This window comes from Mytilus californianus, unplaced genomic scaffold (genome assembly GCF_021869535.1).
Source record: "Mytilus californianus isolate M0D057914Y unplaced genomic scaffold, xbMytCali1.0.p SCAF_6, whole genome shotgun sequence".
Classification (NCBI taxonomy): domain Eukaryota; kingdom Metazoa; phylum Mollusca; class Bivalvia; order Mytilida; family Mytilidae; genus Mytilus; species Mytilus californianus.
This window is the reverse complement of record NW_026262712.1, coordinates 120,094,945-120,239,123: the sequence shown is the minus strand read 5'-3', so window position 1 is coordinate 120,239,123 and position 144,179 is coordinate 120,094,945. Positions and strand designations below refer to the sequence as shown.

Here is a 144,179-nt window from a genome sequence, read left to right as displayed (position 1 = left end):
ATGGTGTATGGCATATGGTGCAATGGTAGAAGGTGTATGGTGCTATGGTGTATGGTGTAAGGGGAATGGTGTAATGGTGTATGAGGAATGGTGTGATTGTGTAACGTGCGATCGGGAATGGTGTGAATGAATGGTGTACGACATTTCATTGGTTGAAACCGAAGTTCATTTTATTTTAATTTTTCGGATTGTAAACATAAACAATAATAATAATCCTATTGTTCTTTTTTCCCAGTAAAGCAAATTACTTTACTCGTTAGACTCTATGTCATATATATTTAATATACACATATTAAAAAATCTTTTTTTTTCTTATTCTTATTTACATTAAACAATGGCTTTAAAATTACACACTTGTGATCACATGCAGTTATCATAAAAGAAAGGATTTTATTTAAACTAGAAGGCGGATAGAAAGGTTATCCACGCATCGGAACAGTATTTTTATATCACGGGTTATCAACATCATTTTTAAAGTTGCTTCGTTCCCCACTTTTGACAGTCTCTTTATAAATATCTTATCGTCATTCACCTATGTTTGCTTTGGATTTACGATTCTGTTTTCCAAAAAATGTTCAAAGGAAAATTGTACAGTGTTATTGCACATAAGGTGTTGTATAATTATGAACAATCTCGTCAATTTCGTTAGATTTGTCTTTACGGATTATAAATGATATCTTGAACGTCCGAAAAAATATACTTATGTGAAACGGGATGAAATATTTGCCACTTGATATTTAGCCACCAACAAAATCAACCAACCGACATAATATACTAACAGTATACTTTTCCTAGAAGAGAACTTCTCATACTTTTCATTATAAAGTACAAATGAAATCTGTCATGTCAGTCACACTGTTGGATGATGAGGTGGAATAGTTTTATTATACAAACCATCCTGAACTACTGAGTTTAAATCGTCACACCTCAGCAAGCACGACTAATTTATGCGCAGACCAACCCATCACACAATAGCCCAAAAGGAATCTGTGATGTACCCGTCCATATTCAGAAGTCATGGAAGTGGGAAATACATATACTGATACTGACTTTAGTGACAGTTTTATATAACGAATACAGAGATGAAATGCTGGCACTCTAAATTAAAGCGGACAAGATTTTGTTATCATTGTATTGCAATGTTGCTGTCATTTGTATTATACAATCCATCCTGACATCAAAATATTGCTGATTTACTATGCGGCTGCCGCTATATAGATTTACATAATAAAGTGCAAATATGGTCAGTTTTGTTTGATACTTTAAAATAGTTTTGTTATACGAGTCAGCCTGAGGTATCAAAACTACTGAAATTTTCTTGCGAGACAATATTTTTAATAAAAAGAGGACATGCTGGCTATCTAGATTGATGGGAACAAATTGTTGTTGTCATTGTATTGCAATATTGCTGTCATTTGTATTATACAATCCATCCTGACATCAAAATATTGCTGATTTACTATGTGGCTATATACATAATAATGTGCAAATATGGTCAGTTTTTGTTGATGCGTTTAAATAATTTTGTTATTCTAGTCAGCCTTAGGTATAAAAATTACTGAAATTTTGTTGCGAGACAATATTTTGAATAAAAAGAGGACATGCTGGCAATCTAAATTGATGGGGATAATTTTTGTTGTCATTGTGTTGCAATGTTGCTGTCATTTGTATTATACAATCCATTCTGACAATAAAATATAGCTGCTTTACTATGTGGCTATATAGATATACATAATATTAAAAGTGCAAATATGGTCAGTTTTGGTTGATGCTGTAAAATAATTTTGTTATACAAGTCAGCCTGAGGTATCAAAACTACTGAAATTTTCTTAAGAGACAATATTTTGAATAAAAAGAGGACATGCTGGCTATCTAGATTGATGGGGACAAATTTTTGTTGTCATTGTATTGCAATGTTGCTGTCATTTGTATTATACAATCCATCCTGACATCAAAATATTGCTGATTTACTATGCGGCTATATAGATTTACATAATAAAGTGCAAATATGGTCAGTTTTGGTTGATACTTTAAAATAGTTTTGTTATATGAGTCAGCCTGAGGTATCAAAACTACTGAAATTTTCTTGCGACACAATATTTTGAATAAAGAGAGGACATGCTGGCAATCTAGATTGATGGGGACAAATTTTTGTTGTCATTGTGTTGCAATGTTGCTGCCATTTGTATTATGCAATCCTTTCTGACAACAAAATATTGCTGATTTACTATGCGGCTATATAGATTTACATAATAAAATGCAAATATGGTCAGTTTTGGTTGATTTGTTTAAATAATTCTGTTATACGAGTCAGCCTGAGGTATCAAAACTACTGAAATTTTGTTGCGTGACAATATTTTGAATAAAAAGAGGACATGCTGGCTATCTAGATTGATGGGAATAAATTTTTGTTGTCATTGTATTGCAATGTTGCTGTCATTTGTATTATACAATCCATCCTGACATCAAAATATTGCTGATTTACTATGTGGCTATATAGATATACATAATAATGTGCAAATATGGTCAGTTTTTGTTGATGCGTTTCAATAATTTTGTTATACTAGTCAGCCTTAGGTATCAAAATTACTGAAATTTTGTTGCGAGACAATATTTTGAATAAAAAGAGGACATGCTGGCAATCTAAATTGATGGGGATAATTTTTGATGTCATTGTGTTGCAATGTTTCTGTCATTTGTATTATACAATCCATTCTGACAATAAAATATAGCTGCTTTACTATGTGGCTATATAGATATACATAATATTAAAAGTGCAAATATGGTCAGTTTTGGTTGATGCTGTAAAATAATTTTGTTATACAAGTCAGCCTGAGGTATCAAAACTACTGAAATTTTCTTACGAGACAATATTTTGAATAAAAAGAGGACATGCTGGCTATCTAGATTGATGGGGACAAATTTTTGTTGTCATTGTATTGCAATGTTCCTGTCATTTGTATTATACAATCCATCCTGACATCAAAATATTGCTGATTTACTATGCGGCTATATAGATTTACATAATAAAGTGCAAATATGGTCAGTTTTGGTTGATACTTTCAAATAGTTTTGTTATATGAGTCGGCCTGAGGTATCAAAACTACTGAAATTTTCTTGTGACACAATATTTGGAATAAAAAGAGGACATGCTGGCAATCTAGATTGATGGGGACAAATTTTTGTTGTCATTGTGTTGCAATGTTGCTGTCATTTGTATAATGCAATCCATTCTGACAACAAAATATTGCTGATTTACTATGCGGCTATACATGTCTAGATTTACATAATAATAAAATGCAAATATGGTCAGTTTTGGTTGATTCGTTTAAATAATTTTGTTATACAAGTCAGCCTGAGGTATCAAAACTACTGAAATTTTGTTGCGTGACAATATTTTGAATAAAAAGAGGACATGCTGGCTATCTAAATTGATGGGGATAATTTTTGCTGTCATTGTGTTGCAATGTTGCTGTCATTTGTATAATGCAACCCATTCTGACAATAAAATATAGCTGCTTTACTATGTGGCTATATAGATATACATAATATTAAAAGTGCAAATATGGTCAGTTTTGGTTGATGCTTTAAAATAATTTTGTTATACGAGTCAGCCTGAAGTATCAAAACTACTGAAATTTTCTTGCGAGACAATATTTTGAATAAAAGAGGTCATGCTGGCTATCTAGATTGATCAGGACAAATTTTTGTTGTCATTGTATTGCACTGTTGCTGTCATTTGTGTTATACAATCCACCCTGACATCAAAATATTGCTGATTTACTATGCGGCTATATAGATCTATATAATAAAGTGAAAATATTATGGTCAGTTTTGGTTGATGAGTTAAATAATTTTGTTATATGAGTCAGCCTGAGGTATCAAAATTACTGAAATTTTGTAGCGAGACAATATTTTTGATAAAAGGAGGGCAAAAATATTTCCAAATTTGTTATCCCTATATAAATTAACAGATTGACACACTCCCCATTTCCATTTTCAATTTTATAATTATAAGTGCAAATATGGTCAGTTTTGGTTGATGCTTAAAATAATTTTGTTGTACATGTTGTACATGTACCAGTCATCCTGAAGTATTCATTTTTGGCATTGTTTGTCGATTTTATCTGAAAACCAAGTTTATAAGATTTACGATACATGTTAAAACCGATAATAATAGCATTGTAACCAATATCGTTTTTAATTTATAGATAGGCAGATCGCGGATAAATTTGCATTACAAGCAAAGTTTTATGCGTACTTTATTTACAAATACATGTATATATATTTAATCTGTATTGTTTATATAACCATCATAGGCATGACCACGGAGATTTTAATTTTATACATTAATTTACAATATTGTGATCAAAATTCGTTTTTTAAATCAAATAAATAATTTTGTAGTCGCACGCTTTCTTTGAAATTTAATTGCATTATGGGTAATTTCGGATCGTGTAGATAGAATGGGGAATGGTGTATGGTGTAATGTGTAAGGTGTATGGTGCAAAGGTGTAACGTGTATGGTGTAATGGCACAAGGTGTATGGTGTAATGGTGTATGGTGAATGGTGTAATGGTGTATGGTGTGAGTGGGAAGTTTACACCATCCAAGGACTGTATACAGCTTGATGCCAATTTATATGTAGAATTTAGAATAGTAATAGGTTTCCAATTTTTAAGAAATTGTTTTGGTTTACCATCTTTTGGAATACATGTAATCAATCCCTGCCTCTGGGTGACAGACATTTGGCCCTTCCCACCTCCAAAATTTATAGATCTAAGGACAAATTTACCAATATCAATCCAAAAAATTTTAAAAAATTCTGCCGTGTAACCATCAGATTCCGGACTCTTGTTATTTTTTATTCTCTTTAATGCTGCAGTTAATTCAGAAAAACTAATCTTTCCCTCCAATAACTGCTTTTCATCCTCGCTAAGCTTCGGTATATTATTATAACACTTGTCCCGTGTTAAATCAACCCTTTTCAAACAATCTTGTTTTTTATAAAGTTTCTCATAAAACACCCTTGTCTGATTTAAGATTTCTTTTTGTTCTTCCACTATAACACCATTTTCTAAAGTAAGTTTTTTTATAGTCTTATTAATATGATTCCTAGTCTCTAGATTTAAAAAAAAATTGGTAAGTTTTTCTCCTTCTTCAATCCACTGACTTCTTGACCTAACATATTGTCCCTGTACCTTCTTTTGTCTATACATTTTAAGTTCTGCTTTTTTCTGATCAATCTCTTCAAGATTTTCTTCTGTTAGTGCATTTTCTTCTTATTGTTTTAATTTTAAAATAATCTCATTTTCAATTTTTATACCCTCCTTTTTTTTATAAGAGGCGTATGAAATAATTTTACCGCGTATTTCTGTGAGTAAAGTTTCAAAAAATTACTAGTCATCAACAGTAAATTCAATTTCAGAGTTGTCAATATTTTGTAAATTTTCATCTCTATATATCTTGATGGCATATTGTTCTTTTACTGTACTTAAGAGTTTTTTTTATCTCTTTAACATAATCAGTATCATGAAGAAGGGAATTATTAAACTTCCAAAGGCCTCTGCCTTTTATAAATTCATTAATCTTGAAAGAAAAGATCACTGGTGAATGATCAGACCTATAACTATTATCAATTTTAACATCACTAACAAAGTAAAAAATATTATCAGAAATCAGAAAAAAGTCTAAACGAGATTGTTTAAAGGGTTTTTTCCTCCAAGTAAATCTTTTCACATTGGGGTATAATTCTCTAAATGGACCAACTAGATTAAAGTCTTCCATTAGTTGTAATACTTTTTCTCTAGACTTTGGGTTGTTGATATTAACATTATTATGAGTGTCAAGATTAAAACTTTGAATTAGGTTAAAATCACCACAAAGAATACAAGAATGATTATTAAATTCCTCAATGATGTCTGCCACCTTTTGATAAAAGCAAGGAGTGTCAACATTTGGCCCATAAATATTAACTAAGGTAATTCTTTGTTTTTCAATTGTAATATCCAATCCTAGAAGGTTTCCACCCTCATCTTTTTTAACTTTAAGAATTTGAAGATCAAAGTTTTCATTAAAAAAGATGGCCACGCCTCTCTGATTGGATGTAAATGAATTGAAAAGGCATTCTCCCTTCCACTGATTTTTAATGTCTAATTCGTCTTGTTCTGTAAAATGTGTGTCCTGAAGACAGTAGATATCAAAATTCTTTGACTTTAAATAATTCAAAACATCTCTCCGTTTCTCCTTTGTATAAAGACCTTGACAATTATTTTAAGAATATCACCCTTCATGCATGTGTTTAGCTTTATCAATATTTATAACTCTAATGATGAGTGAGTATACATGAATATACCATGAAATTTGTGAAATCAAGGGACTTTTAGAATTCTTTTCCTTTAAAACTGTATAATTTTTCAAGATCTGTGACACCTTAAGACATATTTGTAATTTACAATAAATGCATATATATGAAAACATAAAATACAATAGCAAGACAGAGTCCAACATTAAAATCAAATATTAAATCTGCACTCTGAGACATTCACTATTGTTGTGTAGGATATTCACTCTAAATGGTCTAAGGGAGATAACTCAGAAGAAATTTTAATAAATACATTGGATTCAGATGGAAATTTTATTTGAGCAAACCCAACAGTGAATATCTGTATAGTTCATGTTATGTACATATTTTGAAAGATTATTTCATTCCTATAATTTCATAATACATTTAATTTCCTTACTGTCATTCTTTCCAACACACAAAGACATTTTTTCCATTCTATGTGGAAATGGCAAAAAAGAAAAGATCACACAAGAAACACAAGTATACAAATTAAAAAACTTAATACCCAGTTATATTTAGCATATCAAAGAACACCACTGTTTCAATGTTTGATGTCATCAAACAAAGTTTAATTTTGGACCATTTGAACCTCTTTGTAGATCAATTTAAATATGGGACCCAAAATCAAAAATCTAAATACATGGTTACATTTAGCATATTAAAGAACACCAAGAATTCAAGACTTTGAATAAAACCCTATTGAAATTGGTCAAAATTATAATCAGCAATATATACAAAGCATTCGAAAAGTATTGTTTTTGGCCCCTAATTCCTAAACAGTTAGGACCATAACCCCTAAAATATATCCCAACCTTCCTTTTTTGGTATGGAACCTTGTGGTACAATTTTAAAGAGACCCATATACTTATACTCAAAAGTAAAACAACAAAAATACCACACTCCAAGGAAAATTCAAAACGGAAAGTCCCTTAACATATTGGCAAAACCAAAAGCTCAAACAGATCAAACGAATGGAACAAAACTGTCATATTCCTGACTAAGTACCGGCATTTCCTTGTGGTGAAAAAAGAAGAGTGGAATGTCGTCTTCAGACATATACTTGGGTCTCTTCTCGTTTTTAATGTCCATAAAAAGACTTGCAGTGTTATCGTTTCATAAATATTTAGGGGGAGCACATCGAATTGTTGTACCATCAATTCCTGCCACAGAAGTCAGCGCCGTCGTTCTATACCAAATAACTGCTGATTCAGTCAAGTATGTTTAGCTGGAAAAAATTAACCCTTTTTAACAGCCTTTGCAAGTCCGAAGAAATAGATTCGCATTCCTGAACAGAGAATGCTATTTACACATGAAGCACTCGAAAATGTTGTACCAAGGGGTAATTCCTTAAGTAATATCGGAGAAAAAAGGGGGAAAATTTCAACAGAGTGTTTATAGCATATGCTCTAGTATTTTCAGTGTTTTCCTTACGTATACCTGTGCTTTCTCCTGTTCTAAATGTTGGTTAAAAAATATGCAGTGCCATTGTATATTGCATAGTAAGGTGGAGCACCTGCTAATGTTGTACCAGGAATAAGCAGGTTAGAATTAATGGTTGGCTTATTTATCGACCTAAAACTTTTGAATGCCTGAACTGAATTTCCGAAACCAGACTGCACTATTTTTCCAATTCAATGAATGTCCTTTCCAAAACTCTAAACATTTTGTAAATTGAACTACAAACAATGGAGCTATGATTTTTCAAAGTTTTCCATATAAACTTCCGTATTCCTCACTACGTTTGATATTTAAAAAAATACCCTGGTCTTCTTTATCGACCTATAACGTTTGCATGACTCGATCATTTCAATATCGAGACAGGCACCACAGTTTGTGCAATAAAATTTCCTTACCAAAACACTTAACAGTTTATAAATCGGACTGCAAACAACGGAGCTACGATTTTTCAAAGTTTGCCTTGAATCCTTACCAGATTATCTCCCCTGAATTGAAATATGCAAATTTTGTCATAACCTGGGTATACCCATAACCCATAATCCATTATGAAACATTATCAAAGGTACCAGACTTAACATTTTTACTACGCCAGATATATTTTGTATACATCAAATTAAAAAGTAGAGAGATAATATGTATAGTTTATTGATTAAAACAAGTAGAGAAATACTGCATATACTATACTTAGAAATTATTTTGAAAAAAAACACCAAAAAAAACGCTTTCCCACTGCGGTCGGAAATCGCGACCCTACACTTGAGTGATACCAGAGAGGTAGCTTCCTCTAGACAATCCTCCAAGCATTTCAGAACAGTTAACTTTACGAACATATCTCTATTCAAATCCATTCTACATCTGTTTGAATATTGAAGTCGAAGTTACTTTTCGCATACTTCAATATTTTCAAAGTCCACACGCATGCGCAAAGGCAAAAGGTGCATCTTAAAAGGCTCATCTTCGTTTAAAGCCTATACCCTAACCCAAACCCTAACCCTCATATATTCATACGCCAGCCATATCACAACTCTTATAATGTAGCTACACCCCATTATTCTCTGAAATTCCTTATACCCTAGACTAAACCCTAACCCTGACCCTAACCCTGACCCGAAACCCTGACCCTTAACCAAACCCTGACCCTAACCGTAACCCTAACCCTAACCCCAACCCAAACCCAAACCCTAACCCAAACCCTGACCCTAACCCAAAATTCGTTAAAATCGGTATTTTGAAGGCCTTACTTTATCTTGGAACTGGTAAGTCTAGGGGGTAACCGATTAGATTTTCGTATTACGTTTTTTCACGAACTTCTCAAAAATCACAGTTTTGGAGGGGTTGGGGGTCAGGTTATGGTTTCTAGTACTTTTCAAAGTCGATCTTTTCAAAATCTCAACATGATCCTATGCTTCGATCGGCTTGAAATTAAAAAATCGATCCCGTTAAGGACAGTACTTTTCGACGATTAAGCCTATAGTGAAGGACGCATATTTTTATCTTTTGTAGTGTCGGAGTTGGGGTTAATGTCGGGGTTAAGCTTAACTCTTTTCAAAGTCAATCTGTATTAAATTTCAACATGATCCTGTGCTCCGATCGGATTGAAATTAAAAAATTGATCCCAAAACGGCAGTACTTTTTGACGAGCAAGCCTATGATGAAGACCGCATGTCTTAATCTTTTGTAGTTTCGGAGTTGGGGTTAATGTCGGGGTTAGGCTTCACTCTCACACAAACGGTTCTTCCGTGAGGTCGGAAAGTGCGGCTGTACACTTCAGTGATACCAATAAGTTTCCGTCCTCTAGATTGCCTTTTTAGCTTTTCGGAACAGTTAACTTTAAGAAAATATCTCTATTCGAATCCATTATACACCTGTTTGAACAATGAAGTCATAGGCAATTTGAACAATGAAGTCATAGGCACTTTTCATACACTGTACTTATGGGGGAAATTTCACGCATGCGCATTCACAACAAAGGGCACACATGCGCAGAAGTGACAAAGGGCACCTCAATTGTCAAACCCTCGCCAAAGTCCCCTTCCCTAACTCTTACCCTAACCTAACCCTAACCCTAACCCTAACCCTGACCCTAACAATAAACCCTAACCCTAAACCCTAACCCTAACCCTAACCCTAACCTTGGGTTCAAAAATCTACCAAATTTTTCCACAAGAATAACGAAATCTGTGTCATTTTACTATCTTAAGGCTGGAACTTTTTCTCATTCATAAGCTGAAAAAATGCGCCAGCTATTGGTGCATATAAGACGTGTATATCTAGCGGGGTCATTGAGTAACGACATGAAACGTGTTTGAACAAAATCGCTGAAAGACGGAAAACGCCAGCTATTGCAAACGGTTCCAAAGCGTTTTACATGGTTTTTCAATCTCAGAATTAGGTGTGTAAAATTTAAAGTGTGTGGCCCACTTGCAAAGAGGAAAAGGAAATAAAAAATGTTAGTCAAACATTCCATCATGAGGTATTAAAGTACCCATTTATTTTTTTTAGTTACCGTGGACTGAAAAATTGTGTACCAAAAGAATAAAATGTTGATGCCGGTAAAGAATAATCACGAAAAAGGTCAATGTTGGCACCCTATATAGATGAGTACAACACATATAGCAATTTGAAACTTAAACTCCTTCACTTTTATGTCTAACAATCCATCTTGAGGTACAAAAAGTACGCAATTACCACGCCAGTACAAGAATATTAATAAAAAAAAGAAATATTGTCGCCTTTTATTGTTATCGACACCAATATAAGTAACCGTAGACTTATACTGCTCTCATTTCGTGTCAAATTATCCATCTTAAGAATAAAATGTTCCTGCCGGTACAGAATAATCATCAAAAAGGGAAGATATTGGCACCATTTATAGATGCCTACAACAAATACAGCAAGCTGAAACCTTAATTTCTTAACTTTTGTGTCTGTAAATCCATCTTAACCATAAATATTACTCTATTGTGAGGCCAGTGCCAGAATATTAAAAAACATGAAAAAGTTTGTCACTTTTACAGCAGGTCGTTGATACAAATTCGAATTAAAAAACTAAATGGGCATATCAATACCCACGCTACATCAATTTTTAAAGACCCAAATGTTGCAAAACACTTGTCCTACCTCAATGACAAATATGTTGTTGTCCCCGCAGATAAAGCCCCAAACAACATCGTTTTTGTGTGTAAATATCATTACATAAACTGCTTGATAAATGAAATAGGTATTGACAATTCACTTGGAAACTCAACATATACCCTCACGACACTTACCAAACAGGAAATCCTGGATAATCATAGGTCTGTTCTATGTTCCTTTGGAATTTCAACCAAAGATGAAGAACTGGATCTTCCATCACTGTATTGGATACCTAAACTACATAAGTGTCATTTCAAACAACGGTATATTGCTGGGTCTTCCAAGTGCTCCACGAAACCTCTTTCTAAATTATTAACATCTATTTTATCAGCAATCAAAGCCGGGCTCCAAAGTTATTGTGAAACTGCATATTCTAGAGGTGGCGTGAATCAGATGTGGATACTAAAAAATTCCAAAGATCTTTTAGAGTACATACAATCTAAGACTCTCATCTTGCAATAGTATTAAAACATTTGACTTTTCTACACTTTACACAAGTATTCCCCATTCCAAACTAAAAGACAAATTGAAAGAGTTGGTATTACTTTGTTTCATTAAAAAGAATGGCGAACGTAGATACAAGTATCTTTTCTTGGGGAGGGATAAATCCTACTTTGTAAAGAATCACTCTGATTCAAACAAAAAATTCTCTGAAACTGACATTATCAAGATGCTTGATTTCTTGATTGACAACATATTTGTTACGTTTGGAGGACGTGTTTTTCAACAGACTGTCGGAATTCCAATGGGAACCAATTGTGCCCCTCTTCTTGCCGACTTGTTTCTTTGTTATTATGAGGCTGACTTCATACAGGAACTTGACTTACATCTAGAAATTGACAATTAGGGTCGGTTGAAAACAAAACTTTACGACAAAAGAGATGATTTCAGCTTCCCAATTGTGAACTTTCCATTTCTATGTAGCAACATTGCAGCAGCGCCTGCATACGGAGTATATATCTCCAATTGATACGATATTCCCGGGCTTGTATTTCCTATCATGATTTCCTTGATAGAGGATTGCTGCTCACAAGGAAGCTATTAAGCCAAGAGTTCCAAATGGTGAAACTGAAATCATCCCTTCGTAAATTTTACGGACGCCATCACGAGTTGGTTGACCGTTATGGAATAACCGTTTCACAGATGATATCGGATATGTTCCTTCTGTCGTAACTACAATACCCTTCCCTTTTCACGAATGTGACTTACCAAATTAGACTATTTACTGGATTTGTAATAACATAAGCAACACGACGGGTGCCACATGTGGAGCAGGATCTGCTTACCCTTCCGGAACACCTGAGATCACCCCCAGTTTTTGGTGGGGTTCGTGTTGCTTAGTCTTTAGTTTTCTATGTTGTGTCATCTGTACTATTATTTGTCTGTTTGTTTTTTTTATTTTTGGCCATGGCGTTGTCAGTTTGTTTTCGATCTATGAGTTTGACTGTCCCTCTGGTATCTTTCGTCCCTCTTTTAATTGGTATCGACATAAATATTAGTAACCGTAGACTTATAAATCTCTCAACTTGTGTAAAACTATTCATTCTTATTGCTGTCGACAAAAGTTTTAGTAACCGTAGACTTCAAGACTGTGTAAAACTATCAGTCCTGAGATACCAAAAGAATAAAATGTTGATGCCGGTAAGGAATAACCAAGAAAATGGCTAGTATTGGCACCGTATATTGATGAATGCAATAAATATAGCACTTTGAAACCTTTATTCCTTGATTTTTATGTCTGACAATCCATTTTAAGGTACAAAAAGTCCTTCATTATCAGGCCAGTGCAAGAATATTATAAAAAGAAAGAAATATTGTGGCTTTTAATTGTTTTCGACATAAATATTAGTAACCGTAGACTTTTAAATCCCTCAATTTGTGTAAAACTATTCATTCTTAGAATAAAATAATGATTCCGGACCAGAAAAATCAGGAAGAAGGAAAAATATTGGCACCTTTTGTTGATAAGGACAACAAATTTTGAAATAAAAACATCTCGGCGCATGCGCAATGGAACTAAGGTAAAAATCATTACATAAACTGCTTGATAAATGAATTAGGTATTGACAATTCATTTGGAAACCCAACATATACCCTCACGACACTTACCAAAGAGGAAATCCTGGATAATCATAGGTCTGTTCTATGTTCCTTTTGAATTTCAACCAAAGATGAAGAACTGGATCTTCCATCACTGTATTGGATACCTAAACTTCATAAGTGTCCTTACAAACAACGGTATATTGCTGGGTCTTCCAAGTGCTCCACGAAACCTCTTTCTAAATTATTAACATCTATTTTATCAGCAATCAAAGCCGGGCTCCAAAGTTATTGTGAAACTGCATATTCTAGAGGTGGCGTGAATCAGATGCGGATACTTAAAAATTCCAAAGATCTTTTAGAGTACATACAATCTAAGACTCTCTCATCTTGCAATAGTATTAAAACATTTGACTTTTCTACACTTTACACACGTATTCCCCATTCCAAACTAAAAGACAAATTGAAAGAGTTGGTATAACTTTGTTTCATTAAAAAGAATGGCGAACGTAGATACAAGTATCTTGTCTTGGGGAGGGATAAATCCTACTTTGTAAAGATTCACTCTGATTCAAACAAAAAATACTCTAAAACTGACATTATCAAGATGCTTGATTTCTTGATTGATAACATATTTGTTACGTTTGGAGGACGTGTTTTTCAACAGACAGTCGGAATTCCAATGGGAACCAATTGTGCCCCTCTTCTTGTCGACTTGTTTCTTTGTTATTATGAGGCTGACTTCCTACAGGAACTTCTTAGGAAGAAAGATAAGAAGTTAGCAATATCCTTTAATTTACGTTCCGCTATATAGATGATGTTCTCTCACTAAATAATACAAAATTTGGTGACTATGTTGAACGAATCTATCCCATCGAACTTGAAATAAAGGATACTACAGATACAGTTAAGTCTGCCTCGTATCTTGACTTACATCTAGAATTTGACAATTAGGGTCGGTTGAAAACAAAACTTTACGACAAAAGAGATGATTTCAGCTTCCCAATTGTGAACTTTTCTACGATATTCCCGGGCTTGTATTTCCTATCATGATTTCCTTGATAGAGGATTGCTGCTCACAAGGAAGCTATTAAACCAAGAGTTCCAAATGGTGAAGTTGAAATAATCCCTTCGTAAATTTTACGCTTCCCATTTCACGAATGCGACCTACCGAATTTGACTATTTACCGGATTTGTAATAACATAAGCAACACGACGGATGCATACGTTATTGTGACCCAATTCATCTGTTATTATGATATATACATCGTTGTCAAAAAATTGCATTAATATTTGTTTATGAACAAAGATTGAGAAAAACAGTGTATGTTTGTTTGTTTTCTTTAGAAAATTTGAGACCAAGAGTGGGGGGTTTTTGAAATGATTGAAGACTTGAAATAGAAATCCATGGATTTTCTTTTCTGTATGGAGTAAAATCTATTAGAAGGACAAAGGTGTGATTAATAAGTTGTTCATGGTGTGTAGTTGCCTAATATACATTGTAGATTCAATATATATGTAGGACTCGGAGGTGCGATGTGGACGCTGAAGTGCAATGGTCACGCTGAAGTGCGATAGTCTTCGCAGAGGTGCGATGGTTTGTTCGCTGAAGCGCGATGGTCTATAAATGTCATTAGTTACAGTTTGATACTAAATAAGAGATCGTTCTCTTTAAATTTGCTGCATGGGGACATTATTCTGCTTTAACATTTTATCTTAACGTAATCTCAGCTCTCAGCTCTCATGAGTTCCACGTTTCCCGTAATATCATAATACGGAAAGTAAACTTCAACGTTACAATTAGGACTGGAGATATTTATCTTGACTGTGATTAATTAAACGGGTAAATAGTCTAGATGATTTACTTAATAAACATGAAAAGCTGTTTTTAACAAACAAATTGACTTTTTCATCGACATCGAAAATATAGTTTATGTAATCCATCGCACTTCAGCGTAACCACCATCGCATTTCGGCGAAGTTACAAACAAGATAGTGTCACAATGCCATCATCGCACTTCAGCGTGACCAAAAACACACTTCAGCGCCAAACCATCGCATTTCAGCGTGGCCATCGGGGTTCGGAGTCCTACATATATATACATGGTCTCAAAATAAAATAATGAATATTTGTATAAGGCATATACACAGGTATAATTTGAATTCTCGCCTGCCATTTCTATCCTGTTTGAGCTGAGTAACAAAACAGATTATGTTTTGTCCTCCATATACTGCAAAGATTGAGATGTGGTATCATTACCATTGACACAACTACCCACTAGAGTTCAAATGAAGTAAATGTAAGCAATTATACTTGACACTTAATTGTGCCACTGTATAGCCCTCAAAAAGGAGAAAACGCATACTGTATAATCGGCTATAAAAGGCCCCAGCCTGGAAAATGTACAATGATACAATTCCAAAAAAGACGGACATAAACCAACGACAACCAATGAACTAAAGGCTCGTGACATGGGACAGGCACATAAAGAATGGTGGTGGGGTTGAACATATTTGTGTGTGCTCAAACCTCGTCAAACCTTGGACATAAGTGCAACACAGCATAGAACAAACTGTAAAAATCAGTTGCTATATAAATTTCACTTGAATATTGACCACATAATTTCAGTGTGTTAATGAAATTTTTGAGCAGTGAAAATTTTGCTGGATCAGTGGAGTAGAAAATATAATGAAAAAAGCAACCGAACCAGTTGTGGGTGTGTTTTATAGTACAGCAAACAATTTGTATTCTAAGAACCTAGTTCAGTTGTGTGATTCTTTCCTACATTTCCCTTTTCAATTACCTATTGCCACTTCAAACATTTATCAAAGTACATAATATTTCACAGTGGTGTCTGCTGAAATTTTTTTTGTCTAAAAAATGCAGACTATATGAATACTTAAATGATGTTAATGGAGGTCAACTGTAATCCAGGCAAATATTCAGACAAATAAGAATATGACCGGATTCTGGTAGGTGTTGCACATTCGAAAAAACAGAGTTTTATGAAACTTGGGACAGTACGATGGCCAAATTTGAAAATATTTTTTATATATTTAACGGACGAATGGACTTTTTTTTTACAGTTAACATTAAGATATAGTCTCCAACCTTCATAGATTTTTTTTTATTTTGGCAGATTATCTTTTATTGATATATATCAGATAATATCTAGCAAAATTTTAAATTTTATTTTTAATACCGAATTTTACTTCTAAATGGACTTAGTTTTTTTTTTTTACATTTAAATACATAGGGCAGGGGGAGGTTCTTCATGAAATGTGAAACTTGGACATTAGCTTCTTCAAGTAAGAAATAGCATTTGTAAAGAACATTTCGATATCATTTGTCTCTTTTTTTTAATGCAACGATAGATGCCATCTGTGATGGTCTAAATTTTGGCAGTCAACAATACACTTTTACACTGATGGCAGCATTCACAGGCGAGATTCGAGAAGGGAGGAATTTGTAACATAAAATATTATCCCCATGAAATATTGTCCGTCGGACAAAACTTCATGAAAAATATTGTTCGCTGACACTATTTCATAATGACAAATCTTTTTGCGACAGCATTTTGGAGGTAAAGGAGTAACTGGAATATTCATTTGTGCTTATCTGTTATTATCAATCAAATAAAACACTTTAATGATATCATTATCCAACATGATATATGTTGATAACCTCCCCTTCATGAGACAAAATTTTTTGATAATCTTTAACAGGGCAAAATTCATAGTATTCATATGTGAAATATTGTCTTCTCTGGACATTTTTTCATAGATGAGGACAATATTTCGTGATACAGTCATAAAATATTGCCTTGAGGGACAATATTTCATAGGACAATATTTTGTTTAACAGATTCCTCAATCCTTTTTTACAATTTTTCTCTCAAATTTATCTTTAATATATAAACCTTAATTGAGTTAAATTCACGAACAATATTATAAAAAAAATGCACATCTTGAAGCAATCTCCCGACTAATTCGAAAATGCTGTTAGTAAACAAATTATTTTTTTTATTCTTACAGTGATAAAAATTGCAAATATCATGAATATTAATGAATAACTGAAAAAAAATATATCTGCGATATAAGTTAATACAAATAAAACATTGCATGAAGTCTAGTCTGGGACTATTATAGTATAATAGTCCGGACTATTATAGTATAATAGTCCCAAATGAAGTCCATCGTTTTAAATACGCGGCATTTAATACATTTCCGGAACTGAGTAATGTCCGCAATTGTTCCACGGTGTACCGATTGAGTCGTCTAAGCGTTTGTTGATAAGGAACGTAAAACAATATTAAACAATACACGATTAAAAAATTAAAAAGTCCAGCGTGTTACTGAAGATGGAGTTACTTGTTTGTACATGATTTAAAACAACTGATATCTCTTTTAAAAGAATATTGCTATCCAAAGACTGGTATGTCTTCATTTCAATGAAGCAACATGGTGTCAAATGGGGAATTCGTTAAAAAATCACATTTTTCACCGGATTTACATTAATTTTTAACGTAAGACAGTGTAGTTCAATCTTTGGATTGCAATTTTTAGATAATATACATTCAGACGACTTCATTGATACTTTGTTTCACATTCAAAAATTCCTTTAACACGCTGGACTTTTGAGTGGAAGGTATAATGCACGACCTTCAGTAGCGACTCGGGTCACGTGACTACTTTCACTTTCGATATGAAAAACCCATGCAATATTAAATTTAGGTCTTAATGTTTCATTCTACGATCTCTGTTTTCCTGGATCTTTTGCCATTTTTTGATTATATGCACTTCCATAAGACATGCATTTTTACGTATTTTTCTTGGTAAAATGCATTGATATCACTGCGTGATGATATTTTTCGTTAAATAATCCAGAGTTCTCTTAATATACTACCGAAATTTACCCAAAGGAACTTACTTTAAATAAATCTAACATAAACAGCAGTAGTTGTCCTTTTCTAGATTTAGACAATTCAATTTCTAAAGGGAAACGCCATACTAAAATTTACGATAAAAGAGACGATTTTTCATTCCCTATTGTTAATGTTCCTTTTTTAGACGGTGATGCTCCTTTGGCTCCATCATACGGTGTTTATATATCCCAACTCGATCGTTATGCCCATGTGTGTAGTGATGTCATAGATGTTTACGAATGTAATCAATGCATTACTGGTAAATTATTAAGTCAGGGATTTCGTTACCATAAATTACTTAAAACATTTTGATTAGTAAATTTGGCTGTACCTGTAGAAAACTTATCAACAACTGTATTTTACATCCTAAATTTTACGGTAATTTTGTACTAAAAGCGCAGAAATCACTATGTGATCCGTGTAAACTCATCGAACCTTTAAACACACTTATTAGTAAAAGGTTATCTTATTAATGTTGTAATATTGTTTACATTGGCATTAACATCGATTTTGTCATTAACAAATTAAAACATAACTAAATTTGTATTCTTTTCCAATGGTTTTGGGGATATGTAAATACACATCCAAGTTTATTTTCTATTTAGAGATTGCTTTATCTATATATAACATGATACATTTTTATTATAACGTTAAATCCCAACTATCATACTGCCTGTCGATACTTTTATTTTGGCATTGCACAAGTCATGTCTTCTTCGACTGTCCATGGCGTTAAAACACTAAATCCGTTGGATATGTTTTAATTGATTTTAGTCTCTGATGCATGATTTTTTATTATAATTTTTTTTTTTTTTTTTTTGCTTTTAACTAGCTTTCAGTAACTGCGATTACTCTCAAATCGTACTTTCTTGTTATTTTGACCTGTTGACACAATTTGTAATGCAGTTCTGTTATTCATCTGTTATTCAATGTTTCTTTTTTTGTGTTGTATCTCGTCTCACTATTTTCAATATGTACCACCTTTGATAAGTATTTAGTATGACGATAATTTGTTCACTTCTGTACTCGTACTGTGAACAACAAATTTATTTATTTTGAAAAAAATGTTTCCGTAATCCTAACAACAAAATTATTATATTTAAATCTACCTGTGTATGTTATTTTATTTAACACCAGTTTGTCCCAGGTTAGAGTTGTCTTTTTCACATTGTTCCTACATATTGTGTCATAGATCAAACTTATTCGTTCAGTGTATGTTTACTTGCTTTGGTTATATGTCTATTTGATCGATTTAAGTCATTTCAATTGATATTTTATAGTGTGTCTTTTTATGTTGTAATGTTACTCTACTGTTTCAGGTTAGGGTCAAGGTTGGCGCCTTTTAAAATGTTTGAACCCGCTGGATTTGTATGCATCTGTCCAAAGTCAGGAGCCTGTTGTTCAGTGGTTGTCGTTTGTTAGTGTCGTTCATAAGTGTTTCTCGTTTCTCGTTTTTTATATAGATTAGACCGTTGGTTTTCCTGTTTGAATTGTTTTACACTAGTCATTTTTGGGCTCTTTATAGCTTGCTGTTCGGTGTGAGCTAATGCTCCGTATTGAAGGCCGTACTTTGACCTATAATTGTTTACTTCTTTTACATTATGACTTGGATGGAGAGTTTTCTCATTGGCCCTCATACCACATCTTCTTATTTATAAGATCATGTAAGACAAATCAGTAAACACACATGAAAACAAACAACATAAAACAAAAACCCTGCAGACGAACCACGAGTAACTCGAATATACTGACAAATAAGACATATGTGAAATGTACCGAAAATACAGAATTCAAAACACAAACGAAATTAACAGACAACAACTCAGCTCAAAATGACCAACCGGACCCACACGTATAAGAAAGTAACAACAAAATGCCCGAAAGCGGGATATGTAAATACCGAACCAAGTCGTCTCCCACTTCATCCAGCCAATACGTCTTGAGGTCGATTATTGCCAATATTCCCACGATGTAATTAAATGCACCTCCAAGTTTGGATCAGGGACAATTGGTGGATTCCAAGTAGATATAAAAAACAAAAGCAGGGTCGTAGATTTGTCCAAATTTAACAACACTATAGCTATGAGATAATTAATACCAGCTTGATTAGGAATGATTTGATGTATGCTTGTTGTGTAGAACAGTTTCCTGATAATACATACTCAAGTGTTTTTAAAACAACGTATATCAGGGTGGTAAGGTTTTTTTTTTTAACTCTTATTGTATTTCTTCAATTTGTTATTTTCTATTTAAATATCGGTCCGGCTTATTAAAACTCACGAAAGATTTATCAATTCTAAAGTTTGAATTACACTCCTGGTTGTAATTGCATGACAATTTTCAATTGTGACTCCTATACATTTGAATCATGTGAATTTTCATATTATACTGAAATCTATTCTCACCAAATAAGACTTATCAATAGGTTTGTACTTAAAATGAGCAACACAACAGGTTACTCCCGTACTGATCTTTCTTGGCATTTTTTTATTTTACAAGCATCAGAAATATTCATAGCAAAACGCCGGGATAAAAATAACTGACTGATAAAGATGATTAATGAGCTATATGATCAAAGCATGTCTAAAAATGCTGAAATGTTTTACCCGTTATCTTTATCCGCTCAAACATTGGTTACTCCCGTGCCTTCATCTTGTCTTGAAAAGTAATGTTTGGTCTGTTCTGTTCTTTTAACATTATGCAGGGGCGTTACTTAATAAAGGCATGGACTACATGTAGTTATTTACATCAATTTATTACATAAAATCAAGAATCTATTAAATTTGAGATGAGTATAGAGATAAAAGGTTATTTTAGAAATAAGGAAAAAATATTACTTGTATAAGTTATTTTATACATCTTTGAATAAATTGGACTTTAGAATTTGGCACCAGGTAAAAGCATCATTAGCGTCCTGCGAAATCCAGCCTCTTGTTGAAATAAACAAACGTTAGCAGTCAGAATGTATTTGAATTATTACATCAATTTTATATTCTGTAATCGTATCTGTAGTTTTCCTAGACAAATACTCTGCACGTGATAAATCATCTTCCAACTGCTGTCGCATTTTCACACGGTTCTGACTCGTCGCTGATCTTGACAACTCTCTCAGTACATTCTTCTTTTTTAACTTTACAATCATCTGGATGACTTGTAATATATATTCCAACTCTATAATAGAACATATTTTTTATCACTTATTCGTCAACAAGATATCAGTAGAACATAAAAACATTTGATGTAAAGGTAACTGTATAAAAGGCAAAAAGCCGTTTTTGAATAATCAGGTACCATAAAATGCATACAGTCAAGTGACAATTCAACGACAAAACAGAACACACAAAATGGAAAATAAAACATAATTACTATCATAAACAGTTTTATATAATGCATACGAGATTCAATTTACTTAAGACTGGCAAAGCTCAAAGGTCCCTCACCCCTCGCATTCCAATGATTGACTGCTGCAAATTTGTATTTGTACAAGATGTAGTTGCACAATATGTTTCTAAAAGAGAGAACAGGCACCTGGGGGCAACTAATAATTACCCAGTTTAAATATTATTTTTTATTTCTTTAGCTTAATCGTCTTTTGTTTTAACTTGTTCTCAAGTTCAATGTTAACGTTAATAGACGTAAACTTTAAATCATGGTATATCTTGAATCAGAAATGCGTCATGATTTTAACACTGTTTCAATATTCAGATGCAGTTTAATAATATGAAAACATAAAGACGTGGTATGATCGCCAATAAGACAACTATCCACCAGAGACCAATTGACGTAAATTATAAGTAAATGTAGGTCGCATTACAGCCTTCAACAATGGGCAAAACCAATTCTGGTTCGTAAACTATAAAGGACATAGTTTTGTCTTGATTTGTATTTAATTGTTTGTTTGTTTGTTTTGTTTGTTTGTTTTGTTGTTTTTTTTTAGGGAGGGGGGGGGGGGGGCAGAATGTGTTTAGCGCGCACTTACGCTATCGGATCTTACACTTAATTTTTTGTCCATAAAGTTTGTCATGCATGCTAATATTTAAAGCGAATTTAAAGAACATATTATGAATATTTTGTTCAGAATGCAAATCACTTACGAACAACATTGTCCCCTGCGTAGGTCTGCATCACAATGACAAATTTGACATCCAATTTTCCTCGTTTGCCCAGCAAAAAGGTAACGTCCATTAATATAACAGCCAAACATTCTCCGGTCGGCTAAACAAATTAAGATATATTTACATTACGAAAAATTAGTTTTCAAGCTTAAGATGATAATTACTGGGGATCTAAACATAATTCAACATGAACATCTCCTAAAGGTGATATATCATGGTATAAATTGTTTCCGCATCCCTTGCCCACAGACAAAGAACCTAATTTAGAGGATAAATCAGCTCTCACCAGCAAGTCTTTAAGACTTTTGGGCCTACAGAAAGCCAGTATCGAGTGATCTCACACGATCCGATATTTCTTACAGCTATTTCACCAGCCATATGTCTTTTTTAGAAAGCTTAGAGCTAAAACTTTTAACAGTCACTCCACTGGTACGGAATACACAATATTTTGCAATGTTAATTGTGATCGACTAAAGTCCGTTTTCAGAGATAAAGACGCTGTGGAATTTGTCACCCGTGGTAAGGGGTGAAGCTTTCAAAATACAACACCCTGAGACAGATAAATTTCAAATTTGATACGTGATGTTCAGTTTTAACTATTTTAGAAGTCAAAGCTCTAACTGAAGCTTTCTAAAAAAGACGTATGGCTGATGAAATAGCTGTAAGAAATATCGGATCGTGTGAGATCACTCGATACTGGCTTTCTGTAGGCCCAAAAGTCTTAAACACTTGCTGTGAGAGCTGATTTATCCTCTAAATTAGGTTCTTCGTCTGTGGGCAAGGGATGCGGAAACAAACGATGCCTGACATGCAAGCAAATACTGAATACCCAGACTTTTAACAGTCACTCCACTGGTACGGAATACACAATATTTATGTTCATTGCAAGACTACAAATGGTGTGTATCTTTTACAGTGTAAATGTAGTAAACACTATGTTGGCAAGTCAGAATAGCCATTTCACAAACGTATGAACGGCCATCGTAGCGACTATGAATGCAAGCCAGACCTTCCTCTCAGTCGACATATGAAATCCTCTGGCCACACTAAGGCAGATCTTAATCGACTGACCATTACAATCATAGAATACAAGACTGCTTGGTCTAGGGAGAATAGACTCGCTCGAAAGATTTTGGATAAGAAAATTAAAAACTTTGGCACCAAATGGAATCAATGAAAAGGTGTAGTTCTTATTCGCGCAGTGCTTTTCATTTGGGTTATATTAGATATTAATACGCAGTCTCTTTTGGTAGACAACTCTAAAATTCTAGAATTATACCAGTTTAAATTGCAGGGAGCTATTCATTTGATACAATAAGTACACAGCCACGTTCAATTACTTAATCTTTGTCAAAATGTTTTGTTTTAATCATTATCAAACTGCTATTTATTTGGTATGTGTAAAAACCAGCCTCTATTGTAATTATTTTACCGTTGTCAATTTGAAATTTGAGTATTATACCAGCTCAAAACGATCAGTGCTGTTCATTGGGAATGTATTTCTACGCAATCTGTGTTGTAATATCTTACCTTTCGACAACTGTGAAATTTTAGAAATGTACCTGTTCATATCGCACATTACTATTTTTGTTAGAAGCATATCTATGCGGTCTCTGTTGTTAATACCTAACCGACGTCATTTTTGAAATTTAAGAATTGTACAAGCGTTGTTGTGTTAGGTTTTAATTGTATAAAGTTAGAGAATGTTATAGTTAAATCAGAATAGATTGATAGGATTCATTTTACATCATAATCATACTGATGAAGGATATCTGTTGTCCAAAATATTTATAGATAATTACATTTAATGTTTCCCTTTTTTTAATTTGGTGTTCTTTTGTACACTTTTTAGGCGTAGCCTAGTGTTACCTTTCCTCGTCAGTATAATCTAGAGTTGTAACACAGTCCATGATATATTAGGCATGAAGATGGAATTGATTGCAGATTAGCAAAATTATCTGTCGTAAAGGATCGTAAGATGCAGTCACAGAAATAATTATTTTATAAGTACGTCTAAACAAGTGACAAATCAATTCCATCTTCATGCCTTATATATCATGCACTGTGTTACAACTCTAGATTCTACAGACGAGGAAAGGTAGAACTTGTCCACCGAAAGCTGCAGGTGGTGTTGTCATGATATCCTAATAGCACGAGTTCGAACCCTGGCGAGGGAAGAACAATAATTTGCTTCCTCAAATTTGCAGATTTACCATTGTTGTGCTGATATCTAGAGTAATTATGACTATAATATGTCTTTTCAGCCGTGTATCACCTTCACTGGTGATCCAATGGATGGATCTGTCGTAGAGTTGTCACTTGTTTAGACGTACCTATCAAATAATTATTTCTGTGACTGCATCTTACGATCCTTTACAACAGATAATTTAGCTAATCTGCAATCAATGCCATCTCCATGCCTAATATATCATGTACTGTGTTACAACTTTAGATTCTACTGCCAAGGAAAGGTAACACTAGGCCACCGAAAGCTGAATTTTTAGTTTAGTCTAGGTGGCCGAGTGGTCTAGAGCACTGGACACAGTGCAGGCGGTGTTGTCACGACATCCCAAAAGCATGAGTTAGAATCCCGGCGAGGAAAGAACAAAAATTTGCTTTCGCAAAATTGCAGATTTAACATTGTTGTGCTGATATTTAGAGTATATATATTCTGATAAATCTTTTAGTTTTTACTTTTAAATAAAATTTTAAAAAATCAACAATACAAAACCTATAATCTTTTATCTATTGGTAGTAGCATTTTAATGCCTATCCGCTAGAATATCTATGGACACATATGAATATATGTTTCAAATTTATCATAGCTTTAGTTTTACTGTGAAATTTTATAATGTTTTCAAAATATGTAAAGTTTCTCGAATATTGACATTAAAAAATACATACATTGAATAAGATAAACTCATACTTACTAACAGTGTTACGAATGCAACCTGCCTCACAGTAATATATGGTTACAATATACACCAAACAGGCCAGTTTTACAATATTTCCCATAACGATATTTCGAGTAATTTATAAACCGTTAGGACTAAACTTTTTAACTTTACTCTAGAGTGTTTTCTAACTTGATCAAGTACTTTAACATACCACTTAATTATATGTCGTAACACTGAAAACGTTTGAAATACGTTTGACGGATGTAATTATAAAAATAAATTAATACATATAACACCATTTGTCTGTCTTTATAACTACTCGCGTTTCATTTTAAACTCGCCCTTCACGCTCATTTTATTTCTGCGGATTTTTGTCAATGTATTTTTTATAGGTGCTGATTCTTTGAAAACATGGTTTCATCAGTCTTGCTTTCAACTTCACTCAATTTTGTACAATAATGAAAATCAGCAGAGAGTTGCAACCCGGAAGTACGGCTAGATTTGATTAACCTGAATATTTCAAAACTTTTAAAGTCTTTTTTCCTAAATGCTTTGTACTTGTATATCATTCAAACCAACATTAGAATGTATGTAATCACAAGTATAAAAATTAAGATTATCATCATGATCATGTTTATAATATATTCAACATCAACTGTAGTCATTTATTTTATTCGAGTATTTAGCTATAGAGTCTGAAAATAGAGTGGTTTTCAATTTATCTGAAATTATTCTCAATAAGGCAAGGAATCGACCATCTCTTTTACAGTGGATTTTTTTCTCTAATAGAAAACTGTAAATAAAGCACGTATGCGTCAACTGACAAGTCACCATGCAGATTATTTAGTTTGTAAGGCACTTTTGACTGAAAGTTAAACGTGACACCTCCGCGTCTTAAACTGTATGTCGAAAATAAAGAGGAATCTCGAGCTGTCTAAATTATCAATCTCAAAATAAAAGTTTGTCAAACAATGCCTCGTATATAACAATTAAGATAACTCATAGACAAAAAAAGAACTTACTGTAATTTTTTACAGTCTCCTCCTAATATAATTCTATGCATTACATTGATTTTTCATCGTAATTCACCTTGTTTGCCTTGGATTTACGATTCTTTTTTTGACGGAATGTTCAAACGAAAATTGTAGTGTTGAACCATCTCGTCAATTTCGGCAGATTCATCTGTATTGATTATAAATGATATATGGGACTCCGAAAAAATAAACGCGTCCTGAACATGAATGAAATATTTGCCCCTTCACGTAAAGCTACCAACAAACAACCAATCAACTGGCATAATATACTTACAGTCTGTTAGTATACTATTCTCAAATACATTCTCATACTTTTCATAAGTCCAAATAGCCTTTCTAGACGTGATACTTATTGGACTAACTTTTCATTATAAAGTACACATATAATCAGTCATGTCAGTGTTGTATCATAGTTTTGTTATACAAACCATCCTGAAATATGGAAACTACAAACTGTAGTGACGGTTCAATATTATGAATATGAATAGAATATCCTGGCACTCTTAATTAATAAGGACAATATTTTGTAGTCATCATGGTCATTGTGCACAAATATTGCAGTTATTTGCTTAATACAATCCATCCTGAGGTAACAAATTTACTGATTTATGATACGGCTATAACATTTCATAATAAAATGCAAATGATCATGAATATGGTCAGTCATTAAACGATTTACAGATGATAACACCTCACACATACTTTTTATTGTAAAGTACAAATATGGTCGGTGTTGGTTGATGCGGTCAAATATTTTTGTTATACGAGAAAGTCTGAAATACTAAAAGTACTGGTTTTTTGTGACGAGTCAATAGTTTAAATAAAAAGTGAACATGCTGGCACTCTAAATTGATGCTGATAAAATTTGTAGTCATTGTGTTCCAATATTGCTGTCATTTGTATTATACAATCCATTCTGATTTATGATATTGTTACGGCCAGAAATCACCTTTACATTGTAGCCAACAAAAGACACAAATCAATAATAAAAATTTAACAAGATTGTTTATACAATTTTACAAGAAATATTTCTCAAATAGAAATGTCAACTTAACTGTTAAAATATATGTCCGATCCTTTGTGTTTTCTTTATCCGGAATTCTTCTCTTAACTGTAACGGAATATGTCCAATAAGTTCACAATCTAATATGATGTAGATAAAGTAAATAAGATTGTCAATCCAACAACTCCAGAGGACTTCCGAGAATACAAGTATATTGATGTCTGTCTGTCTAATTTCGGTGTCTGTATATAAAGTAGTGAAACTTCTAGAAAACTGTAGAAGAGAAACTCGTAGAAACTGTAAAAGAGAAATTTCTAGAATATTATAGAAGTTTAAATTACGCATCGAAAATTATGATCATTCTGGAATTATTATGTAAGTCAACTAGAAAATTCTAATCATTCTATCAGTATCTATGATTGTTCCAGTAATTTCTTAACTGCACAATTATAACATTATTTTGTAAACAACTATAAAAGGTAAACACCCCAATTATGTATCTTTTAAGGCCAGACAATACACATAAGGTCAAGATAAATAAACATGATAATGACAATATCACAACACCTTTTAAAAAAAAGTTTGAGTGTAATGAGAATTTTCATAAACAATATCTACAAAAATATATAGTATGTATTGCATGTTTTTATAAGATCTAGATAATGCATCTTTTATTACATTATCTTTACTTTTAATATGTTTTACAATAACATTATATTCCTGTAACAATAAACTCCACCTAGTCAACCTCTGGTTCTTGTTTCTCATTTTTTATATGATCAGTATAAACAAGAAAAGGATGCATTGTGGGATTTAAATGTACATCAAAATATTATAGTACAGACAATAGTGCAAAATACTCTTTTTTAATAGTTGAATAATTTTTCTGATGTTTATCCAATTTCTTGGAGAAAATATGAAATAGGTTTCTCAATATTATCATCTGTTTCTTGATATAAAACGGCTCCAACTCCAACATCACTTGCGTCGACGGTAAGTTTGAATTGTTTTTCAAAATCTGGAGTGATCAGAACAGGACTGTTACTTAAAACTGCCTATCAGGAGACCGAATATTTTATTGTGAACCTGTGGAACAACCTTTTCCTAGACAAGTAACAATAGGAAACTACAGGGCTACAATCCTTCATAAAGGTCAACCAACAAAAAACAGAGACGACATGGTGTGCAAAAATGCCTCGAAAAAGGCCACTTCATCAGCAATTGTCCAAATGACTGGAAATGTAATATCTGTAAAAAATCTGGACACAAACAATCAGAATGCGAAGAGCCCTTTTCAGACAACAATAATGAACATGATGAAAATGAATTAACAAACACAGATGATGACAATACAGATTCAGAGACTGATGACAATAATGATGAGACTGCACATACTCAACAACATGAAACTGAACAAATGCAGGAAATACCTAACCAGCAGATGCAGGAAGTGCCTAACCAACAATCGCAGGAAGTGCTCACTCGCAATCCGAAGAAAACTCAAAACAAAAATTCGCAAGAGGTGTCTATTCAAAAATCTCAACCTCTATTTCAATCAATCACCAATGAAGAGAATGATGAAAATACAGGACAAGCTGCAACATCAAGTCCTAAAAAAACTAAAAAAAAAATCTAGTAAAAAGAATAAACTAACTAATCAAAATGATGCAAAAGATGAAAAACAAAGTTCAATGCAACAATTTCTAGTTGAGAAATAAGCTAGTGCAACCACTCCAGGAAATAAAGTTTCAAAAAGGTCTGCAACAACACCCACAACTGACCTATTCGATAGAGAGAACCAAACCAGCAAACCAAAAACTCAAAGTTAAAAAGGAGAAATAAACATGTACAAACGATTATGTAGCTAACTCCTTTTTTCTTTTTGTTTATCATCTCTATATTTTTTACAATGATTTGTTTGTATATAGTTTTATTATTATTCATACATATATGTATGCCAAGCATATTCCTAAAGGTAGATAACCACCTTGAAGACGATGCTTTTTACATAAATTTAAAAAAAAACAGTAAAAATACAAAGACATGTAGTGATGATTGTGATGGAATATTAGATTCCATACTTTCAAGACGTAATAGAAAGAAGAGTAAAATAGAAATGAACCGAAATGTTGTTTTTATATCATAACGTCAAAGATTAATAAAAAACTAAATATTATTGGTCTGTGTGATCATACAAAAAATATACACATAACTAGAGAATGTTCTTTAATAAACATAACATTTATTAATCAGATTAATATGTATATACTTATATACTATAAATATCTAATAATATTCCACAAATTTGCAATATCAATCCCTTTATATAAGTATCATCATAGTTTGGAAAACAGTTTGCAAAGAAATTCCTACTTCCTACAGATTAACTGGAGTAAGAATCTCAAAATTCCAATCCTATGCTGTCGAAAAAATAAATCTATGAATCAAACAGTTATCCAGCAACATTTAAGTACAGTCCATATTTACACCTGGATAATACTTCACTGTAAGATCTCTCTACATAAACTTCATGACTTTTGGCTTCAATACGTTGTATTATTATACAAATGCTCACAAATATACATGTACATGTATAGATACTGGGAAAGAATTTTTAGTCGAAATCCAGCAATATTAATCCTCACATATAAATGTATTCTTGTAAAAATCTTCAGTATCACTAAATCAAAGCACTTTAGTCTTCATGTAAAACAAGTAAATTCATCCTATTATCAAATCGTGTCGTTCGTAACCAAAGACATAAATTTATACCAATGTATCTTGAACTGTGTTAAGCTCACGTTGTATTTGAGCTTGATATCTCATCTACCTGCAGAAATAAAAACAAAATTGTTACTATCAACTACAACTAAAACAAAATATAACAATATAAGCGCATTATTAGAATCAGTAGAATTTAACAGAACAAAAACAATAATTAGAAATTACCTGAGCAAACGACTGCTATTAATAGATGCGGGAAAATCCCTACATAGATTATTAAAAACATGTGCACCTTTCCCGAACCGGTGTCCAATTTTACGGGTAGATAAAATACACATAAAAGAGAATGTATTCATTATATTTATAGTTAACATAATCATGTTAAATACAATGTTGTTCTCAATGTATATATGTATATTTTTAATTTATGCATGCTATTGTTCTTGTATATGTTTGTCAATGTATTCAGTATTGTACAACAATTTAAAAAGTCAAATGTCACAATTATGTATTGTGTCTTTTACATGTGAACTACTCATATTAAGGATAGTTGGCTACATCAGATTACAAAAAAGTTCAGAAAAAATAAAATACAGTAGAGAAGGTTTAGGTTTTAAATCACTTGCTTTAAGCTACAAAAATTATAAGATTCATGAATAAAACTTTACACATCTGTTCCTTAAATTGTCAAGGACTAGGTCAAAAAGAAAAAAGAAATAGACTTTATACATGGTTGAAATATCAAAAAACAGACATACTTTTTATCCAAGAAACTCATTTTGTTGTAGAAATAGAAAATAAAGTTAGCAACGAATATGCTGCAGATATTTTTCATAGTTTTGGCACCACTCAATCAAAAGGTGTAGCTATATTTATAAAAAAAACATTAAATTCAAAGATAATTGATACTTATACTGATCAAGAAGGTCGCATAATTTTGGTAAATGTTGAAATAAACAACAATATATTCTCTTTGATTAATTTATATGCACCAAATGAGAAGAAAAAGAGAAATGTCTTTTTTAAAAAATGTAAATACAATAATTGAAGAGCACAGTCTTGGAATTTTAGTGGTAGGAGGAGATATGAATGAAACATTGAGTAGTGCAGATAGAAAAGATAATAAAAAAATAGAGAACAAAAAATTACAAATAGTTTGAAAACTTTATTAAAAACAAATAAACTAGAGGATATATGGAGACAATTACATCCAAAACTATATCAATACACATGGAAACGTAAAAATAAAGATGATGAGGCAAGTAGAATAGATTTTCTGACCGGTAAGGAATTGAGAACTATGATAAAGTCTACAGATATTAGACCAGCCCTGATTTCTAGTACGGACCATCAGGTAATTTCACTGAAAATCAACATGTCTAATGATAATAAGGGTAAAGGGTTCTTTAAAATAAACAATAGTGTGCTTACTGATAAATCTTATTAAGAAAAAATAGAAAATATAATTGACTATTTTATACTCAAAAGCAATAACACTGAAAACCTATCACAATTATGGGATTTGTTTAAAATTGAGGTAAGAGAATTGACAATACAGTTTTGTAAAAATAAAGCTAAGCAAAGAAAAAATGAAATTCAAGATTTGGAAAAAAAACTTCAAACATTACAGGAAAAAAACGATAACAAAAAATTAAGTGAAGTGGAAAAGAAGGAAATTAATTTGTTAGAAAGTCAGATAGAATCTCTTTATAGTTATAAAGCAAAAGGTGCACAAATACGTTCTAGGATAAAATGGATAGAAGAAGGGGAAAAGAACACTAAATTTTTTCTAGGATTAGAGAAAAGTAGGCAAACAAGAAAAAATATAATAAATTTAAAGAATGAGAAAGGAGAGATAATTTCAAAACAATCAGAAATACTAAATTTTGAAAAGAAATATTATGAAAAACTTTACACTAGCACTAAACCAGATAAAATTTTTATAAACAACTATATAAAGGATACAAATATTAAACAATCATTGAGTAAAGAGGAAAGCAATTCTCTAAACGGACTCCTCACAACAGAAGAATGTACAAAATCAATTTTTCAAATGAAATTAAATAAATCCCCCGGCCTAGATGGACTTTCAGTAGAGTTTTACAGAAAATTTTGGGACAAATTAAAGAATTTTGCAATTCAAAGCTTCAATCATTGCTATAAAGAAGGGATGTTATCTGAATCACAAAAAATAGGCCTTATTTCTCTAATATTTAAAAAAGGAGACCCCACTGATTTAGGTAATTACAGACGAATTACGCTATTGAATGTTGATGTTAAAATTATTGCATATACATTAGCCCAAAGATTAAAACCTCTAATGTCAAAAATTATCCACAGTGACCAAAATGGGTACATCAAAAACCGTTATATAGGTTTTAATATACGTCAAATACAAGACATTATTGATCATGCAGAAAAGTTAAAAATAGATGGTGCTTTACTTTTTCTAGATTTCTCCAAAGCCTTTGATTCCCTAGAGTGGGAATTCATGTATCAATCACTAACAAAATTCGGTATTGAAAATTCTATGTTAAGATGGGTCAAAACCTTGTATGCAGATATTAAGGCATGTATTTCAAATAGTGGATGGATTTCAAGCACACTGAAAATTTTTAGAGGAATTCGTCAAGGATGTCCTTTAAGCGCCATTTTATTTGTTTTTGCAGTCGAAATATTAGCCTGTAGAATAAGAACTGACAATAATCTTAAAGGAATAAACATAAAGTTAGATGGAAAAACACACAGCCTTATTATAAGCCAGTTAGCCGATGATACTACATTGTTTCTATGCTCTAAAGATGAAATTACTCAATCACTTAATATAATTGAAGTATTTGGCTCTTTATCAGGACTTATTTTAAATCGAACTAAAACTGAAGGATTAGCTTTCGGTAAATTAAAACACATTTCGGACAATTTTGAAAATATTAACTGGAGCAAAGAGACTATTAAAAGCTTAGGTATTTACTTTGGACATAATAAATCTCAATGTATGAATTTAAATATAGAAAAACAACTTCAAAAATCTGAAAAAATTCTTAACTCATGGAAGAAAAGTAAGTTAACAATGATCGGAAAAATAGCAGTTGTGAAATCTCTAGTTATACCCAATATTACATATTTAGCTTCAGTTTCTAACATCGACAAAGATTCAATATATAAGTTTAAAAAAATGATTTATGACTTCATTTGGAACCATAAACAAGAAAAAATTAAAAGAAATACAATTAATATGAAAAAAAATGAAGGAGGTCTTGGAATGATAGAAATTGACAAGTTTATTGATGCAATAAAAATTAAGTGGGTGAAAAGATTAATGGAAGGTGAACAGTCAAATTGGAAAATTATTCCAACATTTTACTTAAATCAGTATGGATCAAATTTTCTAATATTTCACATGAATCTTGATAATTTAAAATCCATTAATTACCAAAAGAGCAAAATCCCTTATTTCTACTTTGAAATACTAAAAACGTGGGTATGATATGGCGGCGGTCAAACTAACAAACCAGAAAACTTTAAAACCATTAGACAACAAATAATATGGGGTAATAAATATATAAAGTTAAACGGGCACAGTTTAATATTTAATCATTGGATAAAAGACAATATAATCTATGTAAATGACATAATTGATGACAAAGGTAGAATATCAAAAGAAAAAATCCTCAATAAGTTAAAATGTAAAAGAAATTGGATTGCTGAAATAATACAAATAAGAAAGAGTATACCAAATCACTGGAAATATATATTACAAAAAGAAGATTCATCAAAAACTATTGTTAAGTGTGAAAAACAACTCTCTTTAAAACAAGACGCAATTATATACGATTTACAAAAAATCAATAATAAAGATATTTATATAATTCTATCAAATGTTAGTAAAGGCATACCTATAGGGTTTACAAGATGGCAGAAAGAACTAAATATAGATAAAAATCCACCAAATATCAAATACACATTAAATTTTATTTTCAATTATTTAGAAGACAATAAATTAAAAATGATTCGATGGAAATTATTACACTATATATTACCTGTAGGTACACATCTTTTCACCTGGAAAATTAAGAACACCAATTTGTGTTCAGTGTGTGGGGTACCAGATACTTATCAACACAATTTCATGGAATGTACTTATTTTAAAGTTTTTTGGAATAAAATCTGTATTCTATTAAATAAACTTCATATTGATAAGCATATAATTACTTTAAAACATTTGGTGGTAGGATATAAAATAGGAGAAGACTCATTAAATGATATTAATTATCTCTTGACAGTTATTTTATTCACTCTGCACAAATGCAATTGCATTTCAAATAATAAGACAAATCAAGTTAATGTGTATGAAATATTTAAACAAGAATATAAATACAGATAATATCTGATGGAATATAGAAATAAAACAATAAGTCAGATGCTAAAAAATATTCAAAAATATATGTAATTGAAATGTATGAATGATGTCTCAGTAGATAAAGGTCATTGAAGTCAAAATACCTTTGCTAGACTTTATATTGTTGTTGTTGGTTTTCTACTTTTTCTATGTATAAACAAACAAAACAAGACACTTTATTTATTATACTTTGAAGCTAAAATGAACATAATTCATCACTGATTTACACTAAGTATCCTCAAGTAATTTTGTGTGTGTTGGTATCAAATCACATGTTGACATTTTTTTTTTTATTTATTTCTACTATACTTCCTGATATTTTTAAAACACTTAAATTCTATATACATTTGTTACTAATGAATAATATATAATACTTACCAAACTAGTTTAATCTAATCCAACAATTTGTTAACTACAAACATGTGCTTTTTTGGCACTAGTTTTCGGACAATGAATTAGTAAACAGGTTAACTAATCCAGCACAAAAGGTCAAGTACAAAATAACTGTCAATGAATGATTATAAATATGGGAAAATGAATACAATTTCGGAAAGCAAATAGATGTTCCGTAAACACGTGATTTATACCACGGAATTCTATACTTTATATGTATACACTGTATTTTAAAGAATGTATATGTAATACTTTTAATAATTGATTACTTTTTTTACTGAACTTTTTCCCTGGAAATTCAGTAACTAATAACAGGGATACTCGGGCTAACGCTGTAATCCGAGTTAATTGTTAAAACAGCAGATATGTAATAAAAGATATTTACTTTCAAAAAAAAAAATAATAAAAAAATGATTTGTTATTTTCAAAAGCGTTTTGACAATTATCACTCTATATGAATTTATAATCTTTCCGTAAAAGATAAGTCAAAGGTTGAACAACAGTAACAACATTTTAAAAGAATTTCCTGTAAATCCAATCATGCCTAAATATCTCATAAGTTGTTTTTTTATTTGTAGGAGGAGGAAATTCGGTAATTGCATCCACTTTAGCCATAGTATGTTTCACTTGTTTGCCCTACATAATCAACAGTGGCCTGACAAAATTCACTTTTACCAAGATAAACAGTCAAATTTGATTGTGACAATCTATCAAAAGTATCATATAAATGGTTCCCAGCTATCACTATATGCAATAAGATCACCAATATAAGCATAAAAACAATCTAAATCTTTTATAACATTATTGATCATTCTTTGAAATGTAGCTGGAGCACTTTTCATACAAAACAGCATGACAGCATACTGAAATATGCCGTCTGGTGTGACAAAAGCTGATATTTCACGAGCTCTCTGTGTCAAGGGTACTTGCCAGTAACCTTTCAATAAATCAAATTTGTTCACAAATTTTACATGCTCAATGTTGTCAATACATTCGTCTATCCTTGGAATCGGATAGGAATCAGATTTTGAAACAGAATTACCTTTTCTGGTTTGGGTACAAGGAGATAAGGAGAGCTCCATTCACTAGTACTCGGCTCAATAATATCATTGTCAAGCATATATCTATTTTTTTGTCTCATAAAATCAAGTTTAAGTGGATTGAACCGATAAGGATGTTGCTTAATTGGAGAAGCATCGCCTACATCAACATCATGACAAACACCAGTGGTTTTTTTTTGGGCACATCTGGAAAAAGATTTTTAAAATTAGTTTTCAATTTTTCTCTGCGATCAAAAGTCAGATGTGCAAGTTTTGAGTCTAAATTTGATAAAATTTCAGAATTTTTCAATCTAACTGTTTGTTTCATAGTTTCAGAATCAAAGGGTGGTTCATTTATATCTGATTTGTCATGATTGTTCTCCAATTTAACCATGGCTAAAGTGGAAACTGGTTTGCTCTCACTACGCTCAAATTATGGTTTTAACATATATGTGACACACTATATTTTATTAGCGCCAAAATAGAGTTTTCACAATATAATTCAAATCATTGATTTTACTCTCTATTGTATAAGGACCAGTATTAAGCCTGTAAAGGATGTCCAGGGACTGGCAAAAATACAAGTACCTTATCACCAGGTTAAAAAAAACTCTGTCGCTGGCATCTTTATCATACCATATTTCGTCTTATTCTGAACACTTTATGATTTTCTGAGCAATTTTACCAGCAGTATACAATTTTTCTTAAAATCTAGCGACATAGTCTAGAAGATTCAAGTCAGTGTGTTCAGTAAGCCATGTTTCCTTAACCAATTTCAAAGGTCTCCTCACAGTATGACCAATTACCAACTCAAAGGGACTAAAACCAAGGAATTCTTGAACAGCATCTCGGACCGCAAAAAGAAGAAAGTGAACACCATCATCCCAGTCCCTGTCAAATTGAAGACAAAAATTGCTCATCATGTTCTTCAATGTTTGATGAAAACGTTCTAAGGATCATGGATATTCTGGATGATAAGCACTTGACCTATACTGAGCAATCCCTATCAGGTAAACAATCTGCTGAAATAAACCTGAAATGAAACTTGAACCCTGGTCGGACTGTATAGACTAAGAAAGTTCTACTTGTGTCGTAGTTCTCCTCTTATATTTAATGTGTTTCCCTCAGTTTTAGTTTGTAACCCGGATTTATTTTTTCTCAATCGATTTATGAATTTCGAACAGCGGTATACTACAGCTTTGACAATAGTTTGAGTCTTGATATTCCTTAACGGAATAGCATCATGAAAGCGAGTTGATGTACACATTATCGTCAAAAGATACGCATTTCCAGTCTTGTTCTTCAGTAAAGGTCCAACGCAGTCAATTAGTACTAGACTGAAAGGTTCTTCTTGAATTGACAGAAGTGGTGCTGGTGGTATTTTCTGGTTAGGCTTACCAACAACCTGGCATATATGGCATGATTTGCAGTATTCTGTTACATCATTTCTAAGTCTGGGCCAGTAGAAGCTGAAGAACCTCAGGGTCTTTATTTTGTTCTTCCACAATTTCTTTTCTGTCTAATGAATGGCTGTTCACGTCTGGCCATGGCATTATAACATGCATCTTAGAACTAGGTGGTTTTATAATGGACTTTTCTAAGCTACAGGAACCTTCAATATCGACAAGGAAAGTGTCAAAAAGGTCCATATAATCATACTGGTCTTCTTGTCAATCCTCATTTTGTTGTTTTCTTGACATTGCCCTAATTACAAGCTGGATATAGTTCAGCATCGTCTGCAGGTGATTTAACATCCACCACTTGTTCACTGGTAACAATTGGTTCAGCAACCACTTTGTTCCTAGCTAGATCATTTCCTAGCAATAATGAAACACCATCAACAGCGAGATTAGGACGAACATCAACAATAACTGGTCCAGTAATTAAATCTGACTTCAAATAAATACGATAGAGGGGAATATCTATACAACCTAACTCCACACCGAGTAACAAAACGGAGCCACCAGGACATTCCAACTTATTGGTAACAAGGGGTGTCGTACAAGCACTCGAATTGGGTTTATTATTTCTTTCATTCTTCTTCTGGAGTCTAAAACAATCAGCCATCAAGTGACCATTTTTCTTACAATAAACACAAGTCAGTGACTTCTTCTTAAAAGGATCAAATTTTGGACTAGACATATTATAACTAGATTGACTCTTATTCTGTTCAACAGGCTTACTGTCAGTACGCTCAGTACTTTAATTTTTGTATTTTCCGGTCGAAGTATTAAAATTTTTACCTTTGAAACTTCTTTTATGTGCAAGGGTTTAGTTATCGAAAATGACAGCTGCATCTTGCAATGTATCAACAGTTTTGTCATCTTAATGTGTTTTAAGTCTAAATGAACACACTGCTTGAACTCTTCTTATGTTATCAAAATTGTTTTCTATTTATTTTGACGTAAGCCATTTATCAAATAGATCTTCTTTTTCCCTACCAAATTCAACAGAGGTTTGTGATTCAAACTTTTTACAAAACCTAAATTTCTGTCTATATGCTTCTGGCACTAGCTCATAAGCTTTCAAAACGTCCTGTTTTACAGTGTCATAACCAGAGCTTTTTTCTGAAGAAAGGTCTTAGTAAATTTCAGCGGCCTTGCCCTCAAAAACACTTTGCAGCATTGTAGTCCAATAAGTCTTCGGCCATTTCAAATTTTGAGCAATTTTTCTCAAACTGTGGAAAATATTTATCAACTTTTTTTTCACAAAATCTGGGAACCAGACGTATACTTTTTTATGCTGCATCAAAATGTACTGATTTTGACACTACTTTAGTGTTACTTTCTTCTTTGACCATTTCAATTTTTATTTTCTCCATCTCAAACCTTTCCCTCATTTCAAGTTCTGCCTGTTTTAGTTTTAATTCATCTTCTTTTTCTTTTTTTTTTCTCTCTATCTCTAACCTTTCCTTCATGACAAGTTCTGTCCGTCTTTCTTCTTTTTTTAACTGTTTTATTTTAATTTCGTTTTCCAATTGTTTTAATGTACGTTCGTGTTTTAATTCAAGCTTTTTTAATTTGATAGCATCAACATTTTCGACCTTGAATTCAAGAGCCTCTTCATCCAAAATTTCTGAATCAACCAAATTTTTTATGATTTGTTTTCTCATATATACTCTTAAAACTATTGTCAGATGTTTAGCAAGCAAAAATAATTCCTCTTTCTTTAATTTAACCAACACCACCAGGTCTGGAGTTTTCAAAAATTTACCGGCATCAAATGCCATTTTGTAGAACTCTGATGGCTAATTCTAATTCAATAAAATAAACAAAAATGTATCTTATATGAACGTAATCCCGGATAAGCCCCAAATTTCTGTTACGGCCAGAAATCACCTTTACATTGTAGCCAACAAAAGACACAAATCAATAATAATATTTAACAAGATTTATTATACAATTTTACAAGAAATATTTCACAAATAGAATGTCAACTTAACTGTTAAAATATATGTCCGATCCTTTGTCTATTCTTAATCCGAAATTCTTCTCTTAACTGTATATAAGTTCACAATCTAGTTTGATGTAGTTAACGTAAATAAAAGTGTCAATCCAACAACTCCAGAGAACTTCTGACAATACAAATATATTAATGTCTGTCTGTCTAATTTCTGTGTCTGTATCTATAATTGTCACGGAAACTTCTAGAACACAGTAGAAGAGAAACTCCTAGAAAATTGTAGAAGGAAAACTTCTAGAATATTGTAGAAGTTGAAATTACATTATGGAATTATTAGGTAAGTCAAATTGTCATTTGTATTTAAAAACCGTCCTCAGTTAAAAAAAAAGTACTGATTTTTTTTGCGGCTTTGTAAAGTTACTTAATAAAGTGCAAATATGGTCAGTTTTGGTTGATGTGGTCAAGTTATTTCTTATACAAGCCAGCCTGGGATATCAAATCTGCTGATTTTGTGTGACGCGTGAATATTTTGAATAAATATAGGACATCCTGGCACTCTAAATTGATGCGGTCAAAATTTTGTAGTCATTGTGCTCCAATATTGCTCTCATTTGTATAATACAATCCATCTTGACATAAAAAAAATACTGATTTATTATGCGGCTATATATAAATTTTCATAATAAAGTGCAAATTTGGTCAGTTTTGGTTGATGCAGTCAAATATTTTTTATATACTAGCCAGCCTGAGATATCAAAACTACTGATTTTTTTTTACGAATCAATATTTTGAATACAAAGAGGACATACTGGCACTCTAAATTGATGCCGACAAAATTTGTAGTCATCATGGTCATTGTGTTCCATTATTGTCATTCGTTTTTTACAATCCATCCTGAGTTAATGAATTTACTGATTAATGATATGGCTATTTAGTTTTCATAATAAAAAGCAAATATGGTCAGTTTTGTTTGATGCGGTCAAACTACTTTATTATACGAGCCAGCCTGAGGTAACAAAACTACTGACTTATTGTGACTAGTCATTATTTAAAATACAAAGAGGATAGGCTTGCACTCTAAACTGATGCGGACAAAATGTTGTAATCATTTTGTTACAATATTGCTGTCATTTGTATTATAGAATCCATCCTGAGTTTAAAAATTTACTGATTTATCGTGCAGCTATATAAATTTTCCTAATAAAGTGGTCAGTTTTGGTTGATTATGTCAAATATTGTTGCTATACGAACCAGTCTGAGATATGAAAACTACTAATTTTTTCTGACGATTAAATTATTTGAACCATTGGCACTCTTAATTGATGCAAAAAAAGAAACAGTAGTAATGTGGGCACTCTGAATGTCAGCCGACCATAAACATGATAAATATTAGTAACTGTACACCAATATTGCTTTCATTTATCATGACTATTTATGCAATATATGTACTATGTATTATTGCCATTGTTAATCAATTTTATGTGATAAAAATATTTTATGAATCATGCATAGTGGTCCTGATTACAAGTTAACTTAGTGTTGAGCAGACCAATCAAAAGTTAAATCTATTTAACTTTTCGATCATAAGGTCTGGTTCGATCGGAGTTGTCAAAATCAAAGGTAATTTATTGCAGGACTGGTTTCAAAGTTAACTTTTAATAGTAGCGGACCAGTATAAAGTTAACTTTTTCGGCAGTCTTAAAAACAGTCCTAGGACCAAGTCCGCTTTTCAAGTTAGCTTGATTGTAGTCCTAAATTTTTAACTTTGACCAGTCAAAATGACTGCTTAGCAAGTTAAATGGCTGTACAGATTAGGACTGCACCTATCTGTATTCTTTACATTAGTCTTTGGTTCATATTTTTATATATTTTTGTCTTTGTATGAAAGATTTAAAAATGTTATGAACAAGTGTATGAAAGTCCACTTTGATTTCAATTAATATGAAATATTGCACAATTCCGGTAAAAAGAGTTACATATAGAAACAATTATAAGTCATTTTTAAACTGATAGAAGTGACAACAAAACATATACAGTAGTTTAACATGTTATTAGGCAAACGTCTTTTCTTTTTAAAATGCTTCGGACCACCCATCTGAGATTGAAATTTAAGAACCAATTAAGAAATAAAAGAAAAATGAAGTCAGGAAAGACGACTGGGATCGAATGTTAAATAATTCTAACCTTATCTTTTTTCCACACTTTTCCGCTCTTATTTTGAAAACTCTGACTTTCTTATTTCGTCGACTGAAATATTTTCTGATTACAGGATCGAAAAATGAGGGAGTCTTGAACCATGCATTATCAAAACAACTACAGATCAATAAGTTTAGTTAGTATTGTTATCGATAATATTTACTTCTATTTCAACCAAACATGTATTGTTGGCAGAACAAGTGAGGCGGAAAATACCAAATGGATATTCAATTTCAAAGGTCGATGAAAAACTTTCAACCAAGAAAACAGACAAAAAAAGAGAAACAGCATTATACAAAATTAAACATAAAAAAGCCGAAGTCTGAGCGACATGAACCCCACCATTAATCAGAGAGTGATATCAGGTGCTCCCGAAGGAATATATATGCAATATGTGTGATACATGTGATACACGTAAGTCTTTCTAATATGCTTCAATGAAAAGGGTAACTGTACTGTTCGTTCGTATTGTATTTCTAAAACTTCCTGATATTGATATAATGCATAGTGTTGATACAAGACAACGAAATGGTAAACGCATCAATCACAATCAACGAAAAAGATATCTTGCCTATTTAAACTTTATAGCTCATCTATATTTAAAAAGCAATATATGTTATACCTGTCTGAGACCTGAATTACACATATATTTCGGATTACCCCTGTTTTAATGTTTTTTTCTAGTGCAGGTATTTGTTAAACATTCACAATGCAGCATGTATATTCATTACATGTTTATTGTTTCTTAATATTTTGAATAATCCATTTAAAGCACCTTTTTTATCTTGACAACTTTTTTTCCGTCAAAAAAATGTTTTCCATAAAGTTTTTAGATTTCATGTTTTTTGTTTGTATGTGTGTGTGGCTTCGTTTTTTGCAACACATATATTGAATAATCCAACCTAATGTGTTCGGCATACGAGAAGGATTTTGTAATTTGCTGTGAAAATAATTTTATCGTGTATGTAATAATTTATAATAACACTTTAAAACATTAAGTTTTAGTAATTAAAGTTTAAAAGAGGGACGAAAGATACCAGAGGGACATTCAAACTCATAGATCGAAAACAAACTGACAACGCCATGGCCAAAAATAAAAAGACAAACAGACAAATAATAGTACAGATGACACAACATAGAAAACTAAAGTCTAAGCAACACGAACCCCACCAAAAACTGGGGGTGATCTCAGGTGCTCCGGAAGGGTAAGCAGATCCTGCTCCACATGTAGCACCCGTCGTGTTGCTTATGTTATTACAAATCCGGTAAATAGTCTAATTCGGTAGGTCATATTCGTGAAAAGGGAAGGGTATTGTAGTTACGACATAAGGAACATATCCGATATCATCTGTGAAACGGTTATTCCATAACGGTCAACCAACTCGTGATGGCGTCCATAAAATTAAAGAAAGGATGATTTCAACTTCACCATTTGGAACTCTTGGTTTAATAGCTTCCTTGTGAGCAGCAATCCTCTATCAGGAAAATCATGATAGGAAGTTGTATTTCCAATTGATGGATTTAGGCTCACGATATTGCGGACCTTTGGATAACAAATTTCGCAGGGAAGTGTTATTGACAATGTTGAGGTCTCCGGTAATAACGTGGCCAGCCGGATAATATGTGAATTTGGAACTAGCACAGGTGCAATCAGGAGGTTTAGACTTGGAGTCGTCAATGTTGAGATCCTGCAAAACGTGTTTGTAATTGAAAATTTTAGTTGCAATTGGTTTGGTATAGGTATAAGAAATTATTGGTACAGACTGATCTTTAAAATAAGGAGGTATTTTTGACTGAACTAATTTATGATGAAGGATATTGCCTAAGTTGACGCCACCGAGACCTTTGTTGGCAAAGAAAAGTTTAAGAAAAGATCTTTTCTCTTTTTCATCTTTTCCAATGCGAACTGGTTTGAAAAGTCTGTGACTTGCAATATCCGATAGCTGTAAGTTTGTATTGGTTTGAATGAGGGTTTGTAACAGTGGTTTCCAAACATAAATTGAACAGAGAATGAAGTTTTGAAAGGGGTAATGAATAAAGTTTCGTGCGAATGTGATGAATACCTAACGGCTTTTGTATAAATGGCAGCAAGTCATTAATAGAGACATCATGCAAAGTATGTGATGTCTAATGACGATGACCATGACTGCGTCTACGTCGAGGAGTAGAGTTGAAAATATTCATCACATTCACCGAGCTACAGGAAGGACTAGATAGAATACCTATACCATCAATTTTGTCATTGCAACCATATGGTGTCGCAGTTCCCAATAGTCGAATCCAGTAGTCCTCTTTTTGTCTACGGAGAGCCGTTGCAAGTTGAGGATTGTTAGTCTTGTGGTATGTTTTTTCGATAATACGAACTGTCATAGAAACGATGGAATGATCAGGCTGATTGAAATGCTGGTACAGAATGTCGTTTGCATTGAGGTTGGTATCTGATCTATGGCCGCACATACGTTTGTTTAGCCTTCCTTTCGTTTCATCGACGTAAACCAATCCGCAAAGGTTACACTCTAATCCGTAGACGACATTTATAGATTTACAATTCAGATCATCGTAACTTCTAGTAAAATAAGACTTTTTAGTTAAATCGCTAGTGAATTGAGCATCTGTTATTAAAATTTTACAAGTTTTGCAGCCATTTGTTCCACGTCTCGAAATGAGACAGTGTTGTTCAAAGTCATCAAAATCCAAAATGTCTTTAAGGAGAACTGAAATTGTGTGATTTTGTATTAAAAATGTATTATTGATGGATGCACGTTATCATTTTCCCTGTGCGAGCCTCTGACATTCCTTAGTGTTCTGTATAGCTTTTGACTACGTCACATAATAACAGGTGTTATGATGACGTTTTTGAGGTTCCAATTGGGGATAAAAACGTCGTATATACCCTGGCAGTTTCCTGAATATAAACTGACATCTCTGTGTTGTTATCCAATCACAAAACTCGATACATTTGTAATCCGTAATATTAATAAACATTAATTAGATTGATCAAATACCAATTTGTATATTATATCATATCATTAACAAGTGTGATACAATTCTTCAGTTTACTCTATGATTGTGGGCGTATAATTACAACTTTTTGTCACCAGGTTGTTACCGTGTATTGATAAACTTAAAGACCGTGTTAAATTAAAAGCATTTTCTTTTACATGTTTTACTTGCTAGTCTTTTTTTCTCAGTTTTTGGTTTTTTGGTAGCTTTGTCCTTCATTGATCCTTAAAACCGGAGGCGTGCCCTATATGCAATATGCACTAGTAGTAAGATTTCAGTCTGAAACGGTCCTTTTGGTATGGTCAAGTCTTAATCGACTGAATTTACCACAAAAAAAATGTTAAGACTTTTTCAGACTGTAAGACGCTGTTCCGATCTATAGTGTTCAGTCCGTTCAGTCATGTCAAGATAAACAAGATAGATCGTTTGATTAAACTTGATTGTGTGTTTGAGTGTTTAGATTTTGTAAGATCGTGTTCAGTCGTGTTAAGATTTTAAATATTCGGGTGCAAAACGGGCGACACTTTCTCTGTGTTTATCAATGTTGCTCCCTTTTTATGAATAAAATCGGCAAAACTTGGAGAATGTTCTTTTATGGTCTTTTAATGTAATATTGTTAATTAATATTCATTAAATAATGTATGCAAATTTACAATTAAAAATTTTTTTTTCGATAGAATTTTTAACATTTAATTGGTTATATAAGGAAAGAATAATTGTTGTAACCCGAAAAAGTGTGTGTCATGATAAAAAAACAGTCTTGCTTTCTGAAATTCTAATAATTCTGTATTTATTCCTTCCATCTGTAAAGATATAATGATTAGTAATATATTTCAAAAATGTTCGATATGAACTTTAAAAATCTGCATCAAAAGGGACATGATTTCCATATAACCTTAGATACATATGAATTTTTAATATTTTCCATTACGGAAAATCACTGTTTTAGGACTTTATTGCACATGTACGAATTCTAAGCAGTATTATCAATTCACTTCGCCCTATCTACAGATAATGTAAAATAATTGTTCTTAGCCATGTAAAATTTGTCAAGGAAAATATGTTCTGAGTATCCGATTTATTTTATTTTTTTACTTTTGACAGATGTTTGATGAAAGGTATTTACATTTAAATAAAGGGATTATCTGATCAGACAACCGAAACGGATTGTCACACACTATCAAAACAATCATAAATAACCATGGCTCACAGTGCAACATAAAAAAAAGTAATTTTATGTTATTATTGTGTCACATATTAATTGTACATTATACAGTAACATAATAAAAATATACATTTATACCCAGCCATTGCAACGATGTGGTCGTTTTATCCATGGAAGTAAAATGAAATATAATACTTCCATGTTTTATCATACACAAGGATAAACCGGGTAAATTGGACATTATTTTTTTTTTAAATAAATGCTAGCATATTCTTAAAACAGTTTATATTTACTATTAGGTACATATAAAGCCCGATTTTGATACTTCTCTGACATTTTTTGCATTCAATTTCTTTTTTGTAAGAACTAATAAAAGACTACATTAAAGATAGAAAATTAAAACGATTGATAAAAGAAATTGTTCATAATCATAAATCTAGTGTACGGTTTATATTTCTGTTTCGTAGGAGGTAAACGATTACTTGATTTTTATGAATTGATCAAAGAGCTATGAAATAACATACGAACTGGGAGCAGTTAATAACATTTTCATTTCGATAACAAAAAATTGCAAATTGAGTAAATTAAAGGTATTTATATCTTACTGTAACATTCCAACGACTTTAATTATAAGTAAATGATTAATAACAATACATTGATTGTATTGTATCAATCATAAAAATTAATGTTCAGTGTCAAGTATTACATACACATCGATGACCACTTAGATGTTCAACTGATTCAACAGAAAATTGAAGTTAGATTAAGTTCAAATGCAGTTCATTACACTACAATTGTAACCATTATTTATATTTTTTAAACATTTATGTCGAGGGTAAGAGACGAGTGACATAGATATTCATTGATTTGGTCCAGCCTGATACGGCGAGCGTGAGTCGGCAATAGGTCATGTCTACCAGGAAACATTGTTGTGAATCAAACCAAATTGACCTATGTTCCAACTTTACTTATAAATAATGCGTGCTTGTGGAAAAGAGGTAAATATCAATCTCGAATGTGAACGTTGGGTTGTTCAAAAATTCTTGACACAAAAAATCTCCCGCATTTAGGGAGAGAAAGCTGCCGAGACTATCAATGTTAATTGTTAGATAGAATAATAAATTCATCAGTCATATTCATAAATCAGAATATGCATGCTGGTGTTTAAAAAAAAACTATTTTGAGTGTTGAAGTTAAGGAATGCTCTGATTTTACAAATTAAATCTTTCTCTTTTGCTTTCGATTGATATCATTATGCATCTCATGTAATAGTGTTCGCTGAACGGTCAACGATCAGAGCCAAGCATGTGTACGGAATGCAATTTCATGATAAAAGTATATAAATCTGTTTTAATTTATTTAGATGGAAAATCATGAATCGTGTGTCGTGTTCTACCTAGTATCTTCTAATCTATAAAAATGACGTAAACTATTACCAATACAATTATTCCTTTGCATCTACGTAACTCTATATGCGTCTTTTTTGCCACTTTACTTAGAACCCCGCCGCATTTGTGCGCCTGTCCCAAGTCAGGAGCCTCTGGCCTTTGTTAGTCTTGTATGTTTTTTTTATTTTAGTTCATTTATATGTTTTGGAGTTTAGTATGACGTCCATTTTCACTGAACTAGTACACATTTTTGTTTAGGGGCCAGCTGAGGACCACCTCCGGGTGCGTAATTTTATCGCTGCGTTGAAGACCCATTGGTGGCCTTCGGCTGTTATCTGCTCTTTTGGCGGGTTGTTGTCTCTTTGACATATTCCCCATTTCCATTCTCAATTTTATATATTTAATTTTATTTCAATTAAATTGCCTTATTCAAATTGATACTTGTCTACACAAAAAAACATTATTTATTTCATTTTTCCCATCGAAGTTCTTGTTGAAGATCATTTGATATTGCAGCTTATAAACATGATAAATGGGAACTCAGATTTGGATAGTTCCACTTCAAGGTAAAAAATGTTTATCTCTTGTGGTATATAAAACAATGTTAACAATGTAGTTAATTAATAAAGGTATCATTACGTGTATTTCTGTATTTGCCTTGTTATTGGTCCTTGGCCAGCTGTATTGGCCTTCGGCTTTGCCTCAGGCCAATACAGCAAGCCTCGGACCAATAACAAGGCCAATACAGAAATACTCACGTAATTATACCATAATATTACTGACACATGAAGATCATGTTATTCTTTCATACTGACTCATGTAAGAGCCTATTATACTTGATTATTCGTAGTAAAAGCAAAGCATATGTAAAAAGATCAGTTTGAAGTTGTCAGCTCCTGCTGTTTAAATTTATTTCATCTCCAGTGCAAACAAACATAATACTCTCCATAAACATGTTGTTGCAACATTGCCTCAACAATTTATCTTTCAATTATTTTTCCAACATTGACTGTATGTTTTTTGTGCTTTATTCTTGATTACAAATAGATATCTTATGATTAAAGCAATTTTATGATTTAGAGTATTTTCTAATAAAAAATTTATAAAGAAAATAACAGATGATTTTCAAATAAAATAGAAAATAACAGACATATGTTCAAATAAAATAGAAAATAACAGACATATGTTCAAATAAAAAAGAAAAAAATAGACATATTTTTAAAAAGTTAGAAAATAACAGAGGCATGCATGAAGTAACTGTCTTAATTTTATACTTACTCTTAACTTTACTAAATTGTACTTTACAAACTCATACATAATCTTGATATGATTAAGTAGCATTTATATATAAGATTACCTGCAAATCTGTATTACCAAAAATTATCATGAAAAAAAAACATGTTATATATTTATCTCAGGTTTAACCTGCATTATTTTATTTGATGCATTTATTAATTCCATGTACCAAAAAACCACTGTATGAATTAAGAAGATATGGGTTTCCAGATTGTATCCATGGCTCAATATGAAAAAAACTTCAACTAAATTGATTGAAAATTGGGAATTACGAAGATTTATTTATAGTACCTGACATACTTACATGTTGATTTATTCATTAAATTAGGTTTCCTACTATCAATAATTATTTTTCTTACACAAATGTTAATCATTGTTATATAGGGGAGGTAACTCCTCTTTTTAGAAGGAACACTTTTATATGATATATCAGATGTATTATAAACAATACTCATGAAAGATGGGAGATACTGATATTTTCTCATTGTGTTAGCTAGTTTTGTTTGAATCGATACATGTTAAGGTAGTATTAAAATTATAAAATTTGATAGCTTTCAAGATAGAAGACAAATTGTCTGTAGTTCACCAGCTTTCAATCAACAAGTAAAATGTGTTTGTTAATAAATGATTTTATTGATTTGCTATATATCTGTAAATGCAATTATTAATATTAGATTTATCTATTTTATTTTCAATGATAATTACAGACATAGTTCAAATTGAAATTATAATATTAACAGTTGATTCTTAATTTACAATTATTCTGATTATAAATATTTTTGACAAAGTCAGAAACCCTATATATTTATATTTTGTCTTCAAAAAGTTAGTATATTGTTTCATTTGTTAATTATGACAATATTTATTTTGATGGACAGTATAGTTAATTTGTTGTGTACTTTTATTTGCATTTAATTTGATGGTATTGTAATTTTTTACTTTGTAAGATATTTTTATCTAGCCGTATCTACATAAGATATCAAATTCACAACCTCATTTATGATACATACAACTATCCTAACTCAAAAAAATCCATGTAACAACAGAGTAAAATACATAAAGAACATTCTGTAATTTTCTGATCTACGTGAAGTAACTCAAACATTTTTAATTGCAAAATGCATGTAATAACCTTTTTTTCGTATTGAATTTGTTTAAATATCCATGTCAACAAGGAATAGATTGGTTTTTTAAAGTTATATTAACAGTACAATTCAAGAGTTGTTTGTGATTTACAATGCTTGGTGTGGGAATATATGTGTCATGCATTAACCTTATTGGTGACTATGTATCATTTTATAACAAAATATATTTCAATGACTGTAAAATTCATTTGCAATGTTCTTTTATTTGTATTATGTTTGATGGAAGTGTAATTTATTACTTTATTACATATTTTTATCTACCATTATCTACATAAGATGTCAAACTCAGAACCTCATTTTTGATAAATAAAAGAGTCCTAACTAAAAATAATCCATGGAAACATAGGTTTAACAACAGAGTAGAATTGATAAAGGACATACTTGACTTTTCTGATCTAGGGGAAGTAACTCAAACATTTTTTTCTATGTAATAATTTTTTTGTCCTGTTTTTTTATGAGTACAATTATGAAGTTGTATGTGATTTACAATATAGGGGCGTGGGAATATCTGTGTCGTGTATACTTATAGTATAACCTGATGGGTGACTGTATGTGTCATATGTTAGTTATATCAATATATATATATCAATGACAGTATAATTAATTTGCAATTTACTTTTATCTGCATTAAGTTTGATGGTATGGTAATTGATTACTTTGCAACATATATTTTTATTTAGCCGTAACTTCATAAGATATCAAATTCAGAACCTCATTTATGATAAATACAAGTATCCTTACTCAAAATAATCAATGTAAACATAGCTTGAACACCTGAGTGGAATAGCGCAAGAACATTCTATACCTTACTGATCTAGGGGAAGTACCTTTATTTTTTTTAATTGTTTGTTATATCCTTTTTTGGAGGATTGTTTAAATATCCATGTCAGCAAAGAATATATGTTTTGACATAATTTTTGTACATATATATATATATCAAAGTAATTTAACTAAAAAGTAAAAATTTCATTCTACTCACTGAAACAGTCTTATCTTCGCATTCATTGCTTTTTAGCCGACTTTTTCACAATTTCCTAACATTCTTGAACTTTCAAATGAAGAGAAGATCCAAGTATGACATGTATGTGAAAATTTGAATTTGCTTTATTTTTCTACTGGGCAAAAAGTCATGTAAATAAATTGCTGATAAAAATTATTTGGTTTACAGTACTAGTATTTTCATTCTTTCTTTTTATAAACGTCCCACTGATTACATGAATTTTTTATTTACGAATATTATAACGAGGAGGTTAATTCTGATTTTTTTCTTTTGATTTATATTATTAAGGAGTACACACACATTTATATGAATATTCAAATGTTCCCTGTCAACAGTGTTTCAGTATTAAAGAGAGACAACTCAAAATCTCATGTTCTATATTATGTATATTGTGATACTGACTATTGTGATTTGTTAATAGAATTAATTTTATCAAGTTTAAATGAAAAGATGTTTTATGTTGTTTCAGATTAATGGCTTAAAATATAGATAGATCTAGCTGGTATATATTCCAAATGAAGTTATAACTGTTATTGTGTCTAGTAACTAAATTTGAACTATACTTTATTGCTTTATTGTTATTGTTTCTGACAAAGAAAAAATACACTAGTTGATGTTGATGGCATATTTGTATAAAGAAGAGAACAGCTTTCGGGGTAAATTTCAGCAGGATAATGACAATCATACAAAAAAATGAAAGAAAAACATATAAATTGCTTACATCCTCTTCATTTGAACTTTGGTGGATAGTTGTCTCATTGGCAATTATACCACATCTCCTTATTTTTATATTCTAATACATCAATTTGCTTTAGATAACTTTGCATTTCAGATAGCTGGCTATCGGTTTAAACAAAAAACTAGCAATAACAATAACAACATTGGTATTTGTTATTCAACGACAGGAAATTAGAATCTTTGATGCGTTTCGTTTTGTTCTTTGTGTGGTCTATATTGCATAACAATTATGACAGAAGAAGATTTTACATCAAAAGCTGAACGTATTTATAGGGTAGTAAGCCAAAATCCAGTTAAAGTAACATTATTTAAAAAAGGAGGTGTTAAATGCTAAAAAAGTAACCCAGGATATTTAAGTCTATTACTAATTAGGGAATTTTATCTTTAACGTCACTACTAATAGTGTGTTCAATTACAAAAACAGCAAATTATTTAAAATACGCAGACAAATTTTCATGTGAAATTAACCGATCTTTCACATGAATTTAACAGTAAGTAAACATATTCTAGATAACCATCTAGTATACCTTCTTTCTTTAATGATATATCAATTTAAAATATAGATATGTCTTTCTTATGGTATTGAGCATGTGTTCATACTACCTTCTATATTTCTTTATTTTTGTTCAAATTTCTTGGACCTCAACAATACTAGTCAGTCCTGTAAACTCCAACCATAAATGTCTCCACATGGGTTAGGGTTAGGGTTAGGGTTAAACCTAACCCTAACCCTAACCCTAACCCAAATGCAACATACAAGGTGCAACGAGAATGCACAAGCTGAAATGTCTCGTCTGCTCGACTATTCATAAATGTTATGTTGACAGTCATAAGGATAAAGTTTTAGTACAAGTATCACATAAACTTAGCATTATCGATGATCCATGAAAATGAGGTCAAGGTAAGATGAACCCTGACAGACAGACATGTACGCTTTAGAATCATTTCATACACCAGATACAGTTGACATATTGCTTATAGTATTAGAAAAACAGATCAAAGAAACTGTGCAAATAAGGTAAAGGTCAGATGAAACCTGTAAGACGGACATGTACACCTTACAATCATTCCATACACCAAATATAGTTGACCTACTGCTATAAATATTTGAGAAATAAACCCTATCATGTAAACAGTAAAATAACAAAGATACCGAACACCGAGGAAAATTCAATACATGAAGTCCCTAATCAAATGGCAAAATCAAAAGATCAAACACATCAAACGAATGGATAACAACTGTCATATTCCAGACTTGGTACAGGCATTTTCTTTTCTAGAAAATGGTGGATTAAACCTGGTTTTATAGCTAACTAAACCTCTCACTTGTATGACAGCCGCATAAAATTCCATTTTATTGACAACAATGTGTGAACAAAACAAACAGACATAATAGGTAAAAATGTCAAAAATAGGGGTACAGCAGTCAACATTGTGTTATAATCGTAAACACTATAAAAACAAACAAATATGTCAACAAAGAAAAACAAAAAGGCATATAGACAAAGCACATCAGGAAAAACGAAAGACAAGAATACAAAAATTTACCATATCACTATAACACAATGACGGGATGTATAAGTACCGAACCAGGTCAAATGGATATTACCAAAAATAGACTAAACAGTAAAAGTAATAATTTACAAAGACAAATAAAAGAGCACTATAACACGTAATTCAGATGATAAACAATGTCAGTACCTAGAATCTATACTTCAAGACCATCGTGTATTATTTGTGAAGTAACTTTAAACTTGATAATTGATCTCCGAAATGAGTCGAGGTTAAGTCCTATTACTAATAAGTGAAAAATTCACAAAACAAAAAACGAAACTTATTTTAAAGCAGTCGCTGAACCATGAAAATGAGGTCAAGGCCAACAAACATATCACAGAACTTCATAATACAAAGCATTTGTACATAAGGTATCAAGCCTCCATGTCAATTACCATTTAAAATATCAAGCTCAATACAAAAAGTTTATACCGTCGGATTGTAATCCCTATGTTTTGCATGTCGCACGAGAGAAGTAGACAAGCAAATGTGTCAAAGGTGTATAATTTCATGTTCATTGTATGACTTGCATGATAGTGGTATTATTGTTGATCAATTTTAGAACAAATTACCTATTGAAAAAAGTCTTACTTGCAAAAGACAGAAATGAAAGATGTTAATCTTTTTATGAAAGTTTTGTTAATCTACTTATAGTTTAATCTTCTAAAAATAGTTAACTGAAATATTCAATTGCCTGTACATACCTAGGAACCTTCCTATTGGTTGACTCATGCCAAGACTTCGTATTTAAAAAAAAAATGGTTTTTTTTTTAAATTCTGTGTTGATATGGTTAAATCTTAGTCACAACTTTTTATAGACTCCTGACAATTGAGAGCATGTTACATGTATAGTGTATAGACATCAATATATTGCTGGACTGCATGTTGCCCTTGTAATGCTTGTTTGGTGTTTTTTGTCGATGGGTTGCTCTTGGATTCAGAGGCGGATTTAAGGGTCATGTCCCACACCATGGAATGACCTCAAAATTTGTAAACATTCGTGTTATTTCTATTTTTTTTTTTTTTCATTTTAAACTAAATTTTCCATTTTGAGACTTTATCTGTAATGTTCATGCAATGATTTTAATTTTAATTGAATAAAAAGTAAAATAACAAAAATACCGAACTCCAAGAGAAATTCAAAACGGAAAGTCCTTTAAAAAATGGCAAAATCAAAAGCTCAAACACATCTAACGAGTGGTAAACAACTGTAATATTCCTGACTTGGAACAGGCATTTCCTTATATAGAAAATGGTGGATTTTAATAATATTCTGAAAGAGCTTGTTGTTGAAAAAAAATATACACTCATGACAAGATAATTCCAGGTTCATTTGATCTGTTGAATACACCACTGTATGTCTGTTACATTGTAGTATTGTATAAAAGATCTCTCTTGCATATAATTGGTATTTGTAACCATGGATTCCTTCATACATTTTCATGTTATATACTTGTAAGATGGTGATGCAATGATAAAATCCTGTTATGCATCAACCGCAATCAGACTCTTGGAATACTTCAGACAGTTGCAGTAATCTAATAATAAAATTCATGGTATAATTTTTGTAAAATAATTATCAAATGTGTCAAAGGTGTATAATTTCATGTTCATTGTATGACTTGCATGATAGTGGTATTATTGTTGATCAATTTTAGAACAAATTACCTATTGAAAAAAGTCTTACTTGCAAAAGACAGAAATGAAAGATGTTAATCTTTTTATGAAAGTTTTGTTAATCTACTTATAGTTTAATCTTCTAAAAATAGTTAACTGAAATATTCAATTGCCTGTACATACCTAGGAACCTTCCTATTGGTTGACTCATGTCAAGACTTCGTATTTTAAAAAAAAATGTTTTTTTTTTTTAAATTCTGTGTTGATATGGTTAAATCTTAGTCACAACTTTTTATGGACTCCTGACAATTGAGAGCATGTTACATGTATAGTGTATAGACATCAATATATTGCTGGACTGCATGTTGCCCTTGTAATGCTTGTTTGGTGTTTTTTGTCGATGGGTTGCTCTTGGATTCAGAGGCGGATTTAAGGGTCATGTCCCACACCATGGAATGACCTCAAAATTTGTAAACATTCGTGTTATTTCTATTTTTTTTTTATTTCATTTTAAACTAAATTTTCCATTTTGAGACTTTATCTGTAATGTTCATGCAATGATTTTAATTTTAATTGAATAAAAAGTAAAATAACAAAAATACCGAACTCCAAGAGAAATTCAAAACGGAAAGTCCTTTAAAAAATGGCAAAATCAAAAGCTCAAACACATCTAACGAGTGGTAAACAACTGTAATATTCCTGACTTGGAACAGGCATTTCCTTATATAGAAAATGGTGGATTTTAATAATATTCTGAAAGAGCTTGTTGTTGAAAAAAAATATACACTCATGACAAGATAATTCCAGGTTCATTTGATCTGTTGAATACACCACTGTATGTCTGTTACATTGTAGTATTGTATAAAAGATCTCTCTTGCATATAATTGGTATTTGTAACCATGGATTCCTTCATACATTTTCATGTTATATACTTGTAAGATGGTGATGCAATGATAAAATCCTGTTATGCATCAACCGCAATCAGACTCTTGGAATACTTCAGACAGTTGCAGTAATCTAATAATAAAATTCATGGTATAATTTTTGTAAAATAATTATCAAATGTGTCAAAGGTGTATAATTTCATGTTCATTGTATGACTTGCATGATAGTGGTATTATTGTTGATCAATTTTAGAACAAATTACCTATTGAAAAAAGTCTTACTTGCAAAAGACAGAAATGAAAGATGTTAATCTTTTTATGAAAGTTTTGTTAATCTACTTATAGTTTAATCTTCTAAAAATAGTTAACTGAAATATTCAATTGCCTGTACATACCTAGGAACCTTCCTATTGGTTGACTCATGTCAAGACTTCGTATTTTAAAAAAAAATGTTTTTTTTTTTTAAATTCTGTGTTGATATGGTTAAATCTTAGTCACAACTTTTTATGGACTCCTGACAATTGAGAGCATGTTACATGTATAGTGTATAGACATCAATATATTGCTGGACTGCATGTTGCCCTTGTAATGCTTGTTTGGTGTTTTTTGTCGATGGGTTGCTCTTGGATTCAGAGGCGGATTTAAGGGTCATGTCCCACACCATGGAATGACCTCAAAATTTGTAAACATTCGTGTTATTTCTATTTTTTTTTTTATTTCATTTTAAACTAAATTTTCCATTTTGAGACTTTATCTGTAATGTTCATGCAATGATTTTAATTTTAATTGAATAAAAAGTAAAATAACAAAAATACCGAACTCCAAGAGAAATTCAAAACGGAAAGTCCTTTAAAAAATGGCAAAATCAAAAGCTCAAACACATCTAACGAGTGGTAAACAACTGTAATATTCCTGACTTGGAACAGGCATTTCCTTATATAGAAAATGGTGGATTTTAATAATATTCTGAAAGAGCTTGTTGTTGAAAAAAAATATACACTCATGACAAGATAATTCCAGGTTCATTTGATCTGTTGAATACACCACTGTATGTCTGTTACATTGTAGTATTGTATAAAAGATCTCTCTTGCATATAATTGGTATTTGTAACCATGGATTCCTTCATACATTTTCATGTTATATACTTGTAAGATGGTGATGCAATGATAAAATCCTGTTATGCATCAACCGCAATCAGACTCTTGGAATACTTCAGACAGTTGCAGTAATCTAATAATAAAATTCATGGTATAATTTTTGTAAAATAATTATCAAATGTGTCAAAGGTGTATAATTTCATGTTCATTGTATGACTTGCATGATAGTGGTATTATTGTTGATCAATTTTAGAACAAATTACCTATTGAAAAAAGTCTTACTTGCAAAAGACAGAAATGAAAGATGTTAATCTTTTTATGAAAGTTTTGTTAATCTACTTATAGTTTAATCTTCTAAAAATAGTTAACTGAAATATTCAATTGCCTGTACATACCTAGGAACCTTCCTATTGGTTGACTCATGTCAAGACTTCGTATTTTAAAAAAAAATGTTTTTTTTTTTTAAATTCTGTGTTGATATGGTTAAATCTTAGTCACAACTTTTTATGGACTCCTGACAATTGAGAGCATGTTACATGTATAGTGTATAGACATCAATATATTGCTGGACTGCATGTTGCCCTTGTAATGCTTGTTTGGTGTTTTTTGTCGATGGGTTGCTCTTGGATTCAGAGGCGGATTTAAGGGTCATGTCCCACACCATGGAATGACCTCAAAATTTGTAAACATTCGTGTTATTTCTATTTTTTTTTTTTATTTCATTTTAAACTAAATTTTCCATTTTGAGACTTTATCTGTAATGTTCATGCAATGATTTTAATTTTAATTGAATAAAAAGTAAAATAACAAAAATACCGAACTCCAAGAGAAATTCAAAACGGAAAGTCCTTTAAAAAATGGCAAAATCAAAAGCTCAAACACATCTAACGAGTGGTAAACAACTGTAATATTCCTGACTTGGAACAGGCATTTCCTTATATAGAAAATGGTGGATTTTAATAATATTCTGAAAGAGCTTGTTGTTGAAAAAAAATATACACTCATGACAAAATAATTCCAGGTTCATTTGATCTGTTGAATACACCACTGTATGTCTGTTACATTGTAGTATTGTATAAAAGATCTCTCTTGCATATAATTGGTATTTGTAACCATGGATTCCTTCATACATTTTCATGTTATATACTTGTAAGATGGTGATGCAATGATAAAATCCTGTTATGCATCAACCGCAATCAGACTCTTGGAATACTTCAGACAGTTGCAGTAATCTAAAAATAAAATTCATGGTATAATTTTTGTAAAATAATTATCAAATACAACCTAACCAATTTTTGTAAAATAATCATCAAATTCTAACTTACCAATAAGGGTTCTCACTGAGGAATTTTGAAAGGTGAGTCCACAGACTTAGCATTTTTGGTCTTTGCAAGGATGTTTTTGTTATATGTTTTTCGCTTTGTATAGATCTGATAAGTTAAGTCCTTTTCAACTGACTTTTATACTTTATAGAAATAAGAAGATGTGGTATGAGTGCCAATGAGACAACTCTCCATCCAAGTCACAATTTGTAAAAAGTAAACAATTATAAGTCAAAGTACGGCCTTCAACAAGGAGCCTTGGCTCACACCGAACAGCAAGCTATAAAGGGCCCCAAACTGACTAGTGTAAAAAAATTCCAACAGGACAACCAACGGTTGTTCTTATGTTGTATTGTTACACCACTATCCCTGGTTAGGGGAGGGTTGGCACCCTAAAACATGTTAAACTCAGTTTTTCGTAAATTGTTTTGTTATGAATTAGGCAATCAATTTTCTCAGTTAAATTGTTTCATATCAGAGCCTTTTATAGCCGATTACACTAAGTGTTTTTGTGCATTTGATTCTGCATGTTTCATCTCTGAGGGTTTTAGGTACATGCCTAGTTGATGCGTCAACATGTAGAATAACATTGAGAACACCAATGCCTGCAAAACACTTTTACGAACGAGAAATAAGTTGATACAGACGAGAACAAAATAAGATTACAGTCCTTGGATGGTGTAAACTTCCCACTTACACCATACACCATTACACCATTCACCAAAAACCATTACACCATACACCTTGTGCCATTACACCATACACGTTACACCTTTGCACCATACACCTTACACATTACACCAAACACCATTCCCCATTCTATCTACACGATCCGAAAATTACCCATACTGCAATTAAATTTCAAAGAAAGTGTGCGACTACAAAATTAATAATTTGTTTTAAAAAACGAATTTTTGATCACAATATTGTAAATTAATGTATAAAATTAAAACCTCCGTGATCATGCCTTTGATGGTTATATAAACAATACAGATTAAATATATACATGTATTTGTAAATAAAGTACGCACAAAACTTTGCTTGTAATGCAAATTTATCCGCGATCTGTCTTTCTATAAATTAAAAACGATATTGGTTACAATGCTATTCCGTTTTAAAATGTAGCGTAAATCTTATAAACTTGGTTTTCAGAAAAAATCGACAAACAATGCCAAAAACGAATAGTACTTAGATTATATAAAATAATCATGATAATTGAAAGCAATATTGGTGTACAGTTAATCATGCTTATGGCTAGATTAATATTAATAATATTTCTTTTTCTGCACCAATCAACAGTGCAAGTATGCATGTCCTTTTTTTATTCAAATAATTGAATCATTACAAAAAATCAGTAGTTTTCACATCTCAGGCTGGCTCCAATATAACATATTTTTTACTGTCTAAGGAAAATATATATATTATCTGTAGTTTTGATACTTCAGGCTGACTGGTACATGTACAACAAAATTATTTTAACGCATCAACCAAAACTGACCATATTTGCACCTAATTATAAAATTGAGAATGGAAATGGGGAAGGTGTCAATCTGTTAATTTATATAGGGTTGATGTCAGAATGAATTGCATTATACAAATAACAGCAACATTGCAACACAATGACAACAAAAATTTGTCCCCATCAATCAAGATTGCCAGGATATCCTCTTTTTATTCAAAATATTGTCTCGCAACAAAATTTCAGTAATTTTGATACCTCAGGATGACTCATATAACAAAATTGTTTTAACGCATCAACCAAAACTGACCGTATTTGCACTTTATTATGTATATTTATGCCACATAGTAAATCAGCTATATTTTATTGTCAGAATGGATTGTAAAATAGAAATGACAGCAACATTGCAACACAATGACAACAAAAAATTGTCCCCATCAATCTAGATTGCCAGCATGTCCTCTTTTTATACAAAATATTGTCTCGTAACAAAATTTCAGTAGTTTTGATATCTCAGGCTGACTCGTATAACAAAATTATTTTAACGCATCAACCAAAACTGACCATATTTGCACTTTATTATGTAAATCTATATAGCCGCATAGCAAATCAGCTATATTTTGATGTCAAGATGGATTGTATAATACAAATGACAGCAACATTGCAATACAATGACAACAAAAATTTGTCCCCACCAATCTAGATTGCCAGCATGTCCTCTTTTTATTCAAAATATTGTCTCCCAACAAAATTTCAGTAGTTTTGATATCTCAGGCTGACTCGTATAACAAAATTATTTTAAAGCAACAACCAAAACTGACCATATTTGCACTTTATTATGTAAGTCTATATAGCCGCATAGTAAATCAGCAGTATTTTGATGTCAGGATGGATTGTATAATACAAATGACAGCAACATTGCAAAACAATGAAAACAAAAATTTTTCCCCATCAATCTAGATAGCCAGCATGTCCTTTTTTTTCAAAATATTGTCTCGCAATATATTCGCGCCTATTAAGTTTACTGTTATAATCGAGCCTCTGTAGAAATTCCATAGCACCGGGACAGTAGTATATTGATACAAAGTGAAGGAAAGATGACATGGTACTGACAACATGGACTTGTAGTTGATTGTCCTTTACAAATATTTTTGCATTTACATTTGAAGTGTGGATTTAAGATAATCACAGAAGAAGGAAGTCAAGCCGAATATGAATACAATATGATGAAAACTATTCTAACATATATGATTAGGCTTTAGGCACAATTTTCTAGAGTAATTACATATAATATTCCGATAAATGTCCAATGAATGATGTTTATTCCTGACTGAGACATGTTGAAATTATGCAAAAGACAAACAATTATCATTTTTACTGTTTGAGACCTAAATTTTACATATACATACCTTCTATGGCTTATAAATTTATGTTTTGAATAGAAAAACTCAGAGAAAGTAATTAATCCGCAAAAAAAAGCTGAAAATATCGTTATAGCCGGGTGATAAATGAACATACTAAACCACAAACCAAATTCCGAAAATGCGTTGAACAATCTATTGCCGAGCTGGCGAGCTTCAGTTCTTGCTTGGAGGGAGCAAATTTATAAGAAATCTGACAATAAATTACTTTAAGCAATATTCTAAGTGTATCTATGTAAAGTTTTTTTAAGTAAAAATGAAATAAGTAAGTGTCAGATGTCCTTATCAATTACAAAAACAATGTATTACTTTTCTGCTAGCCTTTAGCCATATCACATATTTTATCTATAAAAAATAAGGAGCTGTAGTATGATAGTTTAATACCAAATGACGACGATGTGCACAAATACAGGTCACTGTTGGACCGTCAGCATTGAGCATATCCAATGCCGTATTGCAAGATGAGTCAAAGAAGGAAAATAAACCTAACGGATTGTTTTTTTTTTTAAACACGGAACGAAAAACAAATATGCTAGTCATTAATCAACAAAAGCTACTGGATCACAGGTTGGTTCCTGGCGCGGACATGAATGTGGCTGCGTAAAATATTTTTGCTGGGGCTCATCCCCTTCACATGTTTGCGACTACTGATACAAGTGTTTGTCCTTGAAATTAAATGTTTACCTTTGTTTTTTTTAACAAAAACCGTAGTAGAAAGAAAGAACTGTATGTAAAAAATATGATCTGCAAAGTAATATATCTAAGTAAGGCGACATGACCTATATCACTATTGACCTCTTATAAAAGCTATTTCATTTGAATGACTATATTTTACCTATGTTTATGTTTATACCGCAAATAGATACATTTTGACGAAAGGCTTGAACGAACGTAAAAGGAGCATGTATTACATTTCCATAATAACACTTAGAGTCTATTTTCTATCCGATTAAACATCATTATTTTCTGAATCAAATGTATCTATTAAAAAATTCAAGAATATCGCAAATAAAACATGCTTTTAATATCTGAAAATAAAGAAAAAACGTTTCAAATACACTTACGTCTTATACGTTACTTATTTTAACCACGATAACACACATTTGCGCGGGAGTTGTTCAAGCATGTGTTTCATCATGAATGAACGATTCCAAAGGGGATATTTTACACATAAATTTACTGACCCTATGTGTATACATCTGAGATAGATGCTTTGAACGACTCTACAGAGTCGCTTAACACAATGCTCATTAGAAGGCTATTCTAGGTTGTAATGCTACGTGGAAAAATGATAGTTGACGTATTTGATTTCTGTGGGATGGAATTTATTATGAAAGTGAGTGCATATGCCGGCATTGTCTGAGCGGTTGTATTAGTCTGTCTGTTTTGTTGTTTAAAATTAGATGATATGAAATTTATAAAACTTGACAAGGCGTGCGCCTGTTCTTCTGTGCGCAAGATCACTCTATTATAGATGATTTATCATGTCACTTACACTTCAAATGTTTCTGTGACGGTTAAAGACATATCTAGCAGCCATTTTCTTTCTAATCTATTTAAATTCTCAGTAAATTAAGGGTCTCAGACTGAAATAGCATATTCTAGTGATGGTATGACTAGAGATTTATATGCTTGTTCCTTTACAAAGGCTGAACTGATTTCATTTCGTCGGAGAAAACCAAGTAAGCTGTTAGCCTTTTCACATGTATTGTTAATGTGACTGTGTCATTTTAGGTCTGATTGAATTGCCACGACAAAGTATTTTGTCTTGTTCACAGTTTGTGGCCATGCACATAGTACTTGTATATGGATAGATCTTTATTTCGGCTGATGGATATTACATTAAAATTGTCAGGACGAAACGCCATTTTCAAAGTGTGTTCCAAAATACCTAGTGTATCTATATATTTTTGAATTGTTTCGCAAATAATGTAGATTTCATTACCAGATATGCAATATAATGATAAAAGTATTTGTATATAATTTACTAAAACAAATTGTCTGCTATAATGCAGAGAAGACTGCCAACATTATACACCAATCACATGTACACCTATTTTTTGAAAGTTTCCTTTATAATTTGATCTATAAATCCAGACGAGAGTAAATTATAATGAAAATATCATAGGCATTGATCATAGTGAAAATCAATGAAGGGACTTCATTAAATTGGCAACGAAGCAACCTAAAAATGGTGATTCTGTCCCATCATAATAATTTCTGCCAGTGCATTGATCAACCTTTACAACTTTCTACATTATGATTTAATGACAGAAAAATAGTCATTTTGTATAAAAGTGACACCTAACATCCACGTATTCCAACATCAATCCGAATTCCGACAGCAAAAAATCTTATTCGGAAGACTACGTATACATACTATTAGTATTTTACTGCAATTATATTACAAAATATTGATCACATCATTAGGATTGATGTAAGCAATTACAAGTCTAGTAGTACTAGCATCTTCTTTATCATTATATTGTAATATAATTACAATTGAATACTATGTATATGGAGTCTTCCGAATAAGATTATTTTTGCATTCGGGATTTGGATAGATGTTGGAATGCGTGGATGTTAGGTGTCATTTATATACAAAATTATGTACCGGTTATGACTTCAACCAACCGTAACAGTTCAACAATATAAAATGAACGTTAAACATCAGTTGAAAAGGGCCTAGGCTCATCAGATCGATTCTGCTAAAAACAAACTACAAACTTTTGACAATTTCATAAAGGGAAAAATTATTGTGTACATTAATAAACTTCACAATATAAAACAAATGCAATATCGTGATCTGGTAATATAAAATGTTAAAACACAAAGCAACACTACATCAATAATGGGGATTAATTGCATTGATGAATTAAATGCTATATTCGATCCTATCTTATTTTCTGTCTCGTTTAATAATGTCACTGTGAATTATTTGCATTGCACAATTCATTGCCGTACTACGTGCAGTGTCCTTCTTACATGCATGTATTTGAAAGACTTTAAGACCAATCGAGCTAACCTACAATATGGGTCACAAATATGTTGATGATTTTGTTGTTGACAAAGATAAGTATTTACTGGAAGTTTTCAAAGCAGGTACTGTTTTATCGTATGTTTCAATGCTATTTAACATTGTCGTATTTGTTATACTCTTTCGCAAACGTTTTCTGTCGCCTGCCACAATACTTATGCAAAGTTTAGCTGCAGCTGACCTTTTAACGGCGTTTTCATGCTACGGACTTGAACCAATGTTTCAGTCGCAATATCGTTGCGAGGTAGCATATAACAATGATTTTTTGGATCTTTGTTACTTACCATATCCATATTGTTCAATGGCCCATCATCTAATGGTATTATCCTTTACGTTCCACAGCGCGTCATACATGATCACAACAGGTCTCGGAATACAGAAAGTCATAGCCATTATCTTTCCAATTTGGACAAAACATCAGCTTACGAAGAAGAAAGTCGTAGTTTGTTGCATAATTATCTCCTTTTTTTCCATTGCGATCAGCATTCCACGACATTTTTCCATTTGGGCAGATCATGATGATTACCCTGGAATGTGCTACTTCTATGCCAAGGGTGGAGCGTTACCCGAATACTCATCTGTATATTACTTGATGATTCAAACTGTTCTCCTAACATTTTGTTGTCTGATAATGTTGATGTCTTCAGTTTTCATCATCTACAAATTGATCAATAACACTTTAAGATATCGGATGTCTAGACAAAGACTCAAGGAGAGAAGATCAGTTATAATGGTAGTGTTAGTTCTTGTGCTATTCCTCATCACAGAAATTCCTAAAGTCATAATGTATCAATATTGGTGTTACAATACCATCGGTAATAAAATGATATATATTGGTTTGCGAAAAAATGAGTTTTCGTCGTGGCTGTTACAAAGGTATGGCGATGCGATGGCATGGTTGCTGACATTTCCTTCAGATATGATTGTTGGTCATTTTGACAACAGATACATCTTTTTTATTTTCCTCCTGGAAGGCGTTCAACTATTTACAATTGTAGGATGTATGTCAAACTTCATCATCTATATCGTAATGTCAACCAAATTAAGGAGTGAAGTCATTTTGGTCTTCAAGAAAATGTGTAACTGCTGTCTACATAAAGGGAAAACGAATAAGACTAACATAACCGAAAACATTCAAACAAAAGAACAAGAAAGATACCACACACAAAGTACAGAAAACCGACGTAAATATGAGAAAGATATGAATCAGGTACAAGAAACCGGACCCAGCTATAAAAACGAGATAGAAATACATCCGATTCAAGGAAATCACTTTGCATATGAAATAGAAGGGAACAAGGTACAAGGAACCAGAAAACGCCATACATATGAGATTGCAATGATGCAACTAGGAGAATACAGCCATAGCGAAGATAGAAAAATAAACCCAATAGAAGGAAAAGAAGAAATCCATTTAATTGAGGAAAAAATTAATCCAATAGAGGAAACAGAACGCAACAATAAAAATGAGATAAAAATGATTCAGAAAGAAGGATTCGCAGACGATCTTGAGAATGAGACAGAAGTTGATCCAATCAAGGAAACAGAAAACCCCGTTGCAAATGTGATAGAAATAAATTCGTTTGAAGAAACAGATCATCATGAAGTTGAGATAGAAATGAATCCGATACAAAAAACAGGATACCACCGTACAAAAGAAATAGAAATGCCTGCGATTGAAGGAGCTGGAGACCACCGTAGTAATGGAATCGAAATGAATGTGATACATGAAAATAGCCGAACAGATGAAATAAATGATTGACAATATAAAAAAAATTACAGAGTGAACAAAGGGAATCCAAAAACATTCACATGACTGAAACAGAAACTTTAATCACTTTCCTTATACATGCGTTAGTCGTTTGCAAAATAGTCAAAAACAGTTTTGTTCTATTATATCATGTAAATATCGTCAAATTATTCTGTAAAGTAGTATAGCTCTTTTTGAATGTCGATATTTAACTGTTAGACATACTAATTACAGACGAAACATTCATGAAGCTTCTATAAAGGAAAGCAAACCAACAAGACAAATATAAAACACTATGATGTATGAATATAAAGATTATTCGAACGCACCTTTGAGAAGTAGCAAGTGCGTAAACTTCAACAAGGAAATATTTCTTTAATATATGTTGAATTGTTTGGATTTCCAGGATTTATATGTATGTTTTGGCAGGAGCTTACTAGTTCAAAGTAAGTGATGTTTCTATGTTGAAAACTGTAGTCACATAAACACATTTTTAAAGTTGATTGTAAACAACTGTGCTATCGACCTAGATTTTTTAACCTGAACCACAATTATTCAGTATGGATGAATTACCGATTTATTTTGTGAAGTCAATAAAAAATCATGTCATATACTTGACAACGTAACATTCACAATACATTGGTATGAAAGTAAAGCAAGACTACCAATAATGTTCGGACAAAGTGATAAACAAAGTAGACGGAAGTCAACATCTACAGAACGCAGAATTAACAAAAGAATGGCCAATATGTATTTAAAAAGTTACAGAAAAAAATGAGAATCTCGCAAGAAAAACAAGTATTTGTCAAGAAACTGTAAATATTAATATGATCAATCAATGGAAATTGAAACCGCAAATTTACGGAGCGCAGACATAGACACCGTTATAGAGAAGGATACATTTGAGTTACAGGAAAGCGATGCACATTTTTCAAACATACATTCCGACAAAGTTGCTTTGTTTTCGATCTATGAGTTTGACTGTCCCTCTGGTATCTTTTGTCCCTCTTTTGCAATGGAAGATTTAATGAAAATTACAAAACTATCAGAAATAAGTGAGCATCGTTTATTCGAAACTATGAAAACAGATGGGAACGATACAACAATGTCAACCCGAAATGATTATCCAGAGCAAACAGATGAATCGATGATGATGATGATGATGATGATGATGATGATGATGATGATGATGATGATGATGATGATGATGATGATGATGATGATGATGATGATGATGATGATGATGATGATGATGATGATGAGAACAGTTGGAATTGATAATGTTATTTCAAAAGCTGTGATTAAGAAAAGTAAACTGTTACCTGATAAATGTATTGCGAAATTTAAAGGGACCGGGAACATTATAAATATGATCAAAGGTGTGACGAAGTAGAACACGTGAATTCAAATGATGTTGATTATCAAATATATAAGACAAAAATCCTGAGGATGTAACGAACAACTAAAAAAAGATATTTGTCGTTATCTTTTTTCAGATTACGGAAGGGATACAATAATCGTTATCTTTTTAAGATTACGGAGGGGATACAATAACAAAAAATAGTGTTTGGAGAGATAACTCTTACAATAAAAAAAGTATTTTGCTTAAAAGGATGAGTTTCAAAAGCGCAATAACTGGTCGATATAATATCCTAAATATCTAAGCGATATCTTGCGAAACAACTTTATACCGCTAGCAAAAGGTTTGGCGAAAGACGAAGAACAAAATGATGATAATCAGAACAAAATCAAAGGGTCTTTCCACAGAAAAATGGAAAGACTTACTAGTAATAAAATTCAGAACTAAAGCAAAAGCAAAAACACCTAAAAAGCCATTACAGCAAAAGGGTTCATTTTTTCAAAATTAATATAATACCTGAGACTGACAAATGTCGGGTGCCAATGCTTATCAGCATGATCTTATTTGTTGCTTTTTTTGTATAAGGATGTAAATTCTAAGAAGGTTCACTGATGGTTCCATTGTGCCAGTATAGCTTACCTCGAATTGTTGAATAACACTGATACTATTAAACAATAACTTTCCATATCTATTTGCGACAAAAACGCAAAAATGGGTAAAAATATACATTCAATGGTAAAAACTTTTACAAGAGGTCAACAAGCGATGAAGGTGATGTCGATGTATTTAGATAAGTTCTCTTCTATTGTTTTTGTTACAAAAGAAACAAGTCACAAACAATGGTAGAAATTGTATTCCATCTCAGTCTAATAATAATTAAAGCTATGTGCACTGCTGTATATTTGCGTTCTTGTTTTCTTTTTTGTTTAAGGAGAACACGGTTTGCTTATTGGTATTGGACTTCAAATAAAGTTTTCAGTAAAGGCGATTACTCTATGATCAGTACATTGCGGCTCGTGTCTTTTTGTTATCTATTTTTGTGCATTTTCATGAGTCCAGCCTTTCCAATTAATTTTAACAACTTGTTATTTTATAGAGTTGTTACACCACTGTCGTTTGTTTAGGGGTGGATTTAGCGCTCCTAATCATAATAAGGGGTTGTGCGCCTACCTTAATATTCAACACCGTCATATTTTTATTCGCACCAGGAACGAACATGATCTAGCAGCTTTTGTTGTTTAGTATCGATCATATTTTTTTTTCGTTCATTATTTTAGAAGAAACCAAACCGTTATGATCCTTGTCTATCTTTGAATCATCTTGTCCTACGACATATTTGCTCAATGCTGACGGCCTAACAGTGATCTATAATTGTGCTCATCCTCGTCATTTGGAATTAAGGAAAAGTTGCTTTTCGGGCAATCATGCTATATCTCCTTACTTTTTATAGAAACAAATATGTGATATGGCTAAATGCTAACAGAAAGCTAATACGTTTTCTCAAATGTGTAAGAATGACTTCCGATACTTAGTTATTAAATTGTTTCTAGAATATTACTAGAAAACTATACATGGATACACGAGCTTCACTTAGAATATTGATTAAAGTCATTTATTTTCAGATTTCTTCAATTTTTTTACCTTCTAAGCAAGAACCGTAGCTCGTCAGCTCGGCAATAGATCGTTAAATGCAGAACGTTGTGAAAGTTTGGAGAGCCGAAGATCTTGTTTGGGTAATTGCAAAATTTATCTTAACTTATGGAAGTTGAAATTTACTGACTGATCTTAAATTGAATTAAAGTGTATCAATGAAGTGGAAATGGTGCACTTTATGGTGGCAAATCATGAATCACCACCCCAGCACTTCTGAGTTGACATGAATTATCATTGATATAGTCCTAATTTAAAATTAAATACTAAGGCTTTTCTACCTCAGGAATAGATTACCTTAGCTGTATTTGGCAAAACTTCGTACTTCATTTGGCATTTGTAACTTTTTTTGATTCGAGCGTCACCGATGAGTCTTTTGTAGACGAAACGCGCGTCTGGCGCAAATACAAAATTTCAATCCTGGTATCTATGATGAGTTTATTTAAAACTATATTTTATAGTCATTAACATTTTCATTACATAACAATGCCACGCAATCTGATAAATCAATATTCTGTTTTTATTAGAAATCCAACAAGTGAATATCTGTCTGTCATTAAGCCATTGTTGAATCATTAGCATAATCTCAACATATGTCTTGACAGATTTTGGGGTAAAATTACTTCATTAAACATTAACGAGTATATCACAAAAATGTATATGTAATTTTCAAAAGGGCTTACTAGAGGCGCCAATAAGCCAGTAAAGCTCACCTGACATTTTTGCATAATACTGATACAACTCAACAAGAATTTTGTATCTATTTGCGGCATAAACGCAAACATGGGTAAAATATAGTCATTCAAAGGCAATAGCTTTTATAACAGGTCAAATGGGGATAAAGATTGTGTCGACTTTGTAAAATATCTTACTTTACAGATCATATTTGTTACATACAGTTCTTTCTTTCTTCTATGGTTTTCGTTAAAAAAACAAGCAATGGTAGACATATATTTCAAGGGCAAAAACTCCAATCAGTAGTCGATGAATAATGAAAGCTATGTTAACTTGTTTGTAGATGATGCCCTGCTGTACATTTTCGTTTTGTTTTGTTTTTTGTCTAGGAGATCTTGGTTTGTTAATTGATATTGGACTTAAATTGCGATTATCTTTTATCAGTCCATTGTGGCTAATGTCTTTGCGATATGGGTTTTATTGCAGAGTTCCAATTTCATGCGTCCATCCTTTCAAATGTGTTTTAAACAGTGTGTTTTTTGTAGAGATGTTATCCCACTGTCTTAATGTAGGGATGGGTTTAGGATTCGCAAACATATGAAGGGTATAAGCACTAACAGCAATATTTAACACAGTCACGTTCTTGTCCGCGCCAGGAACTAACCTGTGATCCAGTAGCTGTTGTTGGTTAGTAAGAAATCAATCCGTTGTGTTTCTTCACCTTCTTTGACTCATCTTGCCTTACGAAATTAGATTTGCTCAATGTTGACGTCTAACAGTGACCTACAATTGTGCAAGTCTTCGTCATTTGGTATTAATGAAAAGTTGTCTCACAGGCAATCATGCTACATCTCCTTCTGTTTATAGAAAAAAATGTGATATGGCTAAATGCTAACAGAAAAATAATACGTTGTTTTGGTTTTTTTTCAATTTAAAAGAAGAACATCCGACATTTAGTTATTTGTTTTTTGATGGGGAAACTATATATGGATACACAAGTCATTTAGAATATTGCCTAAAGTCATTTATTTTCAGATGTCTTCCAAATTTGCACATTCCAAGCAAGAGCTGAAGCTTGACAGCTCGGTAATAGATTGTTAAACGCAAGATGTTTTGAAAGTTAGGAGAGCCGACGATCCTGCTAGGGGATTAGCAAAATGAATTTAAACTTATTATAGTGGTAATTTCCTTATTTTAAACTTGAATTGAAGCGTATGAATAGAGTGGAAAAGTTGCGCTTTGTTGTGACAAACAATGCGAAGAGATAATTTAAAAAACATTATTGATTTATAACAAACATTTCCGTTATCTATTTTTGATAACTAATCTGATAAATAATTAATTCTCTTTGTATAAATCTTCCAACGAGGGAATATCTGCCAACATGCCATTTGTTTGTTGTTTGCATAATTTCAACATGTCTCTTTACAAATGTTTTGGTATAAACATCATTGATGGGACATTTAACATAAATTTATATGTAATTACTCTAGAAAATTGTACATAAAACTTAATCGTATATGTTAAAACAGTTTTCATCGTCTTGTCTTCAAATTCGACTTGACATCCTTTTTCTGCGATTATCTTAAATCCACACATCAAATGTGAAGTTCTAATAAATTTTGATAATGCTACAAGTTTTATTGAAAGTTGTTTTTTCGTGTAAATTAGATTTCTTTATTTAAAATCAATTAAGATATAAAAGGTAATGACAATGATGTTAATCATATTACTTTTCGGTAGTAAATTGTATATGCAATAAGTTTAGAGAGTTGATATCGTGTAAGCAGCATTTTGAAATATTTAATCATTTACCTGTTACCTGTTGACGGTCCAACGGTGACCTATAATTTTGCAAATCTTCGTCATTTGGTATTAATGAAAAGTTGTTTCACGGGCAGTCATGCTACATCTTCTTATTTTTATAGAAAAAAAATGTGATATGGCTAAATGCTAACAGAAAAATAATGCGTTGGATTTTTATTTTTTTTTCATTTATAAGAAGGACATCCGACATAAGGTTAATTGATTTTTACTTGAAAAACTATACATGGATACACAAGTCATTTAGGGTGTTGCCTAAAGTCATTTATTTTCAGATATCTTCAAAATGTGCACATTCCAAGCAAGAACTGAAGATTGTTAAACGGAGGACATTGGGAAAGTTCGGAGAGCCGACGATTTTGCTTGGGAACTTGCAATATCTATTTAAACTTATTATAGTGACAATTTTCTTATTTTCAACTTGAATTGAAGCGTATGAGTAGAGTGGAAAATGTGCACTTTGTTGTGACAAACAATGCGAAGAGATAATTTGAAAAATATTATTGATTTATAACAAACATTTCCGTAATCTATTTTATGATAAGTCATCTGATAAATAATTAATTCTCTTTTTATAAATCTTCCAACGAGGGAATATCTGCCATCATGACATTTGTGTGATTTCAAAACGTTTCTTTACAAATGTTTGGGGAAACATAGGGATAAACATCATTCATGGGACATTTAACAGAATATTATTATAATTACTCTAGAAAATTGTGCATTAAATTTTAATCGTCTATGTTAAGACGTTTTCATCGTCTTGTCTTCATATTCGGCTAGACTTCTTTCTTCTGCAATTATCTTAAATCCAAACATCAAATGTGAAGTTGTAATAAATATTGATAATGCTACAAGTGTTATTAAAAGTTGTTTTTTCATGTAAATTAGATTTACTTTATTTAAAATCAATTAAGGTATAAAAGGTAATGATAATAATTTTCATCATATTACTTTCTGTAGTAAATTGTATATGCAATACGTTTAGAGAGGTGATATCATGTTAGAAATGTTTTGAAATATTTAATCATTTACATGTTCCTGTACTTGTATTGTTTTATGACAAGAACGATTAAAGCGTACAAATGGCATACCTTGAATCGAAAGACGCTTCAACCATAATATTTGAACGACCCATAAAGAATTCATATTCCCACTAACATTATACCATGGCAGCCAATTTTTAACAGTAGAGGTGTGCTCTGCAGTAAAAACGTTCGGAATTTTGCTCAATTCGGAGAATCTATGACAAAATTTTCGGTCACTTCCGTTAAATTCGAAAGTATGGCATACCTGCTAAAGACATGCGAGGCGAACACAATATTTAAGCGACCCCCCGCCCCAAAAAAAAATTGTTATGAAACGCTAGTATACTACCATATCAACAATTTAATCACACGAAAGTTGTGCATTGCTGTTAAAATGTTCGATTTTTAGCATAAGTCGGAGAATATATGTCAAACTCTCTGACGTTAGAGGGACGTGTCGTTTTGTGTAACGTTTTCGTATAAATGGCATACATAAGATTGACAGACACTGCAACCAAAATAATTGAACGACCCCTGAAAAATTTATATTCCCAGCTAGCACTATACCATGGCAACAACTTTTTAATAGTAGAGGTGTGCTCTGCGGTAAAACTTTTGGCATTTAGTATACCGTTAGGTAGCTTAGCAGGAAGCGAACTAAACACTCCATGTGGCAGTACAAACCACTGAATTCTATTAATCCAACAATGTTTATAATATACCGATTAGTTCAGTGGCGTAGCTACCTAAGGCTCGACTAGGCACATGCCTATACATAAATTTGTCAATTATATACCCTTTTGGAATAAAAAAAAATTAAATTAAATTACACATTTTGTTTCTTATGTATATTATTATTTATACGCGGCCCGCCTGTATTTGAATCCGATACTATTATCCTGGCTAAGTACGATAACTCGTGCATAGGTAAACAAAATTTCAATGGACAAATTTGTTGTTCGTTCGAAACGAAAGAAAGAAAGATGAAGGAGAGAGTCCAAATTGTCAAACTAGGACTGATATTGACGATAAGGGTGAGAGAGATATAAGACTGAAGTTTCTCCGACAAGTAATACATCGTCATGTAAACAACACCATCCTTTTTATTCAGATATTGGTTTTTTACAACACCAACAAACAATACCTGACAACAAGAAGATTACTATCTTAACACAAAAATGGACGGAGATTCACAATTTTAAATTTCCCGCACGGTAAGTATATATTCACCAATAGTGTTAGCAGTATACTGAAAGTCCGAATAAAGAACAGAATTTTTTTTCGCTGAGTCTAGTAGTTGATCAGAAAGCGGTATTGATCATGCTGATTTGAGCATATAAGGTCCGTCCGTGCGTCCGTCGTAAACTTGTTGCGTCATTACTTGAGGATATCTGTATTATATAGGAAAGTAGGATATCATCAGGACCCCACCAACATTCAGCGAGTGCTCTAAAGTAATCACTATGTTCTGTACATCTCTCAGTCCATCTCTGTCTGTCCGTCCGTCCACTTTTTATATCGAACGATAGTTTGCTTTGACCAATTCATTAAAATAAAACTTACACGCAACATTTGTTGACACTAGAATACGCTCCCTTTCGATTTTTGGCATTTTCGATTATTTGCTTTCGTGGACTTCGACAATCTGGACTCTGCATGACGAGTTGAGTTTTCTAGTTTAGTGATGTTTGCAACTAAAACATATATATCGCACTGTCTTTAGATGCAAACACATGTTATTTTCGTAATTTTTATGTTTCAGTTTATTTGGTACGAAGCAACTTGGCTCAATGATTTCCACTGGATGCGGTACTCGATATCTACATACTCCTTTTTCTGTGCATATTGTTTCCTATTTCCAAGTGTAGATTCTAAGGAGAAATCGTTCTCATCTTCGGCGATGACCGATTGGAAGAATCTGCTATCCCTGGCTAGGTATCATGAAAGTCTGTCCCAACACGGAGGTTCTTTGATAGCTGGAGAAGATTTCTTTCGCGTAAAGAAAGGCAAGGGCGATTCCGTCGCGAGCATGATATATTCAAGTCATAAGAAGGTCGCTGCTGATAACTGATATGGTTTAATGAAAATTTTCGATGTCATACTACTATGTGGACGACAAAACATACCAATAAGAGGTTGAGGAAAGAACCAACTTTATTGCTATTCTACACGAAATAGCTATAAGTGATGATAAGCTCTCAGTATGGCTGGCGTTCCGCGCAGGAAATCGGACAACATACTTGTCGCCTGAAATCCAGAATGAGATCATTAACATTGTGGGACAACAGGTGCAGGATAGCATCATCAACGCCTGTCGCGAGACTAAATACTTCGCGATTATTGCTGACGAATGCACGGATGTTTCTACGAAAAAGCAATTATTTGTCCTTGTGTGTTAAGTTCTTAGATAAGAACAACGATATCATCAGCGTATGAGAAGAATTTTTAAGTTTTAAACATGCCAAAAGTGTAATAGGTGTTACTATTTCTAATACGATCGTTGAGTTTCTTGAACATGTACAACTTGATATAAGGAATCTCCGTGCCCAGTGTTATGACGGCCCAGCGAATATGTCCGGGAAGTATAATGGTGTGCAGGCTAAAATACTAGAGCAATCACCAGAAGCTAAAAGTTTGACTGCTTTCACAGAAGAACTCTCCGAAAATGAAAATGTTCAAGAACAGTTAGAATGCCGAACAAAGTTAAGAACGCTGTGTGAGACTCGTTGGTCAAGTCGTGCTGATTCTCTGTTTACATTTCGAACAGCATTTGCATTTGTTGTCTCTGCCCTGAATTCCCTATAAGCCGACAATGATAAAAAGCAGCACAGAGTATGAATGCGATACTTCGATTCGAATTTATAAGTCTTGTTTTTGCAGAACATATATTAACCTCAACAGTCGCCTTGACAAACAATTTACAGAAACCCGATATTGATTTGATAGAATATTTTACAGAAGTTAAAATTGTCATTCAAAGGCTTTCCGATTAAAGAGGTGATGATACAGTTTGGGAGTCCTTGTTTGCAACAGTTATGGCAGCAGAACACGACATTCAGCCATCAGTTCCCATCAGCGTCCTATCGCTGGACGTCAACGACACAGAGCTAACCACCTAATTCGTGAGCCGTCAGACTATTGGAGAGTTTCGTTGTACTTCGTATTTCTCGACCACTTGGTTGCTGAGATTACAAAGCGGTTAATCAGCAAAGAGGAACGTTTCTTTTCATCTTATTTCATTCTGGTCAAATTAGGGGACTTGACTCCTGAAATAACGGACAAAATCTACAACGCTTACCTTTCGGGTTTAGGTGGAAAAAAACAGAATTTGACGATTAGGTCGCTCGATGGAAAGCACGTTGACGTATTGAAGACAACAGGCCAGATAGACTTCTTGGTGTCCTTAATGTCACAAACGCCAATCTGTACCCTTCGGTGCATAGGATTATTTGGATATTATTGACAATGCCTGTTTCATCGGCAACCAGTGAAAGATCCTTCAACGCGATGCGACGTGTCAAGTCCTACCTGAGATCGACAATGGGAGACGAGAGACTTTTTAATCTATCTCTTCTTCATATTCACCGACACCTAAATGCTGATGTTGACGCGAGTATAATTGATTTTATTGGCAGAAATAACCGTCGACTGGACTGAATAAGTGTATCATTGACTTTGTGTATGAAACTGGATCTGAAAGTTATTCATAAAAAGTTCAGAAATTTTAGATTTGTTTAACCAATTTATGCCCAATGAGTTAAAACATTTCGTTCGGAAACGTTAAAAATCGTTTTTCTTGACCCTCTGGGGGCCTAAAGCTAATATTTTGCATAAAATAGTCTAAAACAATTTGGACTCGCTACGCTCGGCGAAGGGTGCCTACACTTAAATATTATTCTACCTACGCCCCGGATTATAGTTGTTACATACATGTGGTGAGTGCGTGTGGTAAAAAGCTACAATAGAAAAATGGAAACCTTATCTAGCTGATCAAAATTACAATTTAAAGAACACACGTGCACAGATAAAGGTGAATTATAGCAACAAAACAATAATTATTACAATATGCACACTTCGCCATGAAAACAGACAAACAAGATAGACCATCGTTTTTCATTTGCGGTACCACCTCGAGAGGTCTTGTTACAATGTTCCAGGGTCCAAAAACAATCAAAGCCAACGTATGTAAATGGTTGGCATGCGGAAAGTCGTTCGTCTGGAAGATCAGCCATTTTTGAGACAAAAAAATACCTCGAAATCTACGGCATAAAATGCAACTTGACACATATATATTAAACGCTTGAAACCGGTATCAAATAATCAGCAGTCCTGATTGTTCCTTCGGTTATATGATGTCCCTGGTGGTGGACTTGTTTGTGGTAATGTAAAACTAGTAATCTCGTAATATGGGGTTTACCAGGAATTTTTCTCACCAAGTGTCAATGTAGAGCGATTCAATCTACCTCCTACAAGCAAGATATTATGTTTATCCAGTATTGGGTCAAGTTTTAAAATCCCACTATTTTTCGGAATCTGATGATCAGTATTTAAAGAATCTATTTCGTTTTCAAAGACTGATTTGTCGAATAATCAATGTTTCGAATCCCTTGATAAATTCTGGAGTGTCCTTTTCAGCGCAAATATGCCAACCTTTGCAACCAGATGTAGTTGCACTACTCTTAGCTATGTGTCTCAAGAGTGATAATGCTCTGAGATTTCCAACTAGAAAACTTGCTGAATCGTTGAGAGCCGCTCTGTAGACTGTCAATTTGTGTTTTGCGTGAAACAATTCCAGGAAGGACGAATTTCCTTATCGTCTTGTGGTGATAACAACGGAAATAACCAATTCGGTGCGTTAATCCAAAAACTAATAACTTTCATGTCAGGAGAGCTAATAAATCTAGTCTCTAAGTCAGCTGGGTTTCTATCCGTTGATACATATGACGACTGTAAAGGTTCCGACACTTTATGAATCTTTTCCACACAAATACTGACATATGTGAAGAATCGACGGGTTTTATTATATATATATCTTAACACAACTCGACTGTCAGCATAGTAATGAAAACACTCGGAGACAGATTCATTTGATGACATATAACTTCTCTAAATTTCCGTAGCCAGCTCGGCAGAGCACAGTTCCAATCTAGGAATAGTATACCTTTTAAAGGTGCAAGTTTAGAATTTCCAATAAGAAAACCTATAAACGCTGAACCAGTTTTATCAATTGCTTCAAGGTTAGCCACAGCAGAGATTGCTTGGTCGCGGTATTTGAAAACAACTAAAAGGCTTCAACGACGTCAACCAGTTTTTCCATTTTGTTGCGTGGTCAGTAGAGAGCGGATCATCTAAATCAGTTCCTGGTGGAACAACTTCTCGGAGTAGAATTTTTCCACTGATTACTAGCGGCGAATTAACACGCAACGGATCAAACAAATTGTTAATAGTTGAAAGAATGCCTCTACAGGTTTTCCATCATCATTGACACGAAAGATGTCTGTAAATCCCAAGACAAACCTAAACTTTTTGAAGAGGCAATGTAACTGAGCACAAATCTAAATCTGTAAACTCCTTTCCTAAGTCATCTAAAGGAAAAGCTTTCATCACCTCGATGTCGTTTGAAATGATTTTTTTGTAATTGTATGTTACCACCATCCCTGAGAGCTTTTTGTGTTCTTTTCATAAGGTCAATTACATCATCCTTGTGTGCAAATCAGATAAGACCATCATCTACGTAAAATTCATTCGTAACAAAAGAACGCACATCAGTATCAGCTTCTATAACAGCCTCAAATGAGCCATTTGTCGCTACAGCAGGTGAAGGGGTGTTGCCAAAGACATGTGCTGTAATGCGGTATTCAATCAACGGTTTTGTAAATTCAATGTTTTCATACCAAAAGAAATGCAAGTAATCTGGATGGTATTCATAACATGAAATTGATAAAACAATTATTCAACATCACCTGTTATTGCAACTCTATTCTTACGAAAATGCATAAGCACTCCAACAAGGTTATTAGTCAGGTCCGGTTTTTGTTTGAATGTCTTTTTGATCGATTGATTGATATTTTACAGTGTGTCATTTATGGTGTAATGTTACACTACTGTCTCAGGTTAGAGAAAAGGTTGGCGCCTGTTAATACGTTTAAACCCGCTGCATTGTTATGCACCTGTCCTTAGTCATGAGCCTTTTGTTCCGTTTGTTTTTTGTTGGTGTGGTTCATAGGTGTTTTTCGTATCTTGTTTTACACTAGTCATTTTGGGGCCCTTTATAGCTTGCTGTTCGGTGTGAGCGAAGGCTCCGTGTTGAAGGCCGTACTTTGACCCATAATTATTAACTTTTTATACATTGTGACTTGGATGGAGAGTTGTCTTATTGACACTCATATCACATCTTCTTATTTATATTGACATTTTGTTTGAAAAATCAAGTCTTAAATCCAGTAGATAGACACATCAAATGATGGTGTAAAAGTGGCTCCAAAGTTCAAGACAGTTATAGCTGGCTCAATAACAACATTCGAAGTAGAATTAAAAATATTGGAAAAATTCACATCTACATTTGGCTAGGCACCTGCAATCTTACTACTAAATGCAAGAGAAAAGATATCACTAAACAGTCAAGGAGATCAAACAGTCGATTTCATTGTGCAATACTTTAACAAATTTATTGAACTATTAAATCAATATCCAAGTTCAAAGTTAACATTTTTAAGGAATACCAGTATATTCTCTGATAGGGTATAATAATTCAACTGACAACGATTTAATACAAGAATATAAGATCTTAGATAAAGAACTCGAACGCCAAATATTTGCACTTAATGGACATATTAGACAGTTGAACACACAACTCAACACAAGCTCCACTGATTTCTCTATTCATTTAAAAGTTTTATCGAAACGACGCACCCGCTCTCGTACGGAAACAATCTATTACTATAACTACTCGCTATATAGTGACGGAATCCATCCAAAACAAAATTTGGCATTAGTCTGGCTACTTGAAATCTCAGAGAGAGTCAAAACTAACTGCTGGGCGTGAAAAGTGGAGAAACAAGACATAGCACCTAAATAACTGTCGATAGTGTTTCAGTGCAGTCTGCATGGAAACTCCAAGCTAACTGTATCTGAACACACATAAACAAAATATGGCGCTAACTACAAAATCTCCCAATATCAACGCTAGTAACAAAGTTATTGATCACATAAATAACTCTGAAACCATCACTTAATGCTACAGCCTGAATTTTGAAAAAGCCTTGAAAAAGAAACTTGATGCCACGAAACGCACAGAAATATCTTATGAAATAACGGGTGGTGTTCTGACCGCCGAGCTTGACGCAATATCCTTTGAGCTACTCTATTTGCTTGTAAGACTCTTTACAATGAAATGTCAAATGTTCGCACTGACATAAGCAAAGATAAGTGTAGCAATGTAGTACAATATACATTCATGGTTAAAGATGACAATAATGGAGGTTATACAATCAATCTATATACAACTAGATGTTCTATGTTAGTTAATGGCAAAAAAGACAAACTACTTTATCCAGGAAGACCTTGAAAAGATCCATACAATCATGAGAAAAACCAATCACAATGGCATAAAAATAGACAAAGATAACCTCAACAAGTTACTAGCAGACAAGCTTGAATATATCTTGTGCAATATAGAAGCTTATAATACAAATTCTGTTGATTCTTACCCGGTTAAATGCTTGAAATGTAAACGTCATTGCAAGAATAGGGCAATACAGTGTATAAATGGTCACTGGGTACATTACTATTGTGAAAAATTATCCGCTTACAGAAATTCTAAACCTACCAAATATTGACTATAATTGTAAAACATGTAGCAAGAAATATATGGCTGTACCGTACGCTATCACGGTTGCAGAAGTTTTATTAAGAGAGGAGTTGATAGATGATGAAAAATGTCTGGTATTCAATAATGAAATGAATGATGACAAACAAGCTTGTTCCACGTGCAACCATATTTCTCATAACAATTGCTTCAACGTTACTTCTGAACAATGTTACAGCTGCCATGCAATAGAAGAACAACGATTTCTTAGTAAAAATCAAACATCAATAAAAAAGATTAATAGAAAGATCGACGAAGTTATTGACCAACAAGCAGATATAATTCATGTTGAGACAACAACAATCATGGTAAATGAAACCAACTCCTGCATTAACCTGCATCAGACTATACAAACAGCAAGTGACCAAGTGAACAATACAGCACCGAAAGTTATCACAGAGAAAGAAAGTATGTCTACAACACCAACGTTAACGGGCAAACCAGAACGACAGATTAGGTAAAAAGAACTAAAGCAACAAGAACTAAAACTGAAAAAAACGAGAGGAACAACTGTATTTAAAAGAAGCTGTGGTGAATGATCAATCTAAAGAAAAAACTAGACTCTTCGACATGATATATAAACTTGAAGCCAGGAATAATGAACTTAAAAAGGCAGTCAAGTCCCTATATCATAAGATTAATAATGAAGACAATTCAATGAATAGAAACGACGGAACGCAGGAGAGCAGTAGGCCAGTTTCAAATTCAACGAGAAACAACAATGATAATTTAGTCAATGCTATAAAGGAAAAAGTTTCAGGCTATATCTTAAGAAATGTAGACAGAGAAATAGAAAATTTAATCAGTTTGGAAGAAAATGTAAACAATACTCCTGCTGAAACATACCACCATGGATACTATATGACTATCCTTCCTCTACTCCAAATCATTGTCAACATGATGTATACTACAGTAGTCAGCAGCAGAATTATCAACATGATAACTGGTCGTACTACCATCAATACAATCAGGATTATAATGATTATCAAGAATATAGTAATAATAGCAACCTTATAATAGTACAATTAGAACAACAAGAAACAGAAAAATGTCGATAGAGAAAGGAATCAGTCATGACAAGAGAACGAAAAAATTAATGAGCACAAACTCAAAATAACTAAGATCTCGCCAGATTATCATAACATACAAACAGCCCGTCGTTCAGAAACGACACAGTACAAGCATGGGTTTACAGGATTGAACAATAGTAGCACTCCACTTGTCGAAGGACACCCTATTTATTACAGAGATCAATGCAAAAATCAGAAAACAAAATCGGATCATTTGTAAACCAAAAAATCCTCAGACAACCGCCATTATGATAAAAAGTAGCGCAGAATATAGATGTAAAAATGTAAATACTTGTGGACTATTATTTAATGATGTTAATAAAATTGCAGATATATGTTTGCTACAGGAAACATGGCTATTTAGTTGTCAACTGAATATGTTAATTGAATTAAATCAAGATTATACTGGAACAAGTAAAGCTGTTGACTCGAAAGATCCAATTCCACCAACACATATGTCAAGAGGCCACGGTGGTGTCGCAATCATATGGAAAAACAACTCGATAGTTACGTCACACAACTTCCAGATGGGAACGAACGTATATAATGCATTGAATTCAGGGGAGCAGAACCACTTCTCATCATATCAGTATATCTGCTTTGCAAGGGGTCAACAGACAGTTTAGAAGAATTTCAGGAGTGTGGTGTAGATCTGCTATACGAAATATACTCACAATTTAAAGATACACACAACATACTGCTTGGAGGAGATCTAAATGAAAATACAAACCAATTTTCTAATAGTAAAAGATCAAAACATCTTCAGGAATTTATGAAAGAACATAAACTCTTAACTAAAGATCTAGGTCCAACCTTTATTCATCCAAATGGTTGCGACTCAACTTGCATTAACTTCTTATATAGCGAAAATTTCAGCAGGAGTATTGTTAAGATCATCAAGCTTGAAAATATACCTGGAAACTGAAAATATACCTGGAAACATTTCAGACCACTACCCCATCGTAGCAAGGATAAGATATAACTTCTTTATACACAACTAATCTAACAAAAGTATATGTCCGACCCCAAAGATCAACCGGGACAAAGCAATATAATTCAATAACAGAAAGTGGCATATCAAAATTGAACAAAAACCTCCAATCGTTACTGGATATTGAACGTGCATATAGAGACTTAAATCAGTTACTATCCAAGGCGGCAACAACTTCAGGACCAACTAAAAGAATAAGAAAGAAGAGACCAAGGCTACAAGTAATGACACCAGAAATTCGTAAAGCCATAACTGACAATAAAATCGCATACCATGAATGAAAACAGAACAACCGGCCTAATGATCCAAATAATCAGTGGTTACAGAAGAAAAAAATAACAGCATGTAATCTTAGAAAAGAGTGCAGGATAACACTAGCAAAACAACAGTTAGAAATGAAAACTGAACTGGTCAATGCCAAAAGTAACAACTCAAATGTATTCTTCAAACTTATCCGAAGTCAATGAGGAAGATTTAGTTTCCATATTGATGAGCTAAATGTAAATGGACAAAAATATAATTCTGAAGGGTGAATCTTGGATGGCTTTAGAGAGCATTTTGCAAATCTTGCTGAACAAAGTGATAATAGTCAATTCGACCAAACATATATTGCACAGGTAGACAAGGAATATGCTGAAATTATAGATATATGCAAACATGACTTCAAACACATGCCAGTAAAGAAGCAAGAGGTCAAGGATGCCATCAAAAGCCTTAATCGAAACAAATCCCCGGATACCTATGGAGTCACAGCTGAAAATTTAATTCACGGTCGTGAAGTACTTACCTGATATATACAAAGTCTACTCAATAGCTCCTTTGAATTCTGCTTTATACCTGATATTATCAAATTTGGAACATTAACACCAGTCTTCAAAATTAAAATACATCTGTGACGTAAATCTTTTGTTCAAACTCTCCATTATTTTTCAGGAATGGAGAGTTATTTTCTATTATTCATCTTCATTCATCCAGACGTTTTGCCCTTTCGATATTTCCATGGGCACTTTCTTAAAAAGTGTTCACCCATGGAAATAATTCTAAAGGACGTAACGCGATCTCGAACGAAGATGAAAACTTACTAAAAAAGGCTGATACTGGATATTTTTTTATTGGGATCGTAGTAATATAATGAACACCAAATATCTCACTATCAACCAACAGCTTTTATTTGCGAGTCGTAATTCCATCATATAATATATAGTATCGTGTTCACTTAAATTCCACAACATTATCCACAATTTGTTTTCCGATGCAAATCTTGGCTGACTTTCTTTCACGGATAGTATCCAAGCGTGTAGAAACGAATATTTTCCATTGAGCAATTGAGTGCTATTACTCTTCTGTGCATCTACAAAATATCAAATGTGTGAACTCAGTTAAATTTCAGTTTGTAATATTGAACACATTAACAATATTCAATAATGAAAGTTAGAGCAAAAATATATGCCACTTAAAGATTTGCTTTAATTTTTACTGTTTAAGACATCATTTCCTTGAAATTTAAAGTGTTGTATTCAGATTTTGTACAGCAAACATCGTTTGTTCCATTTTCATAAGTACATTAAAAACAGAATCAAAGCACTGTAAGCGCTGTAGGCAGTTAACCAAAAACCAAGGCAAACGTAATTATAAAAACTGTGGCAGTGTTGCTTCAATTTTTTTTTTCAAGATTTGAAAGAACTAACATTAAACATTCATATATTGTACATTTATGTTTATTTAATGAATTTATTATTAAGGCAAATCAATTAATATTTTTTCAAGGTTTTCAAAAGCAACGCATATATAAATCAATATTTTTATTGGTGAGACTGCAGTGGTACAAGTTCGCAATGATTGCAGTTGTTCTAGTTGGTAGTTAACGTTGGTACCAGTTGACTTTCAGTGGTACAAGTTGACGTAGTACGAGTTTGTAAAAGAATGAATAGACTTGCTTCCCTGGAAGGAACACTGAGTTTGGGTTCTACAGTACAAAAGTTATGAGACACAAATCAGACAAATGTTTACTACTACAGGGATCAAAGGTGATGTCTGACTGACTTGCCCATAGTAAATGTAAATGACCCCCACCTTCACCCCAAGTCCATGATATCACTCCATACCAAGCTTAGAATAAAATGACAGGTGATTATAAAACAGTTGGTCAAACATTCTTGGGCTAATATTTACACTGTTTGTTTCTTTAAAATGAGCCATAAATGAAAATTTTTATAGGCCAAGAAATAATTCAAAAATAATTAAAGTAAATTCAATTAACCTAGACTCAATTTGCATCAATAAAATTCTATAATAAACAAGAAATAGTTGTAACAGGATGCTGTCACGAAGTCTCCCAAACAAAGCTCCCATAATTCGTCATTCCCATGGTCGCCTGACATTGGGCAAAGTCCAGTACACATTGGTTTTGTTCTAGTAAAGTGATATGCATATGTGACGCCTAGGAGATTGACCCTGTATGTCATTCAAATCTTTTTGAAATGACGAACGTGAAAAAATATGGTTTAGGAGTGGGTATCTCGACCGTTTACAAGGAGGGGTGGGGTGACCCCAGGGACTCCCCCTATATTTCATTTGATTTGTTATATTGTCCCATACATGAATATATATGGTTTAGGTGAGGGGATCTCGACCGTTTACAAGTTCTCAAACAGGAGAGGGTGGGGTGACCCCAGGGGCTCCCCTATATTTTATTTGATTTGTTTTATTGTCCTGTCTCATTACTGAAGACCGCGTGTGTCTATCATTTACTGTTTTCGAGTAATAGTCATTTGAAAATTAAAAAAAAAATAAAATCCCATAGTGTTCTACAGTGAACCCCTGCCTTCTTTAGACCCCTCATAATACCCCTAAATAGTCCCCAATGCACAAACGAAAGATTGATGGCTCGCTAGACATGTTAGTCTTACATTTTATGAACCCTAAGTAAATCTGACAAGCGGTCCGAGTTGTCATCTTGGACGGTCCGACTTGTCTCTGAGACAAGTTGTTCCGCATTTCTTAAAACATCGACCTCATTGGTCGACGTTGATTACGTCGATTTCCGGTACTTTTTCATTCATAAAATAACAAGTGTAAGTTACAATTACCGACAACTTAGACTACTATATATGCCTTTATTTCCTCTGTCATAGAGATTTGGTGTACATGAACAATATTCCTGCGCATTTTGCCATTTGGGAAATATAAACGACTTGTAATTACAGATTTTCGGCGATGAAATATTTCATACAATTGTTCTTTGACATCTTAGCCAAAAGCACAGGGGATAATAAACTACGTACGGATTTCTATTGAGCACTATTTCCTATATATGTGCAACTTCAAATATTATGGGTCGTTCGACGATCATTTAAGGTTATTCTGGTCATATTTTTTGTATTCCATAATTAAAAGTATGAAAAAAATGTCCAATTAGTTATAAATAACATATTAGCCTGCTAGATTATAACAATGGCACTTTTTTCAGCATTCGTTGGGAAGAACACAAATCTAGGGTGCTAGCATAATGCAGCTTAACTGCCTAAAAATTACTCGGATAGTTTCTACAATAATATTGTGGTTTAATAAAATAAATAGTTCAATACACTGAAATGGTCAAAATTGCGTATTCGGTATATTATTTGATTGTTCGTTGTTATAATTTGAATACGTATTAGGTACAGCCTTAAAAAAAAACTAAAACTAAACAACAAAAATATGAATAACAGATTTCAGACATTTGAAAATTTAAAAATTTAACGACGTATGTAAATGAAATAAGTAAGAGTAATCAGACAAACGTAAATACAACATGTATAAATATTGTCAAAATCAATAAAATAAAGAAAAATATAGAAAACAGCTGTTTCTCTGTTTTATGGGGACTAACATTCAATCAAAAATAATTTATTTTGTCACGTTTTAAATTTTTGTATCCACTTATTTGGAGGGGGTAAATTTCATGCTCATTACAGTAATGTGATATTCGAGTAGACCCAAGTATTGATCACGTGACACAATATTTTTTTTCATTTTCCATCCCTATATCCAAAATGGGTGGAAGTTTATTGACGTTGAGACTGATTTTGCGCTATCACAATTCGACTTAAGCAAATTCCTTGAACATGAAGAGAAAAGGGGAAAATCCTCCGTTTATTTCAATTTAAAAGATTTAAAAGATTTCAGCTTGACTGCTAAGCAAACCCAAGAGAGGTTTGTACATGGAAACATTTTATGGTTGCAGTTTCTCTTGCCGTCAGTAACTTCGTAGATACTTTATTTAATTTCAGCATTTTGGGACATAGTTAGCTTTTTTATAATTATTTTTTTTTCATATAAGTTATATTTATAAAACAAGGTAATTAGGTCACAAGGTGTACGATAAAGTGCCTACGAACTCACTGAATGCACGAGTGACTCTATTCATAAAAAGTGTCCGTGTAACACCCGTTATTGTACTGTTTTTCTATAGCTCCATTATTTCCCAGGAATGGACAGTTATTTGGACTTTCTCTATAACATAAAGGCAATAAGAATGACGCAAAGAATTGTGGAACCATCACAATAACTCCAACTCTGTCAAAAATCATAGAAACAGTACTTAAATTTCGCATAAATCCAAATATTATCTGTCTACAAAATACACTCCCGCGAGACTTTACCAGAAATGCATCTCCTTTATATTGCTCATTAATTATGGAGGAATTTCAACGAGAAAACAAAGATCTGAAAAGAGAAACAATATTCGTCATGATGGACGCTAAATCAGCCTTTAATGTATTGAAACATTCAAGCCTTATACGTAAATTATTTCACATGGGACCCACACTGCAAGAAATACTAATGGTTGATGATTTATATAGAAATGCAAGTACCTGTGTCAAATGGAACGGTGAACAATCTGACGCGTTCAATATTGAACATGGTGTCCGACAAGGTGGGCCACTTAGCGCCGACCTTTACAAAGTTTATGTAAATGATCTGCTTAACCATGTTAACGAAATATGTAACACTGGTTTTGGAGGACATATTGGAACAATCAACTGTAGGGCGCCTACTTGTGCTGATGTTCTTACCATAACTAGTAACTCTCAGTTTGAAGCAAAAATATTAGTCAACATACAGCAAACGACTACAGCAAAAGAGAGTCATATATATATATATATATATATAAGTGCCTATAAATAGCAGCACATGACATACAAATCTATGGGAGTGTGGATTAATCAGTACAGAGATTAATTCAATTACACAAATAAAATTATAGATTGCCTAACAATGTAATTTTAACACACTATTTAGTATGTAAATATAAGAATGTTTAAAATATTTACAAAATGATGAAAATAAACGCAATATTTCGCTAGACTAACTAGCTTTATCAAGCGTGCATCTATCCAGGTGAAATCGGATGTAGATGATAAGAAACTTTTGCAGCTCAATGTATATGTTGCACTTGAATTTAGCTGCCTTGAAAATAATACATAATTTGGATGAAGTTCAAGATTTTTACAAAATTGGTAGTTGAAGTTAGCAACGTCCAAGCGCCAATATTACAGGATGAAAAGGACGATGCTGTGTACTAAATTATTCTTTATCTTTCCTGTATCTTTTCTCATCTTTTTCGTTAAGACCATCAGGTTCTAAAGTGTGGAGTTGGTGGATCCAAAAATTTTCTCTTCTCCTTCTCGCCGTGGTGTCCCACTCGGTGTTGACTTCTATGATTTGGAAGGTAACATTATCAAAAGAATGTTTCGTTGAACGAAGATGTCTTGTGAGAGGACAGTTTTTGTTGGTTTTGTACCATGAACGATGGTTATTAAGCCGAATATTAAATTTGTCCATTGTTTCTCCCACATACTGAATGCCACATGTGTCACATGTTAATATATAAATTGAGTTCTCCGTTTTACAGTTGGAATTTGAGTAGATGGTATAATTTTGTTTAGTAACGGAGCTGATGAAAGAACTGCTTGTATTGGCAGCTTTACAACACAAGCAGTTCCTTCGACCACATTGTTTGTAGCAACCGGGAGATGGAGTAGGCTGCTTTGCTAATACAGATGTCACTAATTTGCCACGGATGTTTTTAGGTCTTCTGAAGGCCATGATTGGTGGTGAGGAAAATACTTTTTTAAGATTTGAATCATTTCTATAATTTTCAAATGCTTCTGAACAATGGAAGACACATTTTTAAAATTAGGATGGTAAGTGAGTACAAGGGGTGTTCTGTTAGCTGCTTTATTCTTATCTTTGTACTCTAGAAGTTCTTGGCGTCTAGTTTTGTTTGTTCTTTCGAAAGCGCTATCAATGATGTTGTTATTGTATCCTCGAACAACTAGATGTTTACGTAGTTGTCATAGTCTAGCATTTTGCGTATTTTCAGTAGAGCATATTCTCTTGATTCGCAATGCCTGGCTGAATGGGATGCCACGGGAGCAGTGTTTAGGATGGCAACTTTTAGGAGAAAGGAATTGATGTTTGTCCGTTTGTTTGGTATGAAGGTCCGTTATAATGGTTCCGTTCTTGATGTAACTCGTAGTGTCGAGGAAGTTTATTTTCTCCATAGATGATTCATATGTAAATTTTATTGAATGGTGGAAAGAGTTACAGTGTCCTAGAAATTCATTAAGATGTTCTTGTGAATCTGTCCATTTGAAATCAATATCGTCAATGAATCGGAACCATGATAAGGGCTGGTATGGAGCACTAGCCAAGAGGCGTTTTTCAAGTTGGCCCATAAATAATCCTCCAACTGAGTGCCTTGTTACACTCCTGAAACTAGTGCTAGAGAACAACAACTTCTCTTTCAATGAAAAACATTATCTCCAGATAGACGGTACTAGTATGGGCACAAAAATGGCCCCGTCATATGCCAACATATTTATGGGCCAACTTGAAAAACGCCTCTTGGCTAGTGCTCCATACCAGCCCTTATCATGGTTCCGATTCATTGACGATATTGATTTCAAATGGACAGATTCACAAGAACATCTAAATGAATTTCTAGGACACTGTAACTCTTCGTTCAACGAAACATTCTTTTGATAATGTTACCTTCCAAATCATAGAAGTCAACACCGAGTGGGACACTACGGCGAGAAGGAGAAGAGAAAATTTTTGGATCCACCAACTCCACACTTTAGAACCTGATGGTCTTAACGAAAAAGATGAGAAAAGATACAGGAAAGATAAAGAATAATTTAGTACACAGCATCGTCCTTTTTATCCTGTAATATTGGCCAATGGACGTTGCTAACTTCAACTACCAATTTTGTAAAAATCTTGAACTTCATCCAAATTATGTATTATTTTCAAGGCAGCTAAATTCAAGTGCAACATATACATTGAGCTGCAAAAGTTTCTTATCATCTACATCCGATTTCACCTGGATAGATGCAGGCTTGATAAAGCTAGTTAGTCTAGCGAAATATTGCGTTTATTTTCATCATTTTGTAAATATTTTAAACATTCTTATATTTACATACTAAAAAGTGTGTTAAAATTACATTGTTAGGCAATCTATATATATATATATATATATATTACAACCTACTAAAAGCGTTGTACTGCCTATTCAAACCAACAGCAATACCCATAATGATGTGACACTTCTTATGGACGAAGTGGAATTGCCTACGATTGATAAAACCACACATATAGGGATACAGAGATCAACCTGTAACACACAATTAATAACAGCGGAGGAAAATATTAAGAAAGTAAGAAGAGCTTTGTACAGCTTAATGGCAAGTGGCTTGCATGGGGAAAATGGACTAGACCGATCTACATATATATCCACCTTTAGAACATATGTTATGCCCTTCCAACTATATGGACTGGATGTTATAATGACCAATAGCATATCATTGAAAATACTTCAATATGTCTACAAGAAAATGATTAAACAAATCTTATCTTTACCAATTTCAACTGCTGACCCAGCTATATACATATTATCTGGATTACTACCCATAAATGCTGAAATCGATATAAAAAAACATTACTTGGAAATATTTTATGTTCTGACAAATCAACCGTTGAATGGAAAATAGCCAACCGTCAATTGAAAATTAAATCAAGCAAAAGCAACAGCAACAGCTAGTTCATAGATGCAAAGAAGATTTGTTTCAAATATCAACTAGCAGATCCTGTGGATTTTTTGGATACTGTAACAACTAAAGAAATGTGGAAAAAAAGTATGGTCAATAAAATTTAAACATATACTAGCATAGAAAGATCATGGACGAGAAAGAACAATTCACAAGTCTACAATATTTATCTCCAATATACAGACTTGGTCATTGTCATCCGTTAATCTTTATAACAACTTCTGACACTAAAATTGTACAAAAATTACCGCCGCGAGTGAAAATAGTTACAGAAGTATTCCTACAATCACAAAGAGCTAAATACAACTCAAATGTAGTGGATCCAACATGTCAACTATGTCAAAAATTCGTAAGGGTTCCGCGGAACCCAGTGTCTCGCCTACTTTTGCTGTTAATCGCAGGCTCAACAAAAATGAGGAAAAAAATTAATAAAAATATTCCTTTCTATACCATCTTTTGATTGTAAGTAGCTTCTGTCCAAGTTTGGTACAATTCCATGATAGTTTATGAATCTAATAAATGATTTAAAAACTTAAACTGCAGACTGTATGTAATATTAACTGGAAGAAAAACTAAGTCCATTTATAAGTAAAATACGGAAAAAATTGAACAAAATTTTAACAAAATTTTCTTCTAGATATTAGCTTTTAATCATAAACAAGCTTCTGTCCAAGTTTGGTACAAATCCAGGATAGTTTAAGAAAGTTGCTAAAATTTTAAAAACTTTAACCACAGAGTGAATGTAATGTTAACTGGCAGAAAAACTAAGTCCATTTATAAGTAAAATACGGAAAAAATGGATTTTTTTTTTTACAAAATTTACTTCTGGATACTATCTTATGATCATAAACAAGCTTCTGTCCAAGTTTGGTAGAAATCCAGGATAGTTTAAGAAAGTTATTAAAATTTCAAAAACTTTAACCACAGAGTGAATGTAATGTTTCTTGGCAGAAAAACTAAGTCCATTTATAAGTAAAATACAGAAAAAATGGAATTTTTTTTTTACAAAATTTACTTTTGAATATTATCTTATGATCATAAACAAGCTTCTGTCCAAGTTTGGTAGAAATCCAGGATAGTTTAAGAAAGTTATTAAAATTTCAAAAACTTTAACCACAGAGTGAATATTTGTGGACGCCGCCGACGACTACGACGACGACGACGACGCCGACGGAATGTAGGATCGCTATGTCTCGCTTTTTCGACAAAAGTCGAAGGCTCGACAAAAAGGAGATGAAACATTATCTCATTTTCTGCTCACATACATTAGAAGCTGTTAGAAAACCTATGTTAGTAAGAATAATGCTAACGTCTGGTAGACTTTTCTCTGACAGCCACAGAGTCAATAACATTGAATTGCTAAGACTGATTTGTGATCCTTATAACTATACTGCATATCAAACAACAATGATCAAATATTGGATAATACATCCAAAATTCTAGAACCACAATGCAGGAAAATGATCCACTCACTTCAAACAACACGGTGTAGACTACTTGGTTACGATAGTAAACAACCAAAAAAGAAAAGAAAAGTTTAAGGTTAATATTTAAGTGTATATAAGTGACTCATCATAAGACAGTCCAAATTATCAATACTTATTCAAATAATTTTAGATTTTAATGAATCTGTTGCGTATGTTATAAACTGACAGTGTGTGTATATAATCTTGTGGTGGATTGAACTTTTAAATGTGTGATAATAACTTATATTCGTGGTGGTGGTGTATATCACTCCAGCTATATTTATTATACGGATTACAGATTACAGATTACAGGTTGATTTCCTAATATTCCAAATTCATATCTTGTAACATTAAAAAAATTATAAATATACCCTGAAAAGTTAAGAAATAGACAATATCTAGTTAGGTTCGTTCAAGCATCATTATCTTTTTCTACACGGAGAATAGGCCATAAACTAAATATATCAATACAATAACATCTGTTGAACACACAAAAGCTTCTAGGTATATTTATTGACAAAAATTTAGACTTGAAATTTCAAATTGATCGTGTATGTAAAAGCATAAGTTCTCGTATTGCAATGTTATCCAGAATTAAGAAATATCTAGATATTAGTAGTAGAAAATTATTTTATAATGCTTAATTATATTCTGCCCATATTTGATTTTTATTGCTAACTATGGGGAAACTGTAAAGCATATGGAATTCAAAGAATTGTTAAGATGCAGAAAAGAGCTGCCAGAATTATTTATTTAAAGAGCTGCAATGGTTAAAATTCAAATCTAGTATTTCTTATCATAAATTCAGTGATTCTTATTCATAAAATTCTCAACAATAAAGCACCTATAATTACCTTAAAGAACTATGTTGTCCAATTATAAACCTACCGTGACAGCAGAAATTTAAGATCTTCTGCAAATAATAATCTAGTAATGTAGTGAGGCCTAATACAAGTTCGATGAAAAAATCATTCACATACAGCTCCTCAATACTTTGGAATAAACTACAAATGAAATAAAACTATGTGAAAATCTAGGTACTTTTAAAAGAACATGTGTAGATTTTTAACTATAAATAATATCAGAAGTCCTTTACTAGACTAGTAATGGACTTCTGATGATATGTAACAACTCTCTAACTCTATCATGTCTTTTTAATGAATCCCTGATATATCGGCCTAGTATAACAAAATCGGACTATAACATACTCGGCCTATAACATAATCGGCCTCACAAAATCGGACTATAACAAACTCGGACTACTAGAAGAATATAAGTATGATGTTGGATGTTGTTTTCTTTATTGGAAATTAATTATCAATACTTAATTTGCAATTAATTATGATTTACAATTAATTAAATAATCATTTTGAACATTTTAGAAGCGAGTAATATAAATTACGTTAACAAGATATGTATTAAATGAAAAGTAATAATAAATTCATTTAAGGTAGATAGGGTGTCTTCCTCCATCTTGGATTTTGAATACCTGAAAACAATCGGTCTAGATCTTTAATAGAATGTGCAAATTTTGAGAGTAGTAGGTAATTCATGTGTAAGAATTTTCATTTCAATATAGAAAATGACATGTTTTATCATATTTATGGTTGTATTTTACAAAAAAACAGAAAACTTTTGTTTGATTCAATTTTTTCCAACTTTGATACATAAGGGGAGGCAACTCAAATGTAAGGGCAGATAATTCAGATGAAGGTACTTTTACAATAGAATGTGTTAGGAATTTACCTATTTTATTATGTAGCAAGAAAAAGGGTCCGGTGACCCCATTTTTTCTTTTTCTTATCTGAAAGCATACTATTAAATCTATCTTCTCATATTTTATCTCAAAATTCTATGGTGTAGTTTTCGTTTTATGGCAGAAAATTGGGTTTTCCATGCATAATCTATACAAAATCTGTTAATTTTGAACTACCTGTAGCGTGAAAATAAGCCCCGTGACCCATTCTTTTTATCATTTTTTTTAAAAAAGCTTGATATAAACTACATTTTGGCAAATTATTAAAAAATTCTATGGATTATAATTTAGACACCCCATCTACCTTAATAATGAAAATCTAGCACTTATTTGTCTTTTCTGTATTATTATTTGTATGTCCCTCTCATTAAGGTCTTTCCTTTCACTATAAGGAAAGACTTTACTGTATTTCTTCTGATTATTATTATTATTATTCTTTCCGCCAAACTTTCAACGACATTTCCCAAAAAAAGTACTCGACATGTTAAAATGATATTAGGTATCTTTTATCATATGCATATCTTATATGATTGAACTGGGAATATGACATCATGCCACGTGTATCGTTGACACCTTTTTAATTACCTGAATTTAATTTTAAATATAATTACTTTTCCATTAATAAAGAATTACAGATAAGTGAAATTGTTAAGAACCTATTCACTGTCAATCAAATTTCTCTTTGTTTGTATTCTTATAATGAACATCAAGGATTAAACTCAATACAAACATGCACACACGCCAATCATTAAAACATCTTTTGTCAATAAACATAACAAACGAGAAAATCTCAATAAAATTTCAAATAGAAGTAAATTATTCTCATTCAAAAATATCAAATTCAACTCATATAACATATATTTTAAGGATGGATCTACATTTATTTTAATACATTTCTATATATTGTTTTTTTTTTAAATATTTATCATTTTCTCATAAATTCGTATATAATTTTTTTATATATAAAGTTGTTTTTTTTAAAGTCAGAAAAAAAAGTTAACAACACAATCTACTAATCGTAGTCCGAGTTTGTTCAATATATTTCTGCATATAAATAGTGGTAGGCCGAGTTTGTTATAGTCCGAGTTTGTGATAGTCCGATTTTGTGATAGGCCGATTTTGTTTTAGTCCGAGTTATCCAGCAGCGTTTTTAATGTTTGTGTTTAATGTATTATTTGTTTTTCTTTTCTACAGACAATCATCTATCATGAAAGTTTAGTTATACATGTTATATGTTCAAAATTGTAATAATTGTAATATTTGTTCTGTATAGATTAGTGAATGCTAATGGAGTCACCCTCTTTAAATAAAGTCATTATTATTATTATTATTATTATTATTATTATTATTATTATTATTATTATTATTATTACGGAGCGAATAATCCTTGCACGGATAAGTTAGTTTTATTTTAGAACTATCGTCCTAAACGAGATTCGCCACGTTATTTTGGTAATTCAATATGTCAGCGCCCATAGTTAAGTTTGACACTTGACAAATGAAGAATTTATGTATTTTCTAGTGTCTGTGAAGTATATATAAAACTGCAACATGAAGACCGTACTGATGGTTGCTGAGAAACCGTCTCTAGCCCAGTCGATTGCTAAGCTGTTATCCAATGGGCAGATGAACAGTAGAAAAGGGTCAAATGGAGCCTGTTCTGTCCATGAATACAGAGGTGTTTTTCCTCCAACGGGAGAAAATGTGTTCTTCAAAATGACGTCTGTTTGTGGTCATGTTTATGGTCTTGATTTTGTTGGAAAGTACAATAGCTGGGATAAGGTTGACCCGGTATATTATTAAGGTTCCGAATGCATTTGATTTTTTATTTTTAAAATAGTCTTAGCACAGGCATAGCACAGGCACTTGTCTCAGAAAAAAAATTTCCTTTATACCTTAATATAACACAAGGTACTGAACTCGCATTTTTGAAAAATGTCAGCCAGTTTCGAAATTCCGTTATATGCCGATTTCTCGGTTGTAACCCCACTAAAACTTGTTATGTCGTAAATCTAAATTGATTTTTCCACACAATGGTGTATAACACGCCTACTTTTGTTGTCGGGATCATCCGTAGCAATCCTACCCATGTATGTCAATCGTAATTATTTCGTCTACCGAGACCAGATTGGAAACACAAAACTTGTAGTAAATGATTAATTATAAAAATTATTTATAAAAAACCTGTTAGTAGTAAGTTTTTTTGACAACGAAGTGTATTTTTCCATTTTTGAACGACAATGACCATGATGACAAATTTTATTCATTTAGTCTGAAAAAAAATCTGAAATAAGACCGGAAAAATAGCAAAACTCTATATAAATCGTTATTTTGCCGGAGCCAGCAAAATAGCACTAAGGAGGCTATTTTGTCGGAGCCGGTAAAATAGCACCTAAGAGGCTAATTTGCCGGAGTGGGCAAAATAGACACTGCCTTTATATATTCTATCTGGTGATGGAGTTTTAACTTTAAATTGGTGCATTTTTCCTATTTTCCCTCTCCCATCTTTTAATTTTTACTATTTTCAATTTTGTTATATATTTTTTTTCCTTTCTCTCTTCCCCTTTTAAATAGAGATGATGAGGTGTATCACATGTTTGTCAGTCCTTGTGTCCTATGCATCCTATTCTGTTGTTGTATAAAGGTTGAAATACTCCAGACTTCTGGCTGGTCCTTATCAAAATTCTCACAGGACTAGGAACACTGATGAATTTCAACGTCTATGTTTAACTGTAAATACCTTAAAGTTACATGTACAGTATTGTGTAATATTATTTGGGTTATGGTTTAAATGAGGATTTCCTGGATCTCCTATATTGGAGGTGAAGATTTATTACGAATACAGATACAGATACTGTCACCAGTATTATATATATGTACTGGTAGATTCCTCTGTTATTCAGAGCACCCCTTGAGAGTTGCAAGGGTACAGTACACTCCCTACAGTCAGGGTACTACTTGTAGAAGTAGTAAATAAAAGAAGTAAATATTAATATACTTATATAAGTGAATTTGTAAGATACTTATAGTCTTCACGATAAACTTTTAAATCTACAGGCCCGGCACTCAATTTTTGGAAAATTTTAGTTAGATTCTGTTGGCCTGTTGAGATGATTTTTACAGGCCCGAAAGCAATTTTATAAGCCTGGGCTGCTGGGCCTGTGGCTGAGCGTGAAGACTGCTTATACCAGTCGAGGGTATAACTCTATAGGGTTATTAGAGAAAAATATCATACATTTGTTATTGTGGACTAAATAATCCAAAAACTGTGATAACATTTGTATGTTACATGTTTCAAAGGGGCAGTATACATCCTCTTTTGTTAAATTGTATACAAATGTAGCCAAGGCTCAGTGTTGAAGGCCGTAGTTTGACCTATAATTGTTTACTTTTTACACATTGTAACTTGGATGGAGAGCTGTCTCATTGGCACTCATACCACATCTTATTTCTAAGTACTATTGATATTATTATTATTGTCTTTATGTATACTAAAAAGGGAGGGTTCCAACCATTTGTCCCCTTTCAAAAGCATTGATCGTCAAAAAAAGGAGGATTCAACCCTGGAACCCCCTGGATTTGCCACTGATACTATAGAAGGATATAACTTTTCATAGTTTGCCAATCATGCATAGTACACCTTTGTTATTAAAGAAAAAATATGCCTGTAATAACTAAAGGTTGTTATTACAGCTTCTTTACATCACTTCAAAGCCTTTGCTCAAATATATACCATGCTTAATCACAATTTATTAATTTATTGTAAATTTTTATGATGATCAGAGCATGTAATGAGGTTCTGGGCAAGCTTCCAATTCCCAAGTGTCTCATATAATAAGTTACATGCCTGTAAATAGCTACTTAAGCCTTGTTATTTTTTCTAAGTTTCCTTTAAAAGCCTTGTCTCATTGATTTACCATGGTTGATAAATAATGTATTAATCTAATTGGAAGCTATGTATTAAGTTACTGCACAAAGTTTCAAGAATTCCCAAGTGCCCACTAAAAATTGAAATATTTATGACTTATTTAACAAATAATAAACGTGTTACTACAGATTAAGAAAATTTAAGGAATAAAGAGTAGACAACTCATGAAAATATCTGTAATAACACATGTATGATATTTTCTCAAATAACCCCGTAGAGTTACAAAAAATGTATACCCTTGACTGTATACAAGTTTATTTTATTTACTTAAATAGATAAATTATTTTAATGGCTTAGTTATGTCCCTTAGACATTCAGATTTTTTCACTTATATTTAAGTAAAAAAGTCATACTATCTTCTTTTCTTGAATTTCTCAGGACTTCTTTGCTCTAATAGAATTTTTAATTGTCTGTCCTTTGCAGATGTCTTTACTTATCATTTAAGTGTATTTTCATGGACAATGAAAATCTCATTTGTCTGTTATCTTCAAAACACTGCTCATTTACAAGCTTCCAAGGGGCAATTTTTGAAGGCCTTGCACAATTACTTAAGATCTTTGATCAATAAGTTTCTTTGTTGAATTAATGAGATGAAATGTTGAACTCTAATAAAAAATTATGAGCAAACCAGAAAAAGATTGTTTAAGGCATGTTTTACATCCCTTTAGGGATTGTAAAAAAATAACTTGTACATGTACTTTTGAAAATTAAGGGGAGATTATTCATACCTTTTAAGAAAATATGAATATAACAAATTTAGTTATATAAGTATATTTATATTATATTTACTTCTACAAGTAAATAAAAATAACTTGTACAAGAAGTACCCCTGACTGCCCTATAGGGATTAATAGAGATGTGTCACTAACATATTTTCAACAGTATTTACAAGGGCAATCCCAACCCAAACACAAAGGGAGTGCTAGGACACATGGAAGTCTTATTATGGTGAAACAAGCTGAAGTACTCTGAGAGAAGCACTGGGACATGCTGCGGGAACAAACAAACGGGAAGAGATATCAGCAGCTTGATCTCCAGGTCCCATTCAACCAACAGAGGCCCAATGTTTGCCTGCCAGTGTCGGTTTTGCAACTCATTATTTAAATGGTATCAGCTCTTTTTGGCCAAAGTCATTCTGGCCCCATAATAAAATAATGAATAATGAATATAAACATCAGAGAGTTTTGTGAAGTATTTGAAGTGGCAATTTAAAGTTATATAATTCGATATGAAATCTTATTATAAATATTTAAAATATTAAAAACAATATTCGAATAAATGTCTTCTTCAATGAAAATCATATATTTGAATATGCGTTTAAGGTACAATTTTTGATCGTCCACCTTTGCTAATGTTCATAAAATTTATTAACATTTAGGAACTGCATGTCAAATATATAACCTTGTAAATGTAGACAGTGGCCTGATCGGCTTTAAATGTGGGGGCGCATCCACTTGGGCCAGATTCAATTAGTCTGTCACTAAGGTCCAGAGCACTGTTAGATAAGCGGGAGTTAACTCGTATGTACTCGAACCAAGGGACAGGGGGTTAGTCTATCGCTAGACTTAATGTTCTGATAGGCATAGCTAAAGCCTAAAATGCCATGAAGGTTTATATAAATTAATAAATGATAACAATTTAGATGAATGATGATAACAAGTCAATTAGTATACAATGCCAAATGATAATGATATTCTAATTAAAGTACAAAGTATAATATCTAAATATCAAATCCAAAGTAAAACAATTTCTCTTTACAAAAAATAAAATAAATGCCAAAACTACTAAACCATAAAATGAACTTAATTTCAAAATCAAAATGTAAGTCTCAAAAATATAATAATTCTCAACTAGGAATTTCCAAAGTAAAAATGTGAGTCAGAGATAAATTTTGTCTTTACACCACACAGTCAACTGGTAGACTGGTGGGCAGTCTTGTAGGTCCAGTAGAAAGACATGAGTAGTGAGAGGTTACAGTTCCAAAACACTGACTGCTTTATAAAAAATTCTCAAAAAATAAAAGGTGTGTCAAAGATAAATTTTTGTCTCAACACTACAAAGACAACTGTTACTTTGAGAAAACTGTGACATGTCAAATACATTTTGTACTTGCCACAGCATAGGTAAAAATTAATTAAACCAAACTTAATTAAAAATTTTACAAAATTCAAATATAAAATTGTTTTTCTAATTAAAACTTATTTTTAATACAAAATAACGCTAACAAAAATATAGCCAAAAAACACACCATGACAAATCTTTTACAATGTATTATTACATTGCTTTCTATATTTATCAACTCAAACTTTTAGCTTATATGAATTGCTTTGATAATGATTTTAAATAACAATGTTTTTGTTTGTAAATCATATTAATTACATAAATTGCTTGTTGAGGAAATCCTGAACAAAAATGACCAAAAATGAAGAGCTTTATCTTCCTTCAATCACTATACTAGATACTTAATTACATAATTTCTGCAAAATTTTTGCAAATAAAATATGTTTGAACTACAGTCATGACAGTCAGGGAATTCCTTTGTTGACAATCCTTGTGCAAGTCATAAAAAAATTTACTTGTTAAAGTAATGTTCAAAAGCTTATTGCAGTCAGATTCCCCGTTAACTTTAAAAATATTAAGACGAATTTAGTTGCTCATACGGTAAATATGATGTGTTTCACAATCATGACAATAGAATACTTATAACGACCAGATATATAGAAACCAACCTTCAAATGTGTTCAGTTCCTTTTTTGCTTAACATGCTTAACTTCCTATTATTGAAAATTTGTGTCTATAAAATGTGTTGCACAAATGTTAAATTTTTGTCACATGTTTTCCACACTTATATGTCACATAGCTTCTTGGTACATTGCACCAACCTTAATCATATTGTGAGGTACCTCTTTTTATTTCTCATAAACTTAATGACATATCAGGAAATGGACTTTTAAATGTTTAATGTATATTTCAGAGTGAGTTGTTTACTGGACCAACACACAAAAAAGAAGCAACAGAAAAGTTAAGGATGCCAACTTTTCTATCAAAAGAGGTAAAGCAATCTGTGTAGAAATGTAACATCAGAGCTCCAGATAAGAATTCACAAATTGGGGTTTTTACCCACCATTTTTTTATGTAATTGGGTGATAAAGTTTTTAAATTGCATTATCAATTCCAATTCACCCCTCAAGCAAATATCAAATTGGGTTTTTCAACACCAAGCCCCTTAATGTATTGGGTTTTTTCATCAACACAATATTGAATGTTTAGGCATGTTATAATCACATTATATCAACCCCATGCAGATGTTTTTCCATCTTAAATGTGTTTCTTTCTTTGTATATATGCTAGCTGTTTTATTTGGTTTATTCACTGACGAACAATTGACGTTTAATTTGTGTCCGATTTTAAACGTTCTGCCAGTTTTGTATTTTATCACAACTTATATAAACTGCAGCTGGTGTCACTAGTTGGACAGTTACTAATTACCTTTCTAGATCCCATATGATCACCCCACAGTTTAGTTGGGGTAGGCGTGGCTAAGTGTTTAGATTTTTATGTAATATATGTGAAATTTAGGTGCTGTAAGAAAGTTTTGCCAGTCCTTTCACCTATTTGCCAGATCTACTTTTTAATAAAAATAATAAGTAGTTCCCAGATTTAAGATATACCCCAAAACCTTGACCAGCTTTATAGGTTTAATGACGGAGACCACATTCAACTTAAATTTACAGAGTTAAATTTACAAATAATTCTGCAACATCAAATAAATAAATGACAATGTGAAACTGCACTTGCCAATAAGACAACTATCATAAGCATACAGATTGAGAACAATAAGACCAAAACAAAGAAAGTGTCAAGATGCATTGAAATAAAAACGGATATGTCATTATGTGTATTCACTCATCAACTAAAATGAAAAAAATAATATATAAACTAAAATTATACTTGAATGTTTTTGTTTAATCTAATTTACATAAACCAGGGTTAACTTGTCCCAGCTGATTAGAACTTTTGGTTTCTGATGCTTTCCAACTACATATATCGTGTCATAATTGATTTGGCCTTTCACTGTTTCCAACTGATTTCGTTCTTGACAAAACCCTGTGTTTATCGTTCTAGCAATGTTCTCGTTAAAGTACGCAAACGGGTCTTGTTATCATCATAATAACTTTCCCTAAAGTATCAAAAAGAAGCTGAAAACATGCTTCTATTCAATATTTTTATCGGATATTTACTTTCGTTTTAATTCATTGTATGTTATGATAAATCCCGAGCAATTCGAAAAAAATATGACAACAAGATAAACGCTAATTGGATAAACGCCGAGAAGATCGAAATGTTTTCATAAACACGTGTATATACCTTTTGAGCAACGGAAAATTCCAATAGGGACCCATTTCGGCTACTTGATGCAGGGCTCTATTTTTAGAACGAAAGGACATTTCCAATTATAAATATTATAAAAATAGATTTACCCGACGACTGTAATCAGATAAGGGTAAATAACGCAAACGATAGCGAATAAAAGCGTTAAGAACTCATGGTTTTGGCATATAATTGGGTTTTCCTTTGAATGAATTGGGTTTTTGAACCCTGCAATGGGCAATTGCATTGGGTTTTTAATTATTTGTATTGCGTGATCACGCAAATACGCAGCTTATCTGGAGCTCTGGTAACATGTAACCAGTAAGGCAATCTGTGTAGAAATGTAACATGTAACCAGTAAGGCAATCTGTGTAGAAATGTAACATGTAACCAGTAAGACAATCAGTGTAGAAATGTAATGTGTAACCAGTAAGGCAGTCAGTGTAGAAATGTAACGTGTTACTAGTAAGGCAATCAGTGTAGATATGAAACGTGTAACCAGTAAGGCAATCAGTGTAGAAATGTAACATGTAACCAGTAAGGCAATCTGTTTAGAAATGTAAGGTGTAACCAGTAAGGCAATCTGTAGAGATGTAATATGTAACCAGTAAGGCAATCTGTAGAAATGTAATGTGTAACCAGTAAGGCAATCTGTAGAAATGTAATGTGTAACCAGTAAGGCAATCAGTGTAGAAATGTAATGTGTAACCAGTAAGGCAATCTGTGTAGAAATGTAATGTGTAACCAGTAAGGCAATCTGTCTAGAAATGTAACGTGAAACCAGTAAGGCAATATGTATAGAAATTAATTACATTGTATGAGGTAAGGCAATCTGTGTAGAACTGTAACATGTTACCAGTAAGGCAATCTGTGTAGAAATGTAGAGTGTAACCAGTAAGGCAATCAGTGTAGAAATGTAACGTGTAACCAGTAAGGCAATCAGTGTAGAAATGTAACGTGTAACCAGTAAGGCAATCAGTGTAGAAATGTAATGTGTAACCAGTAAGGCAATCAATGCAGAAATGTAAAGTGTAACCAGTAAGGCAATCTGTCTAGAAATGTAACGTGTAACCAGTAAGGCAATATGTATAGAAATTAATTCCATTGTATGAGGTAAGGCAATCTGTGTAGAAATGTAGAGTGAAACCAGTAAGGCAGTCAGTGTAGAAATGTAACGTGTAACCAGTAAGGCAATCAGTATAGAAATGAAACGTGTAACCAGTAAGGCAATCAGCGTAGAAATGTAACGTGTAACCAGTAAGGCAATCTGTGTAGAAATGTAATGTGTAACCAGTAAGGCAATCTGTAGAAATGTAATGTGTAACCAGTAAGGCAATCTGTAGAAATGTAATGTGTAACCAGTAAGGCAATCTGTAGAAATGTAATGTGTAACCAGTAAGGCAATCAGTGTAGAAATGTAATGTGTAACCAGTAAGGCAATCTGTGTAGAAATGTAACGTGTAACCAGTAAGGCAATCTGTCTAGAAATGTAACGTGTAACCAGTAAGGCAATATGTATAGAAATTAATTACATTGTATGAGGTAAGGCAATCTGTGTAGAACTGTAACATGTTACCAGTAAGGCAATCTGTGTAGAAATGTAGAGTGTAACCAGTAAGGCAATCAGTGTAGAAATGTAACGTGTAACCAGTAAGGCAATCAGTGTAGAAATGTAACGTGTAACCAGTAAGGCAATCAGTGTAGAAATGTAACGTGTAACCAGTAAGGCAATCAGTGTGGATGTTATGTGTAACTAGTAAGGCAATCAGTGTAGAAATGTAACGTGTAACCAGTAAGGCAATATGTATAGAAATTAATTACATTATATGCGGTAAGGCAATCTGAGTAGAACTGTAATGTGTAACCAGTAAGGCAATCTGTGTAGAAATGTAGAGTGAAACCAGTAAGGCAGTCAGTGTAGAAATGTAACGTGTAACCAGTAAGGCAATCAGTGTAGAAATGAAACGTGTAACCAGTAAGGCAATCAGTGTAGAAATGTAACGTTTAACCAGTAAGGCAATCTGTAGAAATGTAACGTGTAACCAGTAAGGCAATCAGTGTAGAAATGTAATGTGTAACCAGTAAGGCATTCAGTGTAGAAATGTAACATGTAACCAGTAAGGCAATCAGTGTAGAAATGTAATGTGTAACCAGTAAGGCATTCAGTGTAGAAATGTGATGTGTAACCAGTAATGCAATCTGTGTAGAAATGTAACGTGTAACCAGTAAGGCATTCAGTGTAGAAATGTAATGTGTAACCAGTAAGGCATTCAGTGTAGAATTGTAACGTGTAACCAGTTAGGCAATCTGTGTAGAAATGTAATATGTAACCATTAAGGCAATCAGTGTAGAAATGTGTAACCAGTAAGGCAATCTGTGCTGAAATATAATGTGTAACCAGTTAGGCAATCTGTGTAGAAATTAATTACATTGTATGAGGTAAGGCAATCAGTGAAGAAATAAATTACATTGTATTTAAAGAGGTAAGGTAATCAGTTTTGAAATAAATTCCATTGTATCATTTCTATCTAACATTTTGTCTAAAAAGCTAAGGCAATCAGTGTAGAAATAAATTACATTGTATGAGGTAAGGCAATCAGTGTAGAAATGAATTACATTGAATGCCAACTTTTCTATCAAAAGAGGTAAGGCAATCAGTGTAGAAATAATTTACATTGAATCAATATTCAAAGTCGTGAAAAATACAAGTAAGTGGGATAAGGAATGGCTTTCTGCATCTCAAATTTTCTCATCACTTGGCTCCGTTGTCTTGTCCTCCCTCATCATCTGTTAACTTTTACAAAAATCTTTTCCTGACTCCAGGAGTCCTGTGAGACTACTAAGCTAAATTTAACAAAACGTAGCCACAATCATCAGTGGGGTATCTAGTTTAAAAATGTGTTTGATGACCCTGGCCACAGACCACAATTAAATTCTCTATTAGTTCTTTATAACGTTTTGTTTCATTAAAAAAAATGCACCGGTTCTTTTTGTCAAATATTTTGTGTGTGTAAAGTACAGTACTAGTCCAAACATATATCAAACATTCAGAAATATCGCTCCCCAGCATCTTACAAATTTAGCCAATATACATCCATACCCCTATGGACAAGTCAAGAGATGTTCCGAAAACTGTAAATATCACCTTATTGCACCTGGCCTAATCACTCTTTCCATATCAAAATCAGTTAAAATACAACATCCAAAAGTTTATATCACCTCTCTTCTTTCATTTCCATCCAAAAAAATCTAAGAAATGAGTGAGGAAGGAAAAGATAAAAAATTAAGAAAAAATACACTCTAATTAAAAGGAACTATATTCGTGGACAACGAAAAGCGGGATCATTAATTGTGGTCTTTGGCCTATTAGGGGTCTAAACCTTGACCAATTCTAATAAAACTTGGCATGATTTAAGCTTAGTGTATTATGAAACAGTTTACAAAGTTTCAAAGCCATATGATACCAATTCTAAAAATTGTGGCATTTTTTATATCTGAACTTTGGGTGCTGAATTGTGGCGTTGAATTAGAATAATTTCAACTATCAAATTTGGGCTTCTAAAAACCAAAATATACCAAAACTTACACTTTTTAATGTCTCTATGTATAAGTTATCACCTATTAAAAGCAACAGATAGCATACTTCATGTTTCAGACTTATAAAAAATGGCCAGAAGTAAATTTCATATGGGCCTGTGCCAAAAAATAGAGGTTTTCAAATGAAGTGAGGCCTTATATGAAATGTAATATTTTTCACTTACCACAATTTTCTGAAGTTGCTAAGTTATAAAAAAACCTTTTACATGTTATAAATGTACTTTTAATGGAAATATAAGTTTCAAATAGCATAACACATGTGAATAAAATGGTCTTCAGCAATGTCAAGCTTAAAAAAACAGGTTGTCAATTTAGGTCGTTCCCCACATTTGTATATTAAAAAGCATATAAATGATATGGGAGATGGAGATATGCTTCTTTTTGCTCAAATCTTTGCTCAGATATGATAAAACATGGAGCCTGGATGTAACAAGACTGTCACTTTCAACTATATATGTAGACAGTATGATCTGATGCAAAGTTATTTACTTTACTTTTTAAAACCGGCATGAAATTTCAGCCTCAAAAGGCCAATATTTAACCACTAGCTATCAAACAAAAGAAAATAAAGGTAGTCTGTGAAACAGACAAGGTCAAACAACCAGTAATAAGTGCTTTTGATACAGATTCAGTGAAATCTGCTAAAAGGAATTCAACTTGTATGTGCATAGAACCTCATTTTTCACTTGCTTCATACTGACCGTTAGACTAGGACCATTAAAGCAGCACATTTTGCACTCTTATTCTGATTTTATCTACTTTTTTTGTATGTTTAGTGTTCAAAAATGAGTTAAACATCTACATTAGATACCACAAACACAAGTAGAAAATCAGAAAAACCTGTCAGAGAGAAAGTAAGCATGCTACTTTTGTAAAAATATTGAAACAACTGAAAAAGTTCAATTTTGGGCATGTAGGCTGAAATGTCACTTTTTTACAAAATTTCTATCAAATAAAAGTGGAAATCATTTATTTTCATGTAGTTTGACAAATTAATACCAATAGATCATTCAGGGAAGTTGTCAAAGTACAAATTCAATATTTCCAGAATTTCACCTCTTAGGCCACAGACCACAATTAAATTCTCTATTAGTTCTTCATAACGTTTTGTTTCATGAAAAAAAATGCACCGGTTCTTTTTGTCAAATATTTTGTGTGTGTAAAGTACAGTACTAGTCCAAACATATATCAAACATTCAGAAATATCGCTCCCCAGCATCTTAAAAATTTAGCCAATACACATCCATACCCCTATGGACAAGTCAAGAGATGTTCCGAAAACTGTAAATATCACCTTTTTGCACCTGGCCTAATCACTCTTTCCATATCAAAATCAGTTAAAATACAACATCCAAAAGTTTATTTCACCTCTCTTCTTTCATTTCCATCCAAAAAAATCTAAGAAATGAGTGAGGAAGGAAAAGAAAAAAATTAAGAAAAAATACACTCTAATTAAAAGGAACTATATTCGTGGACAACGAAAAGCGGGATCATTAATTGTGGTCTTTGGCCCCCTGCTGGCCAACCAAAATGGCCAACATGGCTGAAAATATAACATAGGGGTAAAAAACAAATTTTTTTACTATTACATGTATCTTGAAAACTGCTATCTTTTTGTAGAAACTGCTCAACGAAATGACTTTATATTTGGTTAGCTGCTTGACAGTGTCGAGTTGTAACATGTGAGCACTTTTCAGATCTGACAACTTCTTCCTGTTTGCATATACATTGAATGAATTTTAAATTTTTCTTCACACTTTTGTGAAGTCCTTACTGAACAGAATGACTTGATTTAGTTAGCAGCTTGACATTGAAGACTTGTAACTTTCTAATCTGTTAGACACCTACTTCCTGTTTGCCAATACTTTTAATTTTCCAGTATATATATATATATATATTTATTCAAGATAAAAAGGCATGAATTTGACAGATACAAAATATTACAAAGACACAGATATAGCACTAGACATAGTTTATAGACACTAAAATGATATACATGTTTACTAAAAATTTTAATTTAAAAAGTAAAATTATGAAAATTTTCATGATATTTTGATAATATGAATAGACTAGATTTAATAATGAGTGAAATTTAAATTGACTAGATTTTCACTGTAGCCTAATATCTAAGGATGACCCACAAAAGTTATTAAAACTTATTTCCAGTGGGGTCCTTTTATAACGAGACATCCAGTTTACACCAAGGGTTGACACATAGAAAAATACAAGCACAAATCATTTAGAATTTATCACAGATAAATGGTCAAAGCCCAAGTATAATTAATAAAACACAAATTCACTATTGAAGATGGATTTAAATTTATCCATCAAAAACTTTTTCACTGGTACTTTAAAATTATATTTTTTAGAGCAACTTTTAATCATGTCTGGTAACGAATTCCAGTCTTTTATTCAATTATACAAGAAAGTGGTAGATTCACACCCTTTAATTCCTGGTATATAAAAGTTTTTACTACTAGATCTTGTATTGAAAGATGTTTCATTTTTAACAAAATTAGTATGTAAATAATTTGGGCATATATTGTTAAAAATGTTGAAAACATGATTGAGTCTTAGTTGCTTGAATCTATTACTAATATTTAAAAAGCCCAATTCTTAAATTCAATATTTACAATAAACTTAATAAAAAATTGTCACACTTTTATCAAGTACTACTGAACAGAATAATCAGATTAAGTCAGAGGCTTAAAAGTGATGAGTTGTATAAGCTGCAACATATAAATTTCTTTTGGATCTGTCAGACACTGACTTCCTGTATATTTTTAAATAACAAATGGCAGTATGCTTAGCACGACTGTCAGACACTGACTTCCTGTATATTTTTAAATAACAAATGGCAGTATGCTTAGCACGACTGTCAGAAACCTACTTCCTGTATACTTTTAAATAACAAATGGCAGTATGCTTAGCACGACTGTCAGACACTGACTTCCTGTATACTTTTAAATAATGAACGGTAATATGCTTAGCATGACTGTCAGACACCAACTTCCTGTATACTTTTAAATAACAAATGGCAGTATGCTTAGCACGACTGTCAGACACTGACGTCCTGTATAATTCTAAATAACCAATGGCAGTATGCTTAGCACGACTGTCAGACACTGACTTCCTGTATAATTCTAAATAACGAATGGCAGTATGCTTAGCACGACTGTCAGACACTGACTTCCTGTATACTTTTAAATAACAAATGGCAGTATGCTTAGCACGACTGCCAGACACTGACTTCCTGTATACTTTTAAATAACAAATGGCAGTATGCTTAGCACGACTGTCAGACACTGACTTCCTGTATACTTTAAATAACGAATGGCAGTATGCTTAGCACGACTGTCAGACACTGACTTCCTGTATACTTTTAAATAACGAATGGCAGTATGATTAGCACGACTGTCAGAAACCTACTTCCTGTATACTTTTAAATAACAAATGGCAGTATGCTTAGCACGACTGTCAGACACTGACTTCCTGTATACTTTTAAATAACAAATGGCAGTATGCTTAGCACGACTGTCAGACACTGACTTCCTGTATACTTTTAAATAATGAACGGCAGTATGCTTAGCATGACTGTCAGACACTGACTTCCTGTATACTTTTAAATAATGAACGGCAGTATGCTTAGCATGCTTAGCATGACTGTCAGACACTGACTTCCTGTATACTATTAAATAATGAACGGCAGTATGCTTAGCACGACTGTCAGACACTGACTTCCTGTATACTTTTAAATAATGAATGGCAGTATGCTTAGCACGAATACATGTGCATTCTTGTTTTCAAAGATCCTATAATCATTTCTCTTTTTTAAAAGTCATTTTATTACTTAAAAATGTGAAGTTTAGTCCTAAACCTATTATGATTGATATAATACAAACATTGAATTTACTATAGAGTGTTTAGTTTTTGACTAACTTAAGCACTTAAAACAATTTTTTTGAGAGAAAAAAAAAGTGGTGTATTTGTTCTGTACCATCTTTGGATGATCATTCGTTTAATACATGTACAAGTCCAGTGTTGTTGTACATTTTTAGAAGAGTGTAGTTTTGCTGTTGTTTTTTCTTAATAAGATTACTTGTGTAGTTTTTGGTGTTGTTTTTTCTTAATAAGATTACTTGTGTAGTTTTTGGTGTTGGTTTTTCTTGATAAGATTACTGGTGTAGTTTTTGGTGTTGTTTTTTCTTAATAAGATTACTTGTGTAGTTTTTGGTGTTGTTTTTTCTTAATAAGATTACTTGTGTAGTTTTTGGTGTTGTTTTTTCTTGATAAGATTACTGGTGTTGTTTTTTCTTGATAAGATTACTTGTGTAGTTTTTGGTGTTGTTTTTTCTTAATAAGATTACTTGTGTAGTTTTTGGTGTTGTTTTTTCTTAATAAGATTACTTGTGTAGTTTTTGGTGTTGGTTTTTCTTGATAAGATTACTGGTGTAGTTTTTTGTGTTGTTTTTTCTTAATAAGATTACTTGTGTAGTTTTTGGTGTTGTTTTTTCTTAATAAGATTACTTGTGTAGTTTTTGGTGTTGTTTTTTCTTGATAAGATTACTTGTGTAGTTTTTGGTGTTGTTTTTTCTTAATAAGATTACTTGTGTAGTTTTTGGTGATGTTTTTTTCTTAATAAGATTACTTGTGTAGTTTTTGGTGTTGGTTTTTCTTGATAAGATTACTGGTGTAGTTTTTGGTGTTGTTTTTTCTTAATAAGATTACTTGTGTAGTTTTTGGTGTTGTTTTTTCTTGATAAGATTACTGGTGTTGTTTTTTCTTGATAAGATTACTTGTGTAGTTTTTGGTGTTGTTTTTTCTTAATAAGATTACTTGTGTAGTTTTTGGTGTTGTTTTTTCTTAATAAGATTACTTGTGTAGTTTTTGGTGTTGGTTTTTCTTGATAAGATTACTGGTGTTGTTTTTTCTTAATAAGATTACTTGTGTAGTTTTTGGTGTTGTTTTTTCTTGATAAGATTACTTGTGTAGTTTTTGGTGTTGTTTTTTCTTAATAAGATTACTTGTGTAGTTTTTGGTGTTGTTTTTTCTTGATAAGATTACTGGTGTAGTTTTTGGTGTTGTTTTTTCTTAATATGATTACTGGTGTAGTTTTTGGTGTTGTTTTTTCTTGATAAGATTACTTGTGTAGTTTTTGGTGTTGTTTTTTCTTGATAAGATTACTGTCATCATAATAGCTTTATTTCTTTACAGGGCAGAGGTGTAGATTTCCTGGTGTTATGGTTAGATTGTGACAAGGAAGGAGAAAACATTTGTTTTGAAGTAATGGAATGTGTAGAACAAAGTATGAACCGTGGAATTGGACAGGTCAGTATCTAATTCTACAAAGTATGAACCGGGGAATTGGACAGGTCAGTATCTAATTCTACAAAGTATGAACCAGGGAATAGGTCAGGTCAGTATCTAATTCTACAAAGTATGAACCGGGGAATTGGACAGGTCAGTATCTAATATTACAAAGTATGAATCGGGGAATTGGACAGGTCAGTATCTAATTCTACAAAGTATGAATCGGGGAATTGGACAGGTCAGTATCTAATTCTACAAAGTATGAACCTGGGAATTGGACAGGTCAGTATCTAATTCTTATAAAGGATTGAATAGGTGGGTCCATTACAACCTAGATTGTCACATTTTAAAAAATATGAACTGATTATCACAGATTATTGCAAAGTGAGTTTATTACAACAGTTCTATAATATCTCTGATGGAGCATAACATGAATCAAGAACATGCAGTTCTATAATATCTATGATGGAGCATAACATGAATCAGGGAACATGCAGTTCTATAATATCTCTGATGGAGCATAACATGAATCATGGAACATGCAGTTCTATAATATCTCTGATGGAGCATAACATGAATCAGAGAACATGCAGTTCTATAATATCTATGATGGAGCATAACATGAATCAGGGAACATGCAGTTCTATAATATCTATGATGGAGCATAATGTGAATCAGGGAACATGCAGTTCTATAATATCTATGATGGAGCATAACATGAAACAGGGAACATGCAGTTATATAATATCTATGATGGAGCATAACATGAATCAGAGAACATCCAGTTCTATAATATCTATGATAGAGCATAACATGAATCAGAGAACATCCAGTTCTATAATATCTATGATGGAGCATAACATGAATCAGGGAACATGCAGTTATATAATATCTATGATGGAGCATAACATGAATCAGAGAACATGCAGTTCTATAATATCTATGATGGAGCATAACATGAATCAGGGAACATGCAGTTCTATAATATCTTTGATAGAGCATAACATGAATCAGGGAACATGCAGTTCTATAATATCTATGATGGAGCATAATGTGAATCAGAGAACAGGTAGTTCTATAATATCTATGATGGAGCATAACGTGAATCAGGGAACATGCAGTTCTATAATAACTATGATGGAGCATAACGTGAATCATGGAACATGCAGTTCTATAATATCTAGGTGTAATACCACCATTGATTTTCCCCTATTAGTCTTTGTTAAATTTGCACTTTTCAAAAAATTGTGCAGAATTTATCTTTGTTTCAAATAAAGAAATACTTGGCATGAGTAAAGTTTGATCCTGTCCAGTACTATAGAAAAAATTTCACATAACATTTCATTGCATATAAGAAAATAACTATCACTGGAAGTTAACCAATCAAATTTTCCCCCTTTTTTAACCTGTGTACAAGTTTTAGTAACCATGTAACCTCAAGTTTCCAAAATATTCTATAGAAACCCCAAATAAAAAAAAAATGGTGCTTTGAAATACCCAAGATATATTTTTATGACCCAGAAATGTTTTACTGCAATGAAATGTAGGATCAATTATCTACAACTGTCAAATTCAAGGGAATATTTTTTTTCGACCTATTTTCGTATGCAACCGGGTGTGACGTACTATGATTTGGTGGTATTACACCTAAAGAAGACTTTTTTGTTAAATAAACTGAATGTGACTTTTTGTCCTTTGTAATACTGGTTATTTCAAGCATTCCTGTCAAGTTTTGTCATAATCAGTTCAATAGTTTGAGAAAAATCTAGTATAATGTAAGACGACATCTACAGCGATTCGAGCTAAATTTCTTCGAAAAATCCAAACCAAGCCGCATCATGATAGAATATAGTGTGGACCAATAAATGATCAAATATTTATCTCATCTGCCTACAAACAGTTGAATGTGATACAAAAGATGACTTTAGGATGATAAATACTACTAATGGACCTCTTTGTCTTCTTTATAAGGTCTCTTTTGGTCCATTTATACCTCTCATTTACTCAAAATTTCTACTTTATAGGCCAATAAATAAAAATTTTGGGGTAACTTTCACTCATTTATGATAGAAATGTTATAATAAATGATTAATTGAAGTATTCAAGCTGAATGAACTATTCGTATAAAAGTTTACTGTCTCCAAGGAGGTTTCCATAAGTCCTTACGTAAAACTTAAATTTACGCCGCGTTCCAGAGAGGGACATAAAAAGCTTTTTTTGGTGAATAATTTGTTGTTACTGCTTTAAAAATAATTTCATTTACTTAAAACTATATATTTATTAAAGTATTTCTTAGGAAAATTTTTCTAGTATAGCAGAATATAAGAAAAAAGGAGAAAAAGCTCCCCAAAACTCTAAGTATGGCTTATTCTGTCAACTAATATTCATGGTAAAGTCCTATTTCAAGGAAATTTTCTCATAAAATGTGTTTTGGAGACTCAATCCACTCAGAATATTTCATTATTAGTAATATTTCACTTAAATAGCAAGAAATTTTAACACATGAGAGTACTCACAAGGTCAAAGGTGCATGTACAGCTTCCCATATTAGGTGTAATACCACCATTGATTTTCCCCTATTAGTCTTTGTTAAATTTGCACTTTTCAAAAAATTGTGCAGAATTTATCTTTGTTTCAAATAAAGAAATACTTGGCATGAGTAAAGTTTGATCCTGTCCAGTACTATAGAAAAAATTTCACATAACATTTCATTGCATATAAGAAAATAACCATCACTGGAAGTTAACCAATCAAATTTTCCCCCTTTTTTAACCTGTGTACAAGCTTTAGTAACCATGTAACCTCAAGTTTCCAAAATATTCTATAGAAACCCCAAATAAAAAAAAAATGGTGCTTTGAAATACCCAAGATATATGTTTATGACCCAGAAATGTTTTACTGCAATGAAATGTAGGATCAATTATCTACAACTGTCAAATTCAAGGGGATATTTTTTTTCGACCTATTTTCGTATGCAACCGGATGTGACGTACTATGATTTGGTGGTATTACACCTCTATGATAGAGCATAACATGAATCAGGGAACATGCAGTTCTATAATATATGTGATGGAGCTTAATGTGAATCAGAGAACTTGCAGTTCTATAAAATCTCTGATGGAGCATAACATGAATGGGGGAACATGCAGTTCTATAATATTTATGATGGAGCTTAACATGAATCAGGGAACATGCAGTTCTATAATATCTATGATGGAGCATAATGTGAATCAGGGAACATGCAGTTCTATAATATCTATGAGGGGGCATAACTTGATCCAGGGAACATGCAGTTCTAACTTTAAATCTCTGCTTATGAATTTCTGGGTTATTTTTGCCTTTAACTAGTAATTACATAAGACAATGAAATAAATAGACTTTGTATTGAAGTTTAGATGTCTGGGTGATTGTAAAATTTAATGTACTAATTGTATATTTTTGTTAATAGTTTGGTTCCTTTTGTCATGCAGTGTTAACTATTTTATTATCAAACAGCAGTGTACTGTCAGAAACTTACTTATTGGCAACCTTCCAATTATATATTGATGTATGCAATATTGACATTGGAAATAAAACAAGGAGTATCTGTTGTATTTCAGACAGTTTACAGGGCAAAGTTCAGTGCTATTACGGACAAAGATATAAAAGGTGCCATGAATAGACTTGGTGAACCAAATAAAAATGAAGCTTTATCTGTTGATGCCAGACAGGAACTAGACTTGAGAATTGGATGTGCCTTTACCAGATATCAAACTAAATTCTTTCAGGTAATGATGTGCCTTTACCAGATATCAAACTAAATTCTTTCAGGTAAAGTACCACTTAATTCATTTACAATGAAAACAATGTCCCAATATAATGTAGTCAATTCCTAAATAATAGTTATATTTTGTGTGAGGATATGAAAAAGGATTGTTCTCCCATCTGTTTAATCCATAAGGCAAAATGAAATTACTATTTATGAAGATATTAGTTTTTATCCATAAGAGTCAAATATATCTTAAACAAAAAGGAATGAGTACTATGAAAACCAGAAAACAACTATTCTGCAGACTAGAAAACAACAGACAGTCAACGTATTAGTCAACAAACATTTAAATAAATGAAGACCATTGCCTTTCGTTACACTTCACCTCTCCTTTTTAACTTAATAGATCTGTTGATATTTTATTTGTAGGGTAAATATGGAGATTTAGACAGTACCCTGATATCTGTAGTATTATATTTGTAGGGTAAATATGGAGATTTAGACAGTACCCTGATATCTGTAGTATTTTATTTGTAGGGTAAATATGGAGATTTAGACAGTACCCTGATATCTGTAGTATTATATTTGTAGGGTAAATATGGAGATTTAGACAGTACCCTGATATCTGTAGTATTATATTTGTAGGGTAAATATGGAGATTTAGACAGTACCCTGATATCTGTAGTATTATATTTGTAGGGTAAATATGGAGATTTAGACAGTACCCTGATATCTGTAGTATTATATTTGTAGGGTAAATATGGAGATTTAGACAGTACCCTGATATCTGTAGTATTATATTTGTAGGGTAAATATGGAGATTTAGACAGTACCCTGATATCTGTAGTATTATATTTGTAGGGTAAATATGGAGATTTAGACAGTACCCTGATATCTGTAGTATTATATTTGTAGGGTAAATATGGAGATTTAGACAGTACCCTGATATCTGTAGTATTATATTTGTAGGGTAAATATGGAGATTTAGACAGTACCCTGATATCTGTAGTATTATATTTGTAGGGTAAATATGGAGATTTAGACAGTACCCTGATATCTTATGGACCCTGCCAAACACCTACCTTAGGATTCTGTGTGGACAGACATGATAAAATACAATCTTTTAAACCAGAGGCTTACTGGGTCATTAACTTACAGGTTAGTCTCATTGATGAAAGTAAGAAGACGTGATTGATTGCCAATGAGACAACTATGAACACAAGAGTTCAAATGATTTGGATTTAAACATATATATTGGCTGATGGTAAACAAAAGATACCGTATATCGTTTTTTTTTCGCATCAGCTTTTTTTCACAATTTGATGGCAAAATAGGAAGGTTAAATTTTTCGCTGTGTATAATTTTCGCTAAAATAAAACTTAATTATAAATGACTGGCAGATAATCGATTTCATATAATATATATATATATATGTGTATTACAAACTAAAATACACATATTCAGAGATCTTTCATCATGTCCATTATGGCATGGTCAAAAATGATGATTTTAATCAAGTTTGTGCAAGTATAACAGATAATTTTGAAAGCATAATTATGTAAATATCCGTTAAAATGTGATTTATTTTAATTGAATTTTTACACTAAATGCAAAATTTTCGGGTTATGACAACAATCAATAGACGTTGGTAATTAACAATTTTTGAACATGTAACTAACTTCTGTGTTGTCAAAAGATATGAAATGTATTAGCAAATTTAATTATTAAAAAAAATAGATATCTTAATTAATTAAACATACTCTTTTGATCTTCCAATCAACACAAAAGACTGATTTTATATAAAAATGTAATGTCACCTTGAGGGTTAAATGAGTGTACATATAATTTTAATGTAAACTCTATAATTAACAGTTTTATCTATGAAAGGTTTTAAGAACAGGTGTAAATCTAGGAATAGGCAGGGAAATTTACGTGAGTCAAATTTTCAAGTTTCTGTAGGTGCCGCGAACAAAGGGGAAAAAAACAGATATACGGTATATTGTATATTCATTTATTTTGTGGGTACCAATTTTTGTGGATTGAGGAAAACTTGCATTTTTGTTGATATTTGATTTTGTTGTATCGCTAAATTCTTCATAAATTACAATAGAAAAAATTTCCGGGTTACCACAATACCCATGAAAATTGGTATCCAATGTAAAATAATGAATACATAGTAGTAAAATATCAGAGTGATTGAACTTGGTTATATAGGCAAAGGGAAGACATGAAAAATGTAAGACAATTCAAATGAATAAACTAAAAGCCTTATTTACAACAGTAAACAGATTTGTCACCTAAGAGACCATTTGTATGTGAAATCTACTGTAAAATATGGTCCATATTACAGATAGCTCACCCTGGTGGACGTAGTATTTATCTGGATTGGGACAGAGTCAGAATCTTTGATAAAGAAGTAGCACAGATGTTCCTTAATATGATAAAATCTGCTGACTCAGCAAGGTAAGACTGGAATAGACCACCGGTGTAGTACCCAGTACGGGTGTAGCTGTTTGGGCAGTACTAATATTTTGGCGAAACCACTTGAGAATAATGATACAAAATTTAAGCATTGATTATTTCCATTTACATAAAAAGCTGTACAACATCTTTCACTGATGCTTTACCAGTGCAGGGTCAAAATATGTACAAATGTACCTCATTGTGTGTAAATGGGAACATTGCATTTTGTCAACTTTGAAAAGCAATAATTGATCTACAAGTAAGTCAACATGGCCATATAGTCTGATTCTTTATAGGATTTAGTGCCTTTAAATGAAGGTTTTTAGCCAAAAGGGCCATGTGAGCTTTTGCTATCACTTTGTGTCTGTCTGCCGTCCGTAAAATATACTCCTCTCAAACCGCTCTATAGATTGAAATCAAAGTTTGTCTGTTTCTTCTATAAAGTTTTTGATTTTCGTGGGCTACCTGTCTAAAAATAGAACAAAGGGGTCACATTATAGTTTTGGCTTATATTTCTAAAACTATAGCAAATAGAGAAAAATTGACAGGGTCAGCACATCAAGTTCTATCTACCTTGAAAATTTTTGGAAAATCTGCCCTTCTGTTTTGGTGTTATTGCCCCTGAACTGTTTAATACTAACTTTTTTGCATTTCCTTGTCGTTGTTTCAAAAACTATAGATGTAATACCACCAAATCATGGTACGTCACATCCGGTTTCATACAAAAAGGGTTAACAAAAAAAATATTCCCTTGAATTTGACAGTTGTAGGAAACTAATCCTACATTTCATTGTTGTAAATAGATTCTGAGTCATAAACATGATAAACATATATATTGGGTGTTTCAAACACCATTCTTTTTTTATTTGGAATTTCTATAAACCATTTTGGAAACTTGAGTTGACAAAGCTTGTAAACAGGAAAAGGTGCAAATGTGATTGGTTAACTTCCGGTGATTGTTATTATATCTTATATATGCAATGAAATGTTATGTGAAGTTTTCACTCTAGTACTGGACATGATAAAAGTTAACTCATGCAAAGTAGTTCTTCATTTGAAAAAAGGATAAATTCTGCACATTTTTTTGAAAAACACCAATTTAACCAAGACAAATAGGGGAAAAACAATGGTGATATTACTCCTATAGGAGCTTGCTTAAAAGTGTAAAATGCCAAAATGATCAGCATAACAAATTGCATACACCCGCAGAAAAATTTAACAACGTGTTTTGAAGTTATTGCCCCTGAAATATCCAATTTTCCCCAAACTTTTATCAGTTATTGGCTGTTATTGTAAAAACTTTAGGAGCTAGGTTAAAATTGTGAATGCCAAAAGGATCAGCATGACAACATGGACAAGTATCTACCCTCAGAATTGGAGGAAATCTGTCAACCTATGTTGAAATTATTGCCCTTAAATATCATTTTTATAGTTTTGGGCTGTAATTCAAAAAACTATAGGAGCAAGGTTAAATGTTTAAACAGCAAAAAGGATCATCATGACCAGATATATCTATACTACTAAAATAATGAGGCTCAATTTGTAAGCCAGCATGAAGTTAAAACGACGAATCAAAGAATTCAACATTATATATAACTAATATAGGACAATGGTGTTGATTAAAAAATACACCATTCGATGCCCTTTTGTTTTCCACATAATTAATATTACTAATAATTAACAAGTTCCAGGATGACGAGTTCAAACAGAAATATTTTGAAAGCAGAGAAAACTGTGCACCTTATAATCAGCATGACTTTATCAGATGACAATACGAATACTAAAAATCCAGGCTAAAAATAAGGCACAGGTACTTCAATTCAGTCACGAACTTCTAGTCAACCCTGAAAATTGGAGGAGAATTTGTCTACTTGTTATGGAGTAATAGTCCCTAATATATCTATTTTTATAATTTTTAAAATTTTGCCAAGTATCTCTAAAATTTAATAGCTAGGTATAAACTAAACAGTAAAGATGTTCATCGATACAAGATCTACAATACCACTAAATAAGATTTACAAAACAAATGTCAAAATGGCAAATGTTTACCAGGTGATCAATTCAGGCTCCTGGGGGCCTCTTGTTATAATGTCTGAAGATACTATGCAGTTTTTATATTTATATATATGTATGGTGCTGAGCTGCAGGTTTAGTTTGAGTTTTGATTTTAATTGATGTTTTTCTCACCAAATTACTAAGTTGTTCTGTTATTCTATACATTTATTTCATCCTATCACATCTAAGGAAGTAGCTCAAGTATTCCTCAGTATGATAAAACCTGCTGACTCAAAAAGGTAAGCCTGTGTCAGAGTCAAAGTCTGTAACATAGAAGTAACACAAATGTTCTTAAAGAAGTTACTGCCTATATTGTCTAATGATATAGATATGGTGTGTTAATACATCAAGTGTGAGAGGTAAACTTCAACAATTAGGAAGAAGAGCAAAGACTGGCCGGCTGAAACTGGAATGGGGATGCTGCTCTCTCAACTAATGAGCTAGCATGTTAAAAACATTGCCAATCATCTTTTTCTAACTGAAAGCAAAGTTGAAATTCATATTATACTTTTGATTGTCCTATCTTATCTTTCTTAAATATTTACATAACTGTTGTAAAATCATGATTTTTTTTACAGAGTTACAAAGGTTGTACAAGAGGAAAAGTTCAAAGGTCGACCACAAGCTCTAAATACTATAGAAATGTTAAGATCAGCTAGTTCTGGACTAGGTAAAAATGACAGTTATAAAACATTTAAAACAGATTGTTTAAAGCTCCAAGGGAACTTTCAATTTTGTTATAATCACTATAAAAGACAAGTCACAGTAAGTTTCTTTTTTTAAACAAATAAGTAGAATCATTAAATAAAGAGATTTTATTTGATATACCAGCTTTGATAAGTGTTTGGAATTACTATAAATTTTCACTTCTTCGTACTATGAACATCAAAATTATTTATTTTGTAAAAATATTTCCTTTCTCCATTTGAACTGTACACGTATACCTAACAACAAAATTATTTTCATTTACCTGTGTTTAAAGTAATTGCAAATGGCTGATATTTTTGTTCAAGCATATTGTTTTTCTTAAGTTGTGTAACATTTCACAGCGGTATAACATGTTACTTTAATTATTCTTCCCTTAGTTTATTTATTTTGTATTTACATTGTATCATAGATCAAATTTATTTGTTCAGTGTATGTTCACTGGTGTTAATATGTCTTTTGATTGAGTTAAGCTATTTCAATTGATATTTTATAGTGTGTCTTTCTTTGTTGTGATGTTACACTATTGTTTCAGATAAGGGTGAAGGTTTGGTACCATTAAAACGTTTAAACCCGCTGCAATTGTTTGCACCTGTCCTAAGTCAGGAATCTGATGTTCAGTAGTTGTCGTTTGTTGATGTGGTTCATAAGTGTTTCTCGTTTTTTATATAGATTAGATCGTTAGTTTTCCCGTTTGAATGGTTTTACACTAGTAATTTTTGGGGGCCTTTATAGCTTGCTGTTCGGTGTGAGCCAAGGCTCCGTGTTGAAGACCGTACTTTGACCTATAATGGTTTACTTTTATGAATTTTGACTTGGATGGAGAGTTGTCTCATTGGCACTCATACCACTTCTTATATCTATATAAACTGATTGTTTCAGTATTTGCTCAGGTTAAGATTCTTGATTAGTCTCGATCGCTCTCTACTCTTCGAGTCTTGATGCCAAATTATTCCACAGCCAATACAGAAACAGCCAGTTTATAACACCATATTATCAATGCAAATTAATGAGTTTGACTGTATATGAACTCCAAGGCAGTGTTATCAATGTGTTTGACTGTATGTAAATTCCTGGTCGTGTTCTTAATCAGTGTTCTCCCCAGGATTTTTGCATAGCACCAGGGTAACGCGTGTGGACTGCTTGGTGAAATGATTCATACAATCAGTTGTGTAGCGCCGTGTCGCATTGCTTAGCTATATTTCTAGTAACTGTAGTTTTTATGTCTCCTGTTTTGTTTTAATGCTGTGGTACTGTGTTATGTAGACATTGAAAATTATTGGTAAAAAAGAAGTAAATCAATAAACAGTTTGACATGTTTACTTTAATATTTTTTTAAAATAAATAAAACATGATACATTACAAAATATTCATCTAAATTTAAAGTTATTAAATCTTTTATAAAATCAATGATCAATAAGAATAAAATATCATTCAAAAGAGAACAAAAATGTTCAATTTAAAAAACTTTCTTATTTCTAGAATGAAAGATGTTGTATTGTGAAAGGATTCCTGTCATAAGGAGATATAAAATTAACAAGAATAAATATTGTATTATTATTTGAACCAGTTTCTATCTTAAATTTTAATAAAAAGAAATTTTTCATAAATTTCAAAACATTTTGCCTTAGATTTCATGTAAATATTAACTTTTCTTGTCTTTAGTGATAATCAAACATAGATTAATACTGCACTGAAATCTAAATCTTTTTGTCATGATCCATTTAAAAAGAATTCCTAAATCTATAAATTTATCCTAGTTCTATAGATCTATAAGTAACCCTATTCAATGTCAACAACTAAGTCTCCCTATTTTCCCGCCTAAATGACAGGAAGTAGATATAAATAGATTTAACATGTGCTTATGGATAAAATTTGCAAATCACTTCTGTTATTCATTAATTATCATACATGTCATATGGATATAGATATCCAGTTTGAAGGTACAGTCATGCATTTTATTTATAAAATAGAATAGATTGCAGTTAATTGTAAATAATCTTGGGTATTCTATGTGAACTAACTTGGTCATGTGATCCGTCCTCTTTGAATTACTTGTTGACAGATACTATGATAGTTTGAAACCGGAATATCATGCAATATAAACTATGTCAAAATTAAAGATAATTTGGCCATGGTTTAATCAGAGACATATAATACTATTATATAAGTATTGAGAAGTGTATAATGGTCAATTATACGTAATAAGCTAACTTTATGATGTACAAAATGTGTACCGTCGTGTGTACAACTATCGGGTCAACACGGTTTGTGTACAAAGTATTTGCCGACTTGTCAGGTGGTAAGTGAAGCCATAAAATAGTTATCTACGATCATAAAGTTATGATCTCTTAATTAAAACACAAAAGAATCATTTTACAAGTGTTAATTACATCGATTAAATCCAATCAACAAAGGTTAACCTCATAAAGGTAAGTCGATCATGTGGTGTAAACAATCTGAACTGGTTTGAACTGGTCAAATTTCACCTGGAATTTTATACCGCACGGAAAAGATTTAACAAGTCGTTTAAAACTTTACCGATTTTCGATTTTTTAACTAAAAATTTTAGCACCACGGAGAAATATAATACATCGCGGTAAGAACGATACCACCACGGTAAAAAAATATACATCGCGGGCCCGCGGTCCTTTAAGGCCCTGGGGAGAACACTGTCTTAATGTGTTTGACTGTATATGAACTTCTGCCAGTGTTCTTAATGTGTTTGACTGTATATGAACTCCTAGTAGTTTTCTCAGTGTGTTTGACTGTATATAAACTCCAAGGCAGTGTTCTCAATGTGTTTGACTGTAAATGAACTCCAAGGCAGTGTTCTCAATGTGTTTGACTGTATATAAACTCCAAGGCAGTGTTCTCAATGTGTTTGACTGTTTATGAACTCCAAGGCAGTGTTCTAAATGTGTTTGACTGTATATGAACTTCTGCAAGTGTTCTCAATGTGTTTGACTGTATATTTACTCCAAGGCAGTGTTCTCAATGTGTTGGACTGTATATGAACTCCTGGCAGTGTTCTCAATGTGTTTGACTGTATATAAACTCCAAGGCAGTGTTCTCAATGTGTTTGACTGTATATGAACTTCCGCCAGTGTTCTCAATGTGTTTGACTGTATATGAACTCCAAGGCAGTGTTCTCAATGTGTTTGACTGTATATGAACTCCTAGCAGTGTTTTCAGTGTGTTTGACTGTATATGAACTCCAAGGCAGTGTTCTCAATGTGTTTGACTGTATATGAACTCCTGGCAGTGCTCACAATGTGCTTGAATGTATATAAACTATAAGGCAGTGTTCTCAATGTGTTTGACTGTATATGAACTCCAAGGCAGTGTTCTCTGTGTGTTTGACTGTATATAAAGTCCTGGCAGAGTTCCCAATGTATTTGACTCTATATGAACCCCTGGTAGTGTTCTCAATGTTTTTGATTGTGTATGAACTCCAAGGCAGTTTTCTCAATGTGGTTGACTGTGTATGAACTCCTGGCAGTGTTCTCAATGTGTTTGACTGTATATGAACCCCTGGTAGTGTTTTCAATGTGTTTGATTGTGTATGAACTCCAAGGCAGTGTTCTCAATGTGTTTGACTCTATATGAATTCCTGGCAGTGTTCTCAATGTGTTTAACTGTAGATGTATATTAACAATCTGTAACTGAGGTTTTCACTTAACACTTTTCTGGACTGAAAAATGGACACTTAAAAGATGTAAATTAAGTATCATTATTTGCAAATTCAAATTGGACTTACTACTGTTTTGTTTGAGTGTAAAGGGGAGGTTTAAAAATGGTGTTGTGAAATGAAATCTTAATTTTCTTCATATGTTGCCAGTTGTAATAGAAGTTAATTAACTTTCGGGAATATATCTAAAAGTAACACATTTTTATTGTCATAGTCATAAACAACAAGGTACTTCCAATATATTAGTCCAACAAGTACAGAAAGGAGATGGCTATCTTTCTTAATGATAAAATGATTAGCTATATTGAGGATGAAATTTTTCACAAAATCTAATGGTGCCTGATAAAAAAATTTCATTTAAATTATATGAATGATTTTACAGGTATTAGTCCACAACATGCAATGCAGGTAGCTGAGAGATTGTATACACAAGGTTATATAAGCTATCCTAGGACTGAAACAACACAATATCCTGAGAACTTTGATTTAGTGTAAGTTATTATATAAGCTATCCTAGGACTGAAACAACACAATATCCTGAGAACTTTGATTTAGTGTAAGTTATTATATAAGTCATCCTAGGACTGAAACAACACAATATCCTGAGAACTTTGATTTAGTGTAAGTTATTATATAAGTTATCCTAGGACTGAAACAACACAATATCCTGAGAACTTTGATTTAGTGTAAGTTATTATATAAGTTATCCTAGGACTGAAACAACACAATATCCTGAGAACTTTGATTTAGTGTAAGTTATTTTATAAGTTATCTGAGTACTGAAACAACACAATATCCTGAGAACTTTGATTTAGTGTAAGTTATTTTATAAGTTATCTGAGTACTGAAACAACACAATATCCTGAGAACTTTGATTTAGTGTAAGTTATTATATAAGTTATCCTAGGACTGAAACAACACAATATCCTGAGAACTTTGATTTAGTGTAAGTTATTATATAAGCTATCCTAGGACTGAAACAACAAAATATCCTGAGAATTTTGATTTAGTGTAAGTTGTTTAATAAGTTATGCTAGGACTGAAACAACACAATATCCTGAGAACTTTGATTTAGTGTAAGTTGTTATATAAGTTATCATAGGACTGAAACAACATAATATCCTGAGAACTTTGATTTAGTGTAAGTTATTATATAAGTTATCCTAGGACTGAAACAACACAATATCCTGAGAACTTTGATTTAGTGTAAGTTATTTTATAAGTTATCTGAGTACTGAAACAACAAAATATCCTGAGAACTTTGATTTAGTGTAAGTTATTTAATAAGTTATGCTAGGACTGAAACAACACAATATCCTGAGAACTTTGATTTAGTGTAAGTTATTATATAAGTTATCCTAGGACTGAAACAACACAATATCCTGAGAAATTTGATTTAGTGTAAGTTATTTTATAAGTTATCTGAGTACTGAAACAACACAATATCCTGAGAACTTTGATTTAGTGTAAGTTATTTAATAAGTTATGCTAGGACTGAAACAAATCAATATCCTGAGAACTTTGATTTAGTGTAAGTTATTATATAAGTTATCCTAGGACTGAAACAACACAATATCCTGAGAAATTTGATTTAGTGTAAGTTATTTTATAAGTTATCTGAGTACTGAAACAACACAATTTCCTGAGAACTTTGATTTAGTGTAAGTTATTTAATAAGTTATGCTAGGACTGAAACAACACAATATCCTGAGAACTTTGATTAAGTGTAAGTTATTATATAAGTTATCCTAGGACTGAAACAACACAATATCCTGAGAAATTTGATTTAGTGTAAGTTATTTTATAAGTTATCTGAGTACTGAAACAACACAATATCCTGAGAACTTTGATTTAGTGTAAGTTATTATATAAGTTATCCTAGGACTGAAACAACACAATATCCTGAGAACTTTGATTTAGTGTAAGTTATTTTATAAGTTATTGGAGTACTGAAACAACACAATATCCTGAGAAATTTGATTCAGTGTAAGTTATTTTAAAAGTTATGCTAGGACTAAAACAACACAATATCATGAGAACTTTGATTTAGTGTAAGTTATTTTATAAGTTATTGGAGTAATGAAACAACACAATATCCTGAGAAATTTGTTTCAGTGTAAGTTATTTTATTACATATAATTCCAATATTTTTTCAATTATTAAGATTTATTAATGACTACCTCTGTTTAATCAAAGACTTTTTAACCTGCTCAATGAAGCCATTGATCTGAAAGTATGTAGATTTACAAATAACTAATGCAAAAACCTTCTCTCTCTGTAATGACACCACTGCTGTAAATTGAAATAGCTTACAGAGGATGAATTAGTTAAAGGGGCATTAGCTATCAAATTCAAGTTTACTGATTTTACTCAAATTCTCATACTTGATTTATAACAAACTAAAACCTATATCCAAATTACAATAAGTCTGAAATGAATAATTAACAATGCATGGAGTCAATAAAATATATTTTGTGTGTATTTTAGTCTAGACGCTATCTAATTAACCATCGAGATGACCTCTGAAGACTGCTAACGGTCACATAACTCGATATAAACATAAACATAAGTAAAAATATATTATGACCATGTGCAATTGGATTTTTGTCGAGCCTGCGACTTTTGTCGCAGAAAGCTCGACAAAGGGATAGTGAACCGGCGGCGGCAGCGTTAGCTAACTTCTTAAAAGCTTTATATTTTAGAAGGTGGAAGGTCTGGATGCTTCATACTTTGTATATGGATGCCTCATGTTACGAAGTTTCTGTCAGTCACATGTCCAATGTCCTTGACCTCATTTTCATGGTTCAGTGACAACTTGAAAAAAAAGTTCAGATTTTTTGTAATGTTAAATTCTCTCTTATTATAAGTAATAGGATAACTATATTTGGTATGTGCGTACCTTGCAAGGTCCTCATGCCCGTCAGACAGTTTTCACTTGACCTCGACCTCATTTCATGGATCAGTGAACAAGGTTAAGTTTTGGTGGTCAAGTCCATATCTCAGATACTATAAGCAATAGGTCTAGTATATTCGGTGTATGGAAGGACTGTAAGGTGTACATGTCCAACTGGCAGGTGTCATCTGACCTTGACTCTCATTTTCATGGTTCAGTGGTCAAAGTTAAGTTTTTGAGTTTTGGTCTTTTTTTCTAATACTATATGCAATAGTTCAATTATATTTGGTGTATGGAAATATTTTATGATCTATATGTCAATCACGCAGGTTTTATTTGACCTTGACCTCATTTTCAAGGTTCATTGCTCATCAGTGTTAAGTATTTGTGTTTTGGTCTGTTTTTCTTAAACTATAAGCAATAGGTCAACTATATTTGTTGTATGGAAGAATTGTTAGCTGTACATGCCTGCCTAGCATGGTTCATCTGACCTTGACCTCATTTTCATGGTTCATTGGTCAATGTTTAGTTTACTTGGTTAATGTTAAGTTTATGTGACATTTGTAATAAAGCTTTATATTTAGGACTATCAACATAATATCAATAATTAGTAAAGAAGGCTAGACATTTCAGCGTGTGCACTCTTGTTCTAAGTCTGTTTGATTTCATGTTAAAGGTTAAAAAAATAAGTTAATCATAGTTTTTACCTGTATAAGAATGTTTGTGTTTTGTGTGGAATTAGTCAATGAAATGGTTCATCTTTGTGTCACTTTCAATGTTGACATTTTTTTCCTTTTAAATGGCTGAACTTGCTTTATACATGCCTAACCAATATCTAAATTTGAAGGTCACATTGATATGGATTAAATGAGGTTGAATTATTCACTTGCAAGTGAATAATTTATCAGTGATGTTTCTTGTCTTATTTTGACAAATTGAACTTAATTGGCTGCTAAAAGCGAATTATTATTTCACTATTTCACTTTCATTAATGATTGAACAAACAAAAAAATCGTATTTTAATATTTTTTATATCTCGTAGCTAATGGCCCTTTAAGGATCACTGTTAGTGATTCTCACATTCAAACTAAATGTTTATAACTGATAAATAATATTCGTCTTGTTTAACAATGATATTGATGATTATAGGGGAACTTTGAGGCAACAGCAGTCATCACCCGATTGGGGAACTATTGTCAGGGAACTATTGAGTACTGGTATACAGAGACCAAGGTAACTATGGGTTAATTAAAGGGCAACTATAGGTGATGAGGAGTTCTATAATATCACTTTTACTTATTTCAGCTTTTATGAAATATTTACTTTTTTTGCATATTCCAGTGGTTACTTTTATAGCTTAAACACTGCATAACAAAAACAATTATGTTAGTCTGAACCAGGGCTTCCAAAATTATTTTTAGCCAGCCAGACATTTTATATATTATCCCGATTTTAATCCCTTAAGACTAAATAAACAAAAGGCAATTATGGTAATCAGTTGCTGAGTTGGCCATCCCAATGATTGACATTAAAAAAACGATATTACACTTTCTTTAATTCAAATTCGAAGTTCTGATGTAAACTGTTAAATTGGCAGTGCATCATTCGAAGTGTGCAACATCAGCGTACTTATATCTGCCTTAGACTCTTTATTTGTGCAAAATAACGTTGTCAAAAACTTTACTTTCGTTTTTATACCGGATGTTATCTTGACAATGGTAAAACATGGACCAGAGACGGATACGTACATTACGTGTACGTTTGCAAAGGGTGAATGAGTGGAAGTAGCTCTTTCTACGTTATTTCTTCAAGAAAATATTCGAAATAAACGTGAGATAAAGGTATCAATGACAATTTAAGCATTTTTTGAAGAAATTAGGATGCATAATTAAATTTCACACCTGCGCACATGCGCACACATGTACTAGTTCATGTCTCTAGGTTCAAACAATGTGGTTATGACGATTTTTCATTTTCGCCTTTTTAATTTTTTCATCAAATCATATTTGTAAACGTATTTCTGATAATTTAAATCTTTTTGACTAAATTAATTAGATGCAAACCGCTGAAATGTAAGAAAATAACTTTGAATAGACCGATCAATGTCCGGTTCAAAATAGTTTACCTGTCACCTGAACAGGTAAATTTCAGCTGTTTGACAACTAATTAGCCTTGATTAAAATGAGAAGGTATTAAAGTAGGGGTTGTTTTGATAGTACTTAATGATCATGTCACTTTTATGACCGGAAATGTGTGGCTGTTAAAGGCAAAACGTTGGGTCAAAAAGATCGCGAATTATGTTAAAATGACCGTCTCTTAACGCCTTGAAAACTAAAAAGTAGATGACCGTTTCATGCTCTGCCCAGCCGGACTTTTACCGGACATTATACAAATGTCCGGCATATATGACCGTTTTGGAAGCCTTGGTCTGAACATGTGATCAAGGTCAACTGGAAGTCAAAATTATCAAATTTACGAAGAACTAAGTCAAAATTGTAATTTTCAAAAGCAATGTACAATTAAATGTTATTTTAAAACAAATGTTGACCCTTTATAAGCCTTCTACTTTGTTTTATTTTTCATTGATAATAATATGGATATTAAACTCAAGTTATTAGTTATTGCATGATAATCTATCAGATTTTGCCAAAATATTACGAGTTAAATGTGTTGTGTATTTTTAGGAAAGGAACAGACGCTGGGGATCATCCTCCGATCACACCAATGAGAAGTGCAACAGAAGCTGAGTTAGGGGCAGATAACTGGAGACTTTACGATTTTATTACCAGATATTTTATTGCTACAGTAAGTTCTGCTATAGACTTTACGATTTTATTACCAGATATTTTATTGCTACAGTAAGTTCTGCTATAGACTTTACGATTTTATTACCAGATATTTTATTGCTACAGTAAGTTCTGCTATAGACTTTACGATTTTATTACCAGATATTTTATTGCTACAGTAAGTTCTGCTATAGAGTTTACGATTTTATTACCAGATATTTTATTGCTACAGTAAGTTCTGCTATAGACTTTACGACTTTATTACCAGATATTTTATTGCTACAGTAAGTTCTGCTATAGACTTCACGATTTTATTACCAGATATTTTATTGCTACAGTAAGTTCTGCTATAGAGTTGTGTCAAAGCAACATATACGGTATTTATATATGAGCTGCTTGGATAGAAATCGACCGTATGCAAGTGCGCGTATAGATTTAGATGTATTAGACTATGATTGATTTTGGAACATTGAAATATGTGATAAAAGATGAATTTTTGTCTATTTGATAGGGTTCTCATAACAACTCAGTTTTCAAAGCTTTACAGAATTTTCTAGGGTTAGAAATTTTTTCAACCCTAAATAGGTTAAGAGATGAATTGATATTCATTTGCATAAGGTCCATTACTATCCGACACAGCTCATATCTCAAGTGATTCTATTTAAGCATGTGCAAGTTCATATTATACAGACTTCATTACTGAGAATATGTTTACACTAAAACAAAAACTTCTCCGTCAAGGTAATGAGAAACAACAACTGAAATTAACACTTCAAAATTTATACTATGTTATATCGATTCAGAAGATCAACATTTATACTATGTTATATCGATTCAGAAAATCAACATTTATACTATGTTATATCGATTCAGAAGATCAACATTTATACTATGTTATATCTATTCAGAAGATCAACATTTATACTATGTTATACAGATTCAGAAGATCAACATTTATACTATGTTATATCGATTCAGAAGATCAACATTTATACTATGTTATACAGATTCAGAAGATCAACATTTATACTATGTTATATCGATTCAGAAGATCAACATTTATACTATGTTATACAGATTCAGAAGATCAACATTTAAACTATGTTATACAGATTCAGAAGATCAACATTTAAACTATGTTATACAGATTCAGAAGATCAACATTTATACCATGTTATACCGATTCAGAAGATCAACATTTATACCATGTTATACCGATTCAGAAGATCAACATTTATACCATGTTATACCGATTCAGAAGATCAACATTTATACCATGTCATACGGATTCAGAAGATCAACATTTATACCATGTTATACGGATTCAGAAGATCAACATTTATACCATGTTATACGGATTCAGAAAATCAACATCTATACCATGTTATATTGATTCAGAAGATCAACATTTATACCATGTTATACAGATTCAGAAGATCAATATTTATACTATGTTATACAGATTCAGAAGATCAACATTTATACTATGTTTTATTGATTCAGAAGATCAACATTTATACTATGTTATACAGATTCAGAAGATCAAAATTTATACTATGTTATATCGATTCAGAAGATCAACATTTATACTATGTTATACAGATTCAGAAGATCAACATTTATACTATGTTATATCGATTCAGAAGATCAACATTCATACTATGTTATATCGATTCAGAAGATCAACATTCATACTATGTTATATCGATTCAGAAGATCAACATTTATACTATGTTATACCGATTCAGAAGATCAACATTCATGCCATGTTATACAGATTCAGAAGATCAACATTTATACTATGTTATATCGATTCAGAAGATCAACATTTATACTATGTTATTCCGATTCAGAAGATCAACATTTATACTATGTTATACCGATTCAGAAGATCAACATTTATACTATGTTATACCGATTCAGAAGATCAACATTTATACCATGTTATATTGATTCAGAAGATCAACATTTATACCATGTTATATCGATTCAGAAGATCAACATTTATACTATGTTATATCGATTCAGAAGATCAACATTTATACTATGTTATATCGATTCAGAAGATCAACATTTGTACTATGTTATACAGATTCAGAAGATCAACATTTATACTATGTTATACAGATTCAGAAGATCAACATTTATACTATGTTATACAGATTCAGAAGATCAACATTTATACCATGTTATACCGATTCAGAAGATCAACATTTATACCATGTTATACCGATTCAGAAGATCAACATTTATACCATGTCATACGGATTCAGAAGATCAACATTTATACCATGTTATACCGATTCAGAAGATCAACATCTATACCATGTTATACCGATTCAGAAGATCAACATCTATACCATGTTATATTGATTCAGAAGATCAACATTTATACCATGTTATACAGATTCAGAAGATCAATATTTATACCATGTTATACAGATTCAGAAGATCAACATTTATACTATGTTATATTGATTCAGAAGATCAACATTTATACTATGTTATACAGATTCAGAAGATCAACATTTATACTATGTTATACAGATTCAGAAGATCAACATTTATACTATGTTTTATTGATTCAGAAGATCAACATTTATACTATGTTATACAGATTCAGAAGATCAACATTTATACTATGTTATACAGATTCAGAAGATCAACATTTATACTATGTTATATCGATTCAGAAGATCAACATTTATACTATGTTATACAGATTCAGAAGATCAACATTTATACTATGTTATATCGATTCAGAAGATCAACATTCATACTATGTTATATCGATTCAGAAGATCAACATTCATACTATGTTATACCGATTCAGAAGATCAACATTCATACCATGTTATACCGATTCAGAAGATCAACATTTATGCCATGTTATACAGATTCAGAAGATCAACATTTATACCATGTTATACAGATTCAGAAGATCAACATTTATACTATGTTATATCGATTCAGAAGATCAACATTTATACTATGTTATTCCGATTCAGAAGATCAACATTTATACTATGTTATACCGATTCAGAAGATCAACATTTATACTATGTTATACCGATTCAGAAGATCAACATTTATACCATGTTATATTGATTCAGAAGATCAACATTTATACTATGTTATATCGATTCAGAAGATCAACATTTATACTATGTTATATCGATTCAGAAGATCAACATTTATACTATGTTATATCGATTCAGAAGATCAACAGTTGTACTATGTTATACAGATTCAGAAGATCAACATTTATACTATGTTATACAGATTCAGAAGATCAACATTTATACTATGTTATACAGATTCAGAAGATCAACATTTATACTATGTTATATAGTTTCAGAAGATCAACATTTTAGTCCTTCATATCCAACTACCGATCACTTTCAAAGATTGAGCTCTTTAATGATGTTTTCCATTCCCCCCTTGAAAGTTATAATGTATTATTTTAATAAAATTTTCAGATAGTGTCCACTTTGTTAATCCCTATTTTTCCTACAACAATTTATAAAAGAATTGGTTTTTGTTACTCCACCTGAAGAAGGTTTATGCTAATCTGAACATTTCCACTCTAGTGGATAATTGTCTCGTTTGCAATCATACCACATCTCCTCATTTTTATATTGAAAACTATGTGACTGTTGTTTGGGACACTTTAAAAGTTGCAGGGGACTTATCAATAACAATGGATTGATTTGGGATGGACATTCGTATATTTTTTAATGTCTTGACCTTAAATGGCATACCAAGGGTTCTAGAACACAATCAAAATCATATACACATGTAAAACACTATAAAGACTTTCACATTTTTATGCCCCCACCGCAGCGGAGGGGGCATTAAGTGTAACCCTTGTCTGTCCGTACCTCCCAAAATTAGTTTCCATTCTCAAACTTTAGTTTGCCTCAACCAAATGTTATGACGCTTATACACAATGCTTATTATCGTAAAACACAGATCAAGTTCGAATTTGGGTGGCGTCACTTTTACAGCTCTCTAGTTATGTCCCTTTATGACATTATATGCAAGCGGAGGCATCATCTTTGTCCCATGGACTCATTGTCCATTTGTTTTTACTTTATAAAAATTAAAAGATGTGGTATGATTGCCAATGAGACAGCTATCCACCAGAGACCAAATGAAGTAGATGTAAGCAATTAAAGGTCACTGTAGGACCTTCAACAATGAGCAAAACCAATACCATATAGTCAGCTATAAAAGACTATGACTTGACAAAAAGTGCAAATCCATACAAACAAGACATTAATTGTAGTCTGCTCATCTATTAAACATATTTCCCATATTTGTGTTAATCAGATATCTGTTTTTTGTCTCCATGAAGGCATGCTTCATTTTTGTTTTAAGGATTTTTATATTTACTCTTTAAGGATGTACACCTCTGAGGAGCCAAAAATTTCTAGAATTAAACTTTGTTCTTAACCTGATTTTTGAGTTTTTATGACTGTAAGAAAGTAATTGATGAAGTAAATATCATATGGTGGTGCACTTCTTTTTTTGCTACGGCCGTTTGAAAGTATCCCATTTTTACTGATTTTCCCATTTTCATCAATTTTTACCCATTTTTGGGCTATTTTCATGAAAAAAATCACAGTTTCACAATTAAACTTTTTTCATACTTTCACTTAAGATGAAGTGGACCAATCTGAATAAAATTAACTTAAATAAACTATAGGTTGGTGTTAATGTTAGAAAGTTTTATGAAATTTTGTTGCTTTTTCTTGTCAAATTGACCATGCTGTCAATTTTGTAAATTTAGGATTTTTCTCATTTTCTTAGAACAAAAAGCATATTATTTTAACTTCTTTGTTAAAATGATTGAAAAAATACATATCTAAGAATTTTGAAAAGAAAAAATTGATATGGAATGTACATATTTTTGGTAAAATCATTTCTTTGTACCACTCACCCATTTTCTCAACATTTTGTCTGATGACACTGACCGGATTGGTTATAAAATTTGAAAATTTTATTTCTCAAAAACTACTTATTGTAAGTACACAATTTTTTCACAGAGTTTAGTTTGATTATATTTATTTTTTAAATTCATTGATATTTTCCACTCGTATCACATGTTTTGGAAATAATTCCTGAATGAGATTTCAACGAGATGAAACAACAGAAGAATACATCCTTAACTAATATATATATATGGGAATGACGTATTGATTTTTTTTTTTCACCCTTTTTTTAATATAGAATTTTATGTTGTTAATACCAAAGTAAAGTGCTCGAATTGAACTAAAATTTAGAATTTAGGTTTGAGAAAGGTTATGATTTATAGAGATGTTATGCTTTTATAATTGTTTATAATTTTCATTTTCAGATAATGCCAGATTGTAAATATCTTCAGACAAAAGTGTATTTTGAGATAGGTCCTGAGAAATTTTCTTGTACAGGTCAGGTGATTGTAGATCCAGGGTTCACATCTGTCATGACATGGAAAGCTATGGATGATGAAACACTGCCAGAGTTTAAAAAGGATCAAACATTCAGCCTTGAAGAAGTTAGTTCTAAAATGATAAGTTTAAAAGAACAGAAGTATTCTATCCACAAATTATGAAAAATTTAGGCAACAGTGGTTTACCAATGTTCAAATCTCCTAAATAGATTAAAAAGACAAATCAAGGTAATAAACAAAAACTGAGGGAATTGTTGAACTGCAAAAGGAATGAAACCAGGTTATAGAACAAGATAATCGTCTCCTGCTATGTATGTATCAACCGTCAAAACAGGATGGTGTTGATCATAATTCAGGCTACTAAAGAAATAGGGTATATGGTGGATGTAATATATATGAACTGAAGAGCATTGCTAATGCTGTTCTTATGGTGCTGTAAAGGGGCATATGCTAAAAAAGACCAAAAAATGAAAATATGATTTTTTTATGTTTAAAAAATGAATAAAAGCAAAATTTGAAAATAAAATTTCGCTATTAGCAGTCAGTTTTGTTCAATTTTGTCAAAATAAGCTTAAATCATTGCTGATGTATTATTGACTTGTAAGTCATTTATTTAACCTTGTAATTACATTGAATCAACATTGATTGTCACAGTTTCAGTAAAGATTTATACACTGTTGTGTCATTGTTTGCAGGCCAAGCTTGCGGAGAGACAGACCAACCCACCAGATTATTTAACAGAAAGTGAATTGATCACACTGATGGAGAAACATGGCATAGGAACTGATGCCAGTATATCTGTACATATAAATAATATTTGTGAGAGAAACTATGTCAATGTTATAGCTGGACGTAAGCTCAAACCCACACCACTGGGAATAGTGTTGGTCCATGGTTATCAAAAGGTAATAGTGTGGATTCATTATAATTTGTGAGATACCAATTTTCTTGGCGTAGGTTAACAACAAATTTACATTTTCAATGAAGTTAAATAATTACATATGCTTGTATGCAGACTTTGGCAAATCAAGGTAATTAAATATCCACAAAAATACAATTTTTCATAAATGTACGAAAAATCGTAATCAAAGAAAATAAATAATTGCACAGTAATATAGGAGAGAGGTTTTATGATTGAGGGAAATGAAAAATTCATATTGGAATTAAATTCTGAAATTAGATGACATAATTTGAATCTTTGTAATTCAAAGATGAAAGATACAAACTAGTTGTATTGTTTACAGAGTTCTTCTCTGAATTAATTCTTCAGAAGATAATAATATGTATAGACAGCCTCTGAAAGATTAAAACATAGCACAAAAGTGGTTGAAGGAGTGTGGAGTTAAAATGCATTTTTCATACCAACAGACCAAGGGATAAAATTTCAAAATATTTTCATGCTTTCAAGTCAGGAATATGACAGTTGTTTTCCTTTCGATTGATATGTTTGAGCTTTTGATTTTGGCATTGGATAAAGGACTTTCCGTTTTGAATTTTCCTTGGAGTTCGATATTTTTGTTATTTTACTTTTCATTTATTAATACTTAACCCATTTCTTTAACGTTAGTCTATTGTTCTTACTGTAGATTATTTGTTAAGAATCCACTGACCACTTTGTTAACTTAAGATAACTTATGATATAACTTTTAACTTACGATCTTTTATCCTTTCAAAAACGAGTTTCATATGAAGGGTTCGAACGTATTTTCATCGCCAATCATTAAAGTCTTCAGTCTATGCATGATACCATTAGACCATGAGTGCTGACATAAATCATCATTTAAATTAAGAAAAATTATGAAATTGTAAACTTGCAGTTGAAACCTGCAGGGAATGAATTTATATTACTGGTCCAGTATAAAACACATTACTACATGTAGTATTATTTACCCTTGGCAATACTTCCCTCTTTTACTTAAAAATTTATTAGTTTATTAGTACCTAGTAAAATTAAATCGGATAGATTTATCCTTGGACATTTCATAAGCAGGTAAATTCTGTTTTAAGTATTGTTTTGATGGTAAAATTATCATTTAAATCATGTATTGATACCAAGAAAATGATCTGTTGGAAGTTTTAAAATTATTTTTGAATAATTTTTCAGATCGATCAAGAACTAGTGTTGTCTACCATGAGGTCTGCTGTAGAAAAACAATTGAATCTCATTGCACATGGCAAAGCAGATTTTCAGGATGTTCTACACCATGCACTCAACATTTTCAGACTAAAATTTAAATATTTTGTGGAGAATATAAATGGGATGGATGAGTTGTTTGAAGTGACATTTTCATCACTGGCTGCTAGTGGTAAACCTTTGTCAAGGTACATATTTTCTCTGGCAGTAAACTTTGTTTTGTTGTTATAAATACAAGGAGAAGTGGGGTATTCATCAGTGAGAAAGCAACAACACAAATACCCAAACACTTCTTTATATATGTATATAATCTATTGGCTAGGAGTCCACTTTTTTGTTATGTATGTTTGAAGTGTAGTGTCAATCAATTTTAAGGTTAGTTCAGTTTTCACTTTTTCGTCATTTCTTTTGAAATTATGTGCCCAAAATCATTCAATATAAATAATATATAAGATATTTATTTTGAAATTTAATATTGGCTACATTTTCCTTCTTTTTTTCCTTTTTTGTTGGCCAGAAGGGTGTAAATAGATTTGAAGATTCATACACCAAAATTAATGGTCACTTTTTGAACTGTATTTTTCAGATGTGGTAAATGTCGTCGTTTTATGAAATTCATCCAAGCAAAACCTAGTCGTCTCCATTGTTCTAACTGTGACGATACATTCACACTGCCACAGAATGGAAATATCAAACTTTATAAAGAATTAAAATGTCCACTGGATGATTATGAATTAGTTTTATGGACAACTGGGGTAAAGGGAAAAGTATGTCTATTTTATACTGCAACAGTGTTATTTGGCCAGAATGTATAAACATTTCAAGTCCCTAACTGTAAAATTAATGAACTGTCATGTTGTGATATAAAGTCCCTAACTGTAAAATTACTGGACTGTCATGTCGTTGTATAAAGTCCCTAACTAAAATTACTGGACTGTCATGTTGTTGTATAAAGTCCCTAACTGTAAAATTACTGGACTGTCATGTTGTGATATAAAGTTCCTAACTGTAAAATTACTGTACTGTCATGTTGTTGTATAAAGTCCCTAACTGTAAAATTACTGGACTGTCATGTTGTGATATAAAGTTCTTAACTGTAAAATAACTGGACTGTGATGTTGTGATATAAAGTCCCTGAATGTGAAATTACTGGACTGTCCTGTTGTGATATAAAATCCATGACTTAAATTACTGGATTGTCCTGTTGTAATATAAAGTGCTTGACTGTAAAATAACTAGACTGTCATGTTGTGATTACCTGACTATATAAACAGTTGTGATATAAATTCTGTGACTGTAAATTCCTGGACTGTCATGTGATATAAGGTCCCTGACTGTAAAATTACTGTACTGTCATGTTTTGATATAAAGTCCCTGACTAAAATTACTGGACTGTCATGCTGTGATAGAAAGTTCCTAACTGTAAAAATACTGGACTCATGTGATATAAAGTCCCTGACTAAAATTACTGTACTGTCATGTTGTGATATAAAGTCCCTGACTAAGATAACTGGACTGTCATGTTGTGATATAAAGGCCCAGAATCCTGTCAGCAGTATTTTTCTGTAAGTAAGGTCATATGATAATAAAAAGTTCTGAATATACAGGTGATATTACTGAACATTCAATCAATACCACTAAACTGTCTTCAAATGTTACCCTTTGTTATCAATGATTAGAAATAATTATTATTTTACAGTGCTACCCTCTATGTCCTTATTGTTACAATAATCCACCATTCATTAATATTTTACAGTGCTACCTCTATGTCCTTATTGTTACAATAATCCACCATTAATTATTATTTTACAGTGCTACCCTCTGTTATCAATGATTAGAAATGATTATTATTTTACAGTGCTACCCTCTGTTATCAATGATTAGAAATGATTATTATTTTACATTATTATACTTCACGTTAAAATGCCATATTTTGATTGGCTAATACGAGGGTGTTAATTTACTCTATCACATGGCTGAGCGGGTGACAATTTTTTTGAATGTCACCCTCTCGTCCAGATCAATCAAAAATCGATAATTTAAAGGACAATGAATTGAATTCACATCAAGTAATTAAAGACAATGCTTAAGTTTTACGTTTTGGCTCAGATTTTATTATATGACTGTCAAAATAAAAAAATAAAACATCTTGCCTCTTTTTTGTTGTTTTTTCTAATACCCTAGTCTAGTAACGTTGTTATGTACGTGACGTCATAGAAAATACTTTTAAAATAAAATTAATCTGTAAAAGACAATAATGATAGAACATTCAGTATAATAAATTAAATAACACATAGCTGAGAGGGTGATAGAGCAGAATGATACCCCTCGAAAAAGCATTTTACAGTGCTACCCTCTGTTATCAATGATTATTATTTTACAGTGCTACCCTCTATGTCCTTATTGTTACAATAATCCACCATTAATTATTATTTAAAATTGCTACCCTTTGTTATCAATGATAAGAAATGATTATTTTTTTACAGTGCTACCCTCTATGTCCTAATTGTTACAATAATCCACCATTCATTAATATTTTACAGTGCTACATCTGTTAACAACGATTAGAAATGATTATTATTTTACAGTGCTACCCTCTATGTCCTTATTGTTACAATAATCCACCATTCAAAGACATGAGGAAAGGAAATGGTTGTAATGAGTGTACCCATCCAACATGTCAGCATGGACTATCACAGACGGGGGTATCAGAATGTGTAGAATGTGAGAATGGTATCTTGGTGCTAGATCAGACGTCAGCCCCAAAATGGAGAATGGCCTGCAATAAGTAAGATGACTTTATAGGGCTTGGAGTACAGTTTTGCAGACTTCTTCAAATAATTTTGTTTTGAGACATATTTGGGTTATTGTTTCTACTCTTGTCACACAGTTTAGTCAGATGAAATATTCCGAAAATAGGCTTTTTTCTAGACCATGGAAATGGATATAATCATGAAATTACCAAATTCAGTCTTCTATTGTCCGTGGATTTTTATTCCAATATTAACATTGCTAGGCAGGGGTGCAGATTATAGAGTACTATAAGCAAGTACTAGGAGAAAAACTTGATATCATGATGTTTGTTATTGAAATTGTAAAGGGCTCCCTTATTTCTTTTCAAAACTATTATTAATTTATCTAATCCATATCAATATCCAATTTTTATTTAAAAATCCAATATTAACTGATATGTATCAAAATCAAATGCGTCTTTACAAGTTTCTCATTTCTTTTCATAACATGGAATATAACTTAAAACTGGAATCCGCTTGTTAACAACGCTACGAAAAAAAAGTGAAGAAATTAGCCGGGAACCAGCTTATGCATAACAATGTATAAACTACAAAATTTAATCGGTTATTCGTTCCGTTTTGGTGTTTGATACTGCTGCATGTGTTTAATTAAAGCTGAAGGTCCGTCAAACATTAATGTGATGAATATATTTTACAGTATTTCACTCAAGGATGGAACTGTTTTAGTTTCAAAGTCGTATTCTTTATGATATCTATTAAGAACGGATTTTCTGCATACTCTCACAGTACTTGTTTGGGATTTACACATTCTATTCCGATATCCATTTATGCCAAATACAACTTTTTACAATTGTTTTTCTTGTGATTTTGGCTAATTTCAACACTCAATGCAGTGTTCCAGAATCATTTTAAAGCATTTTTCAACATCTTCTTGATGATAGAAAACGGGATTTTCTATGAAAATACTGCAAAACGATAACTTACGCTTTAAAATTACTGGAGTTTTTTTCAAACTGTCGAAAAATATTCACATTAGATTCATGGCATCAATGAACTTGTATTACTGTTTCATCGCATTTACTGCGGGAATTTCCTTATGATTTTTTCTCAAAAATGCAACAGATTTTCTATGGAATGGAACAGTTTTAAATTGAAAGGATTTTAATGACTCTAAAACTGTAAATTTCTCAGGAAACGCCAAGCCTTTTTAGATTTTGAAGACAAAATAAAAACTGGTAGTTTCACGTTAATGCTAAAGTACAAGTGATTCCAGATTCATTTCCGGGATTTGTTCTGGTTATCAAATTGATAGTGAATCACCAGATTCAGGCTCTTGTTTATTAAAATAAGTTTATTAATAAACTTTAAAAAGACACCTTAAATTGTGTGGGTACATGTAATTTCAATTTAATTATAGGTGTAATGTTGTGATCAACTTTTTTGACAACGCCCATAAAGTATCAGTATCAGAAGATATATGTGAAGACTGTGGTTCACATATCGTTAATGTAGATTTCAGCAAGGTATGTATGTTTTATATCTATATACATGTGAAGATTGTGGTTCACATATCGTTAATGTAGATTTCAGCAAGGTATGTATGTTTTATATCTATATACATGTGATGACTGTGGTTCACATATTGTTAATGTAGATTTCAGCAAGGTGTGTATGTTTTATATCTATATATATGTGATGACTGTGGTTCACATATTGTTAATGTAGATTTCAGCAAGGCATGTATGTTTTATATCTATATACATGTGAAGACTGTGGTTCACATATTGCTGATGTAGATTTCAGCAAGGTATGTATGTTTTATATCTATATATATGTGAAGACTGTGGTTCACATATTGTTAATGTAGATTTCAGCAAGGCATGTAATAATATGTTTTATACCTATTATATGTGAAGACTGTGGTTCACATATTGTTAATGTAGATTTCACCAAGGTATGTATGTTTTATATCTATATATATGTGAAGACTGTGGTTCACATATTGTTAATGTAGATTTCACCAAGGTATGTATGTTTTATATCTATATACATGTGAAGATTGTGGTTCACATATTGTTAATGTAGATTTCTGCAATGTTTGGATGTTTTAAACCAATATACATGTGAAGATTGGTTCACACATTGTCAACGTAGATTTTAGCAAGGTGTGTAGGTTTTATACCTATATACATGGTCCAAGTACACAGTTATCATCCTTTGTTTTTTTTGTTGTCAATGTCTACAAATAGACTGGAAAGTGTATAACTTGCATATTTTTTACATACACGTTCCAAATGTATTTCTTTATATTTTATGCATAATATAGTAAGTACAAGGATGAAATTACATGTACAAAACATTTGGCGCATGAAATTTTAGGTAAAGTAGTTATTTGGTCCAATTTGAAAAGGTAAAAAATTAGTATGTCTGAAGCTGTCAAACTGATTTATAGGCCCCTTAACATGTAATTGTCTATTTTTTTAATTAGAGCTAATAGACTTTTCTTTAATTTTGATATAATTTGTCCCAAAAGTAGTACACTACACTATAAAATCTTTTTTGGATAGAGCTGGTGCGATTTTTTTAATATGCATTTTTGTCTACGAAATAACTGTGTTCTCAGGCTGCATGTCATCTTGAATAAGGCAATCATCTTTTAGCTGTTGAAATATTCCTCCTTCACAGTGGCTACCCCAGTGGATAACTTTTGAATAACTTGGCACTGGATATTTTTCCCTAGCAAGGTGTTGAAGGAAATACTGCAATAATAGTCTGACTCCTCCTCCATTCAACTGTCGGGGGTCAAAGATCAAGTTGATTACAAGGTTGATAGTGATTGGCAATATTAGTATACAGACATTTCAATTTTTTGGGAGTGTAAGGGGTTGCTTCACTTTGTCCTCTCTTTACCTTATATTCTACTGTATAAAAGGAAATTGTTTGAGATTATTGAGAAAAGCAGTTTAGATAGAAATAAGAAAATTCACCATATTGCATTTGAAGTTTTCTTCACTTTATCAGGTGTCACATGTTACCCTTCATAGACACTTGAGTTCACCCCAGATTTGATGGTGGGGTTCATGGTGCTCACTCTAGTTTTCTGTTTAGTTTTTCTATTTTGATCATAGTATATATGGTCTGTTTTTCTATTTTGATCATAGTATATATGGTCTGTTTTTCTATTTTGATCATAGTATATATGGTCTGTTTTTCTATTTTGATCATAGTATATATGGTCTGTTTTCTATTTTGATCATAGTATATATGGTCTGTTTTTCTATTTTGATCATAGTATATATGGTCTGTTTTCTTCTACTTATGGTTTTTGTTGCCCCTTTGGTACATGTATCTTCTCTCTCTTGTGTTTTTTTTTAGATATGTTGAAAAGTCGATTTGTTTAATACAATGATACTATAAGAATTAGGTAAATCATTGTATTTTGTATGTTTTTTTATATTCATTAATGTATTTTAGGGCAAAACACCACTAGAAGGAGATGAAACTGAACACTCAGGCTGTGTATTTTGTGACCCAGTATTTAAACCATTGGTAGAAAAACATCATGCAATAATGAAAAGAAGAGGAGGTGCTAGTAGATCAGCTGGTAGAGGTGGACGTGGTAGAGGAGGAAGGTCAAGAGGTCGAGGGAGAGGAAAACCTAAAGACAAAATGTCACAGTTAGCTGCTTATTTTGTATGATTATGTCATTTAGTTATGATTTAATGTGCCTTTCCTCTCATAGTCTGTCACTCACAGTTTCAAGTTCTTTAGAATGTTTTGTTTTCGGTAACAGATATTCACTACAGTTTATGGTACATGTCAGTCATTATTATCTACCAAATTTAGTACCAATGTTATTTTGCACTTTCACCTTTTTCAATTTCTAGTTCTAGTAATCTGCTAAATATTTGAGAAAAAAACCCAACTACAATTCAAAGACTTTGTGTTGTCTTGGCAATTATGTTTTATGATCTCATGATGTGTGATTCTGAAATCATGATTTTTTTTTATTGTAAAATTCTTCTATTAGTAGGCACATGAGATAATAATTACATTTCATGTATGTTTCATTATAACACGTTATTTTGATTGGCTAACAGCAATCTCACGTCATTCTGAAATTAATCTTCATTTTAACATAATATGTAACATTCATGATGACGCAAGCTTCCACAATAAAGTGCACAGGTAAACAAAAGAAAAACTTGATAGAAATCGTGTTTTCATGATCCTAGCTAAAAAAAATCTAATTATGAGTATTGAATGCTTCTTTTAGTAATTTTATAGGGTTGTAAAAGCGTTCCACACTACATACAAAAATGTACTTCGGTCAACGCTTTTAAACCCCAATAAATTTACAAAAAGAAGCATTCAATTCTTAAATAATGCATTAGCCAGTTAAGTGTTTGAGAATCTAGAAAGGATTGGTGCAAAAAAAAAGATAAAATTAAAAATTCATTAACAGGTAATTGTTGAAAAGAACACTATTCTTTGAAACTCTTTTCAAGAATCAATAAATGCATATATTCCATCAGGTCCTTTGTCAGACTATGTACCTAAGTAGTTGACAGCCATGTTGATTGTAAGATCTCCACTACCATGCATCCATTCACAAATATATACTATAATAAAGTGTATTGTGTCAGTAAAACTATTCCAAATGATTTGAAGAAGCCATTTGTTTTTATAATTTTTTAAATTAAGAAAGAATTAACTGCAGCACTTAAGTTTGTTGGAGATTTATCTACAAGTAGGCACAGTTAGATCCTACAGGTCGTCTTACCTGGTTAAAGTTAAAATTAACAGGACATAATTTGGTTTATAAATGCTTAGATGACAGAGTATCATTACATAGATAATATATTTAGCTAAAAACTAGTATTCTGATGACAATACTCAATCTGACAAGAGGTTTTATAAATGTGTATTATTTTTTATGTTATTCTGTCTAGAATAAATTCTAAATAGATAATTGTTATTTGTACGTTTTATTTAAGCTCTATTTTGTTGGTTTCATTCCTTATGGCAAATTACAGCACTCACAACAATCTAAACTGTTTATATAAAAATAAGGAGAACGTGGTATGATTGCCAATGAGACAACTATCCATCAAAGTTCAAATAAAGTGGACGTAAGCAATTATAGGCAACGGTACGGCCTTCAACAATGAGAAAAACCCATACTGTATAGTCGGCTATAAAAGGCCCTGACATGAAAAATATGAAACAATTCAATTGAGAAAACTTACTGCCTAATTTATTAGAAAACAGTTTACAAAAAAAAACAAATATGACAGACGTGAACCAATAACAACCACTGAACTACAGGCTCCTGACTTGGGACAGGCACATAAAGAATGTGGTAGGGTTAAACAGGTTTGCGAGCACTCAACCCTCCTCTAACCTGGGACAGTGGTGTAAGAGCACACCATAAGAACAAACTATAAAAATCAGTTGAAAATCAGATCGATACATAGAAAAACATCAAACAAAACCACAGACAGGGCGTGGCAGGTATATATATCCATTCCTCATCCCGAACAACA

General features: G+C 32.1%; 1 protein-coding gene and 2 long non-coding RNA genes across 9 annotated transcripts; 1 reads left to right on the top strand and 2 right to left on the bottom strand.

Moving 5' to 3' along the window:
• Window positions 1–20,687: 20,687 nt before the first annotated feature.
• LOC127705140 (uncharacterized) lies at window positions 20,688–25,081 on the bottom strand. Its single transcript, XR_007983708.1, has 3 exons — window positions 24,950–25,081; window positions 21,999–22,119; window positions 20,688–21,075 (listed from the first exon to the last, which is right to left on the bottom strand). It is a non-coding gene; the product is annotated as an uncharacterized LOC127705140 (long non-coding RNA).
• Window positions 25,082–29,164: 4,083 nt separating this feature from the next.
• Window positions 29,165–34,858, bottom strand: LOC127705172 (uncharacterized). 2 transcript variants are annotated; one of them, XR_007983740.1, is made up of 2 exons: window positions 33,718–34,858; window positions 29,165–29,783 (listed from the first exon to the last, which is right to left on the bottom strand). It is a non-coding gene; the product is annotated as an uncharacterized LOC127705172 (long non-coding RNA). The 2 variants fall into 2 exon arrangements; XR_007983739.1 differs by having other exon boundaries at window positions 34,455–34,858.
• Window positions 34,859–94,208: 59,350 nt separating this feature from the next.
• Window positions 94,209–143,605, top strand: LOC127706935 (DNA topoisomerase 3-beta-1-like). 6 transcript variants are annotated; one of them, XM_052211642.1, is made up of 17 exons: window positions 94,209–94,556; window positions 99,668–99,745; window positions 109,876–109,989; window positions 113,571–113,738; window positions 114,743–114,877; window positions 116,070–116,182; window positions 118,816–118,907; window positions 123,016–123,124; window positions 126,676–126,759; window positions 128,211–128,331; window positions 133,672–133,851; window positions 134,442–134,651; window positions 135,851–136,068; window positions 136,467–136,647; window positions 138,469–138,668; window positions 140,051–140,156; window positions 142,108–143,605. In XM_052211642.1, the coding sequence occupies exons 1-17, from the start codon at window positions 94,317–94,319 to the stop codon at window positions 142,330–142,332; spliced, it is 2,574 nt and encodes an 857-aa protein (XP_052067602.1). In that variant the 5' UTR covers window positions 94,209–94,316; the 3' UTR covers window positions 142,333–143,605. The 6 variants fall into 6 exon arrangements, with proteins under 6 accessions (XP_052067602.1, XP_052067603.1, XP_052067607.1 ...); XM_052211643.1 differs by lacking the exons at window positions 94,209–94,556; window positions 99,668–99,745 and adding an exon at window positions 103,692–103,709; XM_052211647.1 differs by lacking the exons at window positions 94,209–94,556; window positions 99,668–99,745; window positions 109,876–109,989 and adding an exon at window positions 110,012–110,033.
• The last annotated feature ends 574 nt before the right edge of the window (window positions 143,606–144,179 follow it).

What these genes read in the sequence shown, in the direction of transcription:
- LOC127706935 (XM_052211642.1), top strand. Translation starts at nt 94,317, where the DNA reads ATGAAGACCGTACTGATGGTTGCTGAGAAACCGTCTCTAGCCCAGTCG. An exon ending in GCTGGGATAAGGTTGACCCG is followed by an intron (nt 94,557 to 99,667) that starts GTATATTATTAA and finishes TGTATATTTCAG; the next exon opens with AGTGAGTTGTTTACTGGACC. An exon ending in CCAGATATTTTATTGCTACA is followed by an intron (nt 128,332 to 133,671) that starts GTAAGTTCTGCT and finishes TTTCATTTTCAG; the next exon opens with ATAATGCCAGATTGTAAATA.